Source organism: Lissotriton helveticus, chromosome 1_1, assembly GCF_964261635.1.
Source record: "Lissotriton helveticus chromosome 1_1, aLisHel1.1, whole genome shotgun sequence".
Taxonomy (NCBI): Eukaryota; Metazoa; Chordata; class Amphibia; order Caudata; family Salamandridae; genus Lissotriton; species Lissotriton helveticus.
In genome coordinates, this window is record NC_136057.1 from 67,346,636 (window position 1) to 67,490,814 (window position 144,179).

General features: G+C 48.1%; 2 protein-coding genes across 3 annotated transcripts; both read right to left on the bottom strand.

The window, feature by feature from the left end:
• Window positions 1-48,330: 48,330 nt before the first annotated feature.
• Window positions 48,331-118,481, bottom strand: LOC144827206 (uncharacterized). The gene is made up of 4 exons (XM_078685628.1): window positions 118,360-118,481; window positions 72,112-72,178; window positions 56,109-56,181; window positions 48,331-52,699 (listed from the first exon to the last, which is right to left on the bottom strand). Exon 4 carries the CDS (start codon window positions 51,504-51,506, stop codon window positions 49,311-49,313), a length of 2,196 nt encoding a protein of 731 aa, XP_078541754.1. The 5' UTR covers window positions 51,507-52,699; window positions 56,109-56,181; window positions 72,112-72,178; window positions 118,360-118,481; the 3' UTR covers window positions 48,331-49,310.
• Window positions 118,482-133,098: 14,617 nt separating this feature from the next.
• LOC144827311 (uncharacterized) lies at window positions 133,099-135,051 on the bottom strand. Of its 2 annotated transcripts, none has more exons than XM_078685740.1 (2): window positions 133,805-135,051; window positions 133,099-133,471 (listed from the first exon to the last, which is right to left on the bottom strand). In XM_078685740.1, exons 1-2 carry the CDS (start codon window positions 134,920-134,922, stop codon window positions 133,153-133,155), a joined length of 1,437 nt encoding a protein of 478 aa, XP_078541866.1. In that variant the 5' UTR covers window positions 134,923-135,051; the 3' UTR covers window positions 133,099-133,152. The 2 variants fall into 2 exon arrangements, with proteins under 2 accessions (XP_078541866.1, XP_078541824.1); XM_078685698.1 differs by having other exon boundaries at window positions 133,099-133,532; window positions 133,701-135,051.
• Window positions 135,052-144,179: the final 9,128 nt, after the last annotated feature.

Here is a 144,179-nt window from a genome sequence, read left to right on the forward strand (position 1 = left end):
CTCTTCAGTTTCATCCAACAATGTACATGTTTGAGGGGTTCACAAACTCCTCTTCAGTTTCATCCCACAATGTACATGTTTAAGGGGTTCACAAACTCCTCTTCAGTTTCATCCCACAATGTACATGTTTGAGGGGTTCACAAACTCCTCTTCAGTTTCATTCCACAATGTACATGTTTGAGGGGTTCACACACTCCTCTTCAGTTTCATTCCACAATGTACATGTTTAAGGGGTACACAAACTCCTCTTCAGTTTCATTCCACAATGTACATGTTTGAGGGGTACACAAACTCCTCTTCAGTTTCATTCCACAATGTACATGTTTGAGGGGTTCACAAACTCCTCTTCAGTTTCATTCCACAATGTACATGTTTGAGGGGTACACAAACTCCTCTTCAGTTTCATTCCACAATGTACATGTTTGAGGGGTTCACAAACTCCTCTTCAGTTTCATTCCACAATGTACATGTTTAAGGGGGTTCACAACCTCCTCTTCGGTTTCATTCCACAATGTACATGTTTGAGGGGTTCACAAACTCCTCTTCAGTTTCATTCCACAATGTACATGTTTGAGGGGTCCACAAACTCCTCTTCAGTTTCATTCCACAATATACATGTTTGAGGGGTTCACACACTCCTCTTCAGTTTCATTCCACAATGTACATGTTCGAGGGGTTCACAAACTCCTCTTCAGTTTCATCCCACAATGTACATGTTCGAGGGGTTCACAAACTCCTCTTCAGTTTTATCCCACAATGTACATGTTTAAGGGGTTCACAAACTCCTCTTCAGTTTCATTCCACAATGTACATGTTTGAGGGGTTCACAAACTCCTCTTCAGTTTCATTCCACAATGTACATGTTTGAGGGGTTCACAAACTCCTCTTCAGTTTCATCCCACAATGTACATGTTTGAGGGGTTCACACGCTCCTCCTCAGTTTCATCCCACAATGTACATGTTTGAGGGGTTCACACGCTCCTCTTCAGTTTCATTCCACAATGTACATGTTTGAGGGGTTCACACACTCCTCTTCAGTTTCATTCCACAATGTACATGTTTAAGGGGTTCACACGCTCCTCTTCAGTTTCATCCCACAATGAACATGTTTGAGGGGTTCACAAACTCCTCTTCAGTTTCATTCCACAATGTACATGTTTGAGGGGTTCACAAACTCCTCTTCAGTTTCATCCCACAATGTACATGTTTAAGGGGTTCACACGCTCCTCTTCAGTTTCATCCCACAATGTACATGTTTGAGGGGTTAACACACTCCTCTTCAGTTTCATTCCACAATGTACATGTTTGAGGGGTTCACACACTCCTCTTCAGTTTCATTCCACAATGTACATGTTTAAGGGGGTTCACAAACTCCTCTTCAGTTTCATTCCACAATGTACATGTTTGAGGGGTTCACACACTCCTCTTCAGTTTCATTCCACACTGTACATGTTTAAGGGGTTCACACGCTCCTCTTCAGTTTCATTCCACAATGTACATGTTTAAGGGGTTCACACGCTCCTCTTCAGTTTCATTCCACAATGTACATGTTCGAGGGGTTCACAAACTCCTCTTCAGTTTCATTCCACAATGTACATGTTTAAGGGGTTCACACGCTCCTCTTCAGTTTCATTCCACACTGTACATGTTTAAGGGGTTCACACGCTCCTCTTCAGTTTCATTCCACAATGTACATGTTCGAGGGGTTCACAAACTCCTCTTCAGTTTCATTCCACAATGTACATGTTTAAGGGGTTCACACGCTCCTCTTCAGTTTCATTCCACACTGTACATGTTTAAGGGGTTCACACGCTCCTCTTCAGTTTCATTCCACAATGTACATGTTTAAGGGGTTCACACGCTCCTCTTCAGTTTCATTCCACAATGTACATGTTTGAGGGGTTCACACACTCCTCTTCAGTTTCATTCCACAATGTACATGTTTAAGGGGGTTCAGAAACTCCTCTTCAGTTTCATTCCACAATGTACATGTTCGAGGGGTTCACAAACTCCTCTTCAGTTTCATTCCACAATGTACATGTTCGAGGGGTTCACAAACTCCTCTTCAGTTTCATTCCACAATGTACATGTTTGAGGGGTTCACAAACTCCTCTTCAGTTTCATCCCACAATGTACATGTTTGAGGGGTTCACACGCTCCTCCTCAGTTTCATCCCACAATGTACATGTTTGAGGGGTTCACACGCTCCTCTTCAGTTTCATTCCACAATGTACATGTTTGAGGGGTTCACACACTCCTCTTCAGTTTCATTCCACAATGTACATGTTTAAGGGGTTCACACGCTCCTCTTCAGTTTCATCCCACAATGAACATGTTTGAGGGGTTCACAAACTCCTCTTCAGTTTCATTCCACAATGCTGCTGCCTTACTATTTTCGCGCTCATTTATTTTAAAACATCTCTGCGCTGCTGGTCATCGCCTAGAGCTTCTAGAGCTTGCTTTTAATTCTGCTATTTGTTTTGTGTCGGCTCCGTAGGCCGGGGAACTATTTACAGGCTTACCAGCACTCAGCAACTGCTTCAACCCGTTCTTGGCGGAATAGAGTAAGTTTAGCGGGTCCGTCCGCCATCTTGGGTAGGGGTGAGGTCTCTGAGCACTCCGGGCGCCATATTGACTAGGTCGAGGGACGCTGGAGGCGGACTTCCGCTCGGTCCAATACCATAAAGGCATGAAGGACCAAGCGTGCAGCGGTTACGCGCAGCGGGCGCGCCGTAGGGGCGCCGGAGGTGCGCCAGAGGTAAGCCCGTTTGCGCCCGTTCGCGCTTCGGAGGCGCTAAGGGCTGTAATCTCTGATCCCCCACTGTCCCATCGTTTGGTGTATTCTCGGGCTGCTTTATTGGATTTAGGACCTGCTCAGGCGCCCCTCGTTCGGAGGGCTAATGCTCTCGGCCCACTACGATCTCTGTCTTGCGGACTCCTTAATGTTAGGTCGCTCTGCAAGCACTATACCGAGATTGCCTTCCTGATTGATTCCTCAGGATTGGACATCCTGTTTTTAACGGAAACGTGGACCCGGGAGGACTGTCTGGTCGAATTAGGACTGGCCTGCCCCCTAGGCTTTAAAATTATTCACACCCCACGCCCAAAGAACAGAGGTGGTGGAATCGGCATCATTTATAGAGAGTCGCTGGGTCTCTTCCAGCTTAAAATTAGTGAGGTTTCGGGTTTCGAGCTGATGGGATTTTCCATCAAAGACCGGGAAAGAACACAGTTCACGGGGGTGTTATGTTATCGCCCGCCGGGCTCTGCCCCCTTTCTATCAGACTCTCTTGATCTAATATATGATCTCTCGAACTCTCACGCTAAGCTGCTGGTCCTGGGGGACTTTAATCTTTGGCAGGGTGGACCTTTGGATGGGGCGTTCTCGACACTTTGTCAAACTCTCGGCAACATTCAGTTGCAGCAACTGGTAGGCGGTGCGACTCATAGAGGAGGGCACATCCTGGACCTGGTATTCGCTGACGCTCAAGCAGTAGCGGTAAACGATATCTTAAGCCAGTGCTGGACAGATCACGCACTGGTGGCCTTTTCCCTTGATTTAGGTCCCTACCCTGCGGAAGCTGCGGGGGCAGGTGGCTCGAAACTGGGTAGACCCTGGTCTCGTCTCTCCAAGTCTTCCTCACTACCCGCACTACTATCAGCCAACTTCTGTTTGAGCAACTCGGTGGAGGAAAGTTATCTTTCCTTATGTCAGTCTATCACCGAATCGTTGGATAAGCTGGCTCCTCTTCGTCAGTCTCGAGGGAGAGTGAACCGGGCTTGCCCCTGGTATACGGAAGAGCTACGACTGCTTAAACTGGGTTGTAGACGTGCTGAGCGGGCGTGGAGGAAGCAGTATCTGCCTTCGGCAAAGGCCTCGTTTAGGGCTGCTCTGCTGGGGTATAAGGCGCAGATCAAGTTGGCCAAGGCGGTCTTTTTGGAATCCATCTTGAATAAGGCGCCTAATAAATCGCAAGCCCTGTTCAAAATCGTCAGGGACCTGTCTCATCCAGCTTGTGTGGCCAACACGGTCGTGGCGTCGCAAACCCTGTGCGATGCACTGGCGGGTGCCTTTGAGGAGAAGACTGCTAAGATCCTAGAGGGCTTAAAAAACCCTCTGCCAGCAGACCTCGGTCTGGGAGCTCCGGTTGGCTCGATCAATCGACCCCGGTCAGGCGGGTCTCGTCCTGACCCGGGAGCTCCGAACGGGTCACCCAGTCGACCCCAGCCGAATGATGCAGGCCTTATACAGGCTACGCTTGGAGTGGGAGCTCCGGGTGATCCCTCCAGTCGACCCCAGGTGGATAAACCTGGTCCCACTCTGGGAGCTCCGGTCGGAACACCCAGTCGACCCCACTCGAGTGTCCTTGGTCTTTGCTTGGGTGCTCCGGATATTTTATCCAGTCGACCCCAACTAAGACAGTTTCCCCGTCCCTCATATGAGGAATTCTGCAGTTTGGCACAAACGGTTGCTTTGGGCTCTCCGCTCGACCCACTACCTCCCAAATTTTGGAAGGTCTTCCATGCAGAACTCTTTCCGCCGTTGCACGCCATCTGCCTCCAGTCCTTGGAGTCGGCTTGGGTTCCTGATTGCTGGAAGTTAGCAGTGGTATCTCCACTGCTCAAGAAGCCAACGTTAGACCCTGCCTGTCTTTCCAACTACAGGCCTATCTCATTGCTCCCATTTCCTATCAAGATCATGGAAAAATGGGTGACCCGCTCGCTCTCTGGTTTTCTTGAGAACATCGGTTGGTTTGATGAGGCACAGTTTGGCTTCCGCCCCGGGCATGGGACGGAGTCAGCACTGGTTACCGTATTGGACAACCTCCGGACGCGTGTCGACAGTGGACGGGCAGCCTTCTTAGTGCTGCTCGACATGTCGGCCGCGTTCGATACGGTCTGCCATCAAACCCTCATCAGAAGACTGGAGGAGTGCGGGGTCACAGGGAGCGCAAGAGATTGGTTGGTTTCTTATCTGGGTAGCCGGCAACAGCTGGTCTCGCTTCCTCCTTTCCGCTCTGAGCCACGGAAAGTGGGACAGGGGGTTCCACAGGGCTCGGCCATCAGCCCGATACTTTTCAATCTGTATCTTCGCCCCCTAGTCCAGCTTATTAAATCTTTTGGTGTCTCGGCTTTTAATTACGCCGATGACACCCAGCTGGTCTTTTCTCTGGAAGGTAACAACGCGGTCTCACTGGAAACTTTCCATCGCTGTATGGCAGCTACAGCGGATTGGCTTCGAGCCAATTCCCTCCAATTTAACAGCTCTAAGACGGAGGTGCTCCACTGCTCCAGTGATCGAATTCCGCGGGCTCTTCCAGAGAACTTCTGGCCCACTGCTTTCCCGGAACCAGTAGCGGCGGCGGAATCAGCCCGCAATTTGGGGGTTATTTTTGGCCCGAACCTACAGCTCGACCTGCACGTAAACAAAACTATCGCCACGTGCATGATGCTGTTACGCATGTTGCGTAAAGTTCTGCCTCTTCTCCCCGCCCAGGCCAGGCCAGAGGTAGTTCGCAGTACTATTTTAAGTCGTTTAGACTACTGCAATGCGCTGCTTCTGGAGGCCCCAAAAAATCTGGTGGGGAAGTTACAACGGGTGCAGAACATGGCGGCCAAGCTGGCTCTCTCGCGGGCTAGATTTAGCTCTTCCACTCTGGCTCTAAGAGACCTGCACTGGCTTCCGGTGCATCTGCGAGTGATGTACAAAGCCGCGTGCTTGGTGTTTAAGGCCGTACACCAACAGGGCCCAATACAACTTCGCGACATGTTTGCTTGGTATGCTGCCTCGCGGCCCCTCCGCTCATCCTCAGCCAGTTTGTTGGTGGTCCCGAGGTTCCAGAGAGTCAGGATGGGTGGCCGCTCATTCAGTGTTGCGGCGGCCAGACTTTGGAACTCCCTTCCTCTCTCTCTGAGAAGCCACAAGGATTACCTACCATTTAGGAAAGCGCTGAAAACGCATTTGTTCCCGAAAATTGTTTGAGCAGTGAGTTGTGTGCCTGCCGAAGTTCAAAGCGCCAGGATGCCCTCTGGGTGATAGGTTGCGCTTTATAAGTACACAAAATAAATAAATAAATAAATACATGTTTGAGGGGTTCACAAACTCCTCTTCAGTTTCATCCCACAATGTACATGTTTAAGGGGTTCACACGCTCCTCTTCAGTTTCATCCCACAATGTACATGTTTGAGGGGTTCACACACTCCTCTTCAGTTTCATTCCACAATGTACATGTTTGAGGGGTTCACACACTCCTCTTCAGTTTCATTCCACAATGTACATGTTTAAGGGGGTTCACACACTCCTCTTCAGTTTCATTCCACAATGTACATGTTTGAGGGGTTCACACACTCCTCTTCAGTTTCATTCCACACTGTACATGTTTAAGGGGTTCACACGCTCCTCTTCAGTTTCATTCCACAATGTACATGTTTAAGGGGTTCACATGCTCCTCTTCAGTTTCATTCCACAATGTACATGTTCGAGGGGTTCACAAACTCCTCTTCAGTTTCATTCCACAATGTACATGTTTAAGGGGTTCACACGCTCCTCTTCAGTTTCATTCCACACTGTACATGTTTAAGGGGTTCACACGCTCCTCTTCAGTTTCATTCCACAATGTACATGTTTAAGGGGTTCACACGCTCCTCTTCAGTTTCATTCCACAATGTACATGTTTGAGGGGTTCACACACTCCTCTTCAGTTTCATTCCACAATGTACATGTTTAAGGGGGTTCAGAAACTCCTCTTCAGTTTCATTCCACAATGTACATGTTCGAGGGGTTCACAAACTCCTCTTCAGTTTCATTCCACAATGTACATGTTCGAGGGGTTCACAAACTCCTCTTCAGTTTCATCCCACAATGTACATGTTTGAGGGGTTCACACACTCCTCTTCAGTTTCATTCCACACTGTACATGTTTAAGGGGTTCACACGCTCCTCTTCAGTTTCATTCCACAATGTACATGTTTAAGGGGTTCACACGCTCCTCTTCAGTTTCATTCCACAATGTACATGTTCGAGGGGTTCACAAACTCCTCTTCAGTTTCATTCCACAATGTACATGTTTAAGGGGTTCACACGCTCCTCTTCAGTTTCATTCCACACTGTACATGTTTAAGGGGTTCACACGCTCCTCTTCAGTTTCATTCCACAATGTACATGTTCGAGGGGTTCACAAACTCCTCTTCAGTTTCATTCCACAATGTACATGTTTAAGGGGTTCACACGCTCCTCTTCAGTTTCATTCCACACTGTACATGTTTAAGGGGTTCACACGCTCCTCTTCAGTTTCATTCCACAATGTACATGTTTAAGGGGTTCACACGCTCCTCTTCAGTTTCATTCCACAATGTACATGTTTGAGGGGTTCACACACTCCTCTTCAGTTTCATTCCACAATGTACATGTTTAAGGGGGTTCAGAAACTCCTCTTCAGTTTCATTCCACAATGTACATGTTCGAGGGGTTCACAAACTCCTCTTCAGTTTCATTCCACAATGTACATGTTCGAGGGGTTCACAAACTCCTCTTCAGTTTCATTCCACAATGTACATGTTTGAGGGGTTCACAAACTCCTCTTCAGTTTCATCCCACAATGTACATGTTTGAGGGGTTCACACGCTCCTCCTCAGTTTCATCCCACAATGTACATGTTTGAGGGGTTCACACGCTCCTCTTCAGTTTCATTCCACAATGTACATGTTTGAGGGGTTCACACACTCCTCTTCAGTTTCATTCCACAATGTACATGTTTAAGGGGTTCACACGCTCCTCTTCAGTTTCATCCCACAATGAACATGTTTGAGGGGTTCACAAACTCCTCTTCAGTTTCATTCCACAATGCTGCTGCCTTACTATTTTCGCGCTCATTTATTTTAAAACATCTCTGCGCTGCTGGTCATCGCCTAGAGCTTCTAGAGCTTGCTTTTAATTCTGCTATTTGTTTTGTGTCGGCTCCGTAGGCCGGGGAACTATTTACAGGCTTACCAGCACTCAGCAACTGCTTCAACCCGTTCTTGGCGGAATAGAGTAAGTTTAGCGGGTCCGTCCGCCATCTTGGGTAGGGGTGAGGTCTCTGAGCACTCCGGGCGCCATATTGACTAGGTCGAGGGACGCTGGAGGCGGACTTCCGCTCGGTCCAATACCATAAAGGCATGAAGGACCAAGCGCGCAGCGGTTACGCGCAGCGGGCGCGCCGTAGGGGCGCCGGAGGTGCGCCAGAGGTAAGCCCGTTTGCGCCCGTTCGCGCTTCGGAGGCGCTAAGGGCTGTAATCTCTGATCCCCCACTGTCCCATCGTTTGGTGTATTCTCGGGCTGCTTTATTGGATTTAGGACCTGCTCAGGCGCCCCTCGTTCGGAGGGCTAATGCTCTCGGCCCACTACGATCTCTGTCTTGCGGACTCCTTAATGTTAGGTCGCTCTGCAAGCACTATACCGAGATTGCCTTCCTGATTGATTCCTCAGGATTGGACATCCTGTTTTTAACGGAAACGTGGACCCGGGAGGACTGTCTGGTCGAATTAGGACTGGCCTGCCCCCTAGGCTTTAAAATTATTCACACCCCACGCCCAAAGAACAGAGGTGGTGGAATCGGCATCATTTATAGAGAGTCGCTGGGTCTCTTCCAGCTTAAAATTAGTGAGGTTTCGGGTTTCGAGCTGATGGGATTTTCCATCAAAGACCGGGAAAGAACACAGTTCACGGGGGTGTTATGTTATCGCCCGCCGGGCTCTGCCCCCTTTCTATCAGACTCTCTTGATCTAATATATGATCTCTCGAACTCTCACGCTAAGCTGCTGGTCCTGGGGGACTTTAATCTTTGGCAGGGTGGACCTTTGGATGGGGCGTTCTCGACACTTTGTCAAACTCTCGGCAACATTCAGTTGCAGCAACTGGTAGGCGGTGCGACTCATAGAGGAGGGCACATCCTGGACCTGGTATTCGCTGACGCTCAAGCAGTAGCGGTAAACGATATCTTAAGCCAGTGCTGGACAGATCACGCACTGGTGGCCTTTTCCCTTGATTTAGGTCCCTACCCTGCGGAAGCTGCGGGGGCAGGTGGCTCGAAACTGGGTAGACCCTGGTCTCGTCTCTCCAAGTCTTCCTCACTACCCGCACTACTATCAGCCAACTTCTGTTTGAGCAACTCGGTGGAGGAAAGTTATCTTTCCTTATGTCAGTCTATCACCGAATCGTTGGATAAGCTGGCTCCTCTTCGTCAGTCTCGAGGGAGAGTGAACCGGGCTTGCCCCTGGTATACGGAAGAGCTACGACTGCTTAAACTGGGTTGTAGACGTGCTGAGCGGGCGTGGAGGAAGCAGTATCTGCCTTCGGCAAAGGCCTCGTTTAGGGCTGCTCTGCTGGGGTATAAGGCGCAGATCAAGTTGGCCAAGGCGGTCTTTTTGGAATCCATCTTGAATAAGGCGCCTAATAAATCGCAAGCCCTGTTCAAAATCGTCAGGGACCTGTCTCATCCAGCTTGTGTGGCCAACACGGTCGTGGCGTCGCAAACCCTGTGCGATGCACTGGCGGGTGCCTTTGAGGAGAAGACTGCTAAGATCCTAGAGGGCTTAAAAAACCCTCTGCCAGCAGACCTCGGTCTGGGAGCTCCGGTTGGCTCGATCAATCGACCCCGGTCAGGCGGGTCTCGTCCTGACCCGGGAGCTCCGAACGGGTCACCCAGTCGACCCCAGCCGAATGATGCAGGCCTTATACAGGCTACGCTTGGAGTGGGAGCTCCGGGTGATCCCTCCAGTCGACCCCAGGTGGATAAACCTGGTCCCACTCTGGGAGCTCCGGTCGGAACACCCAGTCGACCCCACTCGAGTGTCCTTGGTCTTTGCTTGGGTGCTCCGGATATTTTATCCAGTCGACCCCAACTAAGACAGTTTCCCCGTCCCTCATATGAGGAATTCTGCAGTTTGGCACAAACGGTTGCTTTGGGCTCTCCGCTCGACCCACTACCTCCCAAATTTTGGAAGGTCTTCCATGCAGAACTCTTTCCGCCGTTGCACGCCATCTGCCTCCAGTCCTTGGAGTCGGCTTGGGTTCCTGATTGCTGGAAGTTAGCAGTGGTATCTCCACTGCTCAAGAAGCCAACGTTAGACCCTGCCTGTCTTTCCAACTACAGGCCTATCTCATTGCTCCCATTTCCTATCAAGATCATGGAAAAATGGGTGACCCGCTCGCTCTCTGGTTTTCTTGAGAACATCGGTTGGTTTGATGAGGCACAGTTTGGCTTCCGCCCCGGGCATGGGACGGAGTCAGCACTGGTTACCGTATTGGACAACCTCCGGACGCGTGTCGACAGTGGACGGGCAGCCTTCTTAGTGCTGCTCGACATGTCGGCCGCGTTCGATACGGTCTGCCATCAAACCCTCATCAGAAGACTGGAGGAGTGCGGGGTCACAGGGAGCGCAAGAGATTGGTTGGTTTCTTATCTGGGTAGCCGGCAACAGCTGGTCTCGCTTCCTCCTTTCCGCTCTGAGCCACGGAAAGTGGGACAGGGGGTTCCACAGGGCTCGGCCATCAGCCCGATACTTTTCAATCTGTATCTTCGCCCCCTAGTCCAGCTTATTAAATCTTTTGGTGTCTCGGCTTTTAATTACGCCGATGACACCCAGCTGGTCTTTTCTCTGGAAGGTAACAACGCGGTCTCACTGGAAACTTTCCATCGCTGTATGGCAGCTACAGCGGATTGGCTTCGAGCCAATTCCCTCCAATTTAACAGCTCTAAGACGGAGGTGCTCCACTGCTCCAGTGATCGAATTCCGCGGGCTCTTCCAGAGAACTTCTGGCCCACTGCTTTCCCGGAACCAGTAGCGGCGGCGGAATCAGCCCGCAATTTGGGGGTTATTTTTGGCCCGAACCTACAGCTCGACCTGCACGTAAACAAAACTATCGCCACGTGCATGATGCTGTTACGCATGTTGCGTAAAGTTCTGCCTCTTCTCCCCGCCCAGGCCAGGCCAGAGGTAGTTCGCAGTACTATTTTAAGTCGTTTAGACTACTGCAATGCGCTGCTTCTGGAGGCCCCAAAAAATCTGGTGGGGAAGTTACAACGGGTGCAGAACATGGCGGCCAAGCTGGCTCTCTCGCGGGCTAGATTTAGCTCTTCCACTCTGGCTCTAAGAGACCTGCACTGGCTTCCGGTGCATCTGCGAGTGATGTACAAAGCCGCGTGCTTGGTGTTTAAGGCCGTACACCAACAGGGCCCAATACAACTTCGCGACATGTTTGCTTGGTATGCTGCCTCGCGGCCCCTCCGCTCATCCTCAGCCAGTTTGTTGGTGGTCCCGAGGTTCCAGAGAGTCAGGATGGGTGGCCGCTCATTCAGTGTTGCGGCGGCCAGACTTTGGAACTCCCTTCCTCTCTCTCTGAGAAGCCACAAGGATTACCTACCATTTAGGAAAGCGCTGAAAACGCATTTGTTCCCGAAAATTGTTTGAGCAGTGAGTTGTGTGCCTGCCGAAGTTCAAAGCGCCAGGATGCCCTCTGGGTGATAGGTTGCGCTTTATAAGTACACAAAATAAATAAATAAATAAATACATGTTTGAGGGGTTCACAAACTCCTCTTCAGTTTCATCCCACAATGTACATGTTTAAGGGGTTCACACGCTCCTCTTCAGTTTCATCCCACAATGTACATGTTTGAGGGGTTCACACACTCCTCTTCAGTTTCATTCCACAATGTACATGTTTGAGGGGTTCACACACTCCTCTTCAGTTTCATTCCACAATGTACATGTTTAAGGGGGTTCACACACTCCTCTTCAGTTTCATTCCACAATGTACATGTTTGAGGGGTTCACACACTCCTCTTCAGTTTCATTCCACACTGTACATGTTTAAGGGGTTCACACGCTCCTCTTCAGTTTCATTCCACAATGTACATGTTTAAGGGGTTCACATGCTCCTCTTCAGTTTCATTCCACAATGTACATGTTCGAGGGGTTCACAAACTCCTCTTCAGTTTCATCCCACAATGTACATGTTTGAGGGGTTCACAAACTCCTCTTCAGTTTCATCCCACAATGTACATGTTTAAGGGGTTCACACGCTCCTCTTCAGTTTCATCCAACAATGTACATGTTTAAGGGGTTCACAAACTCCTCTTCAGTTTCATCCCACAATGTACATGTTTGAGGGGTTCACAAACTCCTCTTCAGTTTCATTCCACAATGTACATGTTTAAGGGGTTCACACGCTCCTCTTCAGTTTCATCCAACAATGTACATGTTTAAGGGGTTCACAAACTCCTCTTCAGTTTCATTCCACAATGTACATGTTTAAGGGGTTCACACACTCCTCTTCAGTTTCATTCCACAATGTGCATGTTTAAGGGGTTCACAAACTCTGCTTCAGTTTCATTCCACAATGTACATGTTTAAGGGGGTTCACAACCTCCTCTTCAGTTTCATTCCCCAATGTATATGTTTAAGGGGGTTCACAAACTCCTCTTCAGTTTCATCCCTCAATGTACATGTTTGAGGGGTTCACACACTCCTCTTCAGTTTCATTCCACAATATACATGTTTGAGGGGTTCACACACTCCTCTTCAGTTTCATTCCACAATGTACATGTTCGAGGGGTTCACAAACTCCTCTTCAGTTTCATCCCACAATGTACATGTTTGAGGGGTTCACAAACTCCTCTTCAGTTTTATCCCACAATGTACATGTTTAAGGGGTTCACAAACTCCTCTTCAGTTTCATCCCACAATGTACATGTTTGAGGGGTTCACAAACTCCTCTTCAGTTTCATCCCACAATGTACATGTTTAAGGGGTTCACACACTCCTCTTCAGTTTCATCCCACAATGTACATGTTTGAGGGGTTCACAAACTCCTCTTCAGTTTCATTCCACAATGTACATGTTTGAGGGGTTCACAAACTCCTCTTCAGTTTCATCCCACAATGTACATGTTTATGGGGTTCACACCCTCCTCTTCAGTTTCATTCCCCAATGTACATGTTTAAGGGGTTCACAGACTCCTCTTCAGTTTCATTCCACAATGTACATGTTTGAGGGGTTCACACGCTCCTCTTCAGTTTCATCCCACAATGTACATGTTTGAGGGGTTCACACACTCCTCTTCAGTTTCATTCCACAATGTACATGTTTGAGGGGTTCACACACTCCTCTTCAGTTTCATTCCACAATGTACATGTTTAAGGGGGTTCACAAACTCCTCTTCAGTTTCATTCCACAATGTACATGTTTGAGGGGTTCACACACTCCTCTTCAGTTTCATTCCACAATGTACATGTTTAAGGGGGTTCACAAACTCCTCTTCAGTTTCATTCCACAATGTACATGTTTGAGGGGTTCACACACTCCTCTTCAGTTTCATTCCACACTGTACATGTTTAAGGGGTTCACACGCTCCTCTTCAGTTTCATTCCACAATGTACATGTTTAAGGGGTTCACATGCTCCTCTTCAGTTTCATTCCACAATGTACATGTTTGAGGGGTTCACACACTCCTCTTCAGTTTCATTCCACAATGTACATGTTCGAGGGGTTCACACACTCCTCTTCAGTTTCATCCCACAATGTACATATTTGAGGGGTTCACAAACTCCTCTTCAGTTTCATTCCACAATGTATATGTTTGAGGGGTTCACAAACTCCTCCTTAGTTTCATCCCACAATGTACATGTTTGAGGGGTTCACAAACTCCTCTTCAGTTTCATTCCACAATGTACATGTTTGAGGGGTTCACAAACTCCTCCTTAGTTTCATCCCACAATGTACATGTTTGAGGGGTTCACAAACTCCTCTTCAGTTTCATCCCACAATGTACATGTTTGAGGGGTTCACACACTCCTCTTCAGTTTCATTCCACAATGTACATGTTCGAGGGGTTCACAAACTCCTCTTCAGTTTCATTCCACAATGTACATGTTCGAGGGGTTCACAAACTCCTCTTCAGTTTCATTCCACAATGTACATGTTTGAGGGGTTCACAAACTCCTCCTTAGTTTCATCCCACAATGTACATGTTTGAGGGGTTCACAAACTCCTCTTCAGTTTCATTCCACAATGTACATGTTCGAGGGGTTCACAAACTCCTCTTCAGTTTCATTCCACAATGTACATGTTTGAGGGGTTCACACGCTCCTCTTCAGTTTCATCCCACAATGTACATGTTTGAGGGGTTCACACACTCCTCTTCAGTTTCATTCCACAATGTACATGTTCGAGGGGTTCACAAACTCCTCTTCAGTTTCATTCCACAATGTACATGATTGAGGGGTTCACACGCTCCTCTTCAGTTTCATCCCACAATGTACATGTTTGAGGGGTTCACAAACTCCTCTTCAGTTTCATCCCACAATGTACATGTTTGAGGGGTTCACACACTCCTCTTCAGTTTCATTCCACAATGCACATGTTTAAGGGGTTCACAAACTCCTCTTCAGTTTCATCCCACAATGTACATGTTTGAGGGGTTTACAAACTCCTCTTCAGTTTCATTCCCCAATGTACATGTTTAAGGGGTTCACACGCTCCTCTTCAGTTTCATCCAACAATGTACATGTTTAAGGGGTTCACAAACTCCTCTTCAGTTTCATTCCACAATGTACATGTTTAAGGGGTTCACAAACTCCTCTTCAGTTTCATCCCACAATGTACATGTTTGAGGGGTTCACAAACTCCTCTTCAGTTTCATCCCACAATGTACATGTTTAAGGGGTTCACACGCTCCTCTTCAGTTTCATCCAACAATGTACATGTTTAAGGGGTTCACAAACTCCTCTTCAGTTTCATCCCACAATGTACATGTTTGAGGGGTTCACAAACTCCTCTTCAGTTTCATTCCACAATGTACATGTTTAAGGGGTTCACACGCTCCTCTTCAGTTTCATCCAACAATGTACATGTTTAAGGGGTTCACAAACTCCTCTTCAGTTTCATTCCACAATGTACATGTTTAAGGGGTTCACACACTCCTCTTCAGTTTCATTCCACAATGTGCATGTTTAAGGGGTTCACAAACTCTGCTTCAGTTTCATTCCACAATGTACATGTTTAAGGGGGTTCACAACCTCCTCTTCAGTTTCATTCCCCAATGTATATGTTTAAGGGGGTTCACAAACTCCTCTTCAGTTTCATCCCTCAATGTACATGTTTGAGGGGTTCACACACTCCTCTTCAGTTTCATTCCACAATATACATGTTTGAGGGGTTCACACACTCTTCAGTTTCATTCCACAATGTACATGTTCGAGGGGTTCACAAACTCCTCTTCAGTTTCATCCCACAATGTACATGTTTGAGGGGTTCACAAACTCCTCTTCAGTTTTATCCCACAATGTACATGTTTAAGGGGTTCACAAACTCCTCTTCAGTTTCATCCCACAATGTACATGTTTGAGGGGTTCACAAACTCCTCTTCAGTTTCATCCCACAATGTACATGTTTAAGGGGTTCACACACTCCTCTTCAGTTTCATCCCACAATGTACATGTTTGAGGGGTTCACAAACTCCTCTTCAGTTTCATTCCACAATGTACATGTTTGAGGGGTTCACAAACTCCTCTTCAGTTTCATCCCACAATGTACATGTTTATGGGGTTCACAACCTCCTCTTCAGTTTCATTCCCCAATGTACATGTTTAAGGGGTTCACAGACTCCTCTTCAGTTTCATTCCACAATGTACATGTTTGAGGGGTTCACACGCTCCTCTTCAGTTTCATCCCACAATGTACATGTTTGAGGGGTTCACACACTCCTCTTCAGTTTCATTCCACAATGTACATGTTTGAGGGGTTCACACACTCCTCTTCAGTTTCATTCCACAATGTACATGTTTAAGGGGGTTCACAAACTCCTCTTCAGTTTCATTCCACAATGTACATGTTTGAGGGGTTCACACACTCCTCTTCAGTTTCATTCCACAATGTACATGTTTAAGGGGGTTCACAAACTCCTCTTCAGTTTCATTCCACAATGTACATGTTTGAGGGGTTCACACACTCCTCTTCAGTTTCATTCCACACTGTACATGTTTAAGGGGTTCACACGCTCCTCTTCAGTTTCATTCCACAATGTACATGTTTAAGGGGTTCACATGCTCCTCTTCAGTTTCATTCCACAATGTACATGTTTGAGGGGTTCACACACTCCTCTTCAGTTTCATTCGACAATGTACATGTTCGAGGGGTTCACACACTCCTCTTCAGTTTCATCCCACAATGTACATATTTGAGGGGTTCACAAACTCCTCTTCAGTTTCATTCCACAATGTACATGTTTGAGGGGTTCACAAACTCCTCCTTAGTTTCATCCCACAATGTACATGTTTGAGGGGTTCACAAACTCCTCTTCAGTTTCATTCCACAATGTACATGTTTGAGGGGTTCACAAACTCCTCCTTAGTTTCATCCCACAATGTACATGTTTGAGGGGTTCACAAACTCCTCTTCAGTTTCATCCCACAATGTACATGTTTGAGGGGTTCACACACTCCTCTTCAGTTTCATTCCACAATGTACATGTTCGAGGGGTTCACAAACTCCTCTTCAGTTTCATTCCACAATGTACATGTTCGAGGGGTTCACAAACTCCTCTTCAGTTTCATTCCACAATGTACATGTTTGAGGGGTTCACAAACTCCTCCTTAGTTTCATCCCACAATGTACATGTTTGAGGGGTTCACAAACTCCTCTTCAGTTTCATTCCACAATGTACATGTTCGAGGGGTTCACAAACTCCTCTTCAGTTTCATTCCACAATGTACATGTTTGAGGGGTTCACACGCTCCTCTTCAGTTTCATCCCACAATGTACATGTTTGAGGGGTTCACACACTCCTCTTCAGTTTCATTCCACAATGTACATGTTCGAGGGGATCACAAACTCCTCTTCAGTTTCATTCCACAATGTACATGTTTGAGGGGTTCACACGCTCCTCTTCAGTTTCATCCCACAATGTACATGTTTGAGGGGTTCACACACTCCTCTTCAGTTTCATTCCACAATGTACATGTTTAAGGGGGTTCACAAACTCCTATTCAGTTTCATTCCACAATGTACATGTTCGAGGGGTTCACAAACTCCTCTTCAGTTTCATTCCACAATGTACATGTTCGAGGGGTTCACAAACTCCTCTTCAGTTTCATTCCACAATGTACATGTTTGAGGGGTTCACAAACTCCTCTTCAGTTTCATCCCACAATGTACATATTTGAGGGGTTCACACACTCCTCTTCAGTTTCATCCAACAATGTACATGTTTGAGGGGTTCACAAACTCCTCTTCAGTTTCATCCCACAATGTACATATTTGAGGGGTTCACACACTCCTCTTCAGTTTCATCCAACAATGTACATGTTTGAGGGGTTCACAAACTCCTCTTCAGTTTCATCCCACAATGTACATGTTTAAGGGGTTCACAAACTCCTCTTCAGTTTCATCCCACAATGTACATGTTTGAGGGGTTCACAAACTCCTCTTCAGTTTCATTCCACAATGTACATGTTTGAGGGGTTCACACACTCCTCTTCAGTTTCATTCCACAATGTACATGTTTAAGGGGTACACAAACTCCTCTTCAGTTTCATTCCACAATGTACATGTTTGAGGGGTACACAAACTCCTCTTCAGTTTCATTCCACAATGTACATGTTTGAGGGGTTCACAAACTCCTCTTCAGTTTCATTCCACAATGTACATGTTTGAGGGGTACACACACTCCTCTTCAGTTTCATTCCACAATGTACATGTTTGAGGGGTTCACAAACTCCTCTTCAGTTTCATTGCACAATGTACATGTTTGAGGGGTTCACAAACTCCTCTTCAGTTTCATTCCACAATGTACATGTTTGAGGGGTTCACAAACTCCTCTTCAGTTTCATTCCACAATGTACATGTTTGAGGGGTTCACACACTCCTCTTCAGTTTCATTCCACAATGTACATGTTTAAGGGGTTCACAAACTCCTCTTCAGTTTCATTCCACAATGTACATGTTTGAGGGGTTCACACACTCCTCTTCAGTTTCATCCCACAATGTACATGTTTGAGGGGTTCACAAACTCCTCTTCAGTTTCATTCCACAATGTACATGTTTGAGGGGTTCACACACTCCTCTTCAGTTTCATTCCACAATGTACATGTTTAATTGGTTCACAAACTCCTCTTCAGTTTCATTCCACAATGTACATGTTTAAGGGGGTTCACAAACTCCTCTTCAGTTTCATTCCACAATGTACATGTTCGAGGGGTTCACAAACTCCTCTTCAGTTTCATTCCACAATGTACATGTTTGAGGGGTTCACACACTCCTCTTCAGTTTCATCCCACAATGTAGAAAGTTGGAAGTTAATTCCTGCCTAAGGCAGGGATAAGTGTTCGTCATGATATGAAAAAAGTGTGTAGAAAAGTTGCTCAGTAGATTTTTGCATTAGCAAATATGTGTATATAGTTGTTTGTGAGAAAATAGATATTACATTTTTGAGGAGTACAATTTCTGAGACTACATCTATAAACTCTTGAAAAATCCTGAAAGTCATAAATTTGCACTAATGCAGTGACATGTGCCTTGGACACATTTAGGTGCTTTCTGCAAAACAATTGTCATGCCACAAACATGGTTTATTATATGATGCCTATTATATGATGCTCTTCTGAATGCATCCCTCACTGAGGCAGTGGTTCCTAATATCTGGAAGCATGCGATGGTGGTTCCATTGAAAAAAAAAGCCAATGCGGATGTCAGCAATCCTGCCAACTTCCGGCCCATTTCCTTGCTCCCCTGCCTCTCAAAGGTGTTGGAGAAACATATCAACCGTCATCTCACCACCTACATTGAATCAGCAAACATCCTCCACCCTTCCCAGTCTGGTTTCCGTGCAGGCTTCTCTACGGAGTCCACCCTTTTGGGAGTCTCGGAGACAGTTAGGTGCCAGGTAGACAAAGGGGAGACAGTGGCACTCATCCTTTTGGATTTGAGTGCCGCTTTCGACACCGTCTCCCATAGCATCCTTTTGTCTGCCCTGAAGTCTGTGGGTATCTGCGGCCCCGCCCTTGCCTGGATTTCTGACTTTCTTTCTCATCGCACTTTCCAGGTTTTTTCCCCCTCTTCTGTGTCCACTGTTCACAACTCTCCATATGGTGTTCCCCAAGGTTCTATTCTTAGTCCTTTATTCTTTAACCTTTATGTTAGACCTCTTGCTTTTCTTGCGGAACAGGCGGGACTTTCTATTTTTTCTTATGCTGATGATACCCAGATTATTTTTTCTCTCTCCTCTAATCAACACTCCCCTTCCTCTTCTCTCTGTGCTGGACTCACTGATATCGCCAACTGGATGCTGACTAACAAGCTTAAGCTGAACGGCGATAAAACAGAGCTTCTCCTGTTTGGGCCGGATTCCGCTCTCTGGGGCCCGCAACATTGGCCTCAGCAAATGGGACCTTTACCGGTCCCAGTAACGTCAGCACGCAATCTGGGGGTCCTCTTTGATAATCAGTTATCCATGAGACAACATGTGGTCAAGGTCTCGGCCACCTGTACCACCATCATCAGGTGGCTGAGGAAGATCACATGGATGCTGCCTCCAGATACCCAGAAGTCAGTGGTGCAGGCCCTAGTGACATCGCGGCTGGACTACGGCAACGTACTTCTTCTGGGTGTCTGTAAGGAGGTTACCAGGAAGCTCCAAGTAGTTCAGAACATGGCTGCCCGTCTACTCTGTAATCTCCCGAGAACAACCTCAGTCTCTTCTTCCCTGCGCAGCCTTCACTGGTTGCGCATAGAATCTAGGACCAAATTTAAAGCACTTTGCTTTATGCACCGCATCAAAGCTGGAAAAGCCCCCCACTATCTCTCCACCTTAGTCCAGCAATATTGTCCCTCTCGCACCCTTAGGTCTTCCACTCATTGCAGATTCTCTGTTCCCCGCTTTAAGCGTGCCAGAGTCGGCGGACGTTCGTTCTCCCACCTGGCACCTGCGCTCTGGAACTCACTTCCTATCCCTCTGCGGTCTGAAACATCTTACATCAAATTCAGCAAAGGTGTGAAAACCTGGTTATTTTCTCTGTAACCGATTCCTTATCTTCCGTTGTCCTCTCTTACTTCTGTTCGTTTAGCGCCGGGAAACCTACGGGTAGCTGAGCGCTCTACAAAATCAGATATAATAATATAATAATAATAATGCCTTCATGACATGGAATTTGAAGTTGCACAGTAGTTTACCAACACTTTCTTTCAAGTTTTTGTTTTGTATATAGCCCTCAATCTTTCTATCCCTCTTCTGCTTGTATTTGCATCGCTCGGAGCTCAAGGGGCCTTTTCTTTGCGCGCTCTTCCTACCAGCAAAGGCTTTTGTATTCATAAGTCATAGGTACATATTTCAACAACCTATACGTATGTATACCGATGTTGTCTTACTGGTTTGTGTTGTACGGGCTGAGCCTACTTGTCCATTGGGCACAATAAATATGAACCCTGCTATCCTCGACTTAAACAATCCTGATGAAAAAAGACAGCAGCGGCCAGGACGGTGAAACAACAGCAGCTTCAGTAAAAGGAACGAATCCAACCAACAACTAGCGATTATTATCGCTAAGTTGGCCTAGCGGGAATTTTTCTATTGCCGCCCTTCACCTGTTTATATCGCAGAGATACCTTGCTATTAGCAAGGTTCATCTCTAAAACAATAAAAAACAGGCGAAATGCGTGAATATCGCTGTAAATACAGCGATATTCACACATTATCGTGACAATGCTCTTAGCCATGTTATCCACCTTGCATTGGATAACATGGCAAAGAACTGCTCTGGGCAGGCGTTAGATTTTGGAGATATTCACGCTTAGCGCGAATATTTCCGAAACGAAGCCATTGTTGGTAATAGGAGATAGCGATATTAGCGACTGTTTTCAGTCGCTAACATCTTGGCACGCCCACTTTGCATGTCATTAGCGATAAATATCGCTGACATGCAAAGTGGGCCCCCAGATGCTCGCTATCGCCTATTAGCTGTCGCTAACTGGTGTTAGCGACAGCTTGGTAATTGGGTGATAAAATTATCGCCGCTTTAGTGGGAAAAAGTTCCGCTAATGCGGCGATAATTGCCCTTGGTAATATGCCCCCCAGTTTCTAAAGGATCCCCGTCTTCTCTTTTCCCACTATAATGTCCAGGGCTCCCCCCTGGACATTTAACATCTTCAGGCATGTCAGGATCACACTCCCACTCTCTGGGATAAAAACATCCCCTCCATCTTCTGAGGGCCACAGCTTCCTGGACAGACCCAAGGCCTCCATTGCTGATGGCACTCAAGCATAAATCCACTGAAGATAAAGCTGCTACCAGGCCATGCTCTGCGACCACCACAATCAGATCAGGGCGGCACGGAAAGCGCACATTACTTCTAAAATTGCCCTTCGTGGAACATTCCGCCAAGGAACTTTACAAAGCGATAAATGGCTTCCTGAACCCTCGCGCCTGCCCCGCCACCACTCCAACATCTCAGACTGTGCGATTAAGGAGCCGTGGGGCAATATTATCAAGGGGGTTTATCTCCGCTTTTTTGGCTTTATAAGCAGAGAAAGCGAAGATAAAATTATCTCCCTATTACCTAGCTGTCGCTAACACCAGTTAGCGACAGCTAGTAGGAGATAGCGACCATCTTGGGCCCCACTTTGCATGTCAGTGATATTTATCACTAATGACATGCAAAGTGGGCGTGCCTAGATGTTAGCGACTGGAAATAGTTGCTAACATCGCTATCTCCTATTACCAACTTTTGGAGATATTCGCGCTAAGCGCGAATATCTCCAAAAGCTAACACCTGCCCTGAGCAGTTCTTAATAGTTATGATGGGTTTTTGGACCCACCTAATCGTGCACTGTTCACGTGGTGCTCCGCATCGTAATCACTCATAACACATATACTGTTGTGCTATTATTGTTCTTTAATTTTTATTTTTGATTTTGGTTATTGCATCTTTTGTATCAACGAACCTACTCGTTTGTTATTTTCATTATTCATAACACAAGCATATGATTCATTTTCTTAATTATACAAACATTGATGCATTTTTACATTTTCAATTCTTTGGCATTACATATATATATCCACATAGTAATCATAAATTTACAAGTGAGCCCAATGCATTTCGGCACCTCTACGGTGCCTTCATCAGGGACGACTCTGTAATAAAAAACATATAGAGATGTGTAAGATTCATTTCTGTAGTAGTTCATGGGGGTGTGTAACTGGACTATGTGATATAGTCATACCTGGTATCTGTAGTAGCCGTTATGCATATGTGTTCGCCTCACTCAATTACTCTATGTGGATCACTGTAAGTAATGATAAATAACCTTTGTTGATTATCTGCAAGACCTCGACTGTCAGCTAACATGAAGCTGAGTAATCTACTAGAACGTACCTGATTAGCGTGTTTGGAACTCTCTGAAATAAAAAGATTGAAACCTATCAGGACCGAAATTATGCCACTCGAACACTATGTTACTCAAACGTTTAGTTTAAATGCCCTTACCTTGTCTTCACCAATGATATTAATCTGCATGGTGAGAAAAAAGTTTTTTTACTATATTATTTTGGGGCGCTTGTCAGAGGCTTTGGATTACTTTCTTATACTACATGTTGCATACCTGGTGTGCCAAAGCTTCTCTCCGTGTCTAGAATACCGCTCCCTTTCGGTCGCCGAGTTTCCCCGAGTGCCGGCTGATCGCCATTAAAATTCTGCGTACTCCGCCAAAACGCGGAGTTGAAAACATAGACGACGGACTAAATGCTATGTCTTAAGCCGATATGCTTTCAGATGTGACCGCCATATTGGTGTGGCTACAGTTGCATCCTATGTAGTTCACAGGATTTTGTTTACTACATCATATCACTCTCACTATTAACGGAATAATGTTTACTACATGTTGCTTATCGCTCAACTCGAAAACTTCCTATGTATGAGTACTGACTCAATTAAAGACCGAAATAAATTTTAATGTAGACAGGGTCCTTCGTTAAAAATGTCCCGCTACTCGCATAGAATCTCTATTGTGGAATAATGTTATACTCTAACTAAATGTCCTAATATGAGGAAAACTATTAGAAGGGCAGATCCTAATTATAGAATGTAAAGCATACTCTATTTTGCTAAGTGGACTCGAAGAGCTGCTAATGTTGTGTAAGTAGATGAGGTGTGCAGTGTCCCTATGGGTCCGTTGGTGTGCTCACATATAAGTCGAACATTGAGCAGTCATTTATATCAATACTGTACATGAAAATAATCAATTATTCCATCAATAGTACAAAACATGATAAACATTTGTCGTTTAACGTTGTCATTAATGAATCATAAGGTAATGCAATACTTATATAGCCCATAGCAATGTCCCTCTAATCCTGTGTTATATGGCGTTTGTTTTCTAGCTAATATTCTTAACCGGTATCCCCCTGTTTAAGGTGATGTTATTTCAAGGGTTTTATGGACGTTTATTTCACCTTGAGTGGATGACATTATGTGAAAGCTCAAAATTATTTACAGATAACATGTAAGGTCATATTTATCATTAAGCCCCGCGGGAGCTAAAGTTTTTAGGTGTTTAATCCAGAATAATTCTCGTTGCATCAGTCTCTGATGATTGTCAATCCCTTCCTTTATTGGTACTTTTTCAATGATGAAGAATGATGAAGAATCTCAATTGCGAGATGGAATGTTTCTCGTCCAAGTTCATTTTCCAAGTATCTGTCTCCAACCTGGTTTCAAGTTCTGTTTTAAGTACATAAATTTCTTCCTCCAGTTCCCTTATAGTTTTGGCTAGTTCTTCAATTATCAGCAGTATGAGGTCCAAGGAGCATTTGTTTAAAATGCTAAACCATTTGTCCATGAATTTTGAGTTAAGGTTGAAACGAAATAACATAGGTTTTATTGATAAACGCAAGCCTCTTGGAATACGCTTTGCTCGGTGATATTGAATAAGAGTAGAGGCATGCATCCTTTGGTTTAATTGGCGACGTGTCAGATACTCTAATTGTTTCAATTGTTGACTTATTGATCCCCCATGAACATCCATGTTTTTTACTTCTTTGATCAGAGAATAGATTTGGTCTGCTTGATCATTAGTATAAGCCAATGTGTTAGCTCTGTTGTCCGTCATTCCTGTTATTGTATCGAACTGCATCTTGAGTTGATGGGTGCCTCCTCACTAGGTGACTGGGTAATGAATATGTAGAAATGAAGAGCGTGAGGAGCGCTCCGTTATTTTATCAAATTATTCTGTTTATCCACTGGTGCTACGATTAATCAGGGTAGTCAATACTGTTCACGGAGCACCACGTGAACAGTGCACGATTAGGTGGGTCCAAAAACCCATCATAACTATTCAGATGTCACAGGATTGACTACCCTGATTAATCGTAGCACCAGTGGATAAACAGAATAATTTGATAAAATAACGGAGTGCTCCTCACGCTCTTCATTTCTATTGAGCAGTTCTTAGCCATGTTATCCAATGGGAGGTGGATAACATGGCTAAGAGCATTAGCTCGGTAATGCATGAATATCGCGGACTTTTCAGCGATATTCATGCATTGCGGCCGTTTTTTATCGCATTTGCGATAAACCTTGGTAATACCAAGGTTTATCTGCGATAAAAATCGCCGCCGCTCAGCGGTAAAATGTTGTCTCTAACCAAGCAATAGCGATAATTATCGCTATTGCTTGGTAATATGCCCCCAGTTTTTTTAAAAGATAAATTGAACGACATCTACAAGAGTTTTCCCACCAGTTTAGAACAATTGGATATAGTACTGGAGCCGAGTCAACCTCATCCAGAGGTCAAGGCAGTACTGGAGGTCTTTGAACCTTGACCCAAGGAGCAGGTGCAGAAGTTGCTAACGCCTGCCAGATCCCTTGGGTCCCTGTCCACCTAGGATAGTGACCAGCCGAGCCAACCACATCCAGAGGCCAAGGCAGGAATGGAGGTCTTTGAACCTTGATTTGAGGAAGTTGCTAACGCCTGCCAGATCCCTTGGGTCCCTGTCCACCTAGGATAGTGACCGGCCGAGCCAACCTCATCCAGAGGCCAAGGCAGTACTGGAGGTCTTTGAACCTTGACCCAAGGAGCAGGTGCAGAAGTTGCTAACGCCTCCCAGATCCCTTGGGCCCCTGTCCACCTAGGATAGTGACCGGCCGAGTCAACCTCATCCAGAGGCCAAGGCAGGAATGGAGGTCTTTGAACCTTGACCCAAGGAGCAGGTGCAGAAGTTGCTAACGCCTGCCAGATCCCTTAGGTCCCTGTCCACCTAGGATAGTGACCGGCCGAGTCAACCTCATCCAGAGGCCAAGGCAGGAATGGAGGTCTTTGAACCTTGACCCAAGGAGCAGGTGCAGAAGTTGCTAACGCCTGCCAGATCCCTTGGGCCCCTGTCCACCTAGGATAGTGACCGGCCGAGTCAACCTCATCCAGAGGTCAAGGCAGGAATGGAGGTCTTTAAACCTTGATTTGAGGAAGTTGCTAATGCCTGCCAGATCCCTTGGGTCCCTGTCCACCTAGGATAGTGACCGGCCGAGCCAACCTCATCCAGAGGCCAAGGCAGTACTGGAGGTCTTTGAACCTTGACCCAAGGAGCAGGTGCAGAAGTTGCTAACGCCTGCCAGATCCCTTAGGTCCCTGTCCACCTAGGATAGTGACCGGCCGAGCCAACCTCATCCAGAGGCCAAGGCAGTACTGGAGGTCTTTGAACCTTGACCCAAGGAGCAGGTGCAGAAGTTGCTAACGCCTGCCAGATCCCTTGGGCCCCTGTCCACCTAGGACAGTGACCAGCCGAGCCAACCTCATCCAGAGGCCAAGGCAGGAATGGAGGACTTTGAACCTTGACCCAAGGAGCAGGTGCAGAATTTGCTAACGCCTGCCAGATCCCTTGGGCCCCTGTCCACCTAGGATAGTGACCGACCGAGCCAACCTCATTCAGAGGCCAAGGCAGTACTGGTGGTCTTTGAACCTTGATCTGAGGAAGTTGCTAACGCCTGCCAGATCCCTTGGGTCCCTGTCCACCTAGGATAGTGACCGGCCGAGCCAACTGACCGGTCCCATCTGTAAAAACGCTGTTCAATTCTTCCCTAACTTCTGCTAAAGTACCAACTGGTTGGTTGTGTGCACAGGTATCGCCACTCCTTAAAAAGCTCTTCGCCAATCACAAAGTTCTTGCGAACTACAGAAGCATCTCGGCACTACTCTGCTCGCCGAAACTGTAAAAAGTCATGAAGTCATGGATGTTAACAAAGAACTAACATCCTTTCTAGAAAAACACAGGATCCCTCCCAATCTGGTATTGGAGCAATACACAGAACTGAGACTGGGCACTGTTGGCAGCCACGGATAATATCCTACTCTCTTTAGATGCAGGAACCTCGGTTATGTTAGTATTATTGGTTCTGGCTGCAGCATTCAACACAGTCTCCCGTTCCATCCTGTCGCAGGGTTCCTGCTTCTACGCAGAACTGTGCGCAAATACTTGAAACCTTGGTGAGTTGGGGTGTGCCAAAAACTCACCTTAGTACCCAAAGTCCCCTACCAGACTAGCAATCAGTGTCTTATTGGTTCTTACAAATCCCCAATAATTAGACAACCCACAACATGAGCTTAATACACCTCAGGAAACGTGGAACACATAAACACTCTTTCGTTCTACTCATGATCAGTCCAAAACAAGGAGTGAATGAGGACATGTGCAAGTTTGAAATATTTATTTCTAATGCTGTGTTCTCAGATACAGTATCTTAGCTAATACAAGCAAACATATTATAAGAAACAAGGTTATCAGCATAGTTACAATTCCATAAAATACAAAGGGAGAAAGCATATTAAAATGCTAAAGGGAAGAAGGCTAAAGGCACCTAATTCTTACCTTCCCTTGCTGGTATATTATATTATATCTACAGAAGGTCTCTTGGGATTACAAGGGCGGCCCCCTAACTCAGGTTCTAGTAGAATGAGATCACATCATATTCTACACCAGCTCTCTGCATGCGAAGGTTCGTCAAACTGTGTGTGCATGCTCTGCGCAGTGCAATATTTAACGCGCTCAAAACTCAGAGGTGCCCACAGCTGCATATGTGTTATGTGTAGGACGTGCGCTGATCAGACCGAATAACAACTACTGTGTTGAAGTAACCTTGAGGGCCTCGGCACTCACTGTTCAGACATAGCTTACCAAGCAAGGCTGATACTATAGGAAAAACAAATTATTCTCGTGTGAAGTAAAATATTCTGCTAAACTCTAAACATCTATAATATCATGTGCCGTGTGCAAAAGCAACAGAAAGGAGCAAATGGCTTTAAACTTCTAACAAGCTCATGCTAACTTAACACAGTATAAAGGCAAAGGCCATCACCATGACAGTGGATGATGCGGAGGCCGCTTCGGGGGCCTCATGTGCCTCTCGTAGGGAGTGTAAGGACCCAGCATGAAGCTGTACCTTGAAAACATGTTAGCGAACATGTGTTTGGGGGGCGAGGGGAACGGGGGAGAAGTTGCATTTTTTCCTTGGTGGAGCAGGCAAATAGAGTCCCTACCAGACAACCCTTGCCTGGGGTAGTTGAACTACCATGACAGGGACCACATCATACAAGTCTTGAGAAGTAGAGGCCCTCGGCAGGTGGACAATGGTACTGTGCATATATTCCTGGATTTCACGAAGGAGGTTCAGAAACACTGCAAGTCCTTCCATGGACAATAAGTGAAAACCTTTCCCACCTTGGCATAAAATACTCCCTTGTGTTCCCAGCTAAACTCCGGATGCTGGATTCAGAGAAAACTGTCTTCTTTACATAACCATCAGAGACATGTGATTGGCTGGAGAGGGCAAAAGGGGTAAAAGTGGACAACCGCCCGCAACACATGATGGCTGAGAGTGGCATAAGGCATGGCACAGATCAAATACGGTTGCAAGAGGTAAGCCCTCAAAAGTGCAAGCAGCTAATGGCAGCCACGGTGGTGGCGTAACTTGAACTGCAAGGCTACGTTAATATAACTCCACTCCAGACTATAGGATACCCCAATGCATGTCGCTGACAACCTGACAAAGGAGTTGAAAGTGCTAAGAACAATCGCACTCCAGGGTAAATACAAAAAACATTCCAATTCTTTATGCGTATGTTGGTGCTATTTGAGTACTCCCTTCTGAGTGGTGGGAGTTGAAAATAGAAAACTGTTGCGTTATTCCGACCGGGAATGACGTCCTCAAATGCACTCGGAAAACAATTTCTTTGAAAACTTGTTTTTATTTTAAATAAAGTTTTATTAAAATATCCCTCAAAATTTGTTCCAACACTTTTGATGTTGTTTTCACATCTGTTTATGCTTTGTCATCATTCTTGTTTTTCTTATTTACAAGGCCCAATGCATTTCGGGCAGTATGCCCTTCATCGGGGGCATTTTCATACTGTTAAGGAAGAATGAACACAACTTTGAAACCTTCAGATATTTTTGTATAACATCTCTGATAAGTACAACACTTTATGATCCCTTATAACCCAGTGAATACGCACTTGTTTATAAAGAACTGTGACAAATTTAACGAACTGAATTCCAAAGAAAGAGTCATGCGCAGTAACAGGAACCTGGTGGTTTGTGGGAAAGTGAGTGAATAATGCGAGATATATTGTGTGCTCGTGTCTTACGATAAGAAAAAAAGGAATAAAGAAGTGTCTAAATCAAAGGTTGTGGGTGAGTAAACTGTGTACCTGAACATGCGAGAGCAACTAAAAATACGTCATACCTTCCATACGGAAGCAGTTTTTAATGCACTTGTATTCTACAGTTTTGCATTCATGAAATTTACAATTCATTCAGTGCAACAAGGTCGTGTTGGCGAGCTGTGCGAGTGACAAGGTTTTGGCACTAACCGGCCAGCTCATAGTCCGGAAGAGCCCAAGAACATCAATTCACGTTCACTGAGGCCACCCCAAGGGTCCAGGGCCTGTAGGGCACAACTGGCACCTCAGGGGCTGGCTCCAGCTGGATTTGGGTGCTGGTTCAGGTGGTTAGAAGCCTGTTATGTCCCTGTGGCTCTGAACAGGATGCCAGCAGACTAGTTCTTGGAGTCACTCTGGGAGTCCTGGATTCAGATTCAAGTCCAATCAGTCTGACTCACACAGGAGGGCAGCTGTCTTAAGTCTGCCCTACTACTTTTGGTATTCACAGAAGGTATTTAGTAGTAGTTGTAAAGTTCGGATTTTGTCTTAAGTTTGACTTAAGACAGACAAAGACAGACTTAAGACAGACGTAATACTGTCGTAAGACAGACGTAAGACAGACGTAAGACAGACTTAAGACAGACTTAAGACAGACTTAAGAGAGACTTAAGAGAGGCTTAAGACAGACTTAGGACAGACTTAAGACAGACTTAGGACAGACTTAAGACAAAATCCTAACTTTACTACTACTAAATGCCTTCTGTGAATACCAAAAGTAGTAAGTTTAGGATTTTGTCTTAAGTTAGTTCAGTGAATCGGGCCCTTTGTCTTGCCATGTTTTTCTCTGCCCCTCCCATGTTGTTTCTGCCCCCTTGTTGCTTCCCCTGTCTCCATGTCAGTTCATCGTTCTATGAGCTTCTGTGCTTCCTCAGTGTCTGTGTTGCTCTGTCTTTCCGTGTGCTTCAGTGCTCCCCTCAATGTTCCCTGGTCTCGTCATGTGCTTCTCTGCCCCTTCCATGTTGTTTCCGTCCCCCAGGTTGCTTTCCCCTGCCCTCGTCCCCAATTTCACTTCTGCATTGGGTCCCCTGTTTGCTTCTGCACCCGCCCCCTCAAACGCCTGGGCTTTTTTATTTCTTTTTAGTTACTGATACAAACTCTGTAAATATCAAAAAAATCTTTTTGAGGTATGCACACCTACAACATGACGTGGCTATCCACATCCAAAGTTTTTTTTACATTTTAATTTCTTTCTTTATTTCATCTTTAAAGTGCATCCACAGGGGGCGTGGCCAAGATGGCGGCGGAGTAGGACGTGCTTTACGGTCCCTCCGGCGCCTGCCTAACTTTAGCTTTGTAAATCTTCCCTGAAAGTGCCCCTCCAAGCAAGTAGGGGCAAGCGGGGGTGCTCCCTGCCTGAACCGGAGTAGCTGGGTGGCTCCTTTGTGTACGAAGGGGCTCTAGAGCGCTGCAGCCCGGCACGGCCTTCCTGACTCGGAGCTGGGTGGACCACGAGGCAGGCCAGAGAACAGCGGGCCTTTCCCTGAAAATCGGGAGTGGAGACGGACGGCGGAGTTGGGGCTGCCCAGCCCCAGGTGCAGTCCGGCCCGGGAGAGATTTCAGCGCTGTGGCAGGGCCTGAGACGGGGGCGGCGACGACAGGCGAAGTGGCAGAGCTTGGACCGGGGGCGGTGAGGGCGGCGATCTGACGGCCCGGTGCGGCTGCTGTGGTAGAGATCCCTGCATCTCAGGTGAGGGCTCCCACGCGGTGCCGCGAAGCAGACAGCGTCAATAGAGGTGAGGAGAGTGGGGGCGGTCCCCGGGGAGACACAGTGTTTCGGTCCACGATATGGCAGACGGTGAGGCATGGCAGCAGGAGTGGGAGCCTTCGGGGCCTTGATGAGCTGCGCGACTTTGTCCCAGGGCCGGGTGGAGGCAGACGTCAGGGCAGTGAGCGGAGCTGATCTGGGGGCGGGTTTCCTTTCTCCCCCCGCTAATAGTTGTTGCTCTGCGCTCATTCGGCCCGCATTTAGGCGGGAGGACCGGGTTGCGGGCGGCCGCCTATCCGCGTTACCAGCTTTGGAAGGGCCCTAGCGGGAGCGGTGATTACCAGGCCCCGCAACGCAGAAGACTCTGACCTTGACTGTTGGGCCCGGCTTGGCTGGTCCTGTCAGGGAGCCCGTCCCTGTGCTCTTGCCCTATGGCTGCTGGACAGCCTGGCCTGGATTGAGGGGCTCGCAGTTGACGCCGGATCTCTCGTACATAAGCCACATCTCGGCCTTTAAGAATATAATACTTCTTCTACGCAGTCCGCTTGTGCCGAGCAGTATGGTGAGAAAGCGGGCAGTGTAACCTACCGGGCTCGGGCTCGGTGACAGCGCCGGCCTGCCTGTTTAAGCATCGGCCCCGGTCGGGACAAGATGGCGGCAGCCAGGAATAGAAAGGATAAACCCCCGAAAGACACGTCACTGAAGTTAACAGGTCAACCCTCCCAGCCAGCTGCTGATAGGTCTCCGCGGCCCGAGGATGATGACACGCCAGCCACCAAGGCCTTCATGGTGGAGCTGTTTTCGGCCATCAAAGAAGACATCTTGGAGCTGCGTTCTCAGTTGGCCTCTGACCTACGGGAGGTGCGGCGTGATGTGGATGCAGTAGGGGAGAGGGTGGCGACGCTTGAGTAGCATGACTTGGGGATGGCGGACGACGTGCATCGCCTCCAGCAGGATGTGATCTGGCTGACTGAGCAGAATTTGGACCTCCAAGCGCAAGCTGAGGACTTGAAGAACAGATCTCACCGAAACAACATCCGGATTTGGGCAGTTCCTTGGAAAGGTAAGGAGACAGACCTCCGTGAATATGTGGGAGTGCTTTTCCGTCAGATTCTGGATGAGGAGGGCCTTCAGGATATCAAACTGGACAGAGTACATTGGATGGGCCTTCCAAGGGGGCCCAAAGCTCCCCCTCCTGACATCTTGGTGTGCGTACACGACTTTCAGATCAAGGAGCGGATTCTACGGAAAGCACGAGACCTCAATCCCCACCAATTTCGTGAGCATCACCCGATGCTCTTTCAGGATCTTGCGGCATCCACGTTGGTCAAAAGAAGGGAGTTCAAGCCTGTCACTAACTATCCAAGGGAGCAAGGTATCCCCTATTCATGGGGGCACCCGTTTAGGCTAATCTTCAAGCATAATGGAACGCTGATCCAGGTTCGCTCCCTGATGTCGGCCCTTGATCTCTTGGGCCTAAAGCAAACCACTCCCTCACCAGGAGCAGCCACGTCCCCCACCAGAAGGCGCAGGCAATCGACGGAATGGCAACGGGTGGGCAAACCAGCACCTGCCGCAAGACCTGACTTGTCAACAAGCCGGCTGGAGAAAGGAGCAGCGGTCGCTTCTGTGGCCCTGGTGACAGATGCGGCTGTGGGCACCTAAAGAGAGGGACCTACGCATGGCGCTGAATGGGCTAGTGGCTGGCGCTGGAGGAGGCCGCCTGCTAATGGCTAGCTGTCGACTTCCTTATGTCCTTGAAGGGTGAAAAGTCATGTATCAGGAACTGGTTATGTGGACGGTTGTTGCCATGCTCCCCAGCTCTTAGGGCCTGTCTGACAAACTGTTGTTTGCTTCTCTTTTGTCTAACTGTTAATTTTCTGCTTGTTGGGGCTTGTGTGTGTGGGGGATGGGGGTGGGGATGGGGGATGGGGGTGGGGATGGGAGTTGGGGGTGTGGGGGTGCTTGGGGGGCTTCGCATCAGCTGGGGGGGAGGAAGGGGCAGGGGTACGGGGGTGGTTGGGACAGGGTGGTCCCTTAGGAGTTGCAGCAATGAGAGGTGTACAGCAGGTCTAACTCGCTTATAGATATGCAGAGTAGGGAGCTGAAGATAGTGAGTCTGAACGTCCGAGCCTTAATAGCCTGATCAAGCGGGCAGCCATTTTATCCTTGCTAGAGAGTTCGGAGGGTGCTGTGTGCCTGCTACAGGAGACCCATCTCCTCTCCATAGATGGCAGATAGGCGCTTTCCGCTACAGCTTTGGTCCTCGGGGCCTACTAAGAAGAACAGGGTGGCGATCTTCTTTAACGTGCATGCGCAGTGCAAACTTATCTCCCACGTTGTATATATTAAAGGAAGGTTTTTGGCTGTGAGAGTGCAGTGGGGGGACACGCAGTTCACTGCGGGGTCCATCTATGCGCCGAACACTGACCAAGAGTCCTTCTTGCAGTCAGCACTGTCGCAGGTCTTAGCTTCCCCAGATGCCCAGATCCTGGTGGGTGGTGATGTGAACATTATGATTGAGGCGGAGATGGACAGGTCGGGGCAGCGGGTGTACCAGACAGGGGCACTATCACAAGGAGGGAAACGATGGTTGTTGGAGGGAGGGTTAATTGATGTGTGGCGCGTTCAGCATCCCCAGCAGCACGATTACACCTACTACTCGGCAGCCCATAAGACATATGCGCGCTTAGATCACTTCTTGGCCACGAGCTCCCTTTTGCCTTGTCAGCCGCGGACATTACGTCGCGTTCCTTGTCGGATGACGCGCTTGTGTCAGTACTTTTCACTTCTAGCGGTGCTAGGCCGCCGTAGGCGGGATGGCGTCTTCGCGACTCCCTACTCCACTCTGAGTCGGTGGTGTCGAAGATTCGGGAGACAATAGTTCATTACCTGTTCGAGAGCGAGGTGGAAGGCACACCCCTGATGTCAGTCTGGGAGGCCCTGAAATTAGTGGCGTGGGGCGAATTTATAGCGCTTGCAGCGACGTACTCCCGCTTACGCAAGGAGAAAAGGGCGGAGTTGGAGGGGGAGATTGGTGGCCTAGAGGCGATCCATAAGAGAACTGGGGCGCAGAGCATTTGGCGTGAACTGGAGACGAAGAGGCGCATGCTGAAGCATTTAGACACGGATAGAGCTATGCATGCCTTACTGCGTCTGCGGCACAAGTTCTATCTCTGCGGGGATAAGGCAGGGCGGATGTTGGCATATAGGCTGCGGGCGCGTGCCCAGCTGACCACTATCCACGCAGTACGGGACCGGTGTGCGAAAGAGCATAACACGGACATCCACCGGAATAGCTGACTATTTGGAGTCGTGTAATGTTACGGCCCTCCTGCGGGGCTCCTCGGAGGCACTATATATGCCAAACGCATCGAGGAGGTCATCTCGGCCATACCAAGACTGAAGGTGGCAAAATCACCGGGGCCTGATGGCTTTTCTGCAATTTTCAATAAAACTTTCTGCAGGGAGCTAGCTCCGCTGCTGACCCGCCTTTTTAACTCTTTTCTGGACACGGGAGTCGTAGTGCCGTCTATGGCGGAGGCGGCCATCACTGTGATTCTCAAACCTGGGAAGGATCCAGAGGAGTGCGGATCGTATAGGCCGATCTGTCTGCTCAATATGGAGTGGTGTAGCTCACTGGTTAGAGGCGGCAGACCCAGAAGCAGAGAATGGCCGGGGAACAGGGTTTAATTCCCGACGGGGCAGGGTCGTGGACCAGGGTCAGCGGACTCGATAATTCTCGCCTCGGTGCCTACTCTAACCAGGAATAACACCAGGCAACTCTGGGCATTAAGCTTGCCTCATCTCTACAACGGCCTGCCACAGACGCCGGGGATGCCTGGTTTCACCAAGGAGATACCCAGAAGGGACCATCTCACAGGGAAAGCCAGGACGGGTTCCCCAGCGGACTTCAGCGCCAGGACGCTTACGGGCAGCAGTGCGCTTTACAAGTCCCACACATTTACAATATTGATGCCAAGCTGTTCTCAGGGGTGCTAGCAGCCCGGCTTGGCCCCTTGATGGACGGCCTCATTTAGCCCGATCAAGCGGGATTCATTCCTACACGGCAGGGAGGCGACAATACTAAAAGATTGCTCCACCTCATGGACTTAGTCCATCGCTCACGGACACAGGCTTTCCTGCTCTCCATAGACGCGGAGAAAGCCTTTGACCGCGTGGACTGGGACTACTTATTTGCCGTGTTAAAAGCGTTCGGGTTGGGGGATAATGACATACAATGGGTCCGGTGTCTTTACGCAGCTCCCAAGGTGGCGGTGCGGGTCAATGGTTGCAGGTCTGTTTTTTTCCCTATTGCGAGAGGAAAGCGGCAGGGCTGTCTCTGTTACTCTTTGCGCTCTATATGGAGCCCTTTGCTCAGCGTGCGCGGGCCAATATGGACATCACCGGGATTAAGTTTGGGCGGATACGCACAAGATTAATCTGTATGCGGACAATTTCATCCTCTCTCTTACACATCCTCACTCCTCCTTGCGGAACCTCTCGAAAAAGCTAGCAGAGTTCCAGAAAGTGGCAGGTTTCGAGGTCAACTTCACCAAATCGCATATCCTCAATCTGTCTGTACCTGAGGAGGACGTCCTGGATCTGAAGTAGGACTTTGAATTCCAGTGGGCGCCATCTGATATTCAGTATCTGGGTGTCCGCCTGGCACCTTCGATCCCTAAAACAGTTTCCCTGAACTGTAAGATGCTGGTTGAGCAGGTCACCAAGGCTCTCTCGGACCGGTCCCGGCTGAAGCTGGCCTGGTATGGGAGGCTGGCAGCTCTGAAAATGACTGTTCTCCCCCGCATATTGTACTTGTTTCAAATGCTGCTGCTGACCCCGCCGCAGGGCATCCTGTGGAAACTGCAGGGGCTCCTTAATAGATTCCTGTGGGACAACAAGCGGCCGCGATTGGCATTGTCCGTGGCGCTTGCTCCGAGGGCGGCTGGGTGACTGGGTTTTCCCCTACTGTCAGCCTACCTTCAAGCGTCCACCCTGCAATACATAGTTGAATGGAACAGGCCCATGTCCAGTAAATACTGGAACTTTATGGACCAGGCGGTGGCGGGTTGCAATATCTGGCAGGAGCTGTGGCTGACCCGCAAGCATAGAGCCTGGGGCCTCTACTCTTCCCCGGTGACGGCACCGACTCTTAGGGCATGGGACCAGCTGGTGCAACTAAAGGGGTGGACCACGTTTCCCTCTCCGATGACTCCTGTTGTTGACAATCCGGACTTCCCGCCGGGCCGCGCGTCCTCAGTCTTCCATCGCTGGTGAGAGGAGGGCTGTAAGAGGGTGGGTTCCCTTTTTGACTTGGATGGATTGGTTCCGTTTCCCCGGCTGCGAACGGAGTTCTTCCAGTTGCCGCTGGTGGACGCTTTTTCTTTCTCGCAAGTGGCGCATTGGGTTACCCAACCCACTAATGTAGCTGACATGTCTCGGCCACTGACGAACTTTAAAAATATTGTTGGTCTGTAAGAAAGATGACCGGAGGCTCATCTCGGAGTTGTATGCTATGATTCTGAGCCATCCCAAGAGACAATGCAGCCCTGCGTAGGTCCGCTGGGAGACAGAGCTGGGACGCCCACTATCGAAAAAAGAATGGGAGCATGTTTTACCGCACGCAGCACACGGCCTCCAATACCGCGGGTGCTGAATCAGCATATAAGGTAGCGGCCTACTGGTACTACACTCCGGCGCGCGTCAGAGCTTGGGATGTCACTAAGTCAGGTCTCTGCTGGAGGGGGTGTGGGTTAACAGGGACATTGGCACACTTGTTATGGCACTGCCCAAAGTTAGGGAGGTACTGGTCCACGATCTTAGATGAGCTGGATGAGGCATTTCAGATTACATTTCCCCGGCTTCCAGAGCATACTCCGCTGGGGCTTCCCCATTCTAAGTTCTTCCCTCTGCGCTCGCTGAAGGGTAGGCAGATCGCGCTGGCGCTATTGGCCGCGAGGCAGGTCCTGCTGGCGAATTGGGGTTCCCCGGCGGTACCGGATCCCCGAGATTGGTTCCAACGGCTCTGGCACATATTAGCAATGGAAAGGCTCTTGATGGGTATGGATGGGAAAGGCTCGGAGTATGCTAAATTGTGGGGCCCGTTCTTGCACTCCTGTCCAAGGACCTACGAGAAGTAACTTGCCCGAAATACCTTCAGATCCTACAACTCATTCCCTTAGAGTCGGACAGGGCTAACCCGGGGGGTTGAACCCTCCCTTGGTGCATTGCTGGATTTTGTAGTACTTGTATAGCTAAAGCTGATGCGGAGTGCGGGTGGGATAGGGAGGGTGGCGGGTGTGTGTGTGTGGGTGTGTCTGGGGGGGAGGGTGGGAGGTGGGAGAGGGTGTTTACGTTCTCATTAGTTCATTTCCTGAAAAGGCGGTGGCCTCAGCACAGGCGGGGCGGTCACTTCGGTTCATAGCATTTCACGGGGCCGTTCTCCGGGATGTAGGTCCAGACGCTGTGTTGATGCGCTGTGTTTCCGCCCTGCGGCAAGTTGATGTAGGCAGCTGGGCTGTGTACCATATGTCTTTCCGCATAATAAAAATGATTGACTCTAAAGTGCATCCACATATTAAACTTAAATATCACGACAATCAATCATAAATAAATACAGTGAATTGAAAATACATGTAATTAAAACAATACAAAACTTGATTACAGCATACAAAATACATTGTAGTGAATACAAATAGGTCAATTTATATTAAGAAAGCACCCAAAAACCGAATTAAATGATAACAAATATTCAAAGAGGAAGGGTTTAAAAAAAGTTAAGTGCTTGTTTCTGTGTTACTACTGAATACCTTAATATCATAGGATAAAAAAAAATTCTGCAGATAAAAAAGATCAGGACAGAATAAAAAGCACATTATTCAAATGATGTGCAACAACTCCACAATATTGATAGCATGAATGTGGGGAGACCCCATCCCTCTAGATCCACACATTATCACCCCACAGCATGTGGTTACCTGAATATCATAAAACATCCACGCGCAAGGGGACAAATGATGGACTTTAAATACAATTGCATCTCACCACTTCGTGCAAACATACAGCCCAGCTGTCATCTTCTTATTTCTGGACAATGTTCCAAATCAAGCTGGAAACTTTCATTTCCAGCATGCTTTTTTAAGTGACACTTTAAGGCACTAATATGTAGACACAATAACACCCCATCATAATTTAAGGCAAACTGTGGTATACAATAGGAGTAAACAGACCCAAAAGTTTACATCTTTTTATTATCCCATATAAGTTCCCACCAAGTTACATTTTTCAATGCATTTTTAGGACTTCTGAATAATTATTGAAAATATGAAATTATATGGCAGTAGGCACGGAAGGCAATACCCATCAAGCCCAGCTCAAGACAGATCATGTCAACAGAGCTGGAGAGCTTACACCAAGGTAGCTCTTCCATGAAACAGATTCAATATTGGAGATAAACGAAGAAAGCGCCCTTGCTTCTATTCAATATAAAGCAACAGAAACCATGCTAGCAATATTCACCTTTAACAGTAAAAAAGATGTCCCTCCTTCTTTGTACAATAAAAACACGTAAAAGGCTAATTCTCGTAGACTTTGCAGCCTGAGAGGTATTATATGGGACCCAAGAAACATTATTTGAGATGTTTGCACGTAAATATGTGTTTACTTTTACCACCTCCAATTTTTTCAATTCCCAAATCCGATATAACGGAAGAAGAAGATGAGTACAGAGCACAAAAATGAGTGCATAAAAGATTTTCGTCAATAGGAGTTGGAGATTTGATGGTGAGCTCTACCCAAACTTCTAGGTATTATGAGTCAGAATTTACACATATCACAAGAAGAAACCGCAGACTAAAGATCAGATCATACCTTTGTGTCTTTGGTTGCTTTATTAATTTTCCTTTCTAACTTAGAACATTTGGTAGCTCTATATCTCTGTGAGATATCCAGAGTCCTAGGAGTCCTGGTATAAATTTTTTGTTTCATTACAAAGGTATCCGGAGCAAGCACAGGAAGGCCTCAAATTTAGTGACATCCAAAGACGTCTGGGGATATTACTTGATCAGCACCTTAACTATAAGCAATATTTAGTATCAAGGAAAGTAAAAGCAAACCAGCTGCTATTTGCATTCAAAATCTTACAAAAAACTCAAAGACTGTTCAAGAAATCATTTGCTGAAGGTCGTAGCAGCTACATTCTTGCCCTCAATCTCATACGGATCGGAACTGTTTAAAACTCATGATGCATCAGGTTTGAACAGCACTCAATCTAGCTTTTTCAAGAAATTATTTTTGGTCCCACGATGCACATAACAAGCTCACATCAGACTGGAGTTCGAATTAAAAATCCAGATTCAGGCAAGACAAGGCGCCCTGTTAAAATTTTACTGGAGAACGAGGGAAGAAGAGGAAAACTCCCTCGCCCATCATTGTTGACTGGAGATCAAACAACAATCTACACAAAGGAACTCAGCTCACTTCGTTCTACTGCAATCACTTTCCTCTCTAAAGTTAGAAGAGGCTCAGCACACAGTATGGGCCTACTCCGAGTTCAAACAAACTACTTACAAAGCCATAAGGCTGCAATAACTTATAATAGACAAAGCAACTTTGATGAACAAAAACTATGCGTGGGTGGCGATGCCAACATATAAAACTCTAAAACCTCAACTGTACTTCCTGGACCACTTCTCAAGATCAAAAGAAGTGCAACCTGATGTTAATGAGGTCTATCAGCAACCCTATAGCCACTGAATAGAAAAAGAAATGCAGAGAGGCGCTCTGTTCACACAGCCAACATCAAACCTGAACAAACCTAATGCACAATTAGAGAACTTGCACAGCGACACAACCAACCAACACATAGGCACCCCAACGAGTTCTTAGAAAGCAGACCCGTAAGCTCTTGGGAGTTCTCCTAGCTCAGGATTATTGATTTCTCCAAGAACTCATTTATTATGCATGAACCGCTATTACTTACGGGTTCATTCCTGACGTCTTCCTCTGCACGACTTTACGTCAATGCTAACATTCCAAGGCACCTACCAGGTATAAATATTCCTTCCCTTGCCCAAACAAGTTGGAGGAAACCTCGACTTTAGAAGAGCCCGTGTCCTCGCTTGACGCACTGACGAGAGGCGCTGTCATCCCTGCTCGCAGAGAATCCGGCGTCCAGTGTTCTGACTCCCTTCGCGGGGCGTTAGAGTTCGAGACCCGGAAAGAGATTCCCACCTCTCTCATTCTCCATGTATGGAGCTGACTAAAACCTAGAGGGACTCTTCGCATGCCATACTATAGCATACCATACTATAGCATACCAAACTATAGCATACCAAACTATAGCATACCAAACTATAGCATACCAAACTATAGCATACCAAACTATAGCATACCAAACTATAGCTTACCAAACTATAGCATACCAAACTATAGCATACCAAACTATAGCATACCATACTATAGCATACTATACTATAGCATACCATACTATAGCATACCATACTGTAGCATACCATACTATAGCATACCAAACTATAGCATACCAAACTATAGCTTACCATGCTATAGAATACAGCACCTACTTCTTATCTTGTACTACACTTAGGTTAGGTACACCGGGGTAGAACTAGTTAGAGAAGCATCTTATGAGTACTCACATTTTATCTTCTGTTATTTATGTATATGAATATGTGTCATAGCTAAAAGATAATGCTAGTGCAGTATTATTTCTTTCTACTACTTACGCTGTACATAATATATCTCGCATACTGTCTTACGATTGTAACAGCTCATATCTCTTACACGAGAAATAAGATTGTTCAGAAAATCCTTTTATTGAAACGCCCGTCTATTCTTTCTGTGTAACTCTCAAGAAACTAAGCATGCATGATTAGCTGACTGAAACTGTTATCTGTTGTTTCCACGATTCCGAGAGAATTCCGATTCTAAAGGGAAACCAAGTTGTCATGTTTATGCGGTTGCCAGAAACTGCTCCCTTCTTGTTTACAAGGAGTTTCTAGTGGCCTCTGAGTTAGCTGGCACACAAAGTAATTACATTTAATATACTCGATAGGGGCATACTGACCTAAGTCCTATGCCCAAACTATAGGGTATATTATTCCAATGCGCAGAGCCTATTAGGGAAATAGGAACTACACTACAACCTCAAGGCTCAGCTCTTTGGATTGAGAACTCAAGAGAACCATGTGACTCCTCCATCTAAGACTACTGCCTCATGCACATCGCAAGCAGACTGGGTTTCTGTGGTGAAATCAGACAGGTTGCACAGGTGCACTTTTGTTCCGGCGTTCCCCTATCACTTGGATTGCAGTACTGGTGTTGACGTTTTTCATCAAGTCATTCCCCACATCATATGTAGAGAACAACATTTTATACTCATTGCTCAGTCCAAACCCCAGAGAACAAATGCACCAGCGCAATCCAAGATCCCAGAGCTCTTATGTGGGAAGGGTATGCCCAGAAGTGGGTACCTTGCTCACTTTGCCACTGGAGTTAAGCTATCCTGGCTGAAGACGGCTGATAGCAAGAAACCGGTCCTAGGATGCATGATTCTGGTCCAGGAAAGACATGGCTTTGCAGTTCGGGCTGGACTGTTCCCATGAGGCACAGGGTCAAGACTGATTTGCATATGGCCATGTCTGCACTGGGGTGGCTTGATGAGCAAAATAACGATGGATTAAACCCAGATCTGTGACTGGGGGTGAATGTTTTGCCATTGTGCAACATTCCGTCCATCATCTTGTGTGTTTTGCCATCCGAGGAATAGCCATAGACTGGATACGATCTTTGCTCTCAGGCAGAGCACAGAGAATAAGACTCCCGCCCTTCCTCTCAAAACCAACAGAGATAAGAAGTGGAGTACTTCAAGGATCCTCCCTCAGCCCCACACTCTTCAATTTCCACATGGTCTCCTCGCAACCTTCATCAGAAACCACAGACTCAACATCGTCTACAACGCCAAAGACAGGCAGCTCATCCTCTCCCTCACCAAGGAACCCAACATCACCAGGCAAAACTTTCAAGAAGGGATGAAAGCTGTCGCAACCTGGATGAGCAACAGCTGCCTGAAGCTCAACGCAGAGAAAACAGAAGTCCTTATCTTGGGCTCCACCCCCTCCGTATGGGAAAACACCTGGTGGCCCCCTGCCCTTGGAAACCCATTCACTCCAACAGACCATGCAAGCAACTTCAGCATCATAATCGAATCTCTCTGACCATGAATCACCAGATTAACGCCATGTCCTCCACATGCTTTAACACCCTATGCATCCTCCACAAGACCTTCAAATGGATCCCCCTGACTCCAGGAAGACTGTCCCCCATGCACTCATCATCAGCAGACTGGACTACAGAAACATGCTCTATGCAGGAACCAACAAAACACTCCATCACAGACTCAAGACCGTCCAGAACGCCGCAGCCAGACTCGTCCTCAGCATCCCACGACATGACCACATCACCCAGCACCTCCGCGACCTCCACTGGCTCCCTGCCGAAAAAAGAATAACCTTCAAGCTGCTCACACACGCCTACAAATCCCTCCACAACATCGGACCCCAATACGTCAATGACTGAATCTCCTTCCACGCACCCAACAGAAACCTCCGCTTCACCGACCTCGCCCTAGCATAGTCCCTCGCATCCATAGGGCCAGAGCAGGTTGCGGATCCTTCTCCTACATCATGACCAAGACCTATAACGAACTCCCACTTCACCTCCGACGGATCTCGACACTGCACCAATTCAGAAAGGAACTGAAGACCTGGCTCTTCGATTGACCCTATCGAAGCTGCTCACCCCCCCGCCCCCAGTCCTCACCCCCCCTCAGCACCTTGAGACCCTCACAGGTAAGTAGTACGCTCTACAAAACCCTGATTGATTGATTGATTGATTGATTGAGCTCTGGTCTTCAGCAGTTGCAGTATCTCTAGGCCAGATTGGAATGGGATGAGCTTGACTAAGTCCGCTATGGCCTAACTTGGCCATATGCAGATGGAATTGTGGCCTCTGGCTGATCACAACTCTTGTGGATGACTTTTGGTAGTTGGCCAATCAGTGTGCGCTTCTCAGCAAAGACAGAGCCCACTGACTCCAATGTCAGCAGTGGGAGCACTTCTCTTTTAGTCTCAGCAGACTGTGGGACACACTTGATATTTGATTTTTATAGAAGGTTTGATGCGGTTATTGACCAAAACTATTTTGGGAGACAGGGAGATCCCTCCACTCAAGGGTCACTCCTGCATTTGCTCCCTGGTAGTTGCTCGCTCTCTCTGGCCTTTCCCATGCTCGGAACATGCTAGGTTTCTCCTCCTAGAAAGTTTCTTCTCCTACAGTGCCAGGCACACTCCATCCATTAATTAGCAAACAGGCAGAGCTCTACGTTCTAGGCAGACCTTCAAAACCTCTAGGACTAAGTGCACCTTTCTGATGATGTCCCCTCATCTCCTGGAGACTTGCCCTCAGAGAGAAAGTTCTTTGAGTACTCTGCAGGGAGCTCCTTTCCAAGTTTTTCATTGGCCATGATAAACCTGGAACAGGAACAAAATACGGTGGATTGGATTGCACTTTTGTGCACATCTTCTCGACAGGGATTTTGGATCCACTGTGTGGGGTTATTATAATCGGTTTGGTCGGGTTCTCCTTTAAAGGTGTTCCTCAGACAGAGCCCTTGTGTAAGGATGTGGTTTTCACAGCAGGTGGCAAAGATGCTCACTCCATGCAGGAGTGTCCAATACAAAGGCACAATGAAGCAGGAGATCTTTACTCCCGGCTGTCACCAACCTCTAAGAGGAGCTCTGTCTCCATCCTCCTTCACTTCAGGTTCTCACTCTCGCACTCCAGTCAAAGATGCAGTCTGTAGTCTACTGTCTGGGGAAGCTGCACCACCATCCATATTGTGCCATGGTAAGCCAGGGGTCGTCCAAAGTGAACCCCAAGGGTCCCAGTACTCAGAAGCCCACTGTAAGCAGAGTCCTACTACCATACATGTGTCACACACTCACAGCATGTGCACAACACACAGCCAGACACACAGACACACACACACTCACACACACACACCCTCTCTCTCTCTCACACACACACACACTCTCTCTCACACACACTCTCTCTCATACACATACGCACACACACACACACTCCCACACATACACACACAAACACCCAAACACCCCACACACACATACACACACCTGCACAGTGAACAAGGATACCGATCATAACAGCAAAGAAACCCTCAGAAGGATTTCCAAGGCTGGTCTGCCAGACAATGGTGTGTGTTTTTCACTAATTACGTTATAGCTACTATTCGCTTCAAGAACATACAGGCATTGCTGAGCAATGTTGAAATATCATAGTTTACAATTGTTGTGAATTACAAAACTGATATCAAGAAGAAAGCACATCAAAGAGGTGAAATTCACTTATTGTATCCCTTTTTGGGTCTTTCGAAATGTTCAGCATGTAAGGGTAACCAGCCGTCTGTCTGTCTGCCCCACCTCGCCGACCCCTCTTCTCTAGATTGGTCGTTATTGTGCATCCCTCCCATACCCCCGGTCTGTGAGCCTCTCTGTCTCACCCGTGTCTGTGACCAGAGGTGGGTGAGTCTCTCTATATCTCACAGACCTCTCCGCCCCTACCCCCGGTCTGTAAGCCTCTGTCTCACCCATGTCTGTGACCAGAGGTGGGTGAATCTCTTTATGTTTCACAGACCTCTCTGCCCCTTCCCCCGGTCTGTAAGCCTCTCGGTCTCACCCGTGTCTGGGACCAGAGGTGGGTGAGTCTCTCTCTGTCTCACAGACCTCTCCGTCCCTACCTCCGTCTGTAAACATCTCTCTCACCCGTGTGTATGACCAGAGGTGGGTGAGTCTCTCTATGTCTCACAGACCTCTCCGCCCCTACCCCCGGTCTGTAAGCCTCTCAGTCTAACCCGTGTCTATGACCAGAGGTGGAAGTTTCTCTATGCCTCACAGACCTCGCCGCCCCTACCCCCGGTCTGTAAGCCTCTGTCTCACCCATGTCTGTGGCTAGAGGTGGGTGAGTCTCTCTATGTCTCACAGACCTCTCCGCGCCTACCCTGGTCTGTAAACCTCTTTCTCACCCGTGTCTGTGACCAGAGGTGGGTGAGTCTATGCCTCACAGACCTCTCCGCCCCTACCCCCGGTCTGTGAGCCTCTCTGTCTCATCCGTGTCTGTGAGCAGAGGTGGTTGAGTCTCTCTCTGTCTCACAGACCTCTCTGCGCCTACCCCCGGTCTGTAAGCCTCTCTCTCACCCTTGTCTGTGACCAGAGGTTGTTGAGTCTCTCTATGTCTCACAGACCTCTCCGCCCCTTCCCCCAGTCTGTAAGCCTCTCTGTCTCACCAGTGTCTGTGACCAGAGGTGGGTGGGTCTCTCTATGTATCACAGACCTCTCCGCCCCTACCTCAGGTCTGTAAGCCTCTGTCTCACCCGTGTCTGTGACCAAAGGTGGGTGGGTCTCTCTAGGTCTCACAGACCTCTTCGCCCCTACCTCAGGTCTGTAAGCCTCTGTCTCACCCGTGTCTGTGACCTGAGGTGGGTGAGTCTCTCTCTATCTCACAGACCTCTCCGCCCCTACCCCCGTCTGTAAGCCTCTCAGTCTAACCCGTGTCTGTGACCAGAGGTGGGAGAGTCTCTCCATGACTCACAGACCTCTCCGTCCCTACCCCCGTCTGTAGGCCTCTCTGTCTCACCCGTGTCTGTGACCAGAGGTGGGTGAGTCTCTCTATGTCTCACAGACCTCTTCGCCCCTTCCCCCAGTCTGTAAGCCTCTCTGTCTCACCCGTGTCTGTGACCAGAGGTGGTTGAGTCTCTCTATGTCTCACAGACCTCTCTGGCCCTTTCCCCGGTCTGTAAGCCTCTCTGTCTCACCCGTGTCTGTGACCAGAAGTGGGGGAGTCTCTCTATGTCTCACAGACCTCTCCGCCCCTGCCCCTGGTCTGTAAGCCTCTGTCACACCCGTGTCTGTGAACAGAGAGGGGTGAGTCTCTCTATGTCTCACAGACCTCTCCGCCCCTACCCCCGGTCTGTGAGCCTCTCTGTCTCACCTGTGTCTGTGACCAGAGGCGTGTGAGTCTCTCTATGTCTCACAGACCTCTCCGCCCCTTCCCCGGTCTGTAAGCTTCTCTCTTTCATCTGTGTCTGTGACCAAAGGTGGGTGAGTACCTCTATGTCTCACAGACCTCTCCGTCCCTACCCCCTTCTGTAAGCCTCTCTGACCCACCTGTGTCTGTGACCATAGGTGGGAGAGTCTCTCCATGTCTCACAGACCTCTCCGTCCCTACCCCCGTCTGTAAGCCTCTCTCTCACCCGTGTCTGTGACCAGAGGTGGGTGAGTCTCTCTATGTCTCACAGACCCCTCCGCCCCTTCCCCCAGTCTGTAAGCCTCTCTGTCTCACCCGTGTCTGTGAGCAGAGGTGGGTGAGTCTCTCTATGTCTCACAGACCTCTCCACCCCTACCCCTGGTCTGTGAGCCTCTCTGTCTCACCTGTGTCTGTGACTAGAGGTGGGTGGGTCTCTCTCTGTCTCACAGACCTCTCAGTCCCTACCCCCGTCTGTAGGCCCCTCTCTCACCCGTGTCTGTGACCAGAGGTGGGAGAGTCTCTCTCTGTCTCACAGACCTCTCCGCCACTACCCCGGTCTGTAAGCCTCTGTCTCACTCGTGTCTGTGACCAGAGGTGGGTGAGTCTCTCTATGTCTCACAGACCCCTCCGCCCCTTCCCCCAGTCTGTAGGCCTCTCTCTCACCCGTGTCTGTGACCAGAGGTGGGAGAGTCTCTCTATGTCTCACAGACCTCTCCGTCCCTACCCCCGTTTGTGAGCCTCTCTCTCACCCGTGTCTGTGAGCAGAGGTGGGTGGGTCTCTCGATGTCTCACAGACCTCTCCGGCCCTACCCCTGGTCTGTGAGCCTCTCTGTCTCACCCGTGTCTGTGACTAGGGGTGGGTGGGTCTCTCTATCTCTCACAGACCTCTCCGCCCCTACCCCGGGTCTGTAAGCCTCTGTCTCACTCTTGTCTGTGACCAGAGGCGGGTGAGTTTTCTATGTCTCACAGACCTCTCCGCCCCTACCCCTGGTCTGTAAGCCTCTCTGTCTCACCGGTGTCTGTGACCAGAGGTGGGTGAGTCTCTCTCTGTCTCACAGACCTCTCCGTCCCTACCCCCGTCTGTAAACCCCTCTCTCACCCGTGTCTGTGACCAGAGGTGGGTGAGTCTTTCTATGTCTCACAGACCTCTCCGCCCCTACCCCTGGTCTGTAAGCCGCTGTCTCACCCGTGTCTTTTACCAGAGGTGGAAGAGTTTCTCTATGCCTCACAGACCTCGCCCCCCTACCCAATGTCTGTAAGCCTCTGTCTCACCCATGTCTGTGACCACAGGTGGGTGAGTCTCTCTACTTTCTACTGGCTAATCAGTAAGTGCTACCTCATTGGATAAATGTATAGTGCTTTTCCTACACTGCAGCTGTGTAAAGGGCCAGAAGATTTGCCTCCAGTGACCGTGTGTGCCTGTAACTTTGGTCCCTTTAATGAGCTGGCCATTAAAAAAAATTCGCAAATTTTTTGCAATTTCGCGAGATTCACGGATCGCGAAATTGCTGAAAATCCGCAAATTTCTCGAGCGGAACGGATTTTTGGCCCATGCTTAATTTTGATACACAAGGTTTTGGGCAGAACCAATCAGAGAAGGTGGCGAGATGCACAGATCTGTCATGAAGTGCAAAATAGCCACAAAGAAGAGTTGAGTCATCAAGTCAAACCACATTCTTGGCCATCAAAATGCATCAAATGCCAGGCAATTAAAACAACTGCAAAGTCTTTGGGGTTTCCAGGTAATGGAGATGGCTCAAGGTTGATGATGCAAACCAACGCAGAGAATTGTGTATGAGAACAAGCAGCGTACAAAAGCTCACGCTGACCGTACAAACATGACACTTGTGACCTCCAAGGCATAACATAGCAGGTTCAAAGGTCAATCAACATATCAACCCTTATCTCAATTATCCAGATGTAAAGGTGGAATACCAATAAAGGCAAATCAAGGTGCAGGAATCTCAGGTTTTGGGCTCTCCGGGCCTACACTGTAGCCGTGCATGAGGAAAAACAACTGTTCATAGTATAAAAATATACATGAAGAATAAGACCTCGGAACCATTTAACAACAAAGTACATTTCAGTGCAATGTGGTAGTAAACACAACAAAATCAGGTGAAAGGAAGAGGAGAAGGGAAAATATAAAAGCAAGTCATGATAACATGTTTAAGAACAAGGAGAAATCACCTGATCCTACTACTGCAGTATCAAATCACTGCTGCAAGAGGTCCTCAGGAGGCGAGAGAGTAGCAAGTCTAGGAAAATTACTGCAAGATATTCGTTGCCGCTCCTCTGTCAAACAAACACATTGGACGAGTGCTCTGGTGTTCGCGCAGGATCCTCCCATTCGCTCTAACAGCCCAAGTAACTGTATCCACTTTAGCTTTACTACAAAAATTAAACACTCGGTCGAGATGGACACCTTGAGAGCTATTCACAAAGGTATCTTACACCTGTAAGTACTCTATACATGCAAGGATACACCTAGAGTAACTTTGCCTCTTTTAGCTATTTAGCAATACGAGCGCAAACATACTAAAATATGTAGACCTGAGCGTCTCTACGCCATTTAACTGAGGTGGGGCAAAAATGTACAAATGTACCTTACTATAGTCAAAGTTGAGCAATAGAAAGTGCCGCCCCACACATAGCCAACCAATGATAATGCAAACCCCTCCCGTAGAAAACTGGAGACAGACACTTAAACATAGAACCCAATAGGAAATTAAGATAAATTAAAATTATTTATAGATTCAAAAACTGTTTACAAAATTTAAAAAAAATTACTTCATAATAACATTTTAGACTTTTCATTTAAAAATCATTGTAACTATTAAGAACATAATTCCAAATAATTCCATGTATAACTTTTTGTAAGGCACAAAGAAATAAGCCTAATTCAAGCATTTCCATCCCTCGCAGTGTGCGTTTCTCAGTACGCGGTTTGTTGGACAATCAATGGATTGAGGTCTTTGTGGCCACGTCATGTGAATGTTCTGCGATATTGAAACCTCCTCCCCAGAGTTGACACCGAGCACCTTTTATTCTCCATTGTCTATCTCATGTACATGGGTTGCATTTATAACTGAAGTTTTCATCACATTTAGAGCACTGATAAGTTTTTTTTCTCGCTGTGGGTTCTCTTATGTTGAATCAAACTGAATCTCAAGCAGACATCTCCCTGGCATTTAGAGCAATTACAAGGTTTTGTCTAGTGTGAGTTCTCTCATGTTGAGCAAGAGTAGATTTTTGGCTGAAGCTTTTCTAGTATTCAGTGCACTGTTAAGGTCTTTCGCCAGTGTGGATTCTCTCAGATTGAATGAGCTGGATCTTACAAGCAAAGCTTTTTTGGCACTCTCAGCACTGATAAGGTTTGTCCCCCATGTGAGTTTTCTTATGTCGAGCAAAACGAGTTTTCCAGGCAAAGGTTTACTGGCATTCGGTGCACTCATAAGGCCTTTCACCAGTGTGAGTTCTTATATGTTGAGCAAAAGTAGTTTTCCCGGCAAAGGTTTTCTGGCATTCAGAGCACTGATAAGGTTTGTCCCCAGTGTGGGTTTTCTTATGTTGAGTGAGTTGACCTTTCAGACTGAAGCTTTTCTGGCATTCAATGCACTGATAAGGTCTTTCACCAGTGTGAGCGCTCTCATGTGTAATGAGACTGGCCTTACAAATAAAACCTTTTGGGCACTTTGAGCACTGATAAGGTTTGTACCCAGTGTGTGTTATCTCATGCTTAGTCAGATTAATTTTCTGACAGAAGATTTTCTGGCATTCAGTGCACTGATAAGGTTTTTTCCCAGGGTGGATTCCCTCATGTTAATAAGACTGGCCTTCCAACTGAAACTTTTTGGACACTTTGTGCACTGGTAAGGTTTGTCCCTAGTGTGTGTTAGCTTATGGTCCATGAGATGACCTTTCTGAATGAAGCTTTTCTGGCATTCAGTGCACTGATAAGGTCTTTCACCAGTGTGAGTTCTCTCATGAAGTGCTAGACTAGATTTCAGGCTGAAACTTTTCTGACATTCAGTGCACTGATATGGTTTTTGCCCAGTGTGAATTCTCTCATGTCGAATGAGATGGAATTTACACCTGAAACGTTTTTTGCACTCTGAGCACTGGTAAGCTTTGTAGCCAGTGTGTGTTATCTTATGTTGAGTGAGGTGACCTAACTGACTGAAGCGTGTCTGGCATTCAGTGCACTGATAAGGTTTTAGCCCAGTGTGTGTTCTCTCATGTTTAATGAGACAGAATTTCCGCCTGAAGCTTTTCGGGCACTCTGAGCATTGATAAGGATTTAGCCCAGTGTGGATTTTTTCATGAAAAATTAGACTGGCCTTATGACTGAATCTTTTTTGGCACTCTGAGCACTGGTAAGGTTTTTGTCCAGTGTGAGTTCTCTCATGTTGACTGAGATGACTTCTCTGAATGAAGCTTTTCTGGCATTCAGTGCACTGATAAGGTCTTTCACCAGTGTGAGTTCTCGCATGAAGTGCTAGACTAGATTTCAGACTGAAGCTTTTCTGGCATTCAGTGCACGGATAAGGTTTTAGCCCAGTGTGTGTTCGCTCATGTTGAGTGAGATGACCTTTCCGACTGAAGCTTTTCTGGCATTCAGTGCACTGATACGGTTTTACCCCAGTGTGTGTTCTCTCATGTTTAGTGAGAAGACCTTTCAGACTGAAGCTTTTCTGGCATTCAGTACACTGATAAGGTTTTACCCCAGTGTGTGTTCTCTCATGTTCAGTGAGAAGACCTTTCAGACTGAAGCTTTTCTGGCATTCAGTGCACTGATACGGTTTTACCCCAGTGTGTGTTCTCTCATGTTTAGTGAGATGACCTTTCAGTCTGAATCTTTTTTGGCATTCAGTGCACTGATACGGTTTTACCCCAGTGTGTGTTCTCTCATGTTCAGTGAGAAGACCTTTCAGACTGAAGCTTTTCTGGCATTCAGTGCACTGATACGGTTTTACCCCAGTGTGTGTTCTCTCATGTTTAGTGAGATGACCTTTCAGTCTGAATCTTTTCTGGCATTCAGTGCACTGATACGGTTTTACCCCAGTGTGTGTTCTCTCATGTTCAGTGAGAAGACCTTTCAGACTGAAGCTTTTCTGGCATTCAGTGCACTGATAAGGTTTTAGCCCAGTGTGTGTTCTCTCATGTTTAATGAGACAGAATTTCCGCCTGAAGCTTTTTTGGCACTCTGAGCATTGATAAGGATTTAGCCCAGTGTGGATTTTCTCATGAAAAATTAGACTGGCCTTATGACTGAATCTTTTTTGGCACTCTGAGCACTGGTAAGGTTTTTGTCCAGTGTGAGTTCTCTCATGTTCACTGAGATGACCTTTCTGAATGAAGCTTTTTTGGCATTCAGTGCACTGATAAGGTCTTTCACCAGTGTGAGTTCTCTCATGAAGTGCTAGACTAGATTTCAGACTGAAGCTTTTCTGGCATTCAGTGCACTGATACGGTTTTACCCCAGTGTGTGTTCTTTCATGTTCAGTGAGAAGACCTTTCAGACTGAAGCTTTTCTGGCATTCAGTGCACTGATACGGTTTTACCCCAGTGTGTGTTCTCTCATGTTCAGTGAGAAGACCCTTCAGACTGAAGCTTTTCTGGCATTCAGTGCACTGATACGGTTTTACCCCAGTGTGTGTTCTCTCATGTTTAGTGAGATGACCTTTCAGACTGAAGCTTTTCTGGCATTCAGTGCACTGATACTTTTTGTGCCCAGTGTGGATTCTCATATGTTGAATGAGAGAGGATTTGTGAGTGAAGCATTTCTGGCATTCTGGACACTGATAAGGTTTTTGTCCAGTGTGAGTTCTCTCGTGTTTAGTGGGGTGGGATTGAGAGCTAACGCTGTTCTCACATCCATTACTCTTATTCGAGTTATGTGAGTCTCCATGTTGGGTTTGCTCCTGGACACCGCCCATGTTAAGACTGTATCTGATTCCAGCGTTTGTACTTATTTATGTTACAATCAACATAAACTTCTAAAATACACTGCAGATGCTCTTATTAACATTTGTATTGAACAAATTATAGCTTTTATCTAGAGATTATTTTCCTACTTTTAAAGGCAGCCTGTCTAACCTGTTTCATAAGCTTTCACAGAGGGGCCCCTTGTATTTAGAGAGATGGATTCAACTTCTCCAAGTTATGCCTGGGTGAGGTCTCTCAAGTTGAATTAAAATCATTTTGGGACTCCAATTTATCAGATTCCATTTAGGAGTTTTGAAAGCCCTGATAAGGTCTCTGTGATATAGTATTTGCTGTTTAAGTATATTTGTTCATACAAGTAATGACAGGTGGTAAGGGCAGGCCAGGATGGTTTTATGAATTAGTAATACATAGCACTGTCCCCTTCTAAACTGTGTGCCAGTACATGCTTTGCCGCTCTAACGCTAAGGCAGGTACATGTTCAACTTTGGCGGTCCGGGACACTTTGAAACTACTCAGATCAACCATAGAGACAGAGTTGGTGAGGGATAATATTTTGGTATTGGAACAAAAAAATACAGAGTCTTTGCTGTAATGACACTTGAGGAAGAGCATTTACAATTCGATTTTTCAAACAATGTCTTCTCTCTAACAATCACTTGAGAAGTAGACAAAAGCTTGCTCTTTTAAACCGTGGTTATCAGTCTTTCTGACAATTATGTCACTTCATGGTCACGGATACTGTTTTTTAGGAGGGGTTTGGGTCTCCAGGGCATTTCTCATAAACCATCAGACATAATTTACAAAACTGATTATTCTCAAATGCACTGTGTGGGTATTAATTGTTGCCAATGTTCTTTGTCCTTGAAATATTTCTTTTAAGTGAAAATATTCTTACGATAAGTAGATGCAGACTTTCAATTTACTCTTGGGTTCCTTTCACATTTTAGAGGCTCTTCAATCTCAATAACTGACTCGTCGTAAACATTTATCGTAATTTTTCTTTAAATAGTTGACAACTTTCACATTCAGCAGTTTCTTCCGCTCCAAATTCATCAACATTCCAGGCACTTAGAATATGTTTCTCCTCTAGAGCTCGAGAATGATTTAACTTTCCTTGAAATAATCCTTTTTATTGTGTTTCACTAAATTAAAGCCTTCTTTTATCTGTTCATGCTTCGGTCACCTGGAGAAATAGAGTTAGATATTGTAAATCAACACGAAGAACAAATATTTATGACTTTGTACTTTACAGAAAGAAAGCATTTATAGAAGCAATATAGGCAATCAGTTTGAGTTACGTTTTTGATAGTGATGAAACAGATCTGGGACTCAGTGTAGAAAGGGAGCTTGGAACCACTGGAACTCAAGGTTGTGAAAGCAAAACAAGTGAATATTTAAGAAAGAATCACAAGTTAGACATATATTCCGACACGGATTCTCAGACGCAGTCAATATATTTGTAATACTTGAAATGAATTATCAGATGTTATTTATTCCACTGCACACTGGGAGTGTTCATTTATAATTTTTTTCGAGTGATCTAGGAAAGGACATTTAATTGAACAGAGGAATTGGCCTGTTGGAATCACTGCTTCAAATGCCACCATAGACTGAGGCCGTGTCCAGTTAGCTCAGTGGAATTCACCATTTCAAATTGTGGGGATGATAAGGACTTACTTTGTGGACTGGAACTCATCACACTCCTCCGACAGGGCCCCGGGCACTGCAACACCTGTTATGTTATGTTATGTTAACAAGATTTTATATAGCGCTCGTACACCCAGAGGTTACATGGCGCTGATTGACAGATACTTTGATTGTCGGAAAGTTATGCATGGGCCTGAGTGAACAACCAGGTTTTAAGCTGTCTCCTGAACACTAAGAGATTGGTACAGGAACGGATTTCCAAAGGGAGGGAGTTCCATAGTTTAGGGGCAAGCCTGCGTCCTCCCTGGCGTTGGAGCTTGAAAGGGGGAATGATCAGGAGATTTTGGTTGGCAGACCAGAGGCTACGAGAGGGGGATTAGGCAGGAGATTGTTGATGATTTGGGGGCTGCGAGCATGGAGGCACTTGAAGATGATACAGGCCATGTTGAATGTAACTCGTTGGGAGATGGGGACCCAGTGAAGTTGTTTTAACAGAGGCCTTGCTGACTGCCAACGTGGCAGGCGATGAATCAGTCTGGCGGCCTGGTTCTGAGCCATCTAGAGTCGTTTACTAAGGGAGAGAGGACGGCCCAGATAGATAGAATTGGCGTAGTCCAGGTGTGATAGTACAAGAGCTATCACCACCTGGATCAAGGCCGGCTGGGTTAGCATCCAACTGATCTTCCTGATCCTTCGAAGTTGGAAGAAGCAGGAGGACACTACCGTGCTTACTTGGGTTTTTAGTGATAGATCTTTGTCAATGGATACCCCCAGGCTTTTGACCGAGGTGGAGGGAATGGGAGGAGAGCCAAGTGCCAATAGTGTGGGCCCCAGAATAGTTGACTTTTGCCATTGAGGACTAGTTCGGTCTTGCCGGGGTTTAATTTCAGCTGGTTACAGTCCATCAATTAACGGATATGTAGGATAGTGCTCTGAAACTCCTGAATGGATTCAGGGGAATTGTCGATAGTGAAGATGAGTTGAAGATCGTCTGCGTAGTTGAATGTGACGGCCTTGAATGCTTTGAGGGACTGAATCAGAGGGGCCATATATAACTTAAACAAGAGGGGAGACAGCGAGGAGCCCTGAGGGACCCCGCAAGAAGTGTGGAGTTTTGGGGCTGAGAAGGGGGCTAGACAGACAGCTTGAGTACAGTCACTTAGAAAGGACCTAATCCAGCTGTAGGCTGAATTACAGATGCCGGCCTGTTTGACACGGTCGAGAAGGATGTTATGATCGACTGTGTCAAACGCTGCCGAATGGTCCAGTAGGACCAGGGCCCGTGGGATTCCTCTATCTGCATTGTTACGGAGAGAGTCCATAACGGCAGTGATGACTGTCTCGGTGGAGTGGGCGGGTCGAAATCCAGCTTGATAGGAATCCAGAAAGTTGGATTGCTCAATAAAGATCGAGAGGTGGGTGGTTACGTGAGCCTCTAGAACTTTTGCTAAACAGGGAAGGAGGGAAATAGGCCTATAGTTGGAGAGGATTGAGGGGTCTGCCCCTGTTTTTTTAAGAGGGTGACAACAACTGCCTCTTTAAAGATTTTAGATACCACGCCTTGGGACAGTGACGCATTGAGAAAGGTCAGGATCGGAGGGGATAGAGCCGTAAATACATTTTTCTAAATGTGAGGAGGGCAACAGTCCCTGGGAGAGCCAGATTTTACCCTAGTCAGGAGGGCTTGTAAGGAGTGTGCATCAAGAGGTAGGAAATGATCAAGGGAGTAGGTGCTGGGGTCACATGCGGGGGAAGTAGGTTTAGGATCCATGACAGGGATACTGGTTTTAATGATGGCAATTTTGTTGAGAAAATATTTGTTGAGAGAATTGCACAGGTCTTGAGTGACCATAGGTTTGGGCAGGGTTCTCTCAGAATTGGAGAGCTTGTTAACAATTGCGAAGATGTCCTTGGTTTTATTTTCTGAGTGTTCTATTATGCCCGAGAAGTTGAAAGCCTTAGCTTGTGTGATGGCTTTCATATAGTCTGCTCGGGCAGCCAGATAGAGGGTTTTTCGTGAGGATCAGAAGCTCTCCTCATTTCCGCTCCTTTTGGCGGATGTCAAGTTTTTGGACCCTTAGGTCGTGGGAAAACCATTTTTGAGCTTCCGAGCGGTGAGCTGTTTTGAGTTTTTTTAAGGGGACATGTGTGTTACTTGCTGCTAAAAGCCAGTCTGAGATGTTTGCCTCGGCCTGGTCGAGGTCTGCTTTATTGGCTGGTGTAGAGCTCTCAAGACTTTTCGAAAAGGCTTGTTTGTCGAGGGTGCCCCATTTCCTAATGAGACCCCCCTTAGTTGTTATGGGCTTACTACACATCGGTATAGAGATGGTAAAATTGATGAGAAAGGGATCGGAACATATGCAAGGGGATATGATGGGTGAGGTGATAGTAAGATCGGTGACACCTGACAAAGGAAAAACTTCACAACATTAAAGGAAACCAAAAAGGGCAAGAAAAGAAAAAACACAAAACAAACAGAGGAATGAGAGAATAGACTAGAGAGGACTAGAGAGGAATAGACTATCTTCCACTCTCATCACAAGTACCCAACACAATCCCTGAAGTGGCAAAGAAGACAGTAAAGGGCAGGATGGGAGGACGTAAAGAGGTGGAATTCAGACCCAGAGAGAAAAGACACAGAAAGAGGGAGGATAGTATCACGTGGTGCAGAGGAGGAAAAAAATGCACCAATTGTAAAGGAACTGCTCGGCAAAACAGGAGGCAAGTGCTCACAGTCCAGTGCATCCTGACCTGATACGAAACCTGACCTGCACTAGGCGCCCAACATGTTCCATCAGGTTATTATCGGACGTCTGATAGCAACAAGAACAGTGTATGGATGGAGTCAAATGCGGAAGTTGGAGAGACATAAACCGATATTGAGAGAGGGAAAAGAGAAAGAAGAAACAGGCAACAAGGAAACTTAGGGTGCTAGGAAACACTACCTGACAGTTATTTGTTTCTTCCTCCAAGGGTGTCAGCCTCACCTCACAGTATAGCCTGTTAATTCCAGAATACCTTGATGGGAAGTAAAGAGAAGGTTTTACATCAGACGACAATCACACTTTATCCCATCTTCCAAATTACCGTCCTGAACGAACAAAACAAAATGAACTGTTGTTCTCTGAAAACCATTGTGAAGCAACTATGGTTATAAACATACAGACCATGATCTATGATCCCACTGCTGGGAAAGGTCTCGGTGCATGTGGAGCGCACCCACACTCTCAGAGAACAGACCCCAACAACACAGTCCCTTCTTCATAACTCCCATTTGTCCATTTACAGTTCATGAAACTTTCGAAGCAGAACAATCTGGTTCACAAACGGCATGTTAAAGTCCTCCTACATAATTCTGCCCACAGTCCATACGTCAGTCAACCGCACTCTTAGATTTATACAAACCACGCTCTCTGAGAAACAGCAATTCAAGGTCAAGCTGATGCAGTGTGAGAATACTGAGAAATGGAAAAGCAGCAAGGCATCAATGTGTTGGTGCTTTTTATTCATAAATTATTTAAAGGGATGATGTGGAGGGTCGGTGTCTTGAGAGCCTCAAAGGACGGCAACTCAAGAGCTGGAATTTGGACTCAAACCTTCGCAGGACAAAGCTTAGAACATTGGAATGTTGAGATCCTCATTGAACACAAGGAGCAGCAGCAGCCTTTAAAAAACCTGATATAGGCCCGCTGCTCTCAACATTACAATGTCTTAACACACAGCCTCTCTCTTTCCCCTGCCTCTCCAAAATATATGAATTGGGGAGAGAAAAGCAAAAGATAGTGCCTGTGCAGTCGGGCTCCAGGAGCCTTCCCCCATTCTTCTTCCCGTAGCTCGCAGTGTCACTGGCATCTCGGAAGGAGGGGGGATTACTGCTCAGCTCCTGCATCTCCCTGGCTCACCTGCACAACAAAAAGAAGTTTAGCCGAGCCCAGGGAGAACAAGGTGTGGACGCCAGCCCCTTTCATAGCTACTGCTGTTAATGTTCAATAATTAACCGCCGTGGCAATGCATGCAGCTCCTAACTGTTGAACATTCACATCAACAGCTGTCAAACAAAGGTTCGAAGTCGCAGGGGTATCCCAACCCCCTCGGTCTCGGTCCCCTTTGTTTCATTAATTAACACATTCTGCCCTCCTTAGTCAAATGATGTAATGGACCCATAGTCCTCCGCAGCAGGCTATACTGGTCATTAAAGGACCGCTCCCTGGTTAGAGGCCTTTGGAGCTGTAAGGCCTATTAAAGATTTAAATATTTACAGTAGTCAGAAACATGGTTACTCCTTCAGAGAAATAATCCTAATAGTATTTGCAAGTGGATCGCATAAAGTATATCATAGACAGACCAACACAACAACTGTCTGCTAAGAAATGGAAAAAGGTTCTTCTATAACATCAAATAGCAAATTGACAGAGTCTGCTTAGTTAAAATAAAAGGAAAGTTCTTAAGTATAAAATTACAGTTGGGGTGTAAACTCCACTCCGCCTGCAGATTTCACGGAGGTTTGCCTCTCCACGCGGCACAGTTTACTGGCACCCACCCTTACTTTTCAGGTGAATCAAGACAAGGAGGCCCGCTGATGTGTCCAAAGAAAGATGGCCCAGGTTGATGATACTTGCACCATATCTATTTTTGTCAATAGGACTTTTTTTTGCATTTGTTGCAGTGCACGACCCCTTGTCTCCCAGCTCAGGTGCATGTGCCTCAAATGTTATCATTTCGCACAATATCAATGCAGTTCATTATCAGGGTGGGAGTTTTCAGTGACAGATGACCACAGTAATGTAAACTCATCGGCCAGAAGCGAAAGGGCTACTTCTCCAACTGAGAGGGGATGGCCAGTGTGTGGGAGCCCCATACCTCTTGCTGCCGATCCCAGCGAAACAGAAAGTCCATTTGGGATCACATACCTCAGAGTTCTCAGACAAATAAGGTTTTACCCCCTCCCTCCTCCCTTGAGTCTACCCCCCCCACCTTGCAATATCCCTACAAAGCCAAAGAAGGGGGTAGCTGGCACTTGAGTGGACTGTGCAGCTCCAGGGTTAATGGGCAGGTCCCTTCTTTACCTCACTCGGTGTGTAGCTGGTGCTGTGCAGGCAGAAAGCTGGGACTAAGACTGCCGCTGCTCAATGTGATTTTTGCTGAAAGATCTGTGCTGCTGCTTGTGTCATCTCCCTGCTGCGAGGAGGGGGGAGCCCTATTCATCCCCCATCAATCTCTGGAGAGCTCGGCTTCCTCGGAGATGGAGGTATGGAGAGACACATTCTGCACAGAGAAGTGATGGGGTGCTGGCACTGGAGAGCTGTGATAGTTATGGGCTTAGAGCTGGAGTTTGTTTCCATGTCACACATTGTGCTTTCTCCATTCTGTATGGAATTAAGTATCTTTTGCGGGATGACACTTTCTTCTTGAGTGGGTAAGGCTTACAGTATTTGGTGTCCATGGGGTGAGAATTCTTATTTGGGGGTGAGCCTTTATTGATGTTTGTTTGGTTTGACTCACATGGGGCTGTTGTTGCCAGTGCCCCTAAAGTGCTGTTTGTTGAAACTGCTGGGCAGGGAAGCATGAAAAAGATTGTTTGTTTGTAAATCTCACTGCTCCGCATGTTACTCTTTGAGGTTTTCCTTCCAGTTCCTAAGGGTCAGTCTGTGCAAAAGTGAGGGGTGTTAGTAGTATAAATTGTGAGGTTGAGTCGATGGTATGCATGCTTCTGTTTAATTCTATGTAGAGTGGTATTTGAGCTCCGCCTCACGGTTACAGAATGATTTCTGAATCCTGGAGCCCCCACATTGGCACCAGCATGTGTTCTTTGCAGAGGGACTAAACTTTCTTGTCCTTTGGAGCCATCAGAAAATGTTGGAGTCGAAATGTGAGTTTTCAGAAGTTTCTAAAGGTTATTTTAAAAAAAGTTAAAGGGTTTCATAGCGATCCTTCCTGCAATGAGACAGGCTACACTCCCTATGTTGACAATGTCTTGCAATGCCTTAGCCCATGGAATGGAAGGAGTTGGGGGCAGGATTGAATGATTAAAAGATCGAAAGATGTGCCCTTAGCACATGGGGACCCAGCGATTTCTACCCAGAACAGTGAGGTGCCTACTGTGTGTAGGCTGAATGAGCATACTTCGTACGTCTTTGGGCGCAGAGTTGGATTTACCAACAAGTGTACTCATACAGAAAAGAATAGGCTCTCTAATGTACCCTTGTTCTCAACACTTCTTGGGAGGATGGGTGTGAGGTGCCAGGATTGCACCACTCGCACTGACATCAGGGGTCCAGCTTTTGGTTCCTTTCTTCTGTCGTGTGGTTATCAGGTAGGACACAGGGTGTTCCCTAACGCCGAAGCCTCACTGCCTAATTGGGAGTTGAGGTGTTCAAACAAGGCAGAGCTTACAGGCATTATTATTAGGTGTCACAACTTGCAGGACCACAAGCCAAAACTAGCAAGGCCTAATTTTTGTCATGTTGTTCCCTAGCAGCTCTCTGATTCCCACCCAAAATGTAACCTGCTGAAAACAGGACTTATTATACAGGGAAAGTCAAGTTTTGCCCCTTATCCAGGCAGTATTTTATTTCAGCCATATCTTTATTGTGTTTATTTTCTGGTCTGCAACGTGGTGTCCTTGCACCTTCTGGCGTGTCAGGCAGCATGCAGACATGCAGTAAATCACAGGTAACAGACCATGGGAAGTGCACTGCACTTACACGTTGGCCCTTTGTGGGAAGCCCGAAGCCCAGGAGTCGGGGTAGGGGGGAAGAACTCTTTGTTTCTTGGGTGGTACTGTCATAGTCATGGTGGTTGAGTGGAACTCCGCAGAATCTCACAGAGTTTTTGTAAATCTCACCGGAATTCAATGGAGAAAAACTCAGCGTGTTTTGCCGCCACCATCACAAATCTATTGGAGGACTGGCATGAAGTCTACCTCTTGGAAAAGGGTACACAAATTCCAGCGAATATCCCAAAATCAGTAAATTTGATAAGTTTTCACATTATTGACAAGCTTCATGATGAGGCAATAATAACAACAACCAATTGAAGTTCATGAAAAGATAGCAAACCAAATTTCAGTTTTACAAAACACACCTATAAACTGAATAATTAATAGTGACTAAAAGAGAGGGGATGACAATGGATATTACATGTTCTACAATACAATACATCAACATGGGACAGCAATATTACTTTTTCTGAGGTGCTGTAGTATCCTCCATTTTGCAGGAGTGCAGTGTAAAATGAGGGGTGAGCTAATGGCCAGAGCTGCCGACTATGACAATAAGGAACCAGCATAGAGTCCCCGTGTCGGCTCAGTATTGTGTGATCCTGGGCAAATCACTTAATCTCTCCGTACCGAAAAAAGTGAATCTTACCTTGTGTGATTGGAGCTCATGTAAAACGCTCCAACGCTGTCGGGTCCGTTTGTGTATTATTGTGTGACTATTTACATCTTTATCAGGGCAAAAGTCCTAAAAAATAATAATAATAATAATAATTGGGGCGGGGGGGCTAACCAAGTTAGTAAACATGTAAATGGCATCACAAGCAGCCCGCCAGCGTGAACAGTGGGTGACCGATTCCCTCAGAATCCCTTACGAATGCGCTCTACTGGGCCATCCGCGGCCTCCCCCCTCCTTCACTCGGTCTCGACTCTGCTCCGTCCGCCCTCATATGCTGGCCTGCCCTGCCCATGCCCACAAGCGACCTGCACCTACCATCGAATCTTCTGTGACTTCTGTCTATCTCGAATCGATCCTGACCCTGTCTCTACTCGAGTCAACAACGTCTGCTGCTGCTGCCTGTGGCGACTGGCGACGACAGACAGACAGCCCCCGCCTCCTACACTAGAAACTACAGCAGCACGAATGGCCAATCACTGCATGGCTTCACATGCTGAAGTCACACAGTGATTGGCCATGATTGGTCCAGTGTGCCACCCACGCGCGGCATCCAATAATGGATTGCCATCCCTTCAGCGCAGTGGACCAGCCAATCCTGGCGCTGCATGCAGCGCCAGGATTGGCTAGGGGGGCACACTGACTCCTCGCCCTGGCACCTTTCATACCACGGGGCCTGGCTAAAGCAGCACCCCTGGCCACTTCGGTCTGTCTAGGCAGTTTCAGTCTCTAACGCGCATGCTCGGGCTCGTTGCAGCCCTAAATTTCTCATGCGCAGAGACATGCTGTGCTGGCCTGCTGCAGTCTACAAACTGTCACTCAGCAGACCAGCCAGCCAGCCCCACCCCCTGCACACTCCCTATTCAATCGGGTGTGTCCCGGAACAGGGAAGCGCTGCGCTAATAAAATTCAAATCACTTTAAAGTATGCTGCTCTTGTCGGGTGCGTCCATCCAGGCTTAGTGGGGCTACGCCCCTACGCCCCAATGGACGCACCGCTGCTGTTATTAGTTAGTAGTATGTCAAAGTGCCTACAACTGGTACTTCTTCTCCCAATAGGAGTAGGTTTAGAGCTTCCGTTTGTCAGATTGTGGAATGGGGGAGCATCTTCACAGATTAGAAGTGACGCTGGATAGCCATTTACTTCTCCTTCCACAAAAGGGTCACTCTGGTGCCCCTCTAGGACTGCACCAAGCATGCAATCCTTTGACAGTCTCAGGCCCCGCCATTGTGTCTGATTCTGTCCATTAGGAATTCCCAGTGTAGGTGTAAATTGTTCACAATAATTATTAATAACTGAAGGAATATTTTTAAATCTTAAATTTGTTGAGAATTCAACATTCTATATTGCATTAGGCTGTGGGGTTTCGGTACTAAAGGCATGTTTCAATTTAACTGCCTTTGATTCTGCATGTTCGACACAGAGGCAAGTTAGGCTGGGCCCATTGTCTACGACACCCCACTCTTTGCCACCTGATTCATGTTCTGTGAATCATTGTGAAATCTACACTCCCAGTTACTGAAAATATGGCAAAGAGTGTTCCTTATTCTGCACATTATTAGTATTTGAGGTTAATACTCACCATGCACTGCTAATTACCCTACGTATTACATCACTCATGACATCATCTATGGCATTATTAATAATATCAATGCAACATTTGCTGTAAAATTATTGATTAGAAAACTAGGACGAGAGTTATGGTTACCTTAGAGCACAAGTTATATTTATTTGGCAATTTCCTAACTTTCATGTCCCTGTAGCTTTTGTTTCTTTCATTGACTTTCAACATTTTTAATGCTATTTTTCGGAGGGAGTTTTCTATAGCGTGAACTCGACCCGAAGGCATCAGAGCACTTTACATGAGCGCCAGTTGCATTACAGATGGGCACATTCGTTTTGTTAAGCACAGAAGGATTAAATGATTTGCCCAGAATCACAGGTTGTTGAGTGTGCTTGATGAGACTTGTACCCTGTTCCTCAGCTTCCATGTTGACCTCTCTACCCGTTTGGCCACATCCGCATCCTAACTATAATGTCCTGGTAACCTTTGTTTTTATTTTGAGAATATATATATATATATATATATATATATATACCCAATTACCACTCAAAATGCATCCTGGCACCGGAAAGAGAGACGGACAACTTGTTTTTGCCGATACTGCCAGCCACAATAGCGTTTTTATTTTTCCTTTTCAACAGTGCAAATCTCGAACATGACACGTTTTGGCCAATGAGGTGGCCTTGATCACATAAATGCGTCGCAAGTAAGTGACGTTTAAATAAAGCAATTATTTGACCATGTGACATAACGCCTACTGACTGCATGAACATAGAGAAAATACTATATGAAATAAACATTGCCTGAACAAGCGCACTGCTCCTTGACAAATAGATAAAATTGACTTACATTTAATTAATATATACATAGTTATTGCGAATTCAATATTTGAAAAAGGAAATATAATTATAATTGAAAGGAAATATAATTGATAACCCTTAACCATCCATGTCTATCTGGTCAAAAGTGACATGATTAAAAAAAATGTATGTAGTCTTAGCATTTTTCTTGTGGATCACATTTCTAATCGACTAAAGTATAAATTCAGCAATGCACAAATGCACCAAGACCCTAAGTGACATTTGACACAATGGACCAAATAAGGCATGAACTGGGAAATCATGGTGTAATAGTTTTTCGGAAATTTTCCTTAACATTCGCTTCATTATAAACATATCTTGAAATAAATACCCGTACAAATACTCGATCTATAATTCTGGATGATTAAGAAATTGTTTAAATATCTAGAGAGCATTAAGATTTTATTCAAATCCTCTTTAAAGGGCTACCTGAAGAATTCAATAGACTGTACACATGTGCAATAATCGCTATAAAAGTACAAAAAGTGCAGTGAATAAAGTTGTACAAATTGTGAGAGAAGGCTGCATGTCAATTCATCATTGAATCTAGATATACAATTGACTATATACAATAAAATGAATGAAAGAAACTGATCTTGTGAAGGCGCCACTGTACAGGAGCTAACATTCTGATATTTAAATGTACTGAAGTATACCCGACATAGTGAAACATCCCTACTAAATCAGGACTTTCACATGGGGAGATGGGAGACTACACAATAGTAACTAGATACACGTTATAGATAATGATGTAAATCTTCGCAGATGTTCAATCCCCTAGGGGCCTTCGTATCTAGCTCAACCATAAATTTGGTCTCTAACTGCCTCAGTTTTTTCTCGCGATTGCCCCCCGTTTGTTCACAGGTACACTGTCTATGACATAGTATTGGAGAACGTTTAGGTTTTTCTCGTGTTCCACCTTGATATGTCTGGCGACAGGATATGAGGGGTTAGAATTAACCGTTGCACGTAAATGCTGCAGGATTCACACATATACCTACAGCTTAGTGCTGCCTACATAGCGAAATCCACAGATACACTGTAAAATGTGCGGCAGGTGTAATGTCCTTTAAGTTGTACAGGGACATCTGAAAAGGCAGTGGAATAGGTTTTAGTATTCACCCCGAATTTGCAAGCACGACATGTGCTGCACTTATAGAAACCCTTTTTAGGGGAAAGCCACCCACTTTTGGTGTCTAATTCGGGGCTTGTTTTTACTAGATCGCTACGCATAGGGTGTGCTTTGCGCTGAGTAAAGTTAGGTTTATTATATATAAAATATATGTAAATTCACTGGAAAAAAACATAGGTTTCAGACAAGTTATAGTTAGGAATTAGCATTTAAAAAACCTTAGAAATTCACTAAAAACCCATAGGTTTCAGGGATGTTATAGGTAGTTGAACATTTGACTCATATAAAACCAGAGAAACTCGCCTGTTATAGTTAGTTGAGCTAACTATAACTCAGGAGCCCGCAATGCACTGCTGATGATGTCACATATTACATTACTCATGACATGGTCAGCGACATCACTGATGACATCACTCATGACATCTCAAATGACATCACTCATGACATCATCCAGTGAATGTGTTTTTCTGTAAAGGTTAAATATGTTTTATATATCTATGCCAAGGTGTATTGAAGAATGAATGCATTTACAAGTGCCTAAAGATATTATTTAGTAGGTACATGACTGACTGTATAAGTGAGTGATTGAACGTGTCTTTGAATGCATGGGTTAGTGACTAAACTGTGTAAAAGTCTGTATTAGTCTCTCTGTTGGTGTGTAAGCAACTGCATGGGTTGGAGCTTCGGAAAACATGGCGGCCGCAGGCTAGCGCGGCTCGCACACCCAGAGTCGGCTCTTCTGAATCTCACCCTACTCTGTCCGAGCGAGACCATGCCGCGGAACGGCGTTTCTAGACAGACAGCGATGTAGAGGACACGCTTCGTGGCTGGGGGAATAAACGCAAAAAACGAAGAAACCGGGCGGCAGTGGAACGTACACTGACCCCCGGTCTTGATTGATGTGCCTGCTTGCTGTGACCCGCCCTCCTCCGCCCGCGTTTCTGCCTCGCTGGAGACAAGCAGCCGTGGAGCTTCGGCGTGGCCGCACGGCGGCTGCCCGGGTGCTCCGAGGAGTCGTGGTGGCGGAACGGAGGAGGAGAGGGGGCCAAGCTGAGAGCTACGCCGCTGCTGTAAATCCGGAATCAGGCTCGAAGGTGAGCGGGGGTATATCAGCCTGTTTGAAGGACAAGGACAAGGTAGGCACGGCAGACCTTGGGGTAACGGACTGTAAGGCAGTCAGAGACTCCAGCAGGGAATCTGAATCTGACTCTGAAGGGGGGAATAAGCCCGCAGTGCTAAGGAATACTAGGAGTGCGAACAAGAGTTCAGAGAAAGGGCGCAGGGGATTAAAAAAAAAAGACAACCTCAGGGGGGTTCCACAAGTCCCACTAGCGAGTTGGTTAAAGACATAAAGCAGAAAAGGGGAAAAAGTCAACCCCTAAAGAGACTCAGTGGCATCACCCCTTCGCTACGCACGTTTTTTAAAGTACTACCCCAAGTGTTGGACATTACATCAGAGATGGCGACGGCTGGGACAGGGAGTTCAGAGGCACAGACAGCTTCGACATTAGTAATTGCATCATCACCTACACCTATACCCAAGTTTGATGGTGGGTCGAAGGAGACAACAGCGCCTGTAGCGCCTGTAGTACTGCCACTCCCAATAGCCATTCCTGTTCCCAGTACAGCAAATGGGTTAGCGGAGCTCCTCGCACCTCTAAATGAAACGGAGGTCACAGCTGTAAGTAACCAGCAATCCCATGAAGGATACCAAGGGCCCCAAAGGGGGATCGCCTCTAACAATATAGCAGCACCAGACGGAGGTGGAGGTGAGGGCGAATTGGAAGGCCCAGGGGTCGGGAATACACTGGAGGCCCTAGTAAAGTCAATAGCCGCAATGAGGGAGGAAATCCGTGCTGATTTTGCAGTTTCTAAGGTGAATCAGAATGAAATCAGAGCATCCTGTGACATGCTGGACCAAAAAGTGGACGGCTTATGCGCAAGGACAGAGGTTTTGGAAGGTGCGGTGGGACTATTGTCATCTAATCTCGAGATAGCTAGATCCAAAATTCAAGCACTGCAGAAGGATGGTGAAAGTATGCGGGAGCGAGTTGAGAGTTTGGAGAACTACTCCCGGAGAAATAACCTGCGACTCTTAAAGATTCCGGAAGGAAAAGAGGGCACAAACCTTAAAAGCTTTGTGATCAAGATCCTAAAAGATTCTCTTAACTTGGAGGAGTCAACTGAGATGCTTGACAACGACATACAGCGAGTTCACCGCGATCCATTCCGCCTAAAACCAGGGAGAGATAAACCTAGAAAGATTTTGATTAACTTCCTTACGTTCTCACTTAAAGATAAGATCTTGAACCTCGCACTGAAAGCTTGATCATTACAGGGCCCGGACTTCTCTTTTGAGGTGCGATCAGACCTATCTAAGACTACGCTTGACAGGCAATGGGAGTTGGGGCAGCGCATGGAGAAATTTAGAGCTGTAGGTGCCACTGTCCAGATGAGGTTCCCAGCATTTTTGCGTATTATGTACAACAATAAAATGCATAATATCCGTTCACCATCGGAAGCAGATGAGCTACTAGAATCTATTAGAGATCATGCTCAGGCTCAGGCTCAGACTCAGAATAAAGGATAGTGGGTTATTTGGGTCTGATATAGGTTAACCGACATTACAAATTATGTCTGGCCTGTACTAGTTCTGTTAAAGTCTATATAGCCCTGAATCACAATGGGTAAAAATCATGGTAGGAAGGGAAATGAACAGAAAAAAAAAAAAAAAAAAAAAATAGAAATAAAAAGAATTAAAAAAAAAAAAAAAAAATGGGGAAGGGAAACAGCAAAGGGGGGGGTGAGTAGGAATGAGTTATAACAAATAAATAAATGCATACAAAAATAAATAAATAAATAACTACACCTGCTATTAGTAAAGATATAAAAATAAATTCCTTCTCTATTTTTTCTCCTAACCTATCTTATGACAAGAGTGAGTGTTGGGGAAACACAAGTTAAATTAAAATCTAATAAGGTTTGTGTGTATGCGAGTGTGCATACATGTATATATATATATATATATATATATTTATGTATGAATCTTTGTATAATCAAAGGTGTAGGTAAATAGGAGTGGAAACAATAATAATAATGAGAATGACCCACTCGCTGCATTCCCTTCACCTTGTAAGAGTCCCTGGACACCACAAATTAAGTTTCCTCTCAACAGCCATATTGGTTTTGAGTCTGTCTATAGACTATACTAATAGGGTGGAGGTGAGGTTGGAGAGTCGTTGTGGGTGTAAATCTGGCCATCCACCAGGTCAGAGTAAGTAGGGGAGGGTTTTCCTGGGGAGGGTGGGTGCAGGGGGGGAGGGGGAATAAAGCAAAAAATCCTCATAAGTCTGCCTACTATTTTGCGAAATGGTTACTTCTGACATCTGTCCAACATCAAAAATGGCAAATATTAAGGTTCCCGCAAGAGCTATTGGGAAAGGTTGATACGAGGGGGGTAGCGGTGGTACCATGACAGCTCTCCAATATTTGTCCTGGAATGTCAATGGCTTGCGAGGGAGAAGTAGGCGGGAGCGTATAATGCAGTATCTGAGGGACTCCCCGGCGCAAATCATTGCAATTCAAGAGTCACACCTTCTTAAATCAGAGGCAGTAGAGATACTCAAAAAACAGAAATGGGTTGATAAATTCAGCTCTACTGACCACAATGCTAATATTAGGGGGGTTATATTTATTTTTAAAAGAGCTGCGAAAGCCCAAATCTTGGAGTGTATAGAGGACCATACAGGGAGATGGTTGATATTGAGAGTTCAGTTGGTGGGTCAACGGTACACCTTGGTGGGCTATTATGGCCCAAATTCGGATGATCCATCGCATTTGGACGCCGTCAGAAATCATCTGCTACTTTTTCAGGAACCGGTGATTTGGATGGGCGATTTTAATATTGTGCTGAATCCTAAATTAGATAAATCAGCAAATTCGCGGGCCAGAAGTTCACTAAAGTCTAGGCGAACTCTATCAGCTATTATGGTTCAGCTAGGCCTGGTGGACCCTTGGCGGGAAAGAGCAGGCAGTAAATTGGGGGTTTCCTATCGTAACAGTCGTTTCAAGCATTCATCCAGAATTGACTATGCTCTGTTTACTTATAATTTGAAAGACGCTTTCATAGCGATTGATTATCTCCCATCTCACCTGTCAGACCACTCAGCTCTTGCTTTTTCTATTAGATCCGACAGTAGGAGGCAACATCCTTCTTGGTCCTTTGACCGGACACTCCTACTTGAAGAAGGTGAAGTGAATTTCCTGGCCGCAGAGACAACTGCTTTTTTTGAAATTAATATGGAGTCCTCCTCTCCAGAGGTGGTTTGGGAGGCCTTTAAGGCCTTTTTGAGGGGCTGCATCACAAGTAGGTCCTCATATCGGAGTAAAAAATACAAAAACATGATAAATAGTTTGGAACAGGAAATGAAGGGCATTGAGTTAAACCTAGGTCAGTCTCTAGGTTCTCTTGAGGAGCGGTTAAAATTGGCTGATCTAAAGCACCAACTAGAAAATATACTACAAGAGAGGGTTAATAAAAGATGGAATGCAAGTAAGATCTCCCATTTTGAGTTTGGAGAGGCCGCGGGTAGAGTACTGGCGTGGAAAATTAAATCGGACCAAGCTCGGAAATATATCAGAGAAATCAAGGTGGAAGGGGAGGCGGTACCAAGGACAGCCAGTCATGAGATAGGTAAAGCCTTTTATGAATTCTTTGAGACTATCTATAGGGAAGAATTACCTGATGATCAGATGGCACGAAACACGTGGCTGAATGGAATATTGCTCCCAACCTTATCAACAACACAGAGCAACAGTTTAGAGATTGCAATAACAGAAGTAGAGGTAAAGGAAGCAATAAGACAGGTAAAAAAAGGGAAAGCATCTGGTCCAGACGGTCTCCCTGGGGAGATCTATAAAGTTTTGGGGGAGAATATCATCCAAGTAATGACAACCCTATTCAATGGTATCCTTAGGGAAGGAAAGCCACCGCCAAAATCTTGGGGTGAGGCCACAATTGTTCTTATACCCAAACCAGGGAAGGACGTATCAGAGTGTGGGTCCTATAGACCAATATCTTTGCTGAATAGCGACTATAAGATTTTCGCCGCAATACTTTCAGCAAGAATGGGTAAGGTAATAGGTACCATTATTCATCACGACCAGAAAGGCTTTATTAAGGGGCGCCATCTTTCAGATCTTACACATGATTTGGTAGGGGCTATAGATATTGCCTCTGCTTTTTCCCTTCCATTGGCCACCTTAACCCTCGACGCAGCTAAGGCCTTTGATAGGGTCAATTGGCCCTATCTAAATGATGTGTTAAAAAGGTTTAACTTTGGGGAGGGCTTTCGCAGAACTATAGCCTTACTCTATCGAGCCCCTTCGGCTAGGCTGCTGATTAATGAGATATTGACAGAACCCTTTAAGATCACTAGAGGTACGAGGCAAGGTTGTCCGCTTTCTCCCCTCCTTTTTAATTTATACATTGAGCCGTTTGCCCAGGCTTTGCGAGCAGACGAAAATATACCACCATTCAGGTTTAAGGAGTGGGAGAGGCGGACGGCATTATATGCCGATGATATCTTAATCTTTACCTCGGATCCGGTGTTGTCCTTCCCTGCTGTGATTCAGAAGGCTGTAGAGTTCGGCAAGATCTCGGGCTATAATATCAATTCAAGTAAGACCGAGGTTATGGTCTGGAATATTCTGGACCCACGGTTAGGCATAGATATCACCACCTCTATGCGCTATCTCGGGATCCGAATCACCCAAGACATTGGAACCATTGCCCAAACTAACTTAGATCGAGTCTCCAGGGAATGTAAGGGCCTATTGAAATCTTGGACTCACTTGCCACTTTCTACAATGGGTAGGGTCAACTTAATAAAAATGTCTATCCTTCCCAAGTATATATTTATATTTGGTGCCATTCCTTTGGGGTTTGATGTGAAGATGTTGGACAGATGTCAGCGAGAGCTTAACTCCTTTATTTGGAATTATAAGTCGACTAGAATTGCGTGGAAGAAGTTGAGGAGGAGAAGGGAGAAGGGGGGCCTCGCCTTACCGGACCTAGTGTATTACGCTTGGGCCTTTCAGTTGTCCTACTCCAGGATGTTACTAAAAACACCATCGAGTCTTCTGGGGGTGACAATGTATAAAGCCATGTTAACCGGAGCAAATCTACCAGCTGACGGATTTCTATTTAAATTTGGGAGCCAGAAATATTTTAAGAAAATAAGACTGAAAATGATACAGTCTTGGGCTAGGGGCTGGCTAGCCATTAGAAGAAGATTGGGGCTGTCTTACTACTCTAATTTCGCTCCCATATGGGACTCCCCGGGTTTACCGGAGTGTCTTAGGGATAGCTTATCTTCCCCATTAGAGGAAGCTGGAATTGCTAGATGGGGAGAGTTAATGGTGGACGGATCGATACTTCCTTGGGACGTATTACATGAGCGTATAGGTACAGCATTCTCTAGATTTAAATTCATCCAGCTGGAAAGCTTGGGGAGAGCCCAGCGGTGCAAAGATGTATTATTTGGGAAATCAAGCTCCCTGGAGCAGCTGCTACTAGAAAGACCTAGGGGTGGTAAGGAGGTGGCCTTCTGGTATTGGCAGCTTCTGGAGGAAACCGATGGGGATTTCACCCTTCCAGATGAACTGTGGGGAGAGACAATGGGCTTACAATGTGAGGAGTTATGGTTAAGATCTTTTGCGCTCCTTTATAAAGTGGTGAAGCCATCATGGCTGAGGCGCAACCATCTGTTCACAGCACACCGGGCTTATATAACACCGCTGAGACTTTCCAAATTTCTCCCAGACAAGAAGTGTAACAAATGTAATTTACCAGAAGCTTCAGATATTCACATGTTTTTGGAATGCCCCAACATCGGTCAGTTCTGGGAGGAAGTGCTGTCTACCCTAAATTCCATTATGAACACATCATTAGTAATTTCACTGCCACTAATCATTTTTGGAATGGAGGACAGTATTTCTGGCGAAGCAAGATCTTTTCTGTTTTATGCTATTCTGTTGGCTAGGAGGCAGATTTGCATACGGTGGGTGGAAAAATCTGCTCCAATATATTCGGACTGGCTCACGTCCTTATATGAAACATCAAAGGTGGACATGGCTAGAGCTTGCAACAACCGTAATCTGGCCTTTTGGGATCTGTTGATACAGTGGAGATAGTGTTCCGGGGTTTTTTTTTTTTTTGTTTTTTTTTTTTCCCCGGGTCCTATGATTATGCCATCAATACTCCTTGGACCGGGTCTGGCCTCGATACGGTTTTTTTGGTCCTTTAGGTTGAGACATACCTAGATGGAGTCAGCGTAAAAATCTAAATTCCCCTTCTCCTTGGGACTTCTCTGCCACCAGTAAAATATCTCGGAGTCCAGTTCCAGAGATGAGTATCATTTTCTTGGTTCCCTCTCTTGGTCGGGGACACGCAAGGTGGTTGGCATTTCCTAAGCAGGGGGTAAGGCAAATGAGGACAAAAAAAAAAAAAAAAAAGCAACTGCAGTTGCTGAATAGCTACATGAGTGTCTACATAGGTTATTGATATGTTGTCTAAGTATTTGTATGAGTCCCTAAGTGTCTGTGTGGGTGGGTGCATGGCGGGTGTATGAGTCTGTACATAGATGTCTGAGTGGGTGATTCAGTGGTTGTATGGATTAAAAAGGTCTCAGCAATGTCCAAAATTTGAGCTATTGGCATTGTGAATTTGAATGTCTGTTAGCCATATTTGGCCTCCTAATTGATGTTACTGTGACAGTGTTAATGTTAGTGTCTTAGTGTTAATGTTACTGTGACAGCGCCCATGAGCAAAAAGAAAACAAAATCTGATTGCAAGGTGAGAAAAGTTTGGCAACATTTAAAGAAAGCTAACTATCGAAAATAAATGTTTGCAATGTTGTTCATTCTGCTGGGCACATTTTTTTCCCAGTCAAATGCCTTCTGTATGCATCGCACTAAAAGTTAAAAAGATCAACATATTACCTCAATCATGCAGGGAGCCGCAAATGAGCACTGATGAGGTTGATGACTTTTTCCCTCTGGTTTCTTGCTATAAAATCCAAGAGTAAATCACAATTAACGCAAGAGAATGGCGCACATAGTGCAAACAAATAGCGTAGTTACACAGGCCCAAGGTATAATAATGGCGTGTAATTGTTGGACACGCCCGTTGTTTTACACAAAGCTGCATTAAAAAATATTAAAACCATGATATTTATAGACATGCTCGCCATTTTATAAACAAAATATATATGTACACCAATGGGCGCATATATGGCTAACACTTATAGCAATACGTCCTCTACAAGCGTCCTGCGTGATGTCTGATCCAAATAATACAATGGGAAACACTTTTTTCAGGCAGCGGGAATCAAAATTAAACCACGCTTGTCACTCATGAATACTGGTGCATAAAATAACCCAATCACAGAACGAGTAAATAAAATGAGGTAAACCGTTGTAACATCCATCAGAAACCCACACAAACATGACACTACCCTTAATCTTCTGACTCGCCTACCTCTCAGAATGTACGATGTTTGTCAAGGCATCTTATCTCTTTGTGTGAGTGACATTCAGTATCCATGTCGGCCAAGTATGATAATAGGGGTGACCCTTATACAGAGTTATTATGCAGAAGATGGTAATCCTGCTGTGACACTGAGAATCCTCATGCATAATAAATGAGGCTAGTTTTCATGGACAACCACATGATAAGTTGCACCAATACAGTTATGCCCTAGGGGCCTCACAAACCATATACTAAAATAGTGGTATAAGAACCAGGTGAGGATTAGAAAGCAGGCCTGGGACCTGTGGAATCCCTGGGGCTACTCTAAACAACCAAAGGTTAGGAAGTAGGAGGCCCACGGGAGACGCGTGCAGTGTCTAAACACAGCCGTGGGTTACCAATGACTTTCTATGGGAAATGAAGAAGTTACAAATATACAATTTAAGGACACTTACGGATGGACTTGGATGGAACCCTTTTAAACTAGGACACTTTGGGAGTCAAAACCCATGGGAGCACCAGAGTACTCGTGTTACCTCACCCAGGAAAGCCGGGTGCATAAGTGCCTTTTCATGTCGGGTTTCGTTGCTGTTTTCTATGGAGACCTGTAAAGAAGTGCTGCAGGCGACCAGAGGAAAAGCGTCCGGGTGGATCCAAGGGGGGATCGAAGATCTGTAGAACCTGAAAGCAGAGGGGACACAGTCTGGGTCACTAGCCAGTGACCAGGAAGGTACCAGGAAGGAACCAGGCGATGTCGGATGCTTTCGAGTGAAGAAGTGGAGCTTGTCTCTTCAGCCACGTGGTCCAGGAGTCATCGACGATGACCAGGCACTGGATTAGAGCTGTCCCACAAAGGATCTAGTTGACTGCGGTGTTGGTATCGGGATTGGACCCAACAAGCCTTGGTAACCGCAACCCGCGCAGGAAGTCGAGATGAGCTCTGTTGCAGACCAGCAAGGTCTGAGGAGCTTCTTCTTTGTAGGGAAGCTGGAGCAAGCCAGGAGCAACCAGGAAAGCAAGTTAGATTGTAAAGGAAGTCTTCCAGGGGCTCACTAGCCAACGGACTAGGAACCGGGAAGATGCATCAAGCTGAAATGCAAAGATGGGGCCCACGGGACACTCATGGAGTGTGCGGGCTTGAGCTTCGGTGCAAATGGTGATCTGGGCTGGGGCTTCAAGTACCCCAATGCACAACTGTGAGTTACCTCAGGAGTCAATGCAGTGAGCAAAATGCAGGATGTCCAGGAGTTCCGGTCCCACGTCTCTCGTATCTGCCACGGGTCTCAACTTTGCTGTGATCGAAGATTGAGGTCAGAGAAGACCTGGAAGTCCGTGTCCTGTGTCACAGTCTCTTCAGGATCCGGCGGGAGCCTCGAAACTGCAGACCGGCAAGTTGCTTGTGGTGCCTGTTTGAACAGGGTGGTCACTCCTTGACCACAAGGAAAATGTCTTCCATCTTCCAGTCAGATTGGAATGTCGAAGGCCCAAGAATTCAGTATCAACGGTTTCATTCCAGGATAATCGAAAGTCCTAGGGACACAGCTCCTATACTTATACTAGGTTTGGGGGCTAGACTACCTGTAAGGTCCCTCCTATGGGTGGACCAGGGGAGGGGGTGGTTACACCCCCTTCAGTTTGTCCAGTTTCGCGCCAGAGCTTGGGCTTGTGCCCCAGCAACCGGTTTGGACTGGACTGTGCATGGAGCACCTTGTGTGCCCCAGGCAGTGTCTGAAAAAGCATTCCCTGAATGCAGCCCTGCCTGTCCCAATACACTAAAGCCTGCCTGGAGAGGTGCTAGCACCTCCCCTGACAGGAAACCTATTGTCCAGGCCTCCCCTGCCGGAGTTTCGTCCAGCAGCAGGAGGGCAGACATACATTTGTGATTCCAGGGCTCTGTCTAACTTTAACCGGGTAAACCAGTAACTACATGTCTTGTCCCTCTAGAAGGGTAGAATGCTACCCCCGCCGCCAGGACTGGCAGGGGGGGGGGTAGTATTCCAAAGTGTTTGACACCTTACACAACATGTTTTGATAAAGCCAAACCAAAGTTAACATTAACCGCGAGGATTATAATGCATTTAAGAATATATGGTATGGCTATATCATAGAACAGCTATAAGGAGATGGTTCTGAAAGCTGCAGAGGGGCTCAGCTCATGCTAGGGCACCCTCTCACATAAAACCAAGCACTCTGCCTCCAGGATTGTCAAGGCCTGCCATAGGAGTGACTTATAGGTGTATATGTGTCTATATGTAAAGTTGGGTATAGGTATACTATATACCAGTAAGGGGCGATTACACCACCTTACCCAGGCTGTGTGAACATACCTGTGGTGTTAGTTTGGAGGGCCAGCCAGGGGTGGCATAATACATGCTGCAGCCCCTGGTAGGCCTTGGATGTACCTATGCCCTGGGTACCTACGGTGCACTATACAGGGACTCACAAAGGTGACCCAATACCCAATCTGGTATGTACCTAAAGTACATGGAGTCCATTTTAGAGTGAAAGCAGATAGGCTGGGGCCCTGATTAGCAGGGTCCCAGCCCAACTAAGTTGAAAACCAGCAAAACACCAGGCAAAAAGTGGGGGCAACCATATAGTCAGATATCCTCCTTCCTACATGTGTGAAAGTAGAAGCAAGCATATTTATATAGTAACATGTGCAAAGAAAAATGAGGCCTATAAAGTTAGGTTACCATAGGGAAAACTAAAATGTCCCATGGGGGAAACACTTGACAAGAAGAGAGGCTAATCTTTACTTCCAGGGGGGGGGGGATATTTTCACATGCACTTGGAAAATATAACAAGCTGTTTCTGACACCAGAAGTGTTCAGTAATGCAAAGTTGTGCTGTTGTGGGCAGAAAACACATTTCTAAACTGAGTTCTGCCCATCTCCAAGCAACAGCCCCATGGCGTGAGGGAGGGGGTGAAGTCACGGAACACGTGCCCTCTGAATACAGCATCTGACATTTGATTTCAGTGTTTGAATGCACAGAAAATGTGAAGAGATAAGTACAAGCTTTACAAGCCTTTTTACAGAAACTGAATGGAGTGAGTGAAAACAGGACCTTTCGTGTATACTGCAGTTCAACAAAGAGAAAAAGTAGTTTCTAAAAACGATGCTAAAATGAAAGTAGTCGATTGATATAGTGATTGCCCATGCTCTTGTGGAGGACTAAACACAGGAAAAGGCATGACGCATGTATGCCATGGACAAATGGGGAGAAAGATGAGGAGGAGAGCAAATGGGAATCCTATGGGCGGGCTGAAGCCTAAAAAAGTATATGCATCATGTCTTGAAGAGATAGCACAAGCGTTGTCTAGCTGAGACCTAGAAAGCACTCTTTCTGGACCAAGATCTAGCTTTCTGGAAACTGCATGGGGACCTTTCGCTGCCACTATTTCAATTTTACAGCAACATTATTGGTGGCATGGTTTGTATGAGCAACTTCCCCGTTATGTCCTATGTTGTGACATTCGTCAACAGATTAAGTCTTCTAATGTGTCCCGTCCACATGAGACACAGCTCTATCTTTCAAATCAGCCATTTGGGTGTGTTTATCTTGACCATTGTGGTCCCCTACTTTTCGATAATGCATGTTACTCGATGACATCCATGGGGGTGCAGGTGCATCTTTCATCACCATATAGGCCTAAGGGCAATTTTGTTGTGTAGCTGATGGACTGTGACTTAAAGCTGTCTTCAATGGCATAGGTATTAGGTAGGGGACGTGGCTGGTTGACTCATCTTTATGGGGGTCAATGTGCACTTAACAACCTCCCTAAAAGATTTCTGGGTGGGTGGAGCCCATATTAAATGCACTTTGGCTTCAAGATGTATGTTCCAGACCTTGACGGTCTAAACATTGTGGTGGCAGCTGCAACCTTTGACATAGACAATCACTGTACTGTCATGCAGAATCTGCAAAAATGTTGTGACTCTCTGCCGAATACACATTTGCCTTTGACTCTCTCATCGGATGCTACTGTTCTCATTGCTGTCTCTGGCTGGCTTCCTAAAGTTAGTGATCTGGTTCATGAAAAGGTGGCAATCAAGTGCTTGGTCTTCAGGGTACTCAAACTGTGATTCTACCTCCTCTTTCAGGATTCAAAGACAATTGTTTGTTTCCATTTAAAAGGCGAAGTTACACCATCTGGCCAATTCTAAATAATATGCCTAGAAGTGTCCCACTACAGAATGTTGTTTTGCAGCAGTTAAACAACATCATTCCTGCTTCTCCCCAGCCACCAGAGGGAAACGTCAAGCCTTCAGTTGCCCTGGTAACTGTTACATCTATTCACATTCCATGATTGAAATAGTTTATTCTGATCCACCACTTGAGACCCCTTCAGAGGTGCGAGCTTCAAGTTCTTATCCAGACTACCAGCCTCCTCTATTCCAACTGAGTTCTTTAGGCTACTATATTGATCAAGATAACTTTCCTTTCCACATTTTTTCATTGACCTCGGTTTTGCATCCACACCAGTGCTGATTTGTGTTTTCATCTCCTGGTTAAAACAAACTTATCTGATTCCATAGTACATATATATATCTGGATAGTACTCTCCATGGTATTTCTGTTCATGCATATTAGATTTGTGACAGTTTTTTTCCTTTCGAATAAAGGCCCTTACCTCCCCAAACGCTTTGTTGCTGAACCGTTGGACGGGCTGTTGGCTCCGCATTCATCATCGCATAAAATGAAAATAGACTAGTCCCTTGTCAACATTTCAGCGGTCTCAGTCACTGATGGAATTGTATCGGATAATGTACAATTTGATGTGTTTGGTCCAATGGAGACCCTTCAGATACCCTATGTATTCAGGGTTTTCAAATGGTGATGTTATAGTGCCTTGGTTACAATCGGATGATTGGAATATTGATACTATAAATTTGATGTTTTCAGAATTACAATATTACATTGTTTTTGAATCTGAAGATTTATTTTTGAACTCGTACACCTGGAGCGGACGGTTACTTCCATTTTAGTTACCAGACCCACTGCATACCGGCCCTTATCAAGGAGGCTGTGAGAAGTTGGCCTGATGTGCAGTGTTCACTATTCTAGTGATCACTATATATCAGTTCAAACAACCCTTATTGATGATTGGTTGTAAGTCAACCTTATAGACCAGCTATCCTAGTAGCATGGATACGAGCAGTCTAAGGCTAAGACTCTAGAGGGCGTGTTAAGCCAGCTGTTTACCATCACATTACCCCTTGAACACCCAGTGAAAGGACACCACACAAGTTGTTATGAAAATAAACAGTGTATTTATTTATAACAAGACTACCCTGGCTCTTTATGAGACAGGGAGCTAAGCACACAACAAAACTCTTATAAAAATACTTAAGTTAGCACAGTATATACAAATGCCCGAGGGGCACGGGAAACCATATACTCAAAAAGTGGAATGCGAAATTACTAGCAGGTAAGTACAGTACTAATAGGCTTTGGAATCGCTAGGACTTGACTATAGAATCGTTAGATTACTTCTAGGAGGCCCAGGGGACTCGGGTGCAGAGTGTGCACTCTCACGCGGGATGCGGGACAAAGTCTATGATAGCTAGTGAAGTTAAAGTTAGTGTTCACGGGCGAACCCGACCTGGTAGGAAGAAAACGACAATGGATCCTGACCCTTGGATAGTGAGGCTATGCTGGGGCACCGAAATGCCGAAGTTACCTAGCCCAGGGGCTGCAGCTGCATATGTCTCAAAAGACGTCGGGAATCCTCGTAGACGAACCAGGAGCCTGGAAGAAAGATGCTGGCAGGCGACCAGTGAAGAGAGTTCGAAGTGATCCAAGCCTGGATCTTGAAGATGGATGACACCTGAAAGCAGAGGGGACCAAGTTCGTGACTACTAGCCAGTAGTCAGGGGCACCAGGAGGGCACCGGAGGGTAGTCACCTCGACTAGGTGAGTGGGCGACGCTGTGCTCTGCAGATCTCACGGACCAGGAGGCGTTGTCGGCGACCAGGATGGAGGGGCGAGCTGTCCCACGATGGATGAAGCTGTCGGCGTCGAAGGACCCAGGATTGGGCAACAAAGCCTTGGCTAATTCAAGCCCACGCGGTGGACTCAAAATGGCGTCTTGAGTGGACCAGGAGGGTCCGGGGTGCTCCTCTTCTGGAAGGGAGCAAGAACCAGTCTGGAGCAACCAGACCAGCAGCAGTGATGTCGTCGGGCGTCGTTCAGAAGGCCACAAGCCAGCGGGCTAGTAGTCAAACAACGCGGTGAGCAGCAAAAAGCAGAAGGGCCCCACGCCGATCGTGGAGATGCTGGGGGGCTGATCTTCGGTGCTGGAGCTGCTCAGGGTCGGGGCTTCTCGGACCCCAAAGCACTCGCCAGTAGATTACCCAGCGGGCTTGCTGTGAAGAAGTCGTGCAGTCTTGGCAATAGTCGGTCCCTTGAGGTCTCGTCGCACTCACGGTTCTCAGCTTGGCTGTAGAGGTGAGTAGAGGTCGGAGGTGCCAGGGAAGCTGGGTCTTGTCGAGCTGGGCAGTCGGATTCCGGAGGAAGGACTTGCAGCAGACCGCAGTGTTCTTAAGGTGGTGCCTGCGGATGCAGGGTGACTACTCCTTAGTCACAAGGGAGAATCTTGAAGAAGAAATCTTGATGTCCTTTCGTAGAAAGTCGTGTCTTGATTCCAAAGATGATCTAATTTGGAAGGGGGCCTGCTCCTACCTTTATCTGGGAAAAGGGGGCTGGCACGCCACTAAGTCCTGCCCTATGGGTGGGACCAGGAGGGGGGTGGTTACACCCCTCTCCTTTGGCGGGCTTTCCCCAGGCCAGGGGCTGGAGTGCCCCTGGAACTGGTTTCAGCCGGCCTATGCACAGTGAGCACCGGGGTGCCACTTGCAGTCACCTTCCTCTGTAGCCCTGCCTACCTGGAATTCACAAAACCCTGTCTGGGACGGTGCTGGCACCGCCCCTGGCAGGAAACCCTTTGTCCTTGCCTCCTGCTCTGGGAGGACTACAGACAGCTTGTTCCTGGGAGAGAGTGAGCAACACGGACCTTCTGTGGCTTGATTACTTCATTCAGAAAACGGGCCAACTTTAACTGCCGGCCTGAACTGAGGCCAGTGACCGGCCGCTTCCCTCCCTGTGGTCTGCATAGCCAGACCTACACGCGCAAAATAATGTGAGCCGCCCTGATACCTGCAAGCTTCTGAAGCCTGACACCACGCCTTAAGTCCTGCTCTGCGCCTATTGCAGGTGTGAACACGACATACCTACGCCACGGCAACCTTTGTGCCCGCGTGCAGAATCTGTTTCCCAGTCCCTGTCCTGAAGAGAACCTTGAATACTTAGGTTCGAAACGCGTTGACAATACCACCCTGTGGCTACAACAAAGGGTGCCGCTAGGATGTAAATCATACCACCACTCTGTATCCTAGCCTTGCAACCCTATTTAACATTACACCACAGGCTTTCGTTGACAGGCAGGCTTGTTTTTGATCTCAACCCCGCCTGTCACTTGGTTTTTTCAATCTCTAGGACTGGTTCCCGTTTGTTCGCTTATGGATTAATCTCTGCACTGTATATAATTGCAATTTATTTGAATTATTATACATTTGTGATTGTCTTTTGGTGTGTCTAACCAATCTTTTGTTTGATTCTTTGTTGTAAATTTGTAAATGTGTGCATTTGTAGATACTGTATATATGAACCTTTTGAATTGACAGTGGTTTTGTTTGTGCTTGTGTTTCAAAAAATTGCTGATAAATGTAAAAAAGAAAAATAAACTTGTTTGGAAAATTAAATCCAGTGGTCACACGGTACAGATTGACTGTGTGTCTGGTGAATTGTTTCACGAATAATCCTGTCCAGCCACCCTGTTCTGTTTTTCCTATTGTTGAGATCCGGGTTGGTCAGATGTAGGATCCAATACCTTTACTGTTTCACAGCTGGGAGGACTCCCAGCAGCAGGAGGGCAGACTTGTGTCTCGGTGGCAGCATCCATTTTGTGGATGCTAAGGCTCTGTCTGACTTTAACCGGGGTTACAGGTTACATACATGTCGTGTCCCTCTAGAAGGGTGGAATGCTAACCCCGTCGCCAGAATTGGCGAGGGGTTAGTATTCCAATTCGTATGACACCTTACTCGACATGTTTTGATAAAGCGATACCAGAGTTGGCATATAACCGCGAGGATTATAATGCACTTAAGAGTATATGGTATGCGATATCATGGAAACGGCTAAGGGATGGGTCCCGAAAGCCGCAGACAGGCTCAGCTCATGCCAGAGCACTATCTCACATGATTCCAAGCACTCTGCCTTCAGGATTGTTAAGGCCTGCCATAGGAGTGACTGATAGGAGATCTGTGTGTCCATTTTAGGGTTAGATATAGGTATACTATATCTAAAGCAAAGGGTGATTACACCACCTTGCCCCAGCTGTCGTGCAGCCAGTTGTGTCAGTTTAGTTAGTCAGCCCAGGGGTGGCACAATACATGCTTCAGCCCCTGGGAGACTTCTGGGTGCACCTCAGCCCTGGGTACAGGGACTTAGAGAGGGCCCAGTGCCAATTCAGTACCTGAGTACAATTTGGATAGAGAGAACAGCTAGGCTGTGGGTCTGATTAGCAGGCCCACAGCCAGGGAAAGTCGTAAACCAGTGCAGCAAAAAGCAAAAATCTGGGTGATCATAGGATTGCAGACCCTACTCTCCTACAGAGGCCCATGCAGCTATACTTAAGGGTGGGCGCAAAATCCGTTCCGCTCGCGGATTTTGCGGATTTTCGGCAATTTCACGATCCGCGAATCTCGCGAAATTGCCAAACTCTGCCCGCGTTTTTTTTTAACACAGTGGCATCTTCGTGGACAAATATGCAGGGCAGGATTCATGCTGGCATGATGCTCCTGTCACAAAAATTAAACCTCAACTGGAAGCACTCTAATAGCAGGTGCCCGAGTTGAAGCTCACATTCAGTAACGTATCAATCAGCCCTAAAAAGTAGTGAGCAAGGTCGAGGCTGGGCAAGTGTCCTTTATCCACATATCTGTCGTCGAAAATTAGCTGTAATCCTTGAGGGAGGTCTTTGCATCTATGAGTTTCCAGAGCACCATCCCCGTGTAGCTCCTGTGACCAGGAGGCTGCTTTCTCCTCATCTGCTGCTCTGCTCGGTCTCTGGCCCTTTATAAACAAGATGCATGTGAACTCGCATAGAAGCCCCGCCCGTTTGGCCCCATCCACCACACACTAGCGGTATGAAACGACTTCCCACCCGTCCCCACTATGATGACCAGCTCACTCAAGGGACCTCAGCGCCTTTTGGCGCGCTGGCAAAGTTACACGCACACATGGTCACTGTAGACAAATCATCTGGCTCGTTACGCAGCTGCAGTGTAGGAAAAGCACTATACATTTACCCAACGAGGGAGCATTTACTGATTAGTCAGTAGAAAGTACTCCAGTTGAGTAGAAGTATTGCACAAAATGGTGGCATCTTCGTGGACAAATATGCAGGGCAGGATTCATTCTGGCACAATGCTCCTGTCACAAAAAGTAAACCTCAACAGGAAGCACTCACAGATATAAAAGCAGGTGCCAGAGTTGAAGCTCAAATTCAGTAACGTATCAATCAGCCCTAAAAAGTAGTGAGCAAGGTCGAAACGTCTTCCCGCCCGTCCCCACTATGATGGCCAGCTCACTCAAGGGACCTCGGCGCCTTTTGGCGTGCTGGCAAAGTTACAGGCACACATGGTCACATATTTGTGCAAATGGCAAAAATATCCACGAGTTCGCAGGAAAATTTGGGAACTCGCGGATTTTTTTGCCATTTTGCGTGAATTTGCGGACCGCGAATTCGCAAATTTTGCCCATACTTAGCTATACTGCACACATACATTGTCTCTCCCAGGACCGTCATTCTATGCCCTGAAGAAGTTCATTGTTTATGAACAAAACGTGTTGGCTGGCTTTTTTGTATTTGGACACTTATGAAAATAAAGGATTGATTGAGACAATTCTAACAAGACCATATGACTTATTAACTTATTATGCCAAGTTGTTCTATTATCAACATTATGGGCATAATTTTCTGCATAGAGCTAATGGACAGGGTCCCCAATATAACTATACTCAATGGGAGCATTGTCCTATTCTGCCTCAGGATAGCTCCGAAACACACAAGATAAAATATACGTATTTCACGAGCTATGACACATTAGACCTACGATCTTATTATTTTATATTGGTTCCCGCTACTTAAAAATATATATGCTTTCTTAAACTAAGTTATTATATACGCCTTGAAAACCTAGTTCTGAAAGTCTATGAATATTGGAAGGATAATATTGAGTTGAAATCGATTTGGGGTGCTATGTCTTGGCAAGTCCAAGGAAGAGAATCTCTATTTCGTGGATGTCTGATTCTAAATCCTAAAATCCAGCATTTGTAAGGCACAAACTACTCACCCTTACGGGTGTCAAGGCGCTGGGGGCTGTCATGGAAATTAAGTGAGCTATTGCTCAGAGTCACAGTGTGCTGAGCTGATCTGTCACTGGAGCCGGGGATCAAACCGTGAGCCATGTGCTCCAAAGTCAGCTGCTCTAGCTGCTGCACCACACTGCTCCACCCAGGCAAACTATTTTTCTGAACGACATTGTCCGGCAAACAGCTTTTCTGGGGTTGGCAAAAATTCAATACTTGAATACTCGCAATATTAAATCACAAAACCTCTTCCTGATTGGCAGCCTTACACATATTATACTGAAGACCAATTAAATGGTATCATACAAAACAGTACCTTTAATTCTTCAATCATGTCTCAAGGTGAGTGGTTATTATGCCCGATAGACACAAATGTTTGTCACTCTTGCTTTTTTAAACACAACATTTGAATTCAAATTAAATAGACCTTCACAAGCCTTACACTCTAACACTGTAACAGCATATTCTGTATGTAAATTGTAACAACAGCAGTTAAAACATTAGACTTTATCTGTAGTGAAACGACTTCTTTCACTCGAGTCCAAAGCATTGAATCTATCTGATTCCCTTTTGGGTCAAAATCACCACGTTCTAAATGATTGGTTTATGCTGCTTACAATGAACTCTAGAAATTGTTGCAACTGCAGCCAGCAGTACGTTTACGTCAAATTGACCAAGATAATTTAGATATTGCTGTGGTGAACAACATTAATACATTTTCACCTCATATTTATACTTTAGCTAATATTGTATCATCTGTAATTGATATCGTGCAAACATTAATCATCTTAGATCAATTATGCAATTTACCTTGACATTACAAACACTTAAGAAAGGTGGCGTTCCTTGGCATTATCTTAACAGTACCGCTTTGATCTTACCCTTTTATTGACACAGCAAACAATGACAATGAAAGAGGCTAGTTACACTATGTTACACACAGAGAAGCTTGAACAACTCCCCTTCACTGTAGCGGCAATGCCGTTAGCAGTGTTGTTAATATACAGACTTATCTCATTGCCCATCTCAACCTTTCAGTTCAGTGACTGCATAAAACACTTTCCCATTGGTAGATACGAACCCCTTACGAGCAGCTATATACATGAGATATGGTCCTTGCCCTTTACCTGTTGTTGTCAACATGCTGAAAGAGACATTTTCTTACAGGACAGGAGTGTGACTCGCGTGTCGGTCATTCCCTTGGATGTCAACATGTTAAAATTCACTCCGCCTCTAATGTTTCGACCTCCAATTTGGCTTGTTATTTAACAGGAACTCCAGTTCCTGTAATAATTCCCACTATAACTTTGCTTTCGAGTGGAAGCTATTTAGTCCTTAATAATTAGGACTGGTGCGGAATGCGGTTGGGTATTCCGTATGTGGTGTCTGTTTCTCAGATAGTCACTAGCTGAAACAATGTCCTGTTTATACCCCCAGATGGGAATGTCGATAGCTCTGTATGGCCTTCAATTCCAACTTTGAAAAACAGATTTCAATAAGCTAATCAAACTCAAAGCGTTATTATTTCAATAAGAAGTGGGTCTCACTTTGGCTCGCGATACCTTCGATTGGCAGGTGGGAAGAACTTCCAGTGAAATACAGCCATTGTTAAATCCAAATCTCTCCTTATATTTCAGCGAACTGATACACCAAATATTTAACGTTTCTGATACCACGGGCCTGGCACACTTTCTAAAACTTGAGGGCGCCAAATCTATTTTGGAGTAACCCTGCTTTTATACATTCTATTTTTTTCCAGCATGTTCAGTGAGTTACCACTGCTCCTCATTGTACTATGCGACATTTTTGTCCTGTTCCTGTTTTGCCTCAATAAATGCTTCATTTGTGGTCCTGTCAGCACAGGCCTCACTGCAGCTGTACTGTGATCAAATGCTGCAACTTTTTGGAATGGTGCCCTTAGCAGCTTTGGATGCCGAGTTCTGCTTAACCTTCCGCCACGCCTATTTCACCTGTGAACAACCTGTGTTTCATTGTATCAGGTGCCCCTTTCAATGGGTCATGGATATCTGCCTGGCTATGCCACCACAAGCTGTTGATGGATTCCTTAGTGACCCATTACAGGACTATTCCTTCGGTATGCAACTGATTTATAGCCCTGCATTATGGCTGATGACCGGAGGTGCTTCCTGTGCAACAGCACAGCGTCTTCTGGATCTCAGCATCATCAAAACTAACACAAGTTGTCCTTTGTTGGTCCTTCCGACGTCTGGCACTGAAGAGCATGTGTGATTTTTTGACCTGCTCTATTGGATGGCTGATGTCCCTAAATCGCTGTCTTTCCACTTGGCATACCAGTTCCTGGGCCCCAATGACATGCTATAACTGGGCACTTTCTTTAAACTATTTTTTTGCCTGGCTGGCATGACAACTAAATGAGAAATGTGTCAAATGCATATATTCGAACACTTTGCTTTTGCTTAGATGATGAGTTCTGTCATGATCTTGGGTGCTTCTATCCTGACCAAGGTGAGGGTGTCAAATATCCCATAGGGGCCCATTGCTGTTTTCCCTATGGTAGCCTAAGCAGGCTACACACGTTACTATACAAACGCACTTTGATTTGTGGCACCCTGTACTTTCACACGGAATCTACAGTTGTTTTTGTGTTCTGTCCTTTCCTGGGATCTCGTCTGAACACATTGAACAGGGTCAAACAACAGTACCCCTTCTTATTGTTTTCTGGTCAGGCTCTAGCACCAAGACAAAACATACAGATGCAGCTTTCTTTTGGGAACACATACTCATTGTCATATAGGTATGTACAAACATGTGAAAGACACACTTGGAGGGAGATTTCCAGTGACTACAACTGTGATGTAGAACTTTCATCTGTGCATGCTAAGGTATGGGGTCTGCTGCAAACACCCAGAGATCTTCTGATGCATAATCATTTTGCTTCTATGGAAGGGGAGGGGTTATTTTACCCTGTCGGATATCATGACAGCTCCTTTTATGATTTATTTATTTATTTATTTATTTTTTAAATTTCTAAAGCGCGCAAATACCTTTCGGTGTCTCGGCGCTGGAGTTTGCAGATTGCAGGGGTTCCACTGACGTCTTACTGGTTAAAGAGCCAGGTCTTGAGATGTTTGCGAAATGAGAGTAATGATGATTGATTTTTAACAAAGGAGGGGATCTGATTCCATAGTTTTGATGCTGCCACTACAAAACGTCTGTCTCCCCAAGATACTTTTTTTGTGCATGGGATTTGGAGCTGTTGGGCCGAAGAAGAGCGTAGTGTTCGACTGGGTTTGTACAGTTTGAATGCTCTTTTGAAGAAATCAGGTCCATTATTGTTTAAGGCCTTGTGAATGATACACATGGCCTTAAACTTTATCCGGCTTCTTATTGGTAACCAGTGGAGCTCACGAATTGTGGGAGAGATAGAAGCGTGCTTAGGTATACCCATGAGAATTCTTGCAGCAGCGTTCTGGACAAGTTGTAATTTGCTCAGAACTTGCTCTTGTGCGTTGAGCAGTAGGCCATTGCAATAATCCACCCTAGATAACACCAGGGAGGACATTAAGGTTTTACCTGCGGTTGGGGGAAGAAAAGGGAGCAGTTTCTTCACCATTCTCAGGGTAAAGAAGGAGGCTGACACCACCGCGTTGGCATGGCTTAAAAACGTAAGCTTATTATCAAAAAGCACGCCCAAGTTTTTCACCTTGGTTACAGGTGATGGGGGAGCTCCCAACTCCGAGGGCCACCAGACCGGAGACCAAGACGGAGTCAGTTCGCCAAAAACCATCACCTCCGTCTTGTCGGAATTTAGCTTTAAGCAATTCCGGTTCATCCATGAGCTAATGGCCTTCATGCCCTCCTGAAAGTTCGCTGCCACTGCTTCACCGTTTTTGTGTATCTCCAGGACCAGCTGTGTGTCGTCGGCATAAGATGTTAAGCCAATGCCGAACGACTTGATTACCCTCGCCAAGTCCGACACGTAGATATTAAAAAGTGTCGGACTTAGCGAGGAGCCCTGGGGAACACCACACGGGAGTGTGAAATCAGGAGAGCAGAAGCATCCCATCTTAACAGACTGTACTCGGTTGGCCAGGAAAGATGCTAGTGTTGTTCTTGCCCTGCCCTGAATGCCTAGGGCGGCGACACGGTCGATCAAGATGGTGTGATCGACCGTGTCGAAGGCCGCGGATAAATCTAGGAGTATCAGGATGGCTGCACCACCCTTATCCATGATTATCCTGACCTCCTCGGCAGCTTTTATCAAGGCAGTCTCCGTCCCGTGGCCCTTCCTGAAACCGAACTGCGTGTTGTCAAGTAGACCGTTCTGGTCAATAAAGGTCGACAGCTGTTGGTTCATGACCTTTTCAATTATTTTGGAAGGGTAAGGGAGAGAGGCGATAGGGCGGTAGTTTTTTGGCTCTGAAGGATTTAGAGCGGGTTTTTTTAAAAGAGGTGTCACAATAGCTTTTTTCCAGACAAGGGGAAAAACACCTGTCTGGAATACGGAAGAACAGATGTTGCTGAGTACTGGGGCTATTAGGTTGGGTACTAATTTAAGGATACGTGGGGGACATGGGTCCAGTGGCGAGCCTGATTTAACATTACTTATGAGATCCATCATGGACAGGGGTGGAGAGAAGACCTCAAGTTTAGGATTTGACGGCAGAAGAGGGGATTCCGGGATGGTAGTGTCAATGATCGTTATATTAGTAAAATTATTAAAAATATCCAGAACCTTGGCCTGAAAAAAATCTGCCACCTTGTTACAAAATATTTGGGATGGTTCGATTGGGGGGGGGGGCTGGAGGATTGGCTAAATCTTTTACCACCTGGTACAATTGTTTATTCGAATTGAGAGCACGTTCTATTTGTGTGCTGTAGAAGGTGCGTTTTTCAGCAGTAAGCAGCTTTCTGTAGCTGAGCAAGGCACTCTTATAAGTGTCTCTGTCATTGTTGTTGTAGTATTTACTCCACCGCCGCTCCAAATTTCTGCAGCGTTGTCTCTCGAGCCTAAGTGACTCCGAGAACCAAGCCGCGGAGGGTTTGGTGCGGTTTGGCTGCAATTTTTTGTATGGGGCTACCTGGTCAAGTGCCATATGTAGCCATCGTTGGTAATTCAAGGCAGCCTCCTGAGGAGCGAGTAATTCTGCCGGTGACGTAGATTCCAAGATATTTTGTAGAACCGTGACATCAATATTTTTCCAATCTCGACTTAGGATCGGAGAGCAAGGGCCGGTGGACGAGTTCTTGGAGTAGTTGGCTGAAATAGTAAATTTGACAGCTAAGTGATCCGTCCACATGAGTGGGAGCACTGTAGAGAATGTTATATGGGCATTATTAGTAAATACGCCATCTAGCGTGTGTCCTGCTTGATGAGTAGCCATATTAACCTGTTGTTCTAAGCCTGCTGCCAGGAAGTCAGAGATAAGAGTGTGCGAGTCCTTATCATTATCGTTCTCCAAATGAAAATTAAAATCGCCCAGTATAGTGTAGTCCTGGTTAGCAGGTACTGGCTCTAATAACTGAATAAGAGAATTCAGAAAGAGAGTGCGTGAAGTAGGTGGTCGATAGAGGAGTGTTCCTTTGAAAGTTTGTATAGGGGAGACAAAGATCGTAAAAGCAAGGGCTTCCGCAAAGTTGTAATCAAGGGGTTCAGTTTTTATGGCAAACTTGTCTCGGCATATAATAGCTAGTCCCCCCCCTCTTTTCCCTGATGATCTATCTAGTCTTGTTACCTGATAGCCATCTGGAGTGGCGATGTTAAAGTCTGGGCCAGATGCAAGATCTGCCCAGGTCTCAGTAACAAACATGACGTCAATATTTTGACTGGTTATTAGTTCTGCGACATCGTATCTGTGTTTTATGAGAGAGCGTGTATTTATGAGTACACAGCTTAAATGTTTACCGCTTTTGTCTCTGGAGGAAGGGGTGCAGAAGTGTTTAAAAAGGGGTGATGCGGTCGAGAGCGCACAATTTGGGCAAGCAATGTGAGCATAATTATACAATGATCCAAAGTCAAAGTGAGAGCAGTTCTTGTCACGTGATATATTTCCTATACTCAGGAGCTGTGTTCGTGAGTAAGACAGTACCTTTGCTATGTGTTGGGGACGGAGGAGGCCAGAGAGACTGGCACGCAGCACGGTCCCAGCGCGGACTGGCGCAGACTGGCACCCCTTAGGCGCGGCTTCGGCGCGGAGATGGCGCTCCCGCTGCGCTCTACCGCTGCGCTTCCGGGTCGCCATTTTATGTCCTGAGCCCCGCCCCCAGCTGAGACACTCCCTCCGTCCAATAGGTGACCTCACGCTGCAGCACAGTGGAGCTGACCCTGCCCTCCACGCAAACGGCACAGAGCCGCGATGGAACGGGGCTGAGGGTGATATTTTACAACAGTAATGGTGAGTTTAAAACAAACATTTTTTAAAGTCTACAATTATTATTTCAATTGCAACAATGAGAGGTACGATCTTGGAAAAGTAGTTCTTCAATAGAAAACGAATCTCGAGGGCATCAGTAGCGTGCAGAGGAGGAGCCCCTCGCAATCTGCACAAGCGCTAGGTAAAAGACCACACAGAGAGCTGCCACCACCCTGCTTTATGGATTACTTGCTATGCTGACCCTATTTGTGTTAGGCTTTTTCTTGCTTATTTTGGCACATGTACTGCATACTAAAACACAATAGTTAAAGTAAACATTTTAAACTTGTCTTGTGTCTCTGTCAGAATTTACTGTGGACAAGTACTTGTGTGAGAGCAAAAGGGTGCGTCTTATCACCACGATTGCTGAGAGTGTTATGTTCTGGGTTGTCTAATCACTTGGGGCCATTCGTATGAAACTTACGTTTTGCGATTCTCAAATAGTGATTTTTAGAGCATTGCTATTTGAGAATTGCGAAATGCTATGTATGTAGGATTTGTAAATAATTTTGCGAATCCTACATGTTCCTTAATTGCGAATTACGAATTGCAATTCGCAATTAAGGAATATCTCCCCATTCATTCCTATGGGCCTAGAGGCCCATAGGAATGAATAGGAAGACATTCTCAATTTGCAATTCTTAATTAGAGAATCGCAAATTGAGAATGTAATTTCAAGGGTGTCAGGGTGAAAAAAGGACACCCTGTTGCACCCCTGAAATGTGCATGTGGGCCCATGTGGCACACATACATGACCTAAGGGCATGTATGTGCGCCACATTGCACTTTGAAAAATGCCAAAAAGTTTATTTTTCAAAGGAATCGCAAATTACCGGAATTGTCCTAAAGAGATATGAAAACTTCGGGAGTACCAGCATTTTAAGGACACTACAACGACCATATAAGGAGAGGTGTAGGTGATCTAATCGTAGCCTGGTAAAGGCTGATAGGATTTGTTATAGGTTCCTTTGGGGGTACCCCCATTCCCGTAGAGCTGTTAAGTGGATGTGCCTCTCCCGCGATCGTGGTGGTTGGGCTGTACCCAATTTATTAATATATCACTGGGCCGCATTGGTTCAGTCCCTGGGAGTGCCTCTTTTGGGTTCAAGCATCGAGGTCCACCCATGCAATAGACCCACTATTTTCGAGATTGGTCTTGGCACGGCCGCCAAGGGTATTTTGACGCAAGTTTTGGAGCCCAGCTATTTTAAGAAGACCAGGTTTAAGGTCATCAATGCTATGTTTCATATTTGGCAGAAAATACGACGGAAATTGGGTATTCCAAATGTTAATATTTATACTCCACTCAAAGCTGCTCGCCTCCTCTCCTCCATTTTTTAGGATTATACTATTTTTAGATGGCAGGCGTCAGGTATTCAGACCATCGGGGATTTAGTGTGTGCTGGGCAAATACTTTCTTTTTCGTTGCTTAAGGACAAGTTCAAGTTGAATACGCATTACTTTTTTAAATACTTGCAGATCAGAAGCTTTATTCACAAACTGCTTAGTACAACCCCTTCAATGCTAGATACGGTCGATATATTTCAATTGATACAACAAAAAGCTAGAATAGGAACAGTATATCAACATTTACTGCTCAGTTTCCCAGACGATTTAGAGGTGCAAAACTTGAAATGGGCGGCTAAACTTGGGAAGACTGGGATTGATCTGAGGCCTGCTTTGGAGCTAGCCCGTGAGGCCCTGGTCTCTGGTAGTCTACGGACTCAAAGTTACATGGCAGTTTTTGAACTCTATTATACGCCGGCAAAAATAGCAAAATGGGGTAGTAGGAAGGGGGATCATTGTGCTAAGTGTGGGTTGTATGCAGCTGACCCGATCCATATGTTCTATTCATGCCCGAGACTTCGTGATTTTATGCTTGACGTGGAGCGCTTTATCACTGTTACGTTCAATATCTCTTGCACTATATCTCCAGAAATGGTTATAATGGGCTTTGAAGGTTCATCATTGGCAATAAATTCTTGGTATGCCACTGCGTTTTTGTTTATAGCTATGTCTATGATCCGGCTGTGTATTACTTCCCAACGGTTATCTCCTGATCCACCTGTATTTATTAATTGGAGAGCTAGGTTGCTTGCTATCTATAACTGGGAGCTTTCCGTATTCACACTAAAGGGTGGGAGGAAGCGGAAGCAGGCCTGTAAGATCTGGGCCCTGGTGGACTAATGATTAAAATAGGTATTGTGGGCCTATTACATACTTATAAGTCTTTTAAAGTTGAGTTGCTGATTTTTCATAACTATCATTTGCCTCGTAATTTCTTCTTTGTTTCTTTTTCTTCTCTTTTCTCTGCCCTATTTCATTGATTAATCTACATGTATTAACTTTTTGTTAGCTCTTGCTGTTTACCAAATTTGACATATGTATGTATCTGTTTTGTTTGCCACTACTGCATTGTCTGACGTCAAAAATAAAAAAATTAATTAAAAAAAAAAGGAATCACAAATTACCACCAACTTGAAGTTGGTGGTAATTTGCGATTCCTTATGGCGAAATTGCACTTTTTCTGGGCCTCATACATTGCCTTTAAGGAATCGCAATTTGCGATTCCTTAAATGCAATCGCAAAATAGGGAATCGTAAATTTGCAATTCCTTATCTTGCGAGGTTGTTTTGCTTTCGTACATACCACTTAGCTATTTTGCGATCGCCAAAATTCTGCGAATTTCGGCGTTTGCGATCACAAAATTGCCTTGGTTCTCTGTGAGTGAGTAGGAGGGCAAGTGAGAGATGTTAGCGAGTCGGTCCAGCACTTATGTCTACTAAGGTGCTACAATGACGCAGTCCCAGCCTACTAAGGTTCTATGGTCCCAAGCATCGTTCCTCGACTCAGCAGAATCCCTACAACCTTTCTCAGAGTAAACGTACAATGCCCAGGAAAGTGTATCTGCTTATTGTCAGCAGTGATCTTATTCCATTTTTTTAAGCCACAAACATATATGTAGCCTGGATACATGTATGTAGCCGCGGATTCAGTAACATTCAGTGGCTGGTGCACTCGCTGGAGGCAAAGTCTCCCCCTCGCAAGTAGTATTCAGAGATGTATTACATGCGCACCCATTCACAATGAGAATCAAAACAAAATAAACAAACACAAAAGGCGAGACGTATTATCAATGATCAAAACAAACACAACTTTGTCTGCCTTACCAGGACACAGGAAGGAAACCAAAGTTACAACTGAAAGGAATGTTGGTGTCCGCTGCTCCAATACCAGCAGAGAGCACGCATTATCGACAAGGTTCATGTTGAGGCAACAACTACAACAGCCAACAACTGTTCATAACAATATAGCTTGACAAAATGTAGCTAAACAAAACGCACTCATAAAATGATGAATTAATTGTGAGTCTTCCCCTAAAAACAAGAGAATGGCATTGCACTTTGTACTTTTTACAACAGAGCTGCTCTTTGCAGTCTTCAGTCTTACAGGAGCTCTTCTCCAGCCAGAAGTGCTCTCCATAATCCCAAACCCCTCTGGTGGAGACTCCATCAAGTTCACACATTCAACTCTCCCTAAAGTGAGATTAGATTAAGGTGAAAAATGTATCTATTTCCGAAAAGGTATATTTTGAGAATTTTGTGGGTGCAAGTTTTTGAGAAGATATCAAGCAAGAATTACTGAAATAATTCCGAGTCAACTTGGGGGTGGGGGGTTGGGTGGGGGATGGAGGGGCCCTTTGAACAATGACCACCACAATAATTCGTAAGTGTAATTTGTCATTTTATTATTTTCTTTTTCTAAAACTTCCTCATCTAAATTCAACAGTAAGGGCGTCCTTAACTAAACCAAAATTAGGAGGCGCTCGGCTAGTGCGCTAACCTGAGGTCAGTGTACTGCCTGAAGTAGCATCAGCATAGAGCACCAGTGAGCGAATGACGGTAGTTACTCGTGCGTCACATACCACAGCCATCAAGAAAGAGGTCTCTGCAGACTCCAAGCCCACCACACATCACTCATCCTTACAAGGTTCAAAGCTACTCGCAAAATGGCCCCATGTTCTGTGCCTGCCCTGATGACACACGCGCTCCCAGCCAGAATGATAATCTACACTTACGAGTGGTATTCAGCACTGCATTCTTCTTTTCAGATGCTTACCTCTCCCGGATAGGGCTCACCTCCTCTACACTCCCTGAACAGGCCTCACCTCCTCTGCACCCCTGAACAGGCCTCACCTCCTCTGCACCCCTGGACAGGCCTCTCATCCTCTACACTCCCTGAACAGGCCTCACCTCCTCTGCCCCCTGAACAGACCTCTCCTCCTCTACACCCCTGGACAGACCTCTCCTCCTCTACACTCCCTGAACAGGCCTCACCTCCTCTGCCCCCTGAACAGGCCTCACCTCCTCTGCACCCCTGAACAGGTCTCACCTCCTCTGCACCCCTGAACAGGCCTCACCTCCTCTGCACCCCTGGACAGGCCTCACCTCCTCTACACCATACACAAGCCTCGCTTCCTCTGTACAGCCCTGGACAGGCCTCACCTCCTCCGCACCTCTGGGCAGGCATCACCTCCTCTACATCCCCTGAACAGGCCTCACCTCCTCTTCATCCAGCTGGAAAGGCCTCACCTCTTCTGCACCCCTCGACAGGCCTCACCTCCCCTGCAACCCTAGACACCTCCTCTGCACTCCTGGACAGGCCTCGCCTCTTCTGCATCCCTGGACAGGCCTCTCCTCCTCTGCACCCCTGGACAGGCCTCACCTCCTCTGCACCCCTGGACAGGCCTCACCTCCTCTACACCATACACAAGCCTCGCCTCCTCTGTACAGCCTTGGACAGGCCTCACCTCCTCCGCACCCCTGGGCAGGCATCACCTCCTCTACATCCCCTGAACAGGCCTCACCTCCTCTTCATCCAGCTGGAAAGGCCTCACCTCTTCTGCACCCCATGAATAACCCTCCTCTCCTCTTTAACCCCTGGATAACCCCCACCTGCTCTGCACCCCATTGGACAACCTTCACCTCTGCACGCTGGACAGGCCTCTCCTCCTCTGCACCCCTGGACAGGCCTCACCTCCTCTGTACAGCCCTGGAAAGGCCTCATCTCCTCTACATCCCCTGAACAGGCATCACCTCCTCTACATCCCCTGAACAGGCCTCTCCTCCTCTTCATCCAGCTGGAAAGCCTCACCTCTTCTGCACCCCTCGACAGGCCTCACCTCCCCTGCAACCCTAGACACCTCCTCTGCACTCCTGGACAGGCCTCGCCTCTTCTGCAACCCTGGACAGGCCTCGCCTCCTCTGCACCCCTGGACGGGCCTCGCCTCCTCTGCCCCTCTTCTGGACAGGCCTCGCCTCCGCTGCACCCCTAGACAGGCCTTGCCTCCTCTGCACCCCTGGACAGGCGTCACCTCCTCTGCACCCCTGGACAGGCCCGCCTCCTCTGACCCATGGACAGGCCTCACCTCCTCTGACCCATGGACAGGCCTCACCTCCCACCCCTGGACAGGCCTCTCCTCCTCTGCACTCCTGAAGAGGCCTCACCTCCTCTGCACCTCTGGACAGGCCTCTCCTCCTCTGCCCCCTGGACAGGCCTCACCTCCTCTGCACCCCTGGACAGGCCTCTCCTCCTCTGCCCCCTGAACAGGCCTCACCTCCTCTGCACCTCTGGACAGGCCCCTCCTCCTCTGCCCCCTGGACAGGCCTCACCTCCTCTGCACTCCTGGACAGGCCTCTCCTCCTCTGCCCCCTGGACAGGCCTCACCTCCTCTACACCATACACAAGCCTCGCCTCCTCTGTACAGCCCTGGACAGGCCTCACCTCCTCCGCACCCCTGGGCAGGCATCACCTCCTCTACATCCCCTGAACAGGCCTCACCTCCTCTTCATCCAGCTGGAAAGGCCTCACCTCTTCTGCACCCCATGAATAACCCTCCTCTCCTCTTTAACCCCTGGATAACCCCCACCTGCTCTGCACCCCATTGGACAACCTTCACCTCTGCACGCTGGACAGGCCTCTCCTCCTCTGCACCCCTGGACAGGCCTCACCTCCTCTGTACAGCCCTGGAAAGGCCTCACCTCCTCTACATCCCCTGAACAGGCATCACCTCCTCTACATCCCCTGAATAGGCCTCTCCTCCTCTTCATCCAGCTGGAAAGGCCTCACCTCTTCTGCACCCCTCGACAGGCCTCACCTCCCCTGCAACCCTAGACTCCTCCTCTGCACTCCTGGACAGGCCTCGCCTCTTCTGCAACCCCTGGACAGGCCTCACCTCCTCTGCAACCCTAGACACCTCCTCTGCATCCCTGGACAGGCCTCTCCTCCTCTGCACCCCTGGACAGGCCTCACCTCCTCTGCACCCCTGGACAGGCCTCACCTCCTTTGCACTCCTGGAAAGGCCTCACCTCCTCTGCCACCTGGACAGGCCTCACCTCCTCTGCACCTCTGGACAGGCCTCTCCTCCTCTGCCCCCTGGACAGGCCTCACCTCCTCTGCACCCCTGGACAGGCCTCTCCTCCTCTGCCCCCTGAACAGGCCTCACCTCCTCTGCACCCCTGAACAGGTCTCACCTCCTCTGCACCCCTGAACAGGCCTCCCCTCCTCTGCACCCCTGGACAGGCCTCACCTCCTCTGCACCCCTGGACAGGCCTCACCTCCTCTACACCATACAAAAGCCTCGCCTCCTCTGTACAGCCCTGGACAGGCCTCACCTCCTCCGCACCCCTGGGCAGGCATCACCTCCTCTACATCCCCTGAAAAGGCCTCACCTCCTCTTCATCCAGCTGGAAAGGCCTCACCTCTTCTGCACCCCATGAATAACCCTCCTCTCCTCTTTAACCCCTGGATAACCCCCACCTGCTCTGCACCCCATTGGACAACCTTCACCTCTGCACGCTGGACAGGCCTCTCCTCCTCTGCACCCCTGGACAGGCCTCACCTCCTCTGTACAGCCCTGGAAAGGCCTCACCTCCTCTACATCCCCTGAACAGGCATCACCTCCTCTACATCCCCTGAACAGGCCTCTCCTCCTCTTCATCCAGCTGGAAAGGCCTCACCTCTTCTGCACCCCTCGACAGGCCTCACCTCCCCTGCAACCCTAGACACCTCCTCTGCACTCCTGGACATGCCTCGCCTCTTCTTCATCCCTGGACAGGCCTCTCCTCCTCTGCACCCCTGGACGGGCCTCGCCTCCTCTGCCCCTCTTCTGGACAGGCCTCGCCTCCGCTGCACCTCTAGACAGGCCTTGCCTCCTCTGCACCCCTGGACAGGCATCACCTCCTCTGCACCCCTGGACAGGCCCGCCTCCTCTGACCCATGGACAGGCCTCACCTCCCACCCCTGGACAGGCCTCTCCTCCTCTGCCCCCTGGACAGGCCTCACCTCCTCTGCACCCCTGGACAGGCCTCTCCTCCTCTGCTCCCCTGGAAAGGCCTCACCTCCTCTGCACCTCTGGACAGGCCCCTCCTCCTCTGCCCCCTGGACAGGCCTCACCTCCTCTGCACCCTTGGAGAGGCCTCACCTCCTCTGCAACCCTGGACAGGCCTGGCCTCCTCTGCTCCCCTGGACATGCCTCACCTCCTCTACACCATACACAGGCCTCGCCTCCTCTGTTCAGCCCTGGAAAGGCCTCACCTCCTCTGCCTCACCCAGGACAGGCCTCACCTCCTCTTTCACCCAGCTGGACAGGCCTCACCTCCTCTGTAACCCCTGGACAGTCCCCACCTGCTCTGCACCCCATTGGACAGCCTTCATCTCCTCTGCATGCTGGACAGGCCTCATCTCCTCCACAACCTCTCGGAGAGGTCTCATCTCCTACGCACTTCCCAGACTGGCCACACCTCATTTGTAATTCCCCGGACAGGCCAAACCTCCTCCATAAGACCCTGGACAGGCCTCCCCTCCTCTGTACCCTCCTGCCCTCTGACAGGCCTCACCTCCTCTGCAACCCCATGGACAGTTCTTACCTCTTCGGCAGCCTCCCTGGACTGGCTTCACCTCCACTGCACCCCTGGACAGCCCTCTCCTCATCTGCACCTCCTGGACCGGCCTCACCTCCTCTTCACCCCCTGGACAGGCCTCTCCTCCTCTTCACCCCCTGGACAGGCCTCTCCTCTGCACCCCTGGTCAGACCTCATCTCATCTCCTCTGCACCCCTGGACAGGCCTCTCCTCCTCTGCACCCCTGGACAGGCCTCTCCTCCTCTCCTCTGCACCCCTGGACAGACCTCATCTCCTCTCCTCTGCACCCCTGGACAGGCCTCACCTCCTCTTCACCCCCTGGACAGGCCTCTCCTCCTCTGCACCCCCTGGACAGGCCTCACCTCCCCTGCTCCCCTGACAGGCCTCACCCCCTCTGCACCCCTGGACAGGCCTCACCTCCCCTGCTCCCCTGACAGGCCTCACCCCCTCTGCACCCCTGGACAGGCCTCTCCTCCTCTTCACCCCCTGGACAGGCCTCTCCTCCTCTGCACCCCCTGGACAGGCCTCACCTCCCCTGCTCCCCTGACAGGCCTCACCCCCTCTGCACCCCTGGACAGGCCTCACCTCCTCTGCACCCCTGGACAGGCCTCTCCTCCTCTGCACCCCCTGGACAGGCCTCACCTCCCCTGCTCCCCTGACAGGCCTCACCCCCTCTGCACCCCTGGACAGGCCTCTCCTGCTCTGCCCCCTGGACAGGCCTCGCCTCCTCTGCACCCCTGGACAGGCCTCACCTCCCCTGCTCCCCTGACAGGCCTCACCCCCTCTGCACCCCTGGACAGGCCTCACCTCCTCTGCACCCCTGGACAGGCCTCTCCTGCTCTGCCCCCTGGACAGGCCTCGCCTCCTCTGCACCCCTGGACAGGCCTCGCCTCCTCTGCACCCCTGGACAGGTGTCTCCTCCTCTGCCCTCTGGACAGGCCTCTCCTCCTCTGCCCTCTGGACAGGCCTCTCCTCCTCTGCCCTCTGGACAGGCCTCACCTCCTCTGGCCCAGATGCGTCACGTTGTAAATACACACATGAATAGACTGTTGTGTCTTTGTCTAACCTGTCCTTACAGTGTCTCCACAGCATTTGGGGGGTCCTCGAGTGGTGTGTTGGAGATTTAGGGCCTCATTTATGAGAAGTGACGCGTTGCTGCGTGAAAGCAGCGATGCGTCACTTCTCAGTGCGCCCTCCTTGCGCCATACCTGATGCGTCATATTTACAGTTTGACGCATCATGTCGCAAGGAGTTACAGATACGTCAGTATTTCTTACGTATCTGTAGGGGCACAAAAAACGCATTGCTGGAGTGTGTCACAAAAGTGACGCAACTCCAGAAATGGGTCCTTTCACATGGGGCAAGCGGCATGTGAAAGGGCCTGCGTCAGTCTTACGCCTGCTGTGAGGCAGGCACAAGATATTGACGCATTTGCGTCCTAAAAGTGGCGCAGTTAAATCTAAAAGATTTCACTGCGTCACTTCTATGACCCTTTCTTGCGTCAGAACGCTCCCCCCTGCATACATTATACCTGGCGTAGGTATAATGTGGCGCAGGGGTTTACAAAGTGACGCATCTACCTAGATGCGTCACTTTGTAAATAGTGCGCAACAGGAGGCATGTTTTACGCAGTCGATGCATCACAAAAAGTGACGCAACGGAAGCGCAAACCTGACACAAGGGAAGGAGGGAGCGGTCAAGTCGTCAAGTTACAAGGGGGCATATTTACAAGCCCCTTGCGCCACTTTTGCGTCACTTTTAACATGGGAAAAGTGACGCAAAAGTGGCGCAAGGGGCTTGTAAATATGCCCCAAGGTGCGTTCGAGGCGGGTTTAAACAAACCCGCAGCAGCAGGCACTGCTGCAACTTAGGTTTAAAAAAGAATGTTCACCCCCGGGCACAGGAAGTCTGCCTGTAACACAGTGAAAGGGGCAGACAGAAGTGGGCACAACTGATTAGATATCAAGTCAGGCCTTTTCAAAATCTTTGTAAAGTTCAACATCCCGCTGAGTGCTGCTTATGAGCGAAATATGTTTACACTGGCTTCAATCTCCAGGCTCCAGTTGCTCCAGAGGCCTCTACCCTTTGCTCTGCTGTGTCATGTTGGCAGCTCCCTCGTGCAATGTTTGTTTGTTGTGAGGGACCCTCCTTCTTAGGGTGCAGGTATGACCTTTGCCCTCCAGAGAGGCTTGCAGCAGTCAGTGCCCGCACATGTGTTCTGTGCCTCTGTCCTTTCAAAACAATTTACATGTTTGTTTTCAGACAATTCGTGAAGCTTTCCTCCCTCGGCTCTTAATCCGTCCAGATGTTCGGCTGAGGTTTGCTCACATCCTTTTGTGCAAATTTAGGAAACCGCAAAGGTTCCCTCCCCCGCCCCCTTCTGAGGAAAGCGCTCCGGGCCCACGAGGCTCTTAGTTTTTTAATGTTTTTCTTTATTTTTGTTTAATCTAAAGGTGGATACAAAACAGAAGGGCTACTTGCTTTTGAAAAAAAAAAAAAATTGTATTTGATTAATTTATATTTCAAACATCTTAATTCTCCTGCCCCACTGTATGTACTGAAATGCAACAACATAAAATGTAACATTCATTTCACTATACAGTTTTGAGAGTTTTCAGTTGGAATATCACCCTCATCATGTCTTAATTAAATGTGTCATTAAAAGTAGCCGACATTGTTTCCACCCCCCTCACACTTTTTAAAGCATTGGTGGCGCAGACATTATCCCATGAGTGTGATGGATATAAAGTCACACGTGCACAGTATGTGTCTTCTGTGTTCATGCTTTGCTATAAAATGCAACTGCCTGAACAGCTGTACTGCCCCCTCCCCCAATCCCAGGCCACGAGAGCCTCGCCTGGCACCATCACACTCAGTACAATATACCCAGGGCAACCCAGGCCAGAGGGATCCTCGCCTGGCACCATCACACTCAGTACAATATACCCAGGGCAACCCAGGCCAGAGGGATCCTCGCCTGGCACCATCACACTCAGTACAATATACCCAGGGCATCCCGGGCCTGAGGGAGCCTCGCCTGGCACCATCACACTCAGTACAATATACCCAGGGCATCCCAGGGCCGAGGGAACCTCGCATGGCACCATCACACTCAGTACAATATACCCAGGGCTACCCAGGCCAGAGGGAGCCTCACCTGGCACCACCACACTCAGTACAATATACCCAGGGCATCCCGGGCCAGAGGGAGCTTTGCCTGGCACCTTCACACTCAGTACAATATACCAAGGGCATCCCAGGCCAGAGTGAGCCTCGCCTGGCACCATCACACTCAGTACAATATACCCAGGGCATCCCAGGCCACAGGGAGCCTCGCCTGGCACCATCACACTCAATACAATATACCCAAGGCATCCCTGGCCAGAGGGAGCCTCGCCTGGCACCATCACACTCAGTACAATATACCCAGGGCATCCCGGGGCAGAGGGAGCTCATGGCACCATCACACTCAGTACAACATACCCAGGGCATCCCAGGCCAGAGGGAGCCTTACCTGGCACCATCACACTCAGTACAATATACCCAGGGCATCCCGAGCCAGAGGGAGCCTCGCCTGGCAACATCACACTCAGTACAATATACCCATGGCATCCCAGCCAGAGGGAGCCTCATCTGGCACCATCACACTCAGTACAATATACCCAGGGCATCCTGGGCCAGAGGGAGCCTCGCCTGGCACCATCACACTCAGTACAATATACCCAGGGCATCCCGAGCCAGAGGGAGCCTCACCTGGCACCATCACACTCAGTACAATATACCCAGGGCATCCTGGGCCAGAGGGAGCCTCGCCTGGCACCATCACACTCAGTACAATATACCCTGGGCATCACAGGCCAGAGGGAGCCTTGCCTGGCACCATCACACTCAGTACAATATACCCAGGGCATCCCGGGCCGGAGGGAGCCTCCCCTGGCACCATCACACTCAGTACAATATACCCAGGGCATCCCAGGGCCGAGGAAACCTCGCATGGCACCATCACACTCAGTACAATATACCCAGGGCATCCCAGCCAGAGGGAGCCTTGTCGGGCACCATCACACTCAGTACAACATACCCAGGGCATCCCAGGCCAGAGGGAGCCTTACCTGGCACCATCACACTCAGTACAATATACCCAGGGCATCCCGAGCCAGAGGGAGCCTCGCCTGGCACCATCACACTCAGTACAATATACCCAGGGCATCCCAGCCAGAGGGAGCCTCATCTGGCACCATCACACTCAGTACAATATACCCAGGGCATCCTGGGCCAGAGGGAGCCTCGCCTGGCACCATCACACTCAGTACAATATACCCAGGGCATCCCGAGCCAGAGGGAGCCTCGCCTGGCACCATCACACTCAGTACAATATACCCAGGGCATCCCAGCCAGAGGGAGCCTCATCTGGCACCATCACACTCAGTACAATATGCCCAGGGCATCCTGGGCCAGAGGGAGCCTCGCCTGGTACCATCACACTCAGTACAATATACCCTGGGCATCACAGGCCAGAGTGAGCCTTGCCTGGCACCATCACACTCAGTACAATATACCCAGGGCATCCCGGGCTGGAGGGAGCCTCCCCTGGCACCATCACACTCAGTACAATATACCCAGGGCATCCCAGGCCAGAGGGAGCTTCGCCTGGCACCATCACACTCAGTACAATATACCCAGGGCATCCCAGCCAGAGGGAGCCTCGTCGGGCACCATCACACTCAGTACAATATACCCAGGGCATCCCGAGCCAGAGGGAGCCTCGCCTGGCACCATCACACTCAGTACAATATACCCAGGGCATCCCAGCCAGAGGAAGCCTCGTCTGGCACCATCACACTCAGTACAATATACCCAGGGCATCCCGGGCCAGAGGGAGCCTCACCTGGCACAATCACACTCAGTACAATATACCCAGGGCATCCCGGGCCGGAGGGAGCCTCACCTGGCACAATCACACTCAGTACAATATACCCAGGGCATCCCAGGCCCGAGGGAACCTCGCCTGGCACCATCAAACTCAGTACAATATACCCAGGGCATCCTGGGCCAGAGGGAGCCTTGCCTGGCACCTTCACACTCAGTACAATATACCCAGGGCATCCCAGGCCAGAGTGAGCCTCGCCTGGCACCATCACACTCAGTACAATATACCCAGGGCATCCCAGGCCACAGGGAGCCTCGCCTGGCACCATCACACTCAATACAATATACCCAAGGCATCCCTGGCCAGAGGGAGCCTCGCCTGGCACCATCACACTCAGTACAATATACCCAGGGCATCCCGGGGCAGAGGGAGCTCCTGGCACCATCACACTCAGTACAACATACCCAGGGCATCCCAGGCCAGAGGGAGCCTTACCTGGCACCATCACACTCAGTAAAATATACCCAGGCATCCCGAGCCAGAGGGAGCCTCACCTGGCACGATCACACTCAGTACAATATACCCAGGGCATCCCAGCCAGAGGGAGCCTCGTCTGGCACCATCACACTCAGTACAATATACCCAGGGCATCCTGAGCCAGAGGGAGCCTCGCCTGGCACAATCACACTCAGTACAATATACTCTGGGCATCACAGGCCAGAGGGAGCCTTGCCTGGTGCCATCACACTCAGTACAATATACCCAGGGCATCCCGGGCAGGAGGGAGCCGCCCCTGGCACCATCACACTCAGTACAATATACCCAGGGCATCTCAGGCCAGAGGGAGCTTCGCCTGGCACCATCACACTCAGTACAATATACCCAGGGCATCCCAGCCAGAGGGAGCCTCGTCGGGCACCATCACACTCAGTACAATATACCCAGGGCATCCCGAGCCAGAGGGAGCCTCGCCTGGCACCATCACACTCAGTACAATATACCCAGGGCATCCCAGCCAGAGGGAGCCTCGTCTGGCACCATCACACTCAGTACAATATACCCAGGGCATCCCGGGCCAGAGGTAGCCTCGCCTGGCACCATCACACTCAGTACAATATACCCAGGGCATCCCGGGCCAGAGCGAGCCTCGCCTGGCACCATCACACTCAGTACAATATACCCAGGGCATCCCAGGCCCGAGGGAACCTCGCCTGGCACCATCACACTCAGAACAATATACCCATGGCAACACGGGCCAGAGGGAGCCTCGTCTGGCACCATCACACTGAGTACAATATACCCAGGGCATCCCGGGCCAGAGGGAGCCTCGCCTGGCACCATCACACTCAGTACAATATACCATGGGCATCCCAGGCCCGAGGGAACCTCGCCTGGCACCATCACACTCAGTACAATATACCCAGGGCATCCCTGCCCGAGGGAGCCTCGCCTGGCACCATCACACTCAGTACAATATACCCAGGGCATCCCGGGCCAGAGGGAGCCTTGCCTGGCACCATCACACTCAGTACAATATACCCAGGCATCCCGAGCCAGAGGGAGCCTCGCCTGGCACCATCACACTCAGTACAATATACCCAGGGCATCCCAGGCCAGAGGGAGCCTCGCCTAGCACCATCACACTCACTATAATATACCCAGGGCATCCCGGGCCAGAGGGAGCCTTAACTGGCACCATCACACTCAGTACAATATACCCAGGCATCCCGAGCCAGAGGGAGCCTCGCCTGGCACCATCACACTCAGTACAATATACCCAGGGCATCCCAGGCCAGAGGGAGCCTCGCCTAGCACCATCACTCTAAGTACAGTATTCCCAGGGCATCCCAGGCCAGAGGGAGCCTCGCCTGGCAGCATCACACTCAGTACAATATACCCAGGGCATCCCAGGCCAGAGGGAGCCTCGCCTGGCACCATCACACTCAGTACAATATACCCAGGGCATCTCAGGCCCGAGGGAGCCTTGCCTGGCACCATCACACTCAGTACAATATACCCAGGCATCCCGAGCCAGAGGGAGCCTCGCCTGGCACCTTCACACTCAGTACAATATACCCAGGGCATCCTAGGCCAGAGGGAGCCTCGCCTGGTACCATCACACTCAGTACAATATACCCAGGGCATCCTCGGCCAGATGGAGCCTCACCTGGCACAATCACACTCAGTACAATATTCCCAGGGCATCCCAGGCCAGAGGGAGCCTCGCCTGGCAGCATCACGCTCAGTACAATATACCCAGGGCATCCCAGGCCAGAGGGAGCCTCGCCTGGCACCATCACACTCAGTACAATATACCCAGGGCATCCCAGGCCAGAGGGAGCCTCGGCTGGCACCATCACACTCAGTACAATATACCCAGGGCATCCCAGGTCCGAGGGAGCCTCGCCTGGCACCATCACACTCAGTACAATATACCCAGGGCATCCTCGGCCAGATGGAGCCTCACCTGGCACAATCACACTCAGTACAATATTCCCAGGGCATCCCAGGCCAGAGGGAGCCTCGCCTGGCAGCATCACGCTCAGTACAATATACCCAGGGCATCCCAGGCCAGAGGGAGCCTCGCCTGGCACCATCACACTCAGTACAATATACCCAGGGCATCCCAGGCCAGAGGGAGCCTCGGCTGGCACCATCACACTCAGTACAATATACCCAGGGCATCCCAGGTCCGAGGGAGCCTCGCCTGGCACCATCACACTCAGTACAATATACCCAGGGCATCCCGGGCCAGAGGGAGCCTCACCTGGCACCATCACACTAACTACAATATACCCAGGGCATCCCGGGCCAGAGCGAGCCTCACCTGGCACCATCACACTCAGTACAATATACCCAACGCATCCCGGGTCAGAGGGAGCCTTGCCTGGCACCATCACACTCAGTGCAATATACACAGGGCATCCCTGCCAGAGGGAGCCTCGCCTGGCACCATCACACTCAGTACAATATACCCAGGGCATCCCAGGCCAGAGGGAGCCTCGCCTGGCACCATCACACTCAGTACAATATACCCAGGGCATCCCAGGCCAGAGGGAGCCTCGCAAGGTACCACCACACTCAGTACAATATACCAAGGGCATCCCAGGCCAGAGGGAGCCTCGCCTGGCACCATCACACTCAGTACAATATACCAAGGGCATCCCAGCCAGAGGGAGCCTCGCCTGGCACCATCACACTCAGTACAATATACCCAGGGCATCCCAGGCCAGAGGGAGCCGCGCATGGCACCATCACACTCAGTACAATATACCCAGGGCATCCCAGCCAGAGGGAGCCTTACCTGGCACTATCACACTCAGTACAATATACCCAGGGCATCCCTGGGCAGAGGGAGCGCCTGGCACCATCACACTCAGTAAAATATACCCAGGGCATCCCGAGCCAGAGGGAGCCTCGCCTGGCACCACCACACTCAGTACAATATACCTAGCGCATCCTGGGCGAGAGGGAGCCTTGCCTGGCACCATCACACTCAGTACAATATACCCAACGCATCCCGGGTCAGAGGGAGCCTTGCCTGGCACCATCACACTCAGTACAATATACCCAGGGCATCCCAGGCCAGAGGGAGCCTCGCCTGGCACCACCACACTCAGTATAATATACCCAGGGCATCCCAGGCCAGAGGGAGCCTCGCCTGGCACCATCACACTCACTACAATATACCCAGGGCATCCCTGGGCAGAGGGAGCGCCTGGCACCATCACACTCAATACAATATACCCAAGGCATCCCTGGCCAGAGGGAGCCTCGCCTGGCACCATCACACTCAGTACAATATACCCAGGGCATCCCGGGGCAGAGGGAGCTCATGGCACCATCACACTCAGTACAACATACCCAGGGCATCCCAGGCCAGAGGGAGCCTTACCTGGCACCATCACACTCAGTACAATATACCCAGGGCATCCCGAGCCAGAGGGAGCCTCGCCTGGCAACATCACACTCAGTACAATATACCCAGGGCATCCCAGCCAGAGGGAGCCTCATCTGGCACCATCACACTCAGTACAATATACCCAGGGCATCCTGGGCCAGAGGGAGCCTCGCCTGGCACCATCACACTCAGTACAATATACCCAGGGCATCCCGAGCCAGAGGGAGCCTCACCTGGCACCATCACACTCAGTACAATATACCCAGGGCATCCTGGGCCAGAGGGAGCCTCGCCTGGCACCATCACACTCAGTACAATATACCCTGGGCATCACAGGCCAGAGGGAGCCTTGCCTGGCACCATCACACTCAGTACAATATACCCAGGGCATCCCGGGCCGGAGGGAGCCTCCCCTGGCACCATCACACTCAGTACAATATACCCAGGGCATCCCAGGGCCGAGGGAACCTCGCATGGCACCATCACACTCAGTACAATATACCCAGGGCATCCCAGCCAGAGGGAGCCTTGTCGGGCACCATCACACTCAGTACAACATACCCAGGGCATCCCAGGCCAGAGGGAGCCTTACCTGGCACCATCACACTCAGTACAATATACCCAGGGCATCCCGAGCCAGAGGGAGCCTCGCCTGGCACCATCACACTCAGTACAATATACCCAGGGCATCCCAGCCAGAGGGAGCCTCATCTGGCACCATCACACTCAGTACAATATACCCAGGGCATCCTGGGCCAGAGGGAGCCTCGCCTGGCACCATCACACTCAGTACAATATACCCAGGGCATCCCGAGCCAGAGGGAGCCTCGCCTGGCACCATCACACTCAGTACAATATACCCAGGGCATCCCAGCCAGAGGGAGCCTCATCTGGCACCATCACACTCAGTACAATATGCCCAGGGCATCCTGGGCCAGAGGGAGCCTCGCCTGGTACCATCACACTCAGTACAATATACCCTGGGCATCACAGGCCAGAGGGAGCCTTGCCTGGCACCATCACACTCAGTACAATATACCCAGGGCATCCCGGGCCGGAGGGAGCCTCCCCTGGCACCATCACACTCAGTACAATATACCCAGGGCATCCCAGGCCAGAGGGAGCTTCGCCTGGCACCATCACACTCAGTACAATATACCCAGGGCATCCCAGCCAGAGGGAGCCTCGTCGGGCACCATCACACTCAGTACAATATACCCAGGGCATCCCGAGCCAGAGGGAGCCTCGCCTGGCACCATCACACTCAGTACAATATACCCAGGGCATCCCAGCCAGAGGAAGCCTCGTCTGGCACCATCACACTCAGTACAATATACCCAGGGCATCCCGGGCCAGAGGGAGCCTCACCTGGCACAATCACACTCAGTACAATATACCCAGGGCATCCCGGGCCGGAGGGAGCCTCACCTGGCACAATCACACTCAGTACAATATACCCAGGGCATCCCAGGCCCGAGGGAACCTCGCCTGGCACCATCAAACTCAGTACAATATACCCAGGGCATCCTGGGCCAGAGGGAGCCTTGCCTGGCACCTTCACACTCAGTACAATATACCCAGGGCATCCCAGGCCAGAGTGAGCCTCGCCTGGCACCATCACACTCAGTACAATATACCCAGGGCATCCCAGGCCACAGGGAGCCTCGCCTGGCACCATCACACTCAATACAATATACCTAAGGCATCCCTGGCCAGAGGGAGCCTCGCCTGGCACCATCACACTCAGTACAATATACCCAGGGCATCCCGGGGCAGAGGGAGCTCCTGGCACCATCACACTCAGTACAACATACCCAGGGCATCCCAGGCCAGAGGGAGCCTTACCTGGCACCATCACACTCAGTAAAATATACCCAGGCATCCCGAGCCAGAGGGAGCCTCACCTGGCACCATCACACTCAGTACAATATACCCAGGGCATCCCAGCCAGAGGGAGCCTCGTCTGGCACCATCACACTCAGTACAATATACCCAGGGCATCCTGAGCCAGAGGGAGCCTCGCCTGGCACCATCACACTCAGTACAATATACTCTGGGCATCACAGGCCAGAGGGAGCCTTGCCTGGTGCCATCACACTCAGTACAATATACCCAGGGCATCCCGGGCAGGAGGGAGCCGCCCCTGGCACCATCACACTCAGTACAATATACCCAGGGCATCTCAGGCCAGAGGGAGCTTCGCCTGGCACCATCACACTCAGTACAATATACCCAGGGCATCCCAGCCAGAGGGAGCCTCGTCGGGCACCATCACACTCAGTACAATATACCCAGGGCATCCCGAGCCAGAGGGAGCCTCGCCTGGCACCATCACACTCAGTACAATATACCCAGGGCATCCCAGCCAGAGGGAGCCTCGTCTGGCACCATCACACTCAGTACAATATACCCAGGGCATCCCGGGCCAGAGGTAGCCTCGCCTGGCACCATCACACTCAGTACAATATACCCAGGGCATCCCGGGCCAGAGCGAGCCTCGCCTGGCACCATCACACTCAGTACAATATACCCAGGGCATCCCAGGCCCGAGGGAACCTCGCCTGGCACCATCACACTCAGAACAATATACCCATGGCAACCCGGGCCAGAGGGAGCCTCGTCTGGCACCATCACACTGAGTACAATATACCCAGGGCATCCCGGGCCACAGGGAGCCTCGCCTGGCACCATCACACTCAGTACAATATACCATGGGCATCCCAGGCCCGAGGGAACCTCGCCTGGCACCATCACACTCAGTACAATATACCCAGGGCATCCCTGCCCGAGGGAGCCTCGCCTGGCACCATCACACTCAGTACAATATACCCAGGGCATCCCGGGCCAGAGGGAGCCTTGCCTGGCACCATCACACTCAGTACAATATACCCAGGCATCCCGAGCCAGAGGGAGCCTCGCCTGGCACCATCACACTCAGTACAATATACCCAGGGCATCCCAGGCCAGAGGGAGCCTCGCCTAGCACCATCACACTCACTATAATATACCCAGGGCATCCCGGGCCAGAGGGAGCCTTAACTGGCACCATCACACTCAGTACAATATACCCAGGCATCCCGAGCCAGAGGGAGCCTCGCCTGGCACCATCACACTCAGTACAATATACCCAGGGCATCCCAGGCCAGAGGGAGCCTCGCCTAGCACCATCACTCTAAGTACAGTATTCCCAGGGCATCCCAGGCCAGAGGGAGCCTCGCCTGGCAGCATCACACTCAGTACAATATACCCAGGGCATCCCAGGCCAGAGGGAGCCTCGCCTGGCACCATCACACTCAGTACAATATACCCAGGGCATCTCAGGCCCGAGGGAGCCTTGCCTGGCACCATCACACTCAGTACAATATACCCAGGCATCCCGAGCCAGAGGGAGCCTCGCCTGGCACCTTCACACTCAGTACAATATACCCAGGGCATCCTAGGCCAGAGGGAGCCTCGCCTGGTACCATCACACTCAGTACAATATACCCAGGGCATCCTCGGCCAGATGGAGCCTCACCTGGCACAATCACACTCAGTACAATATTCCCAGGGCATCCCAGGCCAGAGGGAGCCTCGCCTGGCAGCATCACGCTCAGTACAATATACCCAGGGCATCCCAGGCCAGAGGGAGCCTCGCCTGGCACCATCACACTCAGTACAATATACCCAGGGCATCCCAGGCCAGAGGGAGCCTCGGCTGGCACCATCACACTCAGTACAATATACCCAGGGCATCCCAGGTCCGAGGGAGCCTCGCCTGGCACCATCACACTCAGTACAATATACCCAGGGCATCCCGGGCCAGAGGGAGCCTCACCTGGCACCATCACACTCACTACAATATACCCAGGGCATCCCGGGCCAGAGCGAGCCTCACCTGGCACCATCACACTCAGTACAATATACCCAACGCATCCCGGGTCAGAGGGAGCCTTGCCTGGCACCATCACACTCAGTACAATATACCCAGGGCATCCCAGGCCAGAGGGAGCCTCGCCTAGCACCATCACTCTAAGTACAGTATTCCCAGGGCATCCCAGGCCAGAGGGAGCCTCGCCTGGCAGCATCACACTCAGTACAATATACCCAGGGCATCCCAGGCCAGAGGGAGCCTCGCCTGGCACCATCACACTCAGTACAATATACCCAGGGCATCTCAGGCCCGAGGGAGCCTTGCCTGGCACCATCACACTCAGTACAATATACCCAGGCATCCCGAGCCAGAGGGAGCCTCGCCTGGCACCTTCACACTCAGTACAATATACCCAGGGCATCCTAGGCCAGAGGGAGCCTCGCCTGGTACCATCACACTCAGTACAATATACCCAGGGCATCCTCGGCCAGATGGAGCCTCACCTGGCACAATCACACTCAGTACAATATTCCCAGGGCATCCCAGGCCAGAGGGAGCCTCGCCTGGCAGCATCACGCTCAGTACAATATACCCAGGGCATCCCAGGCCAGAGGGAGCCTCGCCTGGCACCATCACACTCAGTACAATATACCCAGGGCATCCCAGGCCAGAGGGAGCCTCGGCTGGCACCATCACACTCAGTACAATATACCCAGGGCATCCCAGGTCCGAGGGAGCCTCGCCTGGCACCATCACACTCAGTACAATATACCCAGGGCATCCCGGGCCAGAGGGAGCCTCACCTGGCACCATCACACTCACTACAATATAACCAGGGCATCCCGGGCCAGAGCGAGCCTCACCTGGCACCATCACACTCAGTACAATATACCCAACGCATCCCGGGTCAGAGGGAGCCTTGCCTGGCACCATCACACTCAGTACAATATACACAGGGCATCCCTGCCAGAGGGAGCCTCGCCTGGCACCATCACACTCAGTACAATATACCCAGGGCATCCCAGGCCAGAGGGAGCCTCGCCTGGCACCATCACACTCAGTACAATATACCCAGGGCATCCCAGGCCAGAGGGAGCCTCGCAAGGTACCACCACACTCAGTACAATATACCAAGGGCATCCCAGGCCAGAGGGAGCCTCGCCTGGCACCATCACACTCAGTACAATATACCAAGGGCATCCCAGCCAGAGGGAGCCTCGCCTGGCACCATCACACTCAGTACAATATACCCAGGGCATCCCAGGCCAGAGGGAGCCTCGCATGGCACCATCACACTCAGTACAATATACCCAGGGCATCCCAGCCAGAGGGAGCCTTACCTGGCACTATCACACTCAGTACAATATACCCAGGGCATCCCTGGGCAGAGGGAGCGCCTGGCACCATCACACTCAGTAAAATATACCCAGGGCATCCCGAGCCAGAGGGAGCCTCGCCTGGCACCACCACACTCAGTACAATATACCTAGCGCATCCCGGGCGAGAGGGAGCCTTGCCTGGCACCATCACACTCAGTACAATATACCCAACGCATCCCGGGTCAGAGGGAGCCTTGCCTGGCACCATCACACTCAGTACAATATACCCAGGGCATCCCAGGCCAGAGGGAGCCTCGCCTGGCACCACCACACTCAGTATAATATACCCAGGGCATCCCAGGCCAGAGGGAGCCTCGCCTGGCACCATCACACTCACTACAATATACCCAGGGCATCCCTGGGCAGAGGGAGCGCCTGGCACCATCACACTCAATACAATATACCCAAGGCATCCCTGGCCAGAGGGAGCCTCGCCTGGCACCATCACACTCAGTACAATATACCCAGGGCATCCCGGGGCAGAGGGAGCTCATGGCACCATCACACTCAGTACAACATACCCAGGGCATCCCAGGCCAGAGGGAGCCTTACCTGGCACCATCACACTCAGTACAATATACCCAGGGCATCCCGAGCCAGAGGGAGCCTCGCCTGGCAACATCACACTCAGTACAATATACCCAGGGCATCCCAGCCAGAGGGAGCCTCATCTGGCACCATCACACTCAGTACAATATACCCAGGGCATCCTGGGCCAGAGGGAGCCTCGCCTGGCACCATCACACTCAGTACAATATACCCAGGGCATCCCGAGCCAGAGGGAGCCTCACCTGGCACCATCACACTCAGTACAATATACCCAGGGCATCCTGGGCCAGAGGGAGCCTCGCCTGGCACCATCACACTCAGTACAATATACCCTGGGCATCACAGGCCAGAGGGAGCCTTGCCTGGCACCATCACACTCAGTACAATATACCCAGGGCATCCCGGGCAGGAGGGAGCCTCCCCTGGCACCATCACACTCAGTACAATATACCCAGGGCATCCCAGGGCCGAGGGAACCTCGCATGGCACCATCACACTCAGTACAATATACCCAGGGCATCCCAGCCAGAGGGAGCCTTGTCGGGCACCATCACACTCAGTACAACATACCCAGGGCATCCCAGGCCAGAGGGAGCCTTACCTGGCACCATCACACTCAGTACAATATACCCAGGGCATCCCGAGCCAGAGGGAGCCTCGCCTGGCACCATCACACTCAGTACAATATACCCAGGGCATCCCAGCCAGAGGGAGCCTCATCTGGCACCATCACACTCAGTACAATATACCCAGGGCATCCTGGGCCAGAGGGAGCCTCGCCTGGCACCATCACACTCAGTACAATATACCCAGGGCATCCCGAGCCAGAGGGAGCCTCGCCTGGCACCATCACACTCAGTACAATATACCCAGGGCATCCCAGCCAGAGGGAGCCTCATCTGGCACCATCACACTCAGTACAATATGCCCAGGGCATCCTGGGCCAGAGGGAGCCTCGCCTGGTACCATCACACTCAGTACAATATACCCTGGGCATCACAGGCCAGAGGGAGCCTTGCCTGGCACCATCACACTCAGTACAATATACCCAGGGCATCCCGGGCCGGAGGGAGCCTCCCCTGGCACCATCACACTCAGTACAATATACCCAGGGCATCCCAGGCCAGAGGGAGCTTCGCCTGGCACCATCACACTCAGTACAATATACCCAGGGCATCCCAGCCAGAGGGAGCCTCGTCGGGCACCATCACACTCAGTACAATATACCCAGGGCATCCCGAGCCAGAGGGAGCCTCGCCTGGCACCATCACACTCAGTACAATATACCCAGGGCATCCCAGCCAGAGGAAGCCTCGTCTGGCACCATCACACTCAGTACAATATACCCAGGGCATCCCGGGCCAGAGGGAGCCTCACCTGGCACAATCACACTCAGTACAATATACCCAGGGCATCCCGGGCCGGAGGGAGCCTCACCTGGCACAATCACACTCAGTACAATATACCCAGGGCATCCCAGGCCCGAGGGAACCTCGCCTGGCACCATCAAACTCAGTACAATATACCCAGGGCATCCTGGGCCAGAGGGAGCCTTGCCTGGCACCTTCACACTCAGTACAATATACCCAGGGCATCCCAGGCCAGAGTGAGCCTCGCCTGGCACCATCACACTCAGTACAATATACCCAGGGCATCCCAGGCCACAGGGAGCCTCGCCTGGCACCATCACACTCAATACAATATACCCAAGGCATCCCTGGCCAGAGGGAGCCTCGCCTGGCACCATCACACTCAGTACAATATACCCAGGGCATCCCGGGGCAGAGGGAGCTCCTGGCACCATCACACTCAGTACAACATACCCAGGGCATCCCAGGCCAGAGGGAGCCTTACCTGGCACCATCACACTCAGTAAAATATACCCAGGCATCCCGAGCCAGAGGGAGCCTCACCTGGCACCATCACACTCAGTACAATATACCCAGGGCATCCCAGCCAGAGGGAGCCTCGTCTGGCACCATCACACTCAGTACAATATACCCAGGGCATCCTGAGCCAGAGGGAGCCTCGCCTGGCACCATCACACTCAGTACAATATACTCTGGGCATCACAGGCCAGAGGGAGCCTTGCCTGGTGCCATCACACTCAGTACAATATACCCAGGGCATCCCGGGCAGGAGGGAGCCGCCCCTGGCACCATCACACTCAGTACAATATACCCAGGGCATCTCAGGCCAGAGGGAGCATCGCCTGGCACCATCACACTCAGTACAATATACCCAGGGCATCCCAGCCAGAGGGAGCCTCGTCGGGCACCATCACACTCAGTACAATATACCCAGGGCATCCCGAGCCAGAGGGAGCCTCGCCTGGCACCATCACACTCAGTACAATATACCCAGGGCATCCCAGCCAGAGGGAGCCTCGTCTGGCACCATCACACTCAGTACAATATACCCAGGGCATCCCGGGCCAGAGGTAGCCTCGCCTGGCACCATCACACTCAGTACAATATACCCAGGGCATCCCGGGCCAGAGCGAGCCTCGCCTGGCACCATCACACTCAGTACAATATACCCAGGGCATCCCAGGCCCGAGGGAACCTCGCCTGGCACCATCACACTCAGAACAATATACCCATGGCAACCCGGGCCAGAGGGAGCCTCGTCTGGCACCATCACACTGAGTACAATATACCCAGGGCATCCCGGGCCACAGGGAGCCTCGCCTGGCACCATCACACTCAGTACAATATACCATGGGCATCCCAGGCCCGAGGGAACCTCGCCTGGCACCATCACACTCAGTACAATATACCCAGGGCATCCCTGCCCGAGGGAGCCTCGCCTGGCACCATCACACTCAGTACAATATACCCAGGGCATCCCGGGCCAGAGGGAGCCTTGCCTGGCACCATCACACTCAGTACAATATACCCAGGCATCCCGAGCCAGAGGGAGCCTCGCCTGGCACCATCACACTCAGTACAATATACCCAGGGCATCCCAGGCCAGAGGGAGCCTCGCCTAGCACCATCACACTCACTATAATATACCCAGGGCATCCCGGGCCAGAGGGAGCCTTAACTGGCACCATCACACTCAGTACAATATACCCAGGCATCCCGAGCCAGAGGGAGCCTCGCCTGGCACCATCACACTCAGTACAATATACCCAGGGCATCCCAGGCCAGAGGGAGCCTCGCCTAGCACCATCACTCTAAGTACAGTATTCCCAGGGCATCCCAGGCCAGAGGGAGCCTCGCTTGGCAGCATCACACTCAGTACAATATGCCCAGGGCATCCCAGGCCAGAGGGAGCCTCGCCTGGCACCATCACACTCAGTACAATATACCCAGGGCATCTCAGGCCCGAGGGAGCCTTGCCTGGCACCATCACACTCAGTACAATATACCCAGGCATCCCGAGCCAGAGGGAGCCTCGCCTGGCACCTTCACACTCAGTACAATATACCCAGGGCATCCTAGGCCAGAGGGAGCCTCGCCTGGTACCATCACACTCAGTACAATATACCCAGGGCATCCTCTGCCAGATGGAGCCTCACCTGGCACAATCACACTCAGTACAATATTCCCAGGGCATCCCAGGCCAGAGGGAGCCTCGCCTGGCAGCATCACGCTCAGTACAATATACCCAGGGCATCCCAGGCCAGAGGGAGCCTCGCCTGGCACCATCACACTCAGTACAATATACCCAGGGCATCCCAGGCCAGAGGGAGCCTCGGCTGGCACCATCACACTCAGTACAATATACCCAGGGCATCCCAGGTCCGAGGGAGCCTCGCCTGGCACCATCACACTCAGTACAATATACCCAGGGCATCCCGGGCCAGAGGGAGCCTCACCTGGCACCATCACACTCACTACAATATACCCAGGGCATCCCGGGCCAGAGCGAGCCTCACCTGGCACCATCACACTCAGTACAATATACCCAACGCATCCCGGGTCAGAGGGAGCCTTGCCTGGCACCATCACACTCAGTACAATATACACAGGGCATCCCTGCCAGAGGGAGCCTCGCCTGGCACCATCACACTCAGTACAATATACCCAGGGCATCCCAGGCCAGAGGGAGCCTCGCCTGGCACCATCACACTCAGTACAATATACCCAGGGCATCCCAGGCCAGAGGGAGCCTCGCAAGGTACCACCACACTCAGTACAATATACCAAGGGCATCCCAGGCCAGAGGGAGCCTCGCCTGGCACCATCACACTCAGTACAATATACCAAGGGCATCCCAGCCAGAGGGAGCCTCGCCTGGCACCATCACACTCAGTACAATATACCCAGGGCATCCCAGGCCAGAGGGAGCCTCGCATGGCACCATCACACTCAGTACAATATACCCAGGGCATCCCAGCCAGAGGGAGCCTTACCTGGCACTATCACACTCAGTACAATATACCCAGGGCATCCCTGGGCAGAGGGAGCGCCTGGCACCATCACACTCAGTAAAATATACCCAGGGCATCCCGAGCCAGAGGGAGCCTCGCCTGGCACCACCACACTCAGTACAATATACCTAGCGCATCCCGGGCGAGAGGGAGCCTTGCCTGGCACCATCACACTCAGTACAATATACCCAACGCATCCCGGGTCAGAGGGAGCCTTGCCTGGCACCATCACACTCAGTACAATATACCCAGGGCATCCCAGGCCAGAGGGAGCCTCGCCTGGCACCACCACACTCAGTATAATATACCCAGGGCATCCCAGGCCAGAGGGAGCCTCGCCTGGCACCATCACACTCACTACAATATACCCAGGGAATCCCTGGGCAGAGGGAGCGCCTGGCACCATCACACTCAGTACAATATACCCAGGGCATCCCGAGGGAGCCTCACCTGGCACCATCACACTTAGTACAATATACCCAGGGCATCCCGGGCCTGAGGGAGCCACACCTGGCACCATCACACTCAGTACAATATACCCAGGGTATCCCAGGCCAGAGGGAGCCTCGCCTGGCACCATCACACTCAGTACAATATGCCCACATAATTTCCGGGCCCTTAGGGAGCCTTGCCTGGCACCATCACACTCAGTACAATATACTCAGGGCAACCCAGGCCAGAGGGAGCCTCACCTGGCACCATCACACTCCGTACAATATACCCAGGGCATCCCAGGCCAGAGGGAGCCTTGCCTGGTACCATCACACTCAGTACAATATACCCAGGGCATCCCTGCCCGAGGGAGCCTCGCCTGGCACCATCACACTCAGTACAATATACCCAGGGCATCCCTGCCCGAGGGAGCCTCGCCTGGCACCATCACACTCAGTACAATATACCCAGGGCATCCCAGGCCCGAGGGAGCCTCGTCTGGCACCATCACACTCAGTACAATAAACCCAGGGCATCCCGGGCCAGAGGGAGCCTTGCCTGGCACCATCACACTCACTACAATATACCCAGGGCATCCCAGGCCCGAGGGAGCCTCGTCTGGCACCATCACACTCAGTACAATATGCCCACATCATTTCCGGGCCCGAGGGAGCCTTTCCTGGCACCATCACACTCAGTACAATATACTCAGGGCAACCCAGGCCCGAGGGAGCCTCGCCTGGCACCATCACATTCAGTACAATATACCCAGGGCATCCCGAGCCAGAGGGAGCCTCGCCTGGCACCATCACACTCAGTACAATATACCCAGGGCATCCCGGGCCAGAGCGAGCCTCGCCTGGCACCATCACACTCAGTACAATATACCCAGGGCATCCCAGGCCCGAGGGAACCTCGCCTGGCACCATCACACTCAGAACAATATACCTATGGCAACCCGGGCCAGAGGGAGCCTCGTCTGGCACCATCACACTGAGTACAATATACCCAAGGCATCCCGGGCCAGAGGGAGCCTCGCCTGGCACCATCACACTCAGTACAATATACCCAGGGCATTCCAGGCCAGAGGGAACCTCGCCTGGCAGCATCACAATCAGTACAATATGCCCAGGGCATCCCAGGCCCGAGGGAGCCTCGTCTGGCACCATAACACTCAGTACAATATGCCCACATCATTTCCGGGCCCGAGGGAGCCTTGCCTGGCACCATCACACTCAGTACAATATACTCAGGGCAACCCAGGCCCGAGGGAGCCTCGCCTGGCACCATCACACTCAGTACAATATACCCAGGGCATCCCGAGCCAGAGGGAGCCTCGCCTGGCACCATCACACTCAGTACAATATACCCAGGGCATCCCGAGCCAGAGGGAGCCTCGCCTGGCACCATCACACTCAGTACAATATACCCAGGGCATCCCGAGGGAGCCTCGCCGGGCACCATCACACTCAGTACAATATACCCAGGGCATCCCGAGCCAGAGGGAGCCTCGCCTGGCACCATCACACTCAGTACAATATACCCAGCGCATCCCGGGCCCTTCATCCTCAAACATTTGTTTTTCTTCATTTTACTCACATCAAGAGGCGGCTGTGATATCCTCAGCTCTGCTGAAGTTGTGGCTCTAACAACAGATCTCTCTTCTGCCCATCATTCCCTCCACGCTGCAGCGCCTCGAGGTCCATCAGCATCACCCCTCCTTGAGGATGAAAGGCAGAGACTTCTCTAAACGCCACTTCCGGCGGCAGACCCACGTCATGGCAGCGGATTCTCCGCCCACCCTCCAAGGGAAGTGACACTTCTGCTTTTCTTCCTCTGCTTCAAACATTAAGAGCAGCTGCCTGACTCACTTAAAGTGTTTCATAAAAAATAAGGGAATGCCCAGAATGATAGATAATAACTTGAACCTCAAAGCATTTCTTAACCTCCCCGTGGCAGCAAGCAGTAAAGTAGATTTGGAAACCTTTAAAAAAAGTTTTGTGATTCTTTATAGATTGGCGCCTTTGGTTGGTGTGAAGGCTTGTGAGCAGTTGAATGTGCAGGTGAGTCAGTGATTGGATGAACAGATGTGTGAGTGAGAGGATAGACGAGGAATGAATGGGTGCATAACTGCCCGTGCATATAGATGAATGAGTCATTGCATAGATGGGCGAGTGCATGGGGGGAGAGGTGAGTGGATGCATGGATGAATGAGTCATTGCATAGATGGGCGAGGGCATGGGTGGTTCGGTGAGTGGATGCATGGATGAATGAGTCATTGCATAGATGGGCGAGGGCATGGGTGGTTCGGTGAGTGGATGCATGGATGAATGAGTCATTGCATAGATGGGCGAGGGCATGGGTGGTTCGGTGAGTGGATGCATGGTTGAATGAGTCATTGCATAGATGGGCGAGTGCATGGGTGGTGAGGTGAGTGGATGCATGGTTGAATGAGTCATTGCATAGATGGGCGAGTGCATGGGTGGTGAGGTGAGTGGATGCATGGTTGAATGAGTCATTGCATAGAGGGGCGAGTGCATGGGTGCTGAGGTGAGTGGATGCATGCTTGAATGAGTCATTGCATAGAGGGGCGAGTGCATGGGTGGTTCGGTGAGTGGATGCATGGTTGAATGGTTGAATTGCATAGATGGGCGAGTGCATGGGTGGTGAGGTGAGTGGATGCATGGTTGAATGAGTCATTGCATAGATGGGCGAGTGCATGGGTGGTGAGGTGAGTGGATGCATGGTTGAATGAGTCATTGCATAGATGGGCGAGTGCATGGGTGGTTAGGTGAGTGGATGCATGGTTGAATGAGACATTGCATGGAGGGGCGAGTGCATGGGTGCTGAGGTGAGTGGATGCATGGTTGAATGAGTCATTGCATGGATGGGCGAGTGCATGGGTGGTGAGTGGATGCATGGTTGAATGAGTCATTGCATAGATGGGCGAGTGCATGGGTGGTGAGGTGAGTGGATGCATGGCTGAATGAGTCGTTGCATGGATGGGCGAGTGCATGGGTGGTGAGGTGAGTGGATGCATGGTTGAATGAGTCATTGCATGGATGGGCGAGTGCATGGGTGGTGAGGTGAGTGGATGCATGGTTGAATGAGTAATTGCATAGATGGGCGAGTGCATGGGTGGTGAGGTGAGTGGATGCATGGCTGAATGAGTCGTTGCATGGATGGGCGAGTGCATGGGTGGTTAGGTGAGTGGATGCATGGTTGAATAAGTCATTGCATGGATGGGCGAGTGCATGGGTGCTGAGGTGAGTGGATGCATGGTTGAATGAGTCATTGCATGGATGGGTGAGTGTATGGGTGCTGAGGTGAGTGGATGCATGGATGAATGAGTCATTGCATGGATGGGCGAGTGCATAGGTGGTGAGGTGAGTGGATGCATGGATGAATGAGTCATTGCATGGTTGGACGAGTGCATAGGTGGTGAGGTGAGTGGATGCATCGATGAATGAGTCATTGCATGGATGAGCGGGTGCATAGGTGGTTAAGTGAGTGGATGCATGGTTGAATGAGTCATTGCATAGATGGGCGAGTACATGGGTGGTTAAGTAAGTGGATGCATGGTTGAATGAGTCATTGCATAGATGGGCGAGTGCATAGGTGGTTAAGTGAGTGGATGCATGGTTGAATGAGTCATTGCATAGATGGGCGAGTACATGGGTGGTTAAGTAAGTGGATGCATGGTTGAATGAGTCATTGCATAGAGGGACGAGTGCATGGGTGCTGAGGTGAGTGGATGCATGGTTGAATGAGTCATAGATGGGCGAGTGCATGGGTGGTGAGGTGAGTGGATGCATGGTTGAATGAGTCATTGCATAGAGGGACGAGTGCATGGGTGCTGAGGTGAGTGGATGCATGGTTGAATGAGTCGTTGCATAGATGGGCGAGTGAATGGGGGTGAGTGGATGCATGGATGAATGAGTCATTGCATAGATGGGCGAGTGCATGGGGGGTGAGGTGAGTGGATGCATGGATGAATGAGTCATTGAATAGATGAGCGAGTGCATGGGGGTTAGGTGAGTGCATGCATGGTTGAATGAGTCATGTAAGAGGATAGACGAGTAATGAATGGCTGCATAACTGCATGTGCATATGGATGTATGAGTCATTGCATAGATGGGCAAGTGCATGGGTGCTGAGGTGAGTGGATGCATGGTTGAATGAGTCATGTAGACCATGCATTGATGGCTGAATGGGAGAGTGCATGAATACTTGAATAGCAAGTGCGTACAAGGAGGTCTGGGGGAAGGGGTTAACCATATACCCACACCTACCATTCATCACCCAGTTGATCTAATCATCCACTTACACTCATCCTTTCATCTACCCATACATTCTTCTATTCATCCGTGTGTCCCACTGTACATTCATTTAAGCATCCATTTATCCACCTGTGCATTTATGCACTCATTGGTCATTCACCCATTCATGTATTACCTGCCTTCCTGTGTGAGCAAGTAGCCCCTGTACACTCTGTATATGTGTCTGCAAGTGTGTGTTGTGTTTGCATGGGTGTCTGTATGTCTATTAGTAGTAGTGTACTTGACACTTGTTGCAGGGTAACCTAACGAGCATTGGCATAGCGAATAGGTCTTGCCTTTGGGAACTTTTTTCTGTTTATTTATCCAGAGCAATATCCTTGGTGCAACAACATCCACTGTTGCATGGCTTAACACTTATAAGGTCCCAAAGGCGATACTTATTAGCTATGCCAATGCTTTTTCTTTTTTAAATGCATTCCATTTTCTTTTAAGGAAAACGGGCTGCATTGAAAAAAACGGCTTTATGTAAAAAGCAGTCCCAGACATGGAGGTCTGTTGAGCCCAGCGGGCCACCATACTTGGGAGTGCCGGCCATTCCCAATGGGGTCGCAAATCGCGCTCGCCTCATAAATATCAATGAGGTATGCAATTTGCGACCCTATTGGGAGTCTGAGACACTGTTGTACATTGCATTTTACGAGTTGCAAATTGCAAGTCGCAAAGTGATGCAATTTGTGAGTCGAAAATGCAAGCTTCGTACATCTGGCCCTTCGTCTTATATTTCGTATCAACTCGCTGTCATGTTTCATTTGAAACTTTCAGCTAATAGTCTTAATTCCATCCTCCCGCTATCTTGGATATACCACTGACCTTAGCATAAGAGCGACTCTCATTTGTTAAAGACATCTTTAGTCAAATCAAATCCTCAAACTAATGCAGATCTAATCACAGCTACCAGTAATTACCATCCGTGGATTGACTCCAACCGTAAACCGTCTTGCCCCGCTTAAAGTATATACAAATCATAGAGCCTTGCCCTAAGAACCTTGGTTCAATGAAAACATAGAATATAAGGACAAAGCTGCCGAAGGCTAGATAGGAAATGGCGCATCAACTAGACCCCATAGAGAAAGAATTCTACAGACGGGCCATTTTAGTGGAAGAGGTGTGGCGCAGTGGCCAGGGAGCCTGACTCCGGACCACTGGGTTCACGGTTCGATCCCTGGCAGCAATTTAGCCCAGCACCCAGCTGGGCTAACCTGCCGCCGGGGATTGAACCGTGAACCCAGTGGTCCGGAGTCAGGCTCCCTGGCCCAGCTTAATCTTACCAACGGCCCCCAGTGCCGGGACACCTCTCTGGAGGTAGCTGTGCGCTTTACAACTGATGGTATTTCATTTCATTTCAGCCTATAAAGTAACAATCTTAGAAGCAAAATCTGACAACCTTTTCTCCTTTAACCACAGATTTTGATCAAACTCTACTTAGGCAAATCTAAATCAGGTTCTCATGTGCACCCCTGCACCCTTAGATGGGAAACATCCTATACCACGCAACCATTACAACACGCTATGGTTACATCGTGGTTTTCACAGCGCAAGTCGTTACATCGACTTGCACTGGAGGGCGCTCTAGACTAAGGAATAGTATGGCACATGCATCAACGCCCAGACACTCTTGCTTGCTTTATCTCAGAAAATACACAGGATGGCGATTACAGCTTTTCAATAAGATTTTATTGGTCCAGTGTCAGCCTTGCTTAAAACATATGAGCTGCAACAATCAGGAGACAGAAGCATACGGAAGAGATTGCTAGTACCAATACAGTAAATCGTAGATACATTTCCACCATAGTGCTAATGAGATGAACATAAGCAGTTCAGATAAAAATAGTAGCACTCGCATATTCCTAAAATGTGCACCTTAAGTAGTTTGCCTAAGTGTACCTAGCCTAGCCTGGATGTGTAGGTGTATATGTATATGCATATCTCTAAATGTATCTGTAGCCAAGAAACCTCTAGGGATGAATCTGCCCCCTCACCTGATGGTTGTGAATGAAGGACCCCGTCTCGCAAGGGCTGTCAGACCGATGAGGGTCGAAGATTTATCATGCAGGATCCCATGTCAGCTTGAAATACATTTTCCTCTGATTTGTAGGGGGGAGTGAGGGTCTTTTATACAAAAGTGGTCACTCCAGGTTTTTTTTCTACAATCAATAGGTTTGTAAAACAATCATAAATGTTTTGAAAACAATCACCAATGCTTTTCTAAAAAAGTGCACTCATGCACAGCTGGCTGTTGGCCAAGGATGAAAAAGAAAGTGGTGACCCTTATACAGAATAAATCTGCCTTGCCTGGGGACATGTTTATGTACGTCAGGTACAGGTATTCTGACAGAAGACTAAGATCCTGGTGAAGACACAAGAACGAGCTATTAGGCATAAGGTCACCTGTTTAGAATCGCTATAGTCATGTGGATGGGATCATGTCTGTAACATGGGGTATACACAATTGGACTACCCTAAAAGACACGACACATGGATCGACTAACCCATCTGGAAAGAGTAGCAGAGGATAAAGGACAATAAAAAGTTTCCTAAAGTAAATAAGGATTTGAGGATCAAGCGCTCTGAGTCCGATGTTCAAGCTTCCTATTCTGTGAACAATTGGTTTGCAATCGAAAGTTTTGAAAGTGGAAACTGAAACCAATTAGCAGCTCTCAGAATGTTCTGGTATTAGAAACGTATAGGAAGCCATGGCAGGCCTAGAGGAATGACCCCATGAAAAAGGTTCTATCCATTCTAGATTGTTTCATGGACCACGTAATCCATTTGGAAAGAGTAGCGGAGGATACAGGACAATGAAGTTTCCTAAAGTACATAAGGATTTGAGAATCAGGCGTTCTGATACCTGATGTTCAAGCTTCCTACTCTTTAAGACATCTAGCTACACAGAGATTTGGCCGCTCAGGAAAGGCAGGATAATCTACTGGTGTTGAAAATGTTTTGTAGAGCTGGAAATGGAGAATAGAATTTCAGGAGAACACTGCCTAGCCAAAACATCCATAGGATTTCTGTCTGAAAGCAAAATTATGGTCAATTTTGCTGATAGACCTATCAGAGAGAGATCGGGATTCTCAGGCAAGGTAGTTAACACAATAAAGACTACGTTAACATATCATAACATTTGATATTTCTGCAAAGGAGGTTTACTTATCCTTCTTCCATTTTTAATAGTCAAATTACGGGATACTCCCCACAGGTTTCCCATCAACAAAGTGTGGTGTATACAATGGTCAATCTACGTGTGTTCACCATTCTGTAAGCCTTACACGAAGACACTAGGTAGTTTAATATATTTGCTACAATAGTGACAGCAGCCAGCAGATAATAGATAGGATCCAAGGTGGCTCTGCAGTCGGCAATAAACAGACAGGATCTCAGGTATGTCACCTAATTGGTTCCCCTCCAGACCGGAGGGGAACCAACTAGGTGACATACAGTGAGGAGAACTCTCGCCAAATTTAAGAATACGAGAACCCTCATCCCCCCAAGACCATGGGGCACTGTTGGACCTGGCCACATGGCGTGGTTCCCCCCGTTCCTCAGCACCCCGTTAGAGTAGCCCTGCACCCAGAAACCCCGGGTCGTCCCGTCCCCTGTCCGCCCCACTCCCTACATGGCCCTACCAACAGATGACCATCCCCGTATTCCACCATCCCTCTTCCCGGGACCGGGCACCCCGAACCTGCATCACTCCACAGGGCCCCCGGCCGCCATTACCCTTCCCGAGGACCCTGACTCCCTAGGCCTTGCCTGACCCCGGCCCTAGCGAAACTTAGGCTTCAGACGCGCCATGCTCGGCTGGGGGGTAGAGGACTTCCTGAGTGAGATAAGAGCCAGGAGTTTCGATTGAACCTCCGGCCTCCCCTGAGGGACTGGTTTCTCTCACACCTCTGGCCATCCCCTGTGGGCCGGTTTCGATCACACCTTTGGCCTCCCCGAGAGCTGGCTCCAGACCCTGCTGGGCCTCTGGGAATTCCCGGACGCATCTTCTAAAGGATCAAAGGGCCAACCAACGGAACACTCCAACTACCAGCCCCGAGGCATGAGATCTCCGCCTGCGAGGGTCCGGACATCAAAGGGCATCTGCGCTATATCAAGGCCCACCCGAGAACTAGCGGGCAGTTGTATCCTGGACAAGAGAGCCCTGCTGATCTGATTGCGGCTCAACCCTTGGGGAGAAGACTGAAACTTGGAACTTATCGAGCCCTGCTAACGCTGTCGCGGCTCACCCTCGTGAAGAAGGAACTGGAACCTCGGAGCCCTACTGACCGCGTCGCGGCTCATCCTTGAACTCTAAGGACATTCGTTGAACACCCTGAGCCCTGCTGACGTGGTCGCAGCTCCTCAAGAACTGACAGATACTCCGTTCACTCCGGATCGAGCCCTGATGACCTCGTCGTGGCTCAAGGAGTACCCTGGTCTGGCTGGACCATCGGCGCTACCAACACGCCCTGGTTCGAGAAGAAGTGAGTGGAGCAGCCAGTACGATCGCCATCTTCCGTATCCCCCGGCTCGAGGATTGAGAGCTGTGCGCAGGGTACGCCCCGTACTGGCCTACCACTGAGACTGTCCCGCTTCCCTCCTCCTTACCACTGAGACTTTAGGATCCCTCAATCGCTTGTAAATACGTGTTCATTTCGCCCACATCTTTACTGTGTGATAAAGAACTTGCTTACTGAAATCCACGGTGTGGTGTCCGTTCATAAGTGTGATGTGAGCTCAGTGTGTACGATCTTAGACTCGAAGTCCTCCACGGCGAGGACCTCACGTTAAGACTCGGCCTTATTTGTGGGAGAGGTGGGTCACGGAGTGGTCGGGAGAGCATATCCTGTCCCTCTGGGATCGCCCCTTCTAACAGGCACAATTTTGCTACCTTATAAATACTACTTGACAATGCTTGATCGTATGTATTAACGTATGCTTATTAGTTGCAGCGCACTTTCATTTTTCATTTCCTTTGATTTCCTGAACGTCAAGTCATTTAGGAGTGGCGTACACAGGGCTGGTCCCTCTTTAGTCCTGACGAAGAGCTCTGGGTAATGCTCGAAACATGTTGACGTATACTAGAGATTCCTAACCATTATAGCTAAGTTTTTCCAATATCTTACCCTGTTTTTAGACATACCAACTAGGAGCAAGAATAAAATACTTGGGTATTTTTAACTCGCCTCTGTCCACTCCACTGCACTTTTGCACCATACATATTCTTCAGTAAAGTGCTCCTACTTATTTCACAAAAACACGCTTCAGTTCGTAGAGGACTGAGATGGCCCCTATGATGAGGCATGCCACCAAGGAGAAACCCTTGTGAGCGAGTAGACTCAAAAAAGAAAGTTTTCTTTCCTGCTGATTTTCTGACTCACATTGAGTGAGAAGCTCTTCCACCTTTGGCTAGGTTCTTCACCCGGTGTCTCGGGTTTTCAGGTTTACCATTGCATTAGGAGGGTGGACCTAGCATATACCTCTACCTCCCCCTTATTTTTCTGATTCAAAGAAGAGAGGAGCCTGCCGTGGGTGTAAAACTGTCAGTAGACTGCAGTGTTAGGAGAATGGAGGCTGTTGCACAAAGAGACAGCAACAGATGAAAAAGTGACAGGAAAGTAGCAGTGAAACAGAGGAAACAGGAGCTGAGATAGCTGTAACTATGGGACACAGTTGTGCAAAGAAGTAAACGCTGCTCAGAGTTGGTGACCAGGGAAGACAGCAGTTGACAGAAAAATAACTGGATTGAAACAGTATTTATTGAGAGAGACTGCTGTACAGACAAATAAAAGTATCTTCCCAGCTCAGCAGTTTAAGAATTTCCCCACAACAGTTGTAATGCCTTTGTGAATACAATTCATGCACTGCTTAAAAGATTGCTTGAATTAATTCGAAGAGAGCGGGCTAGGCAGTGAGCCTCTGTTCCTCTTTGTGGTCATAGCACCTTACTACACTTTGCACTGAAATATTTACAACAATAAAACGTAAGTCAATCAACTGGACTGCCTGCTCGTTTTATTAACACTGGTGTTCCTTATCTTTTCTTTTTTTAATCTAAATTGTACTGTAAAGAAATAGGTGCTTTGAATTACTAATGTGGCTTCTTGGAGTAGTGTTGCAGATTTGGCTATCATTTGTTTTGGTATAAAGTAATTTAGGACTCCTTCTTCTAAGACCTCCTTTCTGGCAACCCTCTGAATTTGCCTAGCTGAAGCTAGCCCATCCTCTTCTCATTTTTTGACTTTTGATATAATTGGAAATCTATCCCCTTACATCATGACTTATGCACATCGTCACTTTAGTACAGTGCAGAATCCCATTCATAGACCCACTTAGCTTTGCAACCCAGATGCCCTAGGGCATAATGTGGTGCTGTCTGCATCAAGCATGGTATCCTCCGTTAAGTGGGAGAAGCAAAGAAATGAGCAGGAAGAAGGAATGGGCAGAATGCAGATTCAAAGCATATCAGTTTGTATGTCAATGTTGGGAGAAAATGTGTACCAGATCGGGAATCATACAAGCATTTGTGAAATACACACTCATCCAATGGTTTTTTGGCGCTGTATTACAAATGTACAGTGCCCCACTCAGTGGTACACATACTCTGGTCACTTTATTTTCCTTAGGGGTCTTATTTTTAATAACAGCTTAGATTTACTTCTGCTCCCATTCAGCAATCCTGGTTTTGCTAACTGTCTTTTGAGTATTCGGTTTATGTGATTGGTGTTTACAAAGTGCTGGTAGTAACTACTGCTGCATGCCTGCCAGATAGGAACTGAAATTATTAAGAGCAATTTAGAGAAATCACATATGTGTGTCAAAGAACAGGAGATCAGCTCTCAAAAGTGCACACAAAGAAGAATGTAATATCTTAAATTTTTCAACAAAGTTGGTTTATTCAATTTTCCTTCAAAATGTAAGTAGGGAAATGTCCCTCCTAAAGGTGGAGAACAGCATGTCTGAGATGAAGATTATTTTATGGCAGTCATTTTGAACCGTGTTTATTTTTTTCCAGCTTGGTATTTCTCTACCTCCCTGATTAAATTAAGTTGAACATTTCACTGTTATAAGCCGGGGCTTTTGCAGTAGCAACATCTTTTAAATACAAGCATGTAAACAAAACAGCTTGTGCTTTTAATATAAAAGTTGTGGTACCTGCACAAACATGTTACTTATTTTCACACTTGCAGGGTGTGTAAATCTTGATTCTGCTAACGAAGTATCAAAAACAGTTTGCTACTATTTTTTCTTCTGCGAATGGGGATAATGGGGCTAGCGAGTCACACCTTTTCAAGGTTGTTCAAATCAGGAGTCAGGAAGAAAAATATCACCCTTAGTCTACATTCATTAGCAAGTCATCAAGAGCGCTTCTCCTGTCAGCAGGAAATAAAGACAACTTCTTAGACCTTGATTCTAGGCTAACTGATCTCAACAACAGAATCTCCTCTGCCATAAAAAAAACCTTTTGAGCTGCCCCTTCTGCACCCTAGTATTCGGATGATCTACGTAAATGTAAATCAGCTTTTAAAATATGGGAAAGATGTTGGAGACAAACATACACTCCTGACAGTAAACAACTCTACAAATCAGCTCTCAAAGATTACAGGAAGAGGATAATTGATCACAAGAGAGCATATCTGGAGGAGAAAATCAACCGAGCCCAGGGCTCTTCTAGAGAAATTTTTAACACTGTTAGATCCTTCACCGATCCTATGGCCCTTAAACGGCAATCCCCAGTGTCTCAATCTCTCTGCAACCGCCTCTCGGACTATTTCGAGGACAAAATTGCTACCATATATGAATCCTTCCCAGACAAAAAATCCCTAGAGCCCACAGATGACAGCCTAGTGGATGTATGACGTTACAACGCATACTTTTACCACGCATACCTTTACAACACGGTATTTACATTATATATATATACAATATATACATATATTACATCGCAAACCTTTACAACGCATAGCGCTTAGAGGTGCTGGATAGTGGTAAGTATAATTTTCTATTCCAACTCCAGTCCCCGTGGACACTAGGGAAGGTGTTGGATAGAAAATTAAACTTATTCCCTATCCTAGAGCGCCCCCTAGCGCAATGCGTTATAATGGTATGCGTTGTAATGCCTGCGTTGTAATGGTAGTGCATGGTAAAAGTTTCGTTGTAAACGTTGTATACCCAGCCTAGTCAATTCAGTCTCAACCCCTGTTATTACTTACTCCAAGGAAATCTCCCTTGAGTGTTCTCTGACAGAACTATCAAAATGTAAATCAGGGTCACCCACAGACCCTTGGCCAGCCAAACATTACAAATCTCTGGCCCCTCTTCTTAACCCATTTCTTAACGATGTTTGGAACGACTCTTTTCGGACAGGTATCTTCCCCGATTCCTGGAAGCACGCATGACTGGTTCCTATTCTCAAAAAACCCAATGCCGACCCTAATGAACCCTCTAATTACAGGCCAATATCGCTATTACCCGCACCTGAAAAAGTACTCGAAAAATTAGCCCAGCAACAACTCGCTAACTTTCTTGAATCCAACGGCGCCTTTCACGACATGGGTTCAGAACCGGTTACAGTACCGAGTCAGCATTAATAGAAATGGCCGACTCTGTAAGATGGAGACTGGATGAAGGATCTAGGGCGGTGTTAGTGCTGCTTGACTTGTCGGCAGCATTCGACACCGTCTCCCACACAGTCCTTCTTGACCGACTCCGATCTAAGGGCATTCAAGGTAAGGCACTGGATTGGCTTACCTCCTTTTTAAAAAATCGGACTCAAGCGGTATTCACCCCCCCTACACCTCGGCTAACCGCCCGTTGAAGTGGGGAGTCCCTCAGGGCTCCTCGTTTAGTCCCCTTCTTTTTAATGTTTACTTTTCTCCATTAGCTGAGATCATTGCCCAATCTGGTATAAAATCTACTTCCTATGCTGATGACATTCAGCTATTGTTTGCTTACAATAACCCTAATCAGTCTACCTTCGATCCTTTAAAGAACTGCCTCAACAACATAGCCCGCTGGATGGATTAGCATTTACAGCGCAGGGACACACTTGCTAGTGTAACCAGGCGCTTTACAAAATACTAATAAATAAATAAATGAATGGATGACAACTTCCTACAGCTTAACGCCGGAAAAACCGAGGTCCTCTTTTTCCACCAATCTTCCCACCTTGACTCCAATCTTTGGTGGCCTCACGAATTAAACACACCTCCCCTACCTAAAGAATCCGTGAAAAATCTTGAAGTTAGCTGGGACACCAGTCTTTCATTCCATAAACAAATCCAAATGGTCTCGGCGGCATGTTTTTCGAAAATCAGAATGATCAAAAAATTCATTAATTTTCTACCCAACAACACTAGAAGAACAATCATCCAAGCACTGATTACGTCCCATTTGGATTATGCCAACGGCCTCTATATTGGACTCGCCTCCGGCCTCTGCCATCGACTTCAGATGGTTCAAAATGCCACAGTCCGCTTGGTCTGCGGCATTTCCCTGCGTGAGCATATTTCCCCTCACAGACGACGTCTCCACTGGCTTCCGATCAAACAAAGAGCAGAATTCAAGGCCTTAGTTTTGACCCATCGTGCTGTCAGGAGCAAGGGTTCTGCATATCTCTCCTCCTCCCTCCGCCCCTACAGTAACACCAGACTCCTCCGCTCCAGTTCCAAAAAACTTCTCGTCACCCCTAAAATTAAAAAAAGTACGTTCAGTAGATAGAACGTTTCAAGTAGGTGCCACTACCCTTTGGAACAAACTCCTTCAATCCATTCGATCGATTCAAGAAGAACGTCCTTTTAGAAAAGCCTTGAAATCATTCTAATTCTGGTAATATCCATTAAGAGCCATTAAATCAGCATATCCCCACACAACGAGCGCCGGGACACCCCGTTGGGGTAGCCGTGCGCTATATAAGACACACTAAAAAAAAAAAAACTTCACTTGGTATGTCAGTAACTTTCAACAGTTTTACAAATTTGGAGAAGCTGTTTCGAATAACGCTCTTTAATGAAACAACAGGAATCCTTGAAGGATAAATTGGTAGAAGAGGTTACCCCAGAAGGACTAAAGCAGGGAAAGAAGAGGCCAAGAGTCATAGACACCCTCCTGCACCCTTATGCATGGGTAAGAGAAGAAAGCGTGGCCGTGGTTCTCATGTATTAGCAAATTGTATTAAAAGGATTATAAAAATAAATTGGAGAATTTTGGAGGTTGGTGAGAAGAAGCTATGAATGTTCCCCTCTGTTTGAACAGAGGTGAGAACCTCAGGAACCCTCACAACAATGACCGACATACCTGGGGCAGTTGGTGTAAGTACATCAGACCGTCTGCCCTACTTATGGTAGGCATTCTGACCTACTTGGTTCTCTTCAGGAACACAATAACAAAAGACTGGTTGTCTCAAACAGAAAAAATCTATGAAAAATGACCTAGACTCCCTTGTAGAAAGCTCTCAGGTTATCAAGTACATGATTTATTGGTTTTACAAAAAGCAAACTCTCACTTAAGGAGTAAAACCAAAAAGTCTGTTGTGCAACCGTGTGAAAAATGGCAGCCAGTCAGCAAACTTTAGATGCTTTTAGAGGAGCTCCTGTTGCTCCTTGAAGACATAGGGATAGCCAGGTTGGTGGAGATCGCTAAATATGGTGGACGGTAGTCTAACGGGGTAGTGGAGGTTGTTACGCCTGTTCCTCTGGCAGACCGTGGACCCCTGTCAAACTATAAATGAGCAGGACAGTCTTCAAATATAACTCAAAATAGAAAAATCACTAAAGAAATCCGGGTTGGATTTAGGGCACTCTATCAAAAATTCAACAAAGCGTTACACCAGCCAAACCAAAGGCCCACCCACCATCCTTGTTTAGAGTTGGACAGATTGTCAGCCTTTCATCGGAAATCCCATTGAGTCTGTCGATGGAAAACTTCTCAAAGGGCTCGAAGAAAACCCATCAGACATTATTAGATGAAGCAGTGCTATATAAGAACCTTAAAAAAAAAATTGTATTTGCCAAATTCATGTTTAAATCCCTGTGGTATTTTTATGGTTTATTAACAAGAGGACTGCCAAGATACAGACATATTTTAGCTTTCCTAAATAAATCACGTATTGAATGGGTAAAAAAGACTGAATTAAATTCCCAAAACAGCCGTGAATGCCAGAACTCAGTATTACTGGTAGCACTTCTCTCTTCATTAACACAGAAGGAGAGGTAGTACCATCTCAAGCAAAGAACCGCCTCTCACTCTGAGAGAAGGCACACTGGTGAGAATAGTCCCCTCTGATACCACCTGCGACAGACTCCCAGCTGAAAGCAGTCATGCTATCGAGATTTGACCCCTCTATTACCAAATAAACAAGGCTTCTTGCTGACATCACAAATTATCTTTAAAGTTTAGGGAATAAATCACATCTAAGATCGCCTTATATACCCTCAGCAGTCAAATACCATGAATTCAAATAAATTTGTTTTTTTATTACGTCTACAAACATACATTTCTTATTAACATGTAACATCTAGTCATCATTGTGTACATTTCATAGCATCATGATTGTTCTTGCTGTATCATAATTAAGTTCATGTTAATGTTAAAGTAAATCCTGGTACACACCTCTGTAGTGAGGTTTTTAAAGGCTCTCGGATGTCCATACATGGGTGTTGTTTTCGGGTGTTTTGTTATGTATCATTAATACAGATCTATAAAGTACTGGGTTTCAAATGTATTATGCCACTAATGGATGTATAAACCCCTTGTTCCTAAATATAGATATAAATATAGATTCTCCAGAACTTTTTGCTGTTAACGTGAAAGTAAAGTAAGTTTGACCCTGGAGCAAACCCCTGTAGTGTGTTATGTATAAGGATGGGTGTGCGTAAGAGCAGTCTTGTTGCTGTTCCTCACTGGCTGGGTGGTGAGGGTTTTTCCCCCGTGTGTGTTCTCTGGTGGCTCCGGAGGGTTGCCAACCCACTGAAGCTCTTCATACATTCAGTGCAATGGTATGGTTTTTCCCGTGTGTGTTCGCTGGTGGTTCCATAGGGTTGATAACTGACTGAATTTCTTCATACATTCACTGCACTGGAATAGTTTTTCCCCCTGTGTGTGTTCGCTGATGACTCCTGAGAGTTGAGGAATGACTAAAACTACTTCCACATTCATTGCAATGGTATGGTTTTCCCCCAGTATGTGTTCGCTGATGTGATTGGAGAGTTGAAAACTGACTAAAGCTTTTCATACATTCAATACACTGGTATGGTTTTTCCCCAGTGTGTGTTCGATTATGTTTTTGTAGGTCTGATGACCTACTAAAGCTTTTTACACATTCATTGCACTGGGATGGTTTTTCTCCTGTGTGTGTTCGCTGATGTCTCCTGAGAGTTGAGGAATGACTAAAACTACTTCCACATTCATTGCAATGGTATGGTTTTTGCCCAGTGTGTGTTCGCTGATGTGATTGGAGATGTGATAACAGACTGAAGATCTTTACACATTCACAGCACTGGAATGGTTTTATCTCAGTGTGTGCTCAATTATGTTTTTGTAGCTCTGATGACCCACTAAAGCTCTTTACACATTCACTGCACTGGAATGGCTTTTCCCCTGTGTGTGTTCGCTGATGTCTCCTGAGAGCTGAGGAATGACTAAAACTACTTTCACATTCATTGCAATGGTATGGTCTTTCTCCAATATGTGTTCGCTGATGTGATTGGAGATGTGATAACCGACTGAAGCTCTTTACACATTCACTGCACTGGAATGGCTTTTCCCCTGTGTGTGTTCGCTTATGACTCCTGAGAGCTGAGGAATGACTAAAACTACTTTCACATTCATTGCAACGGTATGGTTTTTCCCCAGTATGTGTTCGCTGATGTGATTGGAGATGTGATAACCGACTGAAGCGCTTTACACATTCACTGCACTGGAATGGCTTTTCCCCTGTGTGTGTTCGCTTATGACTCCTGAGTGTTGAGGAATGACTAAAACTACTTCCACATTCATTGCAATGGTATGGTTTTTCCCCAGTATGTGTTCGCTGATGTGATTGGAGATGTGATAACAGACTGAAGCTCTTTACACATTCACTGCACTGGAATGGCTTTTCCCCTGTGTGTGTTCGCTGATGTCTCCTGAGAGCTGAGGAATGACTAAAACTACTTCCACATTCACTGCACTGGAATGGCTTTTCCCTTGTGTGTGTTCGCTGATGTGATTGGAGATGTGATAACAGACTGAAGCTCTTTACACATTCACTGCACTGGAATGGCTTTTCCCCTGTGTGTGTTCGCTGATGTCTCCTGAGATCTGAGGAATGACTAAAACTACTTCCACATTCACTGCACTGGAATGGCTTTTCCCCTGTGTGTGTTCGCTGATGAATCTTGAGTTTTGAGGAATCACTAAAACTACTTCCACATTCACTGCACTTGAATGGTTTTTCCCCTGTGTGTGTTTGTTTATGTACTTGGAGGTCTAATAACTGACTGAATTTCTTCACACATTCAGTGCAATGGTACGGTTTTCCCCCAGTGTGTGTTTGCTGATGTCTTTGGAGTTGTGATAACTGACTGAAGTTCTTCACACATTCATTGCAATGGTATGATGTTTCCCCTGTGTGTGTTCGCTGATTATCTTTTAGGAGTGTTAACTGACTAAAGTTCTTCATACATTCATTGCAATTGCACATTGCTTCTCCTGTGTGTGTTTGATTATGGTTCTTTAGTAGCGATGACAAACTAAAGCTCTTGCTGCATGTGTATGATTTTTCTTTCTTGGTTAGTGTCTGTGGGTTGGGTTTATAGTTGTCTTCATCCCATGAGTGCGTTTCCTGAGGAGCTAACATGGTTGATAAAGCACTTGTGTTATTCTCACATTCCCGGTGTGTGTGTGGTATTTTGGGATGGTTGATTTCAGATTTCACAATGAAATACAAGACTCGCCAGCTACATATATTATTATTTTGGCAAGTAAAGCTTCTTTGTAGGTGGGTATGTCTTTAGATTGCATAATAGTTGTGTGTGTTGTGGGTAAAGATTAGTCTTCCTTCTGGTCGATGCAAATTGGGACAGTCTGTTGATGATCAAAGACCCTCTCTTTCTATTACCCTTCAGTTGTCTGGCTCCAATCCCTTGTGTTTTTCTCGTGCTCATGTGGTTTGGCCAGAAAGAGTTTATAATACACCTAGCACGCTGAATGGTGGTCTACCATCATTACAGGAAGCAGAGCAATGCTGTATCCACCTCATACCAAACACATGATCAAAGCTGGTGGTGGAGGTCTGTTTATACAGGAGGTGGTTTGTCAGTGTTGTTGCCTTAATTTTCTAGAGGTCATTTCTTAGTCCTGTTGCGTGGAGGTGCACAGCTCAGACTCTTCCATCCACTGATATGCTCTTGACTGCTTCTTCCAGGATCTATCAGTTTATGTTCAGGGTCCTCAGTCTCTGACTGTGCAGATCTTTTCCTGAATATTGGAGCTCATTTTGTCTAACCACTTTTTTCAGATTTGCACGATTACTGTCATTATTCACGATCATTTGTGCATTCAAGGCTGGTTTCCTATTGGATGTAAAGAGATTTAAAATCACTAAATGGAAATGTAAGAGAATGTGAATACACAATATTTAACTAGTAAAAGACATCTCTTCTTTACCATTTATGAAAGTTACCAAGAGATATTTCACCATACACAGAAATTTAACTAAATCTTTCATTGAACATGTCACTCTTACTTACTTCAGAAAATGAGGTGATTTTCCAGTGTTCACAGAGTAACTTAGTATAGAAAGAGCACACATGGAGTGCCCAGCTTTAGGAAGACGCACATGGCCAAGATTTTATTTAAACAAGAAGGGATTGTGGAAAAAGAGATGGATCAGGATGTGCTGCTGTCACTTCAGTTTCAGGAAGTGTATAAGAACAGTAACCCTTTCAAAAACCATATGACAAAGAAAACAGTTCAGTTCAAACGTCTTTATTTCGAAAATTTCTTCATAAAAGACAACAATAAAATATATACAGAGTACGGCATAATAGATGTTAAAAACACAATTCATTCATTACACAGTAAAAATACAATTAAATGGTATCGAAAGACGTTTCATGGGTCATAAAAAAAAGTTTACATATCAGTCATACATCATGGTGGCTTAATACATTTGGTTCCTACATTTGACTCGTTTATCATTTTTCACCAAGTAAGTGTCTGGCTCTGATGATCCAAGCCCATTCAAGGAATTTCGCCATACCTATGGATACCCACTCTGCACTGTTCGATCTTAACACTACCAAAGCTTCCTCACACACGCGTAGATTGATCCTTCTGCAAATGGGTTGAAGCCATTTGCGACGGGGTGCGGAGTAGGCTGGACAAGCGAAGAGGAGGTGGCCAACGGTTTCTTTTAGCTCACTACACCAGGGACAGAACATGGTTGATTGGTTACGCAATTTGTTTGTAAATACCCTTACTGGTAATGTGCCAACTCTAAATTGGTGGTAAAGTTTCCTATCTGCACTTTTGGTAATATTGTCCCAGTAAGTCTCGGTATGAGGGACCAGTTTGTGGAGCAGAAAGAGACCAGTCAAACTGGATGTCTGCAAGAGCAAAACGAAGTCCTCTGTTACAGTTGTCCAAAAGAGTAGTTTAAATTCCTTTTTCGACGGGAATACCTGATTTCCCGGATCTGACCACTGTAGGTGAAGACTCATTTTATAAAGTGTGGCCTTCCCAGTCTTAAACCAAAGTAGGTTACCTGACCCCATTATCGATCTAACGTCCAGGATCTCATTGGCAAACAAGGAGAGTTCTGGTGTAGACCAAATACGTCTCCACAGGGCTACCATCCTGTATCGAGCCTGATTTTTAATCGAATGGCAGCCCATATCTAACATAAGGGGAAGTGACGGTGTTGATTGTGGGAGCCCTACCAGGCTACGGAGAAACTTGTTTTGGATTTTATCTAAAGGGGCAAGATCTACACTACCCCATAAATCCGAGCCATAGAGGATGGCTGAGCTAATTTTAGCGTTGTAGATTTTAAGTGCTGGCAAAACCCTTTTGGTTTGGGAGCATCGCTGTTCCTTAACTAAGCATCCCGATAAACGGGCAAATTTTAAACAAAGTGCCTCAATCTGCTCCTTCCAGCGCAGCCTGTAGTCTATAACTACCCCTAAATAAGTCATCACCTCTACTTGCTCCAATATAGTACCGTTCATCGTAACTTGACCCCTTAATGGTTTGTTCTTAGTCAGGACCATAAATTTGGTTTTCGAAACGTTAATTTCGAGGTCATTTATATTACAAAACTCCACAAATTTGTTTATTGCAGTCTGGAGTCCCACCTGTGTTTTTGCCAGAATCAAAGTGTCATCGGCAAAAATTAGGAGGGGAAACTTAGTCCCACCCAGAGCTGGCGCGTCGGTCGGGGTAGCTGCTAGAAACTGCACTACTTGATTTATAAAAAGTAAAAACAAAGTAGGTGCCAAGACACGCCCTTGTCTTACACCACGTGACACTGGGAAGGACTCAGTCACCTGGCCCTGGCTACTCCATCTTACTCTAGCGAAATTTTGGTCATGCAGTCTAATAGTTAGTTCGAGGAGTTCCAGTGGCATTCCCATTTACCTTAGGGCCATCCACATCTTCTCTCTTGGGACCAAGTCGAACGCGGATTTGAGGTCCACGAACGCTGCATATATGGTGCCCTCACCTAAATACACTGTCTTCCAGTAAATCAGAATAAATCTTAGCACTTGGTCGACAGTGCTTGTACATGCCCTGAAGCCAGCTTGCAACGGGGACAGGATGTTTTCATCGTTCATCCAAATCTGGATTCTACCTAACAGCATTCTAGCTATGACTTTCTGCAGGGGATCTATGAGGCTTATTGGGCGATAGTTCCCTGGAATGGTCTTATCGCCTTTTTTAAATAGGGGAAGGATTTCGGCCCATTTCCAGGAGTCGGGTACCCTAGCACCTCTGGCGATGGCATTAGCCAGAGTAGTTATGTAGGGCACCCAGTTATCCAGATCATGTTTAAAGAGATCCGCTGGGACGCAGTCCATACCGGGTGCCTTGCCAGCTTGGACCAACCTTAGTGCATTCGCCGCCTCGATTTCATTAAAAACTAGGGGCCCACTAATTGCTTCCGGACAGAGTAACATGTTATGCGCCCCTGCATTGTTACTTTCCATCGCCATGCCGCAGAACTGGGAAGAGAAATACTCAACCCAGTCTTCAGCAGGGACATGGTTTGCTGGGGTTTGCAGGTCTCTCGACGCACCCCACTTCACTACCTGCCAAAATTTAATCTGGTTTGTGGACATGCTGGCCTCCTAAAGATCCAGCCAGCGTAGATCGTCCCATGAGGTCTTTGCACACTTTAAAGCTTTCTTGTAATTCAGCCTTTCCTCTTGGACATCCACAGTTACTCTAGATTTAATAGCAGCGATCAGGGCGCTATGGGCATTACGGCAGGTTTTATCATACCAATTGGCACCTGAGGGTTTTCCACCTTTTTTCACTACAACACCAGTTTTTGTAAAAAAGGTTTTTAGTTTAACAAAAAGGGACTCATGGATTGTACTAATTTGCTCCAGTGAACCCAATTCGTCAAATATAGACCTTGCTTTTATAACCGCCTCCGACACCTCATGAGAGATTTTGTCAATGGTGGCTGGGGCATCCAGGATCCTGCACCAGCGAACCCTACGACAATCGTTAGTAAGAACAGTCTCGGCTGTAATACAATTTGTTGCATTTTTACTAAACAAATCACCATCAATTTTCAGTTTAATTGCCAAGGGGTTATGATCACTTTCTGGTCTCCCAATGCTTTCCATATCCCCTAGTAGTGTCCAAAACTCCATTTTGATTAAAAAATAATGAATCCGACTAGAACTATAGCCATTATCGAAAGTAGCATTTCCTGCTTAATCGGATTTTGACCTTCCGTTTGCTGCCCTTAGACCCCACTCCAAACACAAACCGAGCCACTGCAGTACGGCCTCAGTAACCTTTTTGACTGGTGATATGGCAAGGCTGGGGATATTCCATAACTAATCTACCTCTCCGTAGCAACCATCATCCAAACAGGACAGTGGTTCGAACGTACAGTTTAAATCCCCTGCCACTGTAACACACTTGTCTCTGCCAATCGTATTCATTAGGATCTCTAGGTCCTCTATTATTGCTGGGCTCTTTCCTCCTGGTAGTCCCCTTGCATAAATATTAATTATATACAGGTCCTCATAGTTTGCTCTACTAAGTTTTAGCCCCATAATGTCAGCATTTGGGGTAAACAACATGAGGGGCCTATAGCAAAGCGATTGTCTAATCCAAACAACTAGCCCACCTGACGGCCGTCCCTTTGTCCCCTTGAGGGCTGGTTTGAAAAAGTTTAGATATCCTAAATGTAAAACTGCCTCAGTTGACCAACTTTCTTGGAATATTAGGATATCATATTGCTCTATGAAATCACCCCATTCGGCCTCATCCAGTTTCCCTTTCAACCCCGCAATGTTCCAGGAGGCTATCTTAAGAGAGTGTGCCTGAACAGCTGATTCGTTTGCAATAGAGGCGGTGTGCCCCCTGCTACTCTCTTCTAGTAAAAAGTTATTTTCACAGCCATCTACCAGATTAATACCGGGGGGGGGCCCTCCTTCTAATTCCCCTAATGAAACTTCTGCAGCAATTGAAATCCCTCCATAAAGGCCAGTCACCTTATTTCCAACCTCTAAAGTCAATACATCCTGAACCTCAACCTCATCTGTTTCCAATCCCACATCCCAAACCCCGCCAGGAAGATCAAACTTCCCATTCCCACAATGAGATGACTTTTCATTCAATACTTCGTCATAAGAGGGAACTTTGTCTGGGGTAGCAAAAATACCCGTACAATCTTGATTGGCCTCTAGATCGGGGAGCGGAAAAACAAGTCAATCATTGAAATCCAACCCCGAATAAGGTTCATACAGGTTTTGCAACAGGATGTTCCAGTACTCGTTGTAGTTGGTGTAATTGGTATGATTATTTGGTGTGGGGAGGTGGCTAGGAGGATGACGGCGTAGAGGGAGGGGGAAAGGAATGTTAAAATTATTGGCTGGGCGGGAAAAGAGTGGTGTACAATTGGCCAAATTCAGAGAGTGAGTGTTTCTACTAGATCTGGAATAGGTAGGGGGTCTAAGCAGAGCCTCTGGATAAAAATAACTTAAATTTCGAGTTGAGACACCTCCTTCGTTGTTTCCTGGATACCAGTCACTTATATGTGAAACAACTCTGTGGTCCTTAAAATTAACGATCACAATGTCTCCATCAATATCTTTCGGGCGAAGGCCCACCGAATTACATCTTCTTACCGAGATTATATCTCCGTTTAAATGGGCAGGGAGGGGTCTATTAGTTCTCAACCAAAAGATAACTTTATTTTTCAGATTTGCAATGTGTTCGAGATTTCCATTTGAAATCGGGGGAACACCGGTTAGTAGGATCACAAAGTTTGCCGACTCTGGAGGTAAATCCACTGTGGTCCTACGATTAAGGGTTGCTCTTTGGGTTATAGTTTTTGTTTTGGTTACCCCTGAGAACATAGTTGGCTTGGTCGTAGGAGGAGGCGGTTTATTCGGAGCCAACAGTGTCTTCTCTTTGACTGGCTTATGTACTGTCGTCGGCTTAATTGAAGTTAGGGGGGCACTTGTGTTATTAGAGGTTGCCTTTCCATTGATTTTATAGGGTCTGCTTGAGATCAAAGTATTTGTGCTGGGCTGGCAATTCGAACGGGGCTGGTCTTTGGAATTCACAGGGTCGGAGTTTGTGTTCAAATCGGCAGCTGCCAAAAGGCAATCCATTTTTTCCCCCCAAAATCCTAACTCTCTCCATAAGTGGGAGCATATACGATTTTAGGAGTTGGTCAAAGAGTTCGATTGTCTCTTTTTTGGACATAGGTGGTAATTCTTCGGGGAGGGGTGGTAAGGAGTGGGTTCCTGGTGAAACCTCACTCGCAAGTGGATCGATTAATTTGGTTTTAGGGCTTACTAAAGGGGGTGGAGAACTCAAAGGATTTTGGCCTTTTCTTTTTACCCCGCCTTTTCTCCTTTTTTTCCATGGCGGAGAACGAAATGCCCTTTGTGGATTCATAGACTTAATTTTGGTCTTGCTAAAAGTATGTTTTGGAATTGTCTCAGTGGATGCTACTATATCAATTGGATGATTAGTCAATGTTGAATGGAGTTGCGGAACTAGAGTCGGGGCAACTGGAGTATTTAGGTCAATAAGACTATTAGAGACAATAGGAGGGCTATTTATATTGTCATCACTGTTAATAGCAGAGTGAGATGGAGTTATATTATGGTCACGAAAAATATTAGGAATATGGTCGGTACTAAATAAGTCGACATCCAAGTCCGACCTACCAATACTGCCCGAATCTTGGGTAATAATTATATCTTGTGGGGAAGTCATTGGTTTCTTTTTAAATTTTTCAATAGAGCGACGACGCTCTGCACGTTTCTTCGCTAATAAGAGTTCTTTATCAATTTCCTTATTTGCCTTCACAAAATATTTGTCAAGAGGCCCGAGGATCGAAACCCCAACACAAGAGAGGGGTTGGCCTAACGGCTAGGGCGCCCGACCTCGGACCCGGGGATCTGGGTTCTAGTCTCGGTAACGACGCCAAAAACCTCCTGTGATTCTGGGCAAATCACTTAATCTCCCCGTGCCTAAAATGAATGCGTGTCCTCATGTAACGTAACTGGTGCTATGTAAAGCGCTCTGATACCTGATTCAGTTCGGGTCTAGTTCGCGCTATATAAAACTCTGCAAAAAAAAAAAAAAAAAAAAGAAGGTAAAGAATTAGAAATGACTAAAGGTGTCCTTATCATGTAAAGCTCCCCGGAGACCGGCTGACCTGAAACAGCAGTAAGCAGGGTATGAATGGTATGAATGTTAGAGACTAGGCCCAGCCCAGCCTCCTTCGGCCACAGACGGCCCGCCCTTGTCCCGGGCTTCTCCCGGGACGCTCCCGCGCTGCGGGAAAAGTTGATTGCAAATATAGGCAATTGGTTGGTGGGGCGGGGCGAGCAGGGAGAGTGGCCAGGTGACACAGGCTCGGGTTTACCAGGACTCCTGGGATATGGAGTCCCGGTCCCGACGCTCGCAGCCCTGCACACGGACACGCACCCACAGCAGCTTTCAGAGGTCCAGGAAGGATGCACACGGCGCTGCGGGACCCGCGGGACCCGCGGAGCGGGTTCCGCGAGGTATGGAGTTTAGAACTGGAGTGCACCAAAAGCAACAGGAACCACGGATCCCAACAGGTCAGAAATAGCGTCCCAAATCCATTCGGCAAGCAAGGGCTTTTAAGGTTGTTGGTGGGGCGGGGCGAGCAGGGAGAGTGGCCAGGTGACACAGGCTCGGGTTTACCAGGACTCCTGGGATATGGAGTCCCGGTCCCGACGCTCGCAGCCCTGCACACGGACACGCACCCACAGCAGCTTTCAGAGGTCCAGGAAGGATGCACATGGCGCTGCGGGACCCGCGGAGCGGGTTCCGCGAGGTGTGGAGTTTAGAACTGGAATGCACCAATAGCAACAGGAACCACGGATCCCAACAGGTCAGAAATAGCATCCCAAATCCATTCAGCAAGCAAGGGCTTTTAAGGTTGTTGGTGGGGCGGGGCGAGCAGGGAGAGCAGCCAGGTGACACAGGCTCGGGTTTAACAGGACTCTTGGGATATGGAGTCCCGGTCCCGACGCTCGCAGCCCTGCAAACAGACACGCACCCACAGCAGCTTTCAGAGGTCCAGGAAGGATGCACACGGCGCTGCGGGACCCGCGGAGCGGGTTCCGCGAGGTGTGGAGTTTAGAACTGGAGTGCACCAATAGCAACAGGAACCACGGATCCCAACAGGTCAGGTATAGCGTCCCAAATCCATTTGGCAAGCAAGGGCTTTTAAGGTTGTTGGCGGGGCGAGCAGTGAGAGCGGCCAGGTGACACAGGCTCGGGTTTACCAGGACTCCTGGGATATGGAGTCCCGGTCCCGACGCTCGCAGCCCTGCACACGGACACGCACCCACAGCAGCTTTCTGAGGTCCAGGAAGGATGCACACGGCGCTGCGGGACCCGCGGAGCAGGTTCCGCGAGGTGTGTAGTTTAGAACTGGAGTGCACCAATAGCAACAGGAACCACGGATCCCAACAGGTCAGAAATAGCATCCCAAATCCATTCGGCAAGCAAGGGCTTTTAAGGTTGTTGGTGGGGCGGGGCGAGCAGGGAGAGCGGCCAGGTGACACAGGCTCGGGTTTACCAGGACTCCTGGGATATGGAGTCCCGGTCCCGACGCTCGCAGCCCTGCACACGGACACGCACCCACAGCAGCTTTCAGAGGTCCAGGAAGGATGCACATGGCGCTGCGGGACCCGCGGAGCGGGTTCCGCGAGGTGTGGAGTTTAGAACTGGAGTGCACCAATAGCAACAGGAACCACGGATCCCAACAGGTCAGAAATAGCGTCCTCGACAAAGAAAACTCTTCTGGAAGTATATAATAAAGGTAATGCTCCAGGAAGTATATAAGAAATGAAGCTCCATTCACACTCTTCTTGACAATACTTTCCAGTTCACATTGGAGCAGCTGAAGCTCCAATTCCTGTCTTTACTTTTCTGTTTGTTAAGTTATCTTAGCCACATTCCTAGGGATTGTTCAAGCATATGTGAGAAGATTGAAGCATTGATTATAGAGATTCCATCACAACCTGTAATATACCTGCGATATCTCTCCTGTCAATACGTCTGCTTTTTGTCTCTTTCTATCTTACCATGGCATCTGACTTAATGTTTTCCGTTTGGTGCCAGCATGCTCCTCTGTGGGTGGATGGAGCGTTGGCAGAGTGGGACAAGATGTCAGTTGCAGGTGTGTGCAGCATTTACACCTTTGGGCATTTCTTGAAATCAGCTTCACCTTACTCCCTGTTCATCGCCTTCCATACTCCCTTATGTCTGTGTACTCGCTCAACAGGATTCACTCACAGCTAAAGCAGAGGAGTGACTCGATGCACACAGCAGACATCAGGTAATGATCTGATAGACAAACGGCCATGCTTGCAGTAC

Bases quoted from the DNA above. Each gene is read 5' to 3' on its own strand.
- LOC144827311 (XM_078685698.1), bottom strand. From the start codon at position 134,922: ATGTTAGCTCCTCAGGAAACGCACTCATGGGATGAAGACAACTATAAA. The intron at 133,533-133,700 runs ATCAGCGAACAC...ATCTCCAATCAC, and splicing joins TTCCTCAGCTCTCAGGAGAC to ATCAGCGAACACACACTGGG.
- LOC144827206 (XM_078685628.1), bottom strand. From the start codon at position 51,506: ATGGGCGGTGTCCAGGAGCAAACCCAACATGGAGACTCACATAACTCG.